Raw genomic sequence first — 121,896 nt, forward strand, 5'->3', positions numbered from 1 at the left:
TGGGAAGACGGATGTCTGACAGGTGTTTGAGCTCTTACCTGAGGCAAGCTGCACTGGGCATTGTCATCATACGTCAAGAACAAACGTAAATTAGGAAATTTAAATGATAAGGCCTCTGAATTTTTGGCGGGTAATTACCCATCTTAATTAAAATGAGTTACACCAGATGGGAGACAGCTTGCACTATGGAAATGAGCCAAGTTTGCTGTAAACACAGTTCTGGTTAAAGTGTGGAACTTACAATAGCTAACATGTATCCATGCGTGTATCCAAAGAGGATGTTGCCATCCTGAGGTATCTGTGACTCCATTAGGAGTCCATCTATACACTAGGACCTGCCATCCATGATCTCCATCATTCCCATGTCAGTTGATTAAAAACCTCCTCCATTAGTTATCTATTTACTGCTGTATTAGCCATGGCTCTCATACAGAGGCGTGTACACATTTAAAATTATCTTTACAACGGTTACTCTGTTATTGGTCAGCGAGACATCAGCGGTACCCAATCAGAGTTCTACCTCAATTTCTGCACCTTGGAACATCTTGACAAAACGCAGTAAAGTGCCCTTTGCAACCCTTTTCAAATTGTTTAATATAGAATTGCTTTGGCGCACACTAAAAGGTTTCCACATGATTGCTCCTAAGCAGGATTTCATAGGGTGATGGAAAGGCAGGAGCTGCTTTACAGCTTTATGCCCACTGATATGAGCAACACCAGACAGACTGGAGAGGAGTGAGCGTTATACGGGTTGGTATGTATGACGCTTTAAAACCATTGTTCTAATGAAAAAAATAACTACTCCATGTTCAAGGGCACTCTGCTATATTCTGACCCACATTTATGATGTTATGGGTTCTTAGGTCACTTGGACATTTATAGCTGCCTCTCTCTCTAACACACATACAGCGGAGAGCTTTCAAGGAGCTGTCTCATTAGTTTCGGTTAAGCATGGGTTGTTTCTGCTGTCAAAGGCAATATGCATTCTGCCCCTATCCTACTTTATTGCTTTCATTTGGGGTTGTCATTTTCAATTCTAAAGATGTACTCAATGTAATTTGTTCTTATTCATCCCAGTTCTCAAGACATTCAAGAATTCTAATGACTGTGTCAAACTCAACTAGAAAATTATCAAATATCAAACTTTGAGGGGTAAAAAACTGTGTTTTCTAACACGCTTTTATTAGTGAAGAATACAATGGTCTACAGATACTTAGCATCAAATAATTAGAAAACCTGTTTACATCGATGCATGGTCAATAGATACTAGGCCTATTAGTATATTGTTATTATTTATCAACACAACTACACTTGATGTGTCAAATCATCCGGTTGCTAAATTGTATGGAGCCAGACCAGATTCTGAGCAATGTTTGGATGAGACCGCTAAATAATAATAATAATTTACAACCGAAATAAAAGCTTGATTAAGACCGCTCTCTAGTGGCCGAAGGTGAGTATTACTCTGGATTTGCAATTAATCACATACAGCAAAGGCACTTGAGAGCAGAAATGCCATAAATGGCACAGGATTCTTCTGAGGTAATTTCTCTGCCAGACATAGATTAAATGGCATCTCTTGTTCGCTCAGTGTAGCTCAGTTGGTAGAGCATGGCACTTGCAACACCAGGGTTGTAAGGTTGATTTCCATGGGGGGCCCAGTATGAAGAAAGTATGAAAATGTCTGCACTCACTACTTACTGTAAGTCGCTCTGGATAAGAGCATCTGCTAAATGACGTAAATGTAAAGCAAGAGAAAAAAACACAGGTTACTGTAGCGACTGCTGTCTGTTTGCTGCGGGATGTTGATGTTGGGATATTCAGGCCATTCGTCCCTCACCTTGCAGTGTGGCCTTGGTCTGTATCTTAGCCTCCTCCTCTACTGCTACATTCTTCTTACTGAGCATTGAATGCCCTCTGAAAAACACAATGCAGACTTGTAGTTAAGTGGATTCCTGCACATAGAAGAGCTGATGCACATAACCAAAACAATAGGAAACATATGCAGGTTCCAGGTTTATAGGAGAAATTGTGCCATGGTGTGATGTTCTGGACATTTTAAACAGTACCCAGGCAGGACTAAGCTTACCTTTCACTTGCTCTTAGCAAAGTTCTTCTGAATGTGCTCACTGACGGACCCATGTATGCTATTATCCAGAGCGGCTCCTCCCGAGATCCTGACTCAACAACACGTCCTGCACCAATTAACAAGCCATCAATACCACTGTTATTATAGAACGTTGGAGTCATATGCTGTATGTTTACTGTACTGTATGTGTACTGTATGTTTACTGTATGTGTTATACTAATAGACCTACAGGATGCTTTTCATTGAAATCCTAAAAGAAATAAGGTGATATTCAATCAAAATAAATTCCTGGATTTACAGGATACATCAAGAAAATGTAATGTTTTGAACTTCAAGAATTTGTTTGCATTAAAGTAATTAATGTTTCAAATTCAACTGCCATGGATATGTTTTAGTTATGATAGGCTATAGAAAATATCCCCATTTATCAGGGTACCCATTAATTGTGTTGTATAGAACATTTCATTCTGTACTTAAGTAGACTAAACACATGATGTTATAGTATTGACCATTCTCACTAAAGGAGATATAGAAGCTAATACAGCACTGGAGGCTGCTGAGGGGAGGTCAGCTCACAATGACATCTGGAACGGAGCCAATGGAATGGCATCACATCAAACACATGGAAACCATGTTTGATGTATTTCAAATCAAATCAAATTGTATTTGTCACGTGCGCCGAATACAACAGATGTAGTACACCTTACAGTGAAATGCTTACTTACAGGCTCTAACCAATAGTGCAAAAAATGTATTAGGTGAACAATAGGTAGGTAAAGAAATAAAACAACAGTAAAAAGACAGTCTATATACAGTAGCGAGGCTATAAAAGTAGCGAGGCTACATACAGACAGACAGACCGGTTGGCTGGGGTCTTTGACAATTTTTAGGGCCTTCCTCTGACACCGCCTGGTGTAGAGGTCCTGGATGGCAGGCAGCTTAGCCCCAGTGATGTACTGGCCCGTACGCACTACCCTCTGTAGTGCCTTGCGGTCGGAGGCCGAGCAATTGCCGTACCAGGCAATGATGCAACCAGTCAGGATGCTCTCGATGTTGCAGCTGTAGAACCTTTTGAGGATCTGAGGACCCATGACAAATCTTTTTAGTTTCCTGAGGGGGAATAGGCTTTGCCGTGCCCTCTTCATGACTGCCTTGGTGTGTTTGGACCATTCTAGTTTGTTGGTGATGTGGACACCAAGGAACTTGAAGCGCTCAACCTGCTCCACTACAGCCCCATTGATGAGAATGGGGGTGTGCTCGGTCCTCCTAATCCTAATTTATGGCATTTCTAATTGTGTAGTTCACAATTGTCTCCTTAGTCTTGGTTACGTTGAGGGAGAGGATGTTATTCTGGCACCACCCGGCCAGGTCTCTGACCTCCTCCCTGTAGGCTGTCTCGTCGTTGTCGGTGATCAGGCCTACCACTGTTGTGCCATCTGAAAAGTTAATGATGGTGTTGGAGTCATGCCTGGCCATGCAGTATTTAATACCATTCCACTGATTCCGCTCCGGCCATTACCACAAGCCCTTCCTCCCCAACTAAGGTGCCACCAACCTCCTGTGGAATACACACATAGCTACTAGTCTATTTTTAAACTCACCAAGGATGCTTCAAGGCCTGCTCACAATTGTACCTCATCTCGGGTTCTTTCTACAACATGCGTGGAATGAAATCTATTGCTGAATGGAACATTTTGGAGAGGGAGGCAGCATTCAGGAGGTCATACATGTTTAAATTCTGTCTTCACATTTTACTTAAAGGGATACTTCAGGATTTTGGCAACGAGGCCCTTTATCTACTTCCCCAGTGTCAGATGAACTCATGGATACAATTTGTATGTCTCTGCATCCAGTAGGAAGGAAGTTGCCAAGGAAGTTCACCTAGTAATTTACCATTACTTAACACTCAAAGTATATACAGTTGAAGTCGGAAGTTTACATACACCTTAGGCAAATACATTTAAACTCAGTTCTTCACAATTCCTGACAATTTAATCCTAGTAAAACTTCCCTGTCTTAGGTCAGTTAGGATCACCACTTCATTTTAAGAATGTGAAATATCAGAATAATAGTAGAGAGAATGATTTATTTCAGCTTGTATTTCTTTCATCACATTCCCAGTGGGTCAGAAGTTAACATATACTCAATTAGTATTTGATTGGCATTGCCTTTAAATTGTTTAACTTGGGTCAAACGATTCGGGTAGCCTTCCACAAGCTTCACACAATACGTTGGGTGAATTTTGGCCCATTCCTCCTGACAGAGCTGGTGTAACTGAGTCAAGTTTGTAGGCCTCCTTGCTCGCACACACCTTTTCAGTTCTGCCCACAAATTTTCTATAGGATCGAGGTCAGGGCTTTGTGATGGCTACTCCAATACCTTGACTTCGTTGTCCTTAAGCCATTTTGCCACAACTTTGGAAGTATGCGTGGGGTCATTGTCCATTTGGAAGACCCATTTGCAACCAAGCTTTAACTTCCTGATTGATGTCTTGGGATGTTGCTTCAATATATCCACATAATTTTCCTCCCTCATGATGCCATCTATTTTGTGAAGTACACCAGTCCCTCCTGCAGCAAAGAACCCCTAAAACATGATGCTGCCACCCCTGTGCTTCATGGTTGGGATGGTGTTCTTCGGCTTGCAAGCCTCCCCCATTTTCCTCCAAACATAACGATGGTCATTATGGCCAAACAGTTCTATTTTTGCTTCATCAGACCAGAGGACATTTCTCCCAAAAGTACGATCTTTGTCCCCATGTGCAGTTGCAAACCGTATTCTGGCTTTTTTATGGCGGTTTTGGAGAAGTGGCTTCTTCCTTGCTGAGAGGCCTTTCAAGTTATGGCGATATAGGACTCGTTTTACTGTGGATATAGATACTTTGTACTGGTTTCCTCCAGCATCTTCACAAGGTCCTTTGCTGTTGTTCTGGGATTGATTTGCACTTTTCGCACCAAAGTACGTTCATCTCTAGGAGACAGAACACGTCTCCTTCCTGAGCGGTATGATGGCTGCGTGGGCCCATGGTGTTTATACTTGCATTCTATTGTTCGTACAGATGAACGTGGTACCTTCAGGCGTTTGGAAATTGCTCCCAAGGATGAACCAGACTTGTGGAGGTCTAGGCTGATTTCTTTTGATTTTCCCATGATGTCAAGCAAAGAGGCACTGAGTTTGAAGGTAGGCCTTGAAATTCATCCACAGGTACACCTCCAATTGACTCAAATGATGTCAATTAGCCTATCAGAAGCTTCTAAAGCCAAGACATAATTTTCTGGAATTTTCCAAGCTGTTTAAAGGCACAGTCAACTTAGTGTATGTAAACTTCTGACCCACTGGAATTGTGATACAGTTAATTATAAGTGAAATAATCTGTCTGTAAACAATTGTTGTAAAATGTACTTGTGTCATGTACAAAGTAGATGTCTTAACTGACTTGCCAATGTAACGGATGTGAAATGGCTAGCTAGTTAGCGGGTACGCGCTAATAGCGTTTCAATCAGTTACGTCACTTGCTCTGAAACCTAGAAGTAGTGGTTCCCCTTGCTCTGCAAGGGCCGTGGCCTTTGTGGAGCGATGGGTAACGACGCTTCGTAGGTGACTGTTGTTGATGTGTGCAGAGGGTCCCTGGTTCGCGCCCGAGGTCGGGGCGAGGGGACGGTTTAAAGTTATACTGTTACATTGATGCTGTTGACCTGGATCACTGGTTGCTGCGGAAAAGGAGGAGGTCGAAAGGGGGGTGAGTGTAACGGATGTGAAATAGCTAGCTAGTTAGCGGGTACGCGCTAATAGCATTTCAGTCAGTTACGTCACTTGCTCTGAAAACTAGAAGTAGTGGTTCCCCTTGCTCTGCAAGGGCCGTGGCTTTTGTGGAGCGATGGGTAACGACGCTTCGTGGGTGACTGTTGTTGATGTGTGCAGAGGGTCCCTGCGTCGGGGCGAGGGGACGTACTAAAGTTATACTGTTACACCAAAACTATAGTTTGTTAACAAGAAATATGTGGAGTGGTTGAAAAATGAGTTTTAATGACTCCAACCTAAGTGTATGTAAACTTTCGACTTCAACTGTAGGTGATCTCCCCCATAGGTCCACCTCTTTGTCATAAAATTTCTGCTGCAGAAGCTATGGGGCTGCACACAAAATTAAAGAGAGGGTTTATGTGTGAGGTTCAAACTGCTTTAATTCTACATGATGAGGGTTCAGATGAGATGTATGTATTTGCGGATCCTCACCCACATAAGCAGGGGGTCCACATGCTGTGGTGAGCACACTGCTCTTCCAACTTGGACAGGCCAAAGTCACTGACAATCTTGGAATCTATAGACGAAGTCTGATATAGTAAGTTCTCAGGCTGGGAGGAATAATAATGATAACAATAATAACAGCAACAACAACAACAACAACAATAATAATAATAACAATAATAATAATGATCACAATAATAACAATAATAATACTAACAATAACAATAATAATAAAAGAATGTCCATAATGCTTTATTGACAATTAAGCTCTGTCTGTCTGTCTGTCTGTCTGTCTATTTAACACTGCTACCAAACTATAAAGCAGATCACCTTCGGGTCCATGCGTTAAATGATATTATAACAGCTGGAGGACAGTTGTACATTCAAGTCCCTGTGTAAAGTTGTTACGTTCCCCAGTTTCTGTGTTGTTGTGGGTTTGTATGTGTGTATTCAGGAAATGGCATCCTGGATTCCTCACGCAGCTGATTGGTCAGCCCCATCGCTGATTGGAGCTCTGACCCCTCACTCTCATCAGGGGAAACAGCTGGCTCTTCAATTACCAACTCCTTCTACAGCTTGATAAAAGCTAGTGCTCCTTTGTCAGAGAGAGAGCTTCTTTTTATGTCCTGTGTTGATTGTTGTGGCAGTCAGTAAAAGTTTTGTTGATATTATTTTGTAGCTGCTCCTTCAGAGGTATGTGTATGCCAATAGGACTTAGTGTTTTTTGTTAATGAAATTTTTCACTTAAAGTATTGGTAATTAGTTACATACATCACCCGTAGTATTTATCTATGCACACCTGGGCGGACCCCCCCCCTGTATTTTGGTTAGTGCGCACCAGGTAGTGCTAAAAGTTAGGTAAGTAGTGGGAAGGCAGGTAACGTACTGTAGGAGAGGGCACTCTTTAATTTGTACTTTCTTTGGTTCTGTCCAGACCCTTTTCCCCACGTTACCGTTTTAAGGAAGAATAAATTCCCTGTAAACGGTATTTTTCTCTACCTCTGTTGTCCTTCCCCGCAACTAAGATCACATGCTTTTCACTCCACGGGGAGTTCGAGATGTAGCAGGGTGTTGCGTTCCCTCCAAAAGGCGTACGTAGTAACATGTGATATTATAACAGCTAGAGGACAGTTGTACATTCTGGTCCCTGTGCACGATACCCAGCTGGTGGAGTTATTGGACTGTTTCCAGAACCTGCAGTAGGACAGGGCTGGCATCTCTCTGTGTAGCTCCCCCTCTCCAGAATACGGTCCAGACATTTGCCTCCTGTAAACACTATTGTGACAAGCTTTTCATTTCGGGGTAAACACCGTAGCTCATTTATTATTTGACTCAACTTTTTTCTCGGGTGCGGGGACAAGCCTTCTATTGTAATGTGAAATATAAGAGATGGGATGAACAATCAATCTTAGATTATATAATTACTGGGCATCTAAAGTCAGATTCCACCACGCAGAGTCATAAGAGAAAGTGTTGACGATGTCTCAAAGGTCTCCTCCATTGCCACCATGTTGGGATGGTTGATTCTGGTATAAAAAATATAAAAAAGTGTTTTGTATTCGTTAAACATGACACTAACCTACGGAGCGCTGCAATCTCATTCTCCAACATGCCCTCTTTTCCATTTTAGCACCCTCTTGCGGATACACTTGACAGCTACAAGTCTCAGGGTACGGCAGTGCTGAGCCACCCGCACCTCAGAAATGGATCCCCTGAAACACCCCCACATATTATTAGTAACCATTCATACAGGCTCTGGCTGTCATTGCTTTGTTTTGGAAAATAATTATTTAATCATCTGATCCCGTCTGACGTTTCGGGGGTTCCTCTGCTAAAGTTTTTCAATACTTAATATAGGAAGAATGTGCCATGATAGCTGTAAACATCAAGGCATCAAGGTAATGTCTCTCTCAGAATTGTATGGCAACATACATTTGTAGTAAAGTGCAGTGTAAAGAAGCATAGATCTGCTAAACTATAAGACAGTCACTCTCCCAGCTTCTCTCTCAGATCAGACACTGTTGTGATGTCCTATTCTTTCTTTCTGAATTCCTTCACCAGAGCCATTTTCAATAGGCTTTGTACAATGGGAAAAGAGGAAAAATATGATGCCTTTATCTGACCAGAAATCATTAATTCACCATTCAAATGAAAAGCAATAAGGTTATTCAACCAACCCAATTACACTGGTAAGTTGTTTGGCTAAACATAACCTGGCTATGTCACTGAACAATGCACACCACTGTCCATCACAACAACCACAACCTCTAGAATAAACACAAATGTAAATCTTTACTATTATGTTGAGAGTAGTACATATTTTATATTCTAAAGTGTTTTGAACTGTCTAACCAGCCAAATCCTTTTAAAAAGGTGTTCAACTGAAATGTCCAGTATCTGTCATATTATTCATGAGATAATTCTGGAAGTAATCAGAGTCACTCTTTATACTGCTGTGCAGGTTTCTGACAGCTGTACAGTAAACTCAGTCACATGTCCATGCCAAATATGTCTGTACAAGGGATTCACTATTACATTTTCCAACAGTGGAGCCAAAATGTTAAAATGCAGAATATAATTTCCCTTCAGGTGTATTTTGAATATATATTTTGATAGTGTTCGAAGGCTATTATATTAGCCCCAAATAGCATGGCAGGATGACTTGGTAAAATCTAACCTAATCCTAGCTCTCACAAATAAGAAATTACGATTCAAAGAAACTGTAATGTATCTGGAAAGTGTTTGGTTATAAATAATAATATGGTGCTGTTTACCTGTTGATTGTGGTAGTGGATAATTATTCTGACTGTCAACGGTCGTCACAGTTCTTCTCTCCATACAGATGTCACCACTCTCCCTAGCCTCTATGAGCTTTCATTGAAAATCAAACTTCTTTTTCTGAAGCATCCTTGTCCAACCCACCCACACTATCCACAAAAAAAGCTGACTTTTTAAAAAGGATAGAGCAGAAAAAAACAGTGAAAGAGAGCAAGGATGTGAACTGCCTCTCACAGTTATTCATTGCATCCACTTCACAAGAACAAGCCATGTGCTAGCAGCTTACTGCCAAGAGGAACTACTCAGTTCAACATACCGTATGCAGTACATTTCTTTGCATGTGGCACATTAAGTTTGGTAACACTGTTTGCACTTTGTCCAATTTGTTTTATTATAATAAATGTTCAGGGAGAAAGCAATGTGCACCAGTTTACTTGCAGGTTGTCTGAGCCTGTGAAGGAAGCACCGCAGACCATTAGCTATATTTACATGATGAAACCTGGCTTTTGTCTCTGCAACAGCAACCTGTACTATCCTTCTATGGGCACAGGGTTATCCAGTGAATCGATCTAATCCACCTGGCACAAAGAACTCAAACAAACCTGTCGGGCAGAAGAGCAGTCTATACAACAGTCTGCATGCCTTTCACGACAGAGTATCTGCTCAGTAGAGGAAGATGCATTTACACAAAGGACATAGTCATGCTTTGGGAACGAAAATATAAACAAATAATTTAATTAATTATTGTGCCTAGTCTATCTGAAATCAAATGATATACGTATACTATTATGAATATTATTTTAAATAAAATTACACTCCCTATTTATAATTTAAAATATGCTGTTCGACAAAGTAATTTCAAACTTCTAACTGCTGTGTAGAATTCAAATTGTCCTGAGTGATAACTGATAACATCCCATACTGTCCATGTAAATGTGAAGAATATTACAAAATTATCCCTCTGATGTTTGGACATTTAGCCACTAGGGAGAGACATTGTATCAATATGCTACCTTCATGTTTCAAGTACAACCTTTGAGAATGCAGAGGCCATCTGTAAACTCTTCATTATAACACAATCAGTGAAACTAGTACTAAAATCTGGTAAATTGGTACTAAAAGGCATCCTGAGTTGCAGACAGGTTTCCTCCAGATTTCCCCAATAGATTTGGATTGGAAATAAGGCTAGGGGTTAGGGCTACGGCTAGGGTTGAGCCAGGGCATGGACATGAAACCAGGGTTGTGACATCCCAAGGATCCTGGATAGCACCTACTGCTTTTTATAGGGTCTCTGATGTTATTGTCCGTAGTTTTGTGTCCCTGTTTTAACTAGAAAGACAGATCTTCTAACTGTAACACACTAACAAAGCTGCTTCAGGCCCCTTCTCTTTCTCCAGAGGACCCTAGACATTCCTCATCAGGAAACGTAAACTGGCAATTATCTTTATCCCTTCACAATCAACCAGTTTACAGCAAATAGTTTACCTTACCTCTGCAGTGTGCAGATTTCAAATATCATAAAATATACTTAGACGGCAGCTATATACCTTTCGTGTCAACGGAGGAACTCTAAAAGTCCATCTGTCATCTCTGAAGACTGTCCGCTTAGGAGGTTAACAACAAACCATTCTCTCTAGCTAAACTTGTGAACCATCACGATGGGGGGGGGGGGGGGGGGGGGGTATGTATTGGCAGTGCCACTCTCAGCAACGAAGAATGTTATATTTGTTATATTTAAAAAAAGAGGAGAACATCGTGAGTCAGCGGCATGGCTATTTCCAAAGTGCCATAAAAGAAGAGGCTGTAACCTTTTCATGGCAGCTGCTCCTAAGTCACGGGTTCTATTCAGGAATAAACTTAGAGCAAAACATGTAAGAGTTACCATAGCAGTACCCCCACCTTGCCTTGGCATGGCTACCACGTTACCTCACACATCGTGGCTCTGACAAAGACATCCGGGCAACTCCCAACATATTTGTGTTTCAGCACGTTGGCAGTCCAATACACTTTCAACAACGGAGTGTGAGAATTACAAGCAGGAAATCACATACCGTAGTTGTAATCTCTCCTGTTACAATCTTAATCAAGGACAAGAGGTGGTGAAATGCATTATAAGGGTTGCTATGTGCAGTGAACACTTCAAAGAATCGTTCAAGCGTTCATGTGATGGCAGAGGCTTGACTTCCAACAAACTGCAACGTCAGGTTCAAGAATTAAACCCACTGTACTATACAATGATTCTGTGCTCATGGAGAAGACAGAATAAACACCTGCTTCTGAAGCACTTCATTATGACCTGATGATCGAGAAAAGCCAGTGAAGTGAGATGGAGACAGTTTCATGGCTTTCTCTCTGTTATTCAACGGTTATGTTTCAACATTGCCTACCTGTTTGTGGCACGCTCAATTTCAATAATATACAAATAAACTATATCCATGTATCTGTATGGCAGAAATACAGTGGGGTCTGAAATTATTGACACCCTTGATAAAGAGGGTGAAAAGAAGATAAATTACTGTTTAAAATAAATAATTAAAATACTGAGCTATATTGTATGGGGGAAAAAAAAAAGGGAAATTATATTATTTTTTATACCAATACAATTGCTCAGATAAATAGATTTTGTTTAACAAGTCACACGTTTTTTTCACCCAAAGATTGACACCCTTAAAGATTCTTTGAATTAAAGTAATTAAAAGATGGATACTATCATGATTATGGATAATCCTAAATTAATCGTGAATAATAATGAGTGAAAAAGTTACAGTGGGTCAAAGATCATACATGCTAAACTCTCACCATTATCAATGAAAGGGGATCTTAACATGTCTCGGGGGTATGATTTTTCACCCTCTGTAACTTTCTTACACATCATTATTCATGATTCATTGAGGATTATATGTAATAATGGTAGCATCAACATTATTGTAGAAGTGTTTAGAAACCTATAATATTCTTATTTACAAAATTACCTAATACATTATTTAGCATTGATTTCTATTGGGCACAAAATAATCAGAAACACAACCAAAATGAACTGGAAATGCATCCAACAAGTTTGTAGAGTCACAAGATTGGTGTTATCATTGAGTGCAAGGAATATGAGACCAAATACTAAACTTTTGACTACTGTATTTCTAAGAATCTTTAGGGGTGTCAATCATTTTCACCCCTACCTTTTTGAGAGAGAAAAATGACTTATCAAACAAAATCTCTGAGCAATTATATTAGTATAAAATACCGTAATATAATTTCCCCATTTTTTTTTTTTAGCATACAATATAGATCAATATTTGAATTATTTATTTTATACAGCCATTATTGCTCATCTTTATCAAGGGTGCAGTGGTGTAAAGTACTTAAGTAAAAAATACTTTAAAGTACTACTTAAGTAGTTTTTTGGAGATCTGTACTTTACTTTACTATTTACTTCACTACGTTCCTAAAGCAAATTATGTACTTTTTAATCCATACATTTTCCCTGACACCCAAAAGTACTCATTATATTTTGAATGCTTAACAGGACAGGAAAATGGTCCAATTCACCCACTTATCAAGAGAACATCCCTGGTCATCCCTACTGCATCTGATCTGGTGGACTCAATAAACGCAAATGCTTCGTTTGTAAATGATGTCTGAGTGTTGGAGTGTGGCTCTGGCTATCCGTACACTTAAAAAACATCAAAATGGTGGCGTCTGGTTTGCTTAATATAAGGAATTTGAAATTATTTATACTTTTACTTTTGATAGTTAAGTATATTTTAGCAATTACATTTACTTTTGATACTTTAGTATATTTAAAACCAAATACTTTTAGACTTTTACTCAAGTAGTATTTTACTGGGCGACTTTCACTTTTATTAGTCATTTTCAATTAAGGTATATTTACTTTCACTCATGTATGACCATTGGGTAATTTTTCCTCCACTGCAAGGCTGTTAATAATATATATAGAATATATATGCAGGAACAGTGTAGCCTAATTACTACCCCAGAAAATGTGTAATCTGTATTTTGAAACTCCTTGATGTTGCTTTTTTTTAACCAAGAAATATTGTTCCAGACCACTCAGAAGCCTTCATTGTGATGTCATGTCAAAAACAGATATATCACTGTTCCCAGGAATAGCTCACCTACGTCGGGCATTCACAATTTCAAGAATTTACTACAGTAATAAAATATACTGACAATGAAGACTTCTGAGTGGCCTGGGACAATAATTCAAAACATATTATAAATGCATGTATAATGCTTTATAAAAATGTTTACCTTCAATGTGAGCGGTCACAGCAGGCAGGAGATCCGCCGAATGTAAAGTGCAATGTTGTGAGAGCCGCAGTTGGGTGACTGCCATGGTCCCAGATGGCACCATACGCAGCGGAGTGCCTGACTTGGTCCCAGATGGCACCATACGCAGCGGAGTGCCTGACATGGTCCCAGATGGCACCATACGCAGCGGAGTGCCTGACTTGGTCCCAGATGGCACCATACGCAGCGGAGTGACTGACATGGTCCCAGATGGCACCATACGCAGCGGAGTGCCTGACTTGGTCCCAGATGGCACCATACGCAGCGGAGTGACTGACATGGTCCCAGATGGCACCATACGCAGCGGAGTGACATGGTCCCAGATGGCACCATACGCAGCGGAGTGCCTGACATGGTCCCAGATGGCACCATACGCAGCGGAGTGCCTGACTTGGTCCCAGATGGCACCATACGCAGCGGAGTGCCTGACATGGTCCCAGATGGCACCATACGCAGCGGAGTGCCTGACTTGGTCCCAGATGGCACCATACCCAGCGGAGTGCCTGACTTGGTCCCAGATGGCACCATACGCAGCGGAGTGCCTGACTTGGTCCCAGATGGCACCATACGCAGCGGAGTGACTGACATGGTCCCAGATGGCACCATACGCAGCGGAGTGACATGGTCCCAGATGGCACCATACGCAGCGGAGTGCCTGACATGGTCCCAGATGGCACCATACGCAGCGGAGTGCCTGACTTGGTCCCAGATGGCACCATACGCAGCGGAGTGCCTGACATGGTCCCAGATGGCACCATACGCAGCGGAGTGCCTGACTTGGTCCCAGATGGCACCATACGCAGCGGAGTGACTGACATGGTCCCAGATGGCACCATACGCAGCGGAGTGCCTGACTTGGTCCCAGATGGCACCATACGCAGCGGAGTGCCTGACTTGGTCCCAGATGGCACCATACGCAGCGGAGTGCCTGACATGGTCCCAGATGGCACCATACGCAGCGGAGTGACATGGTCCCAGATGGCACCATACGCAGCGGAGTACCTGACATGGTCCCAGATGGCACCATACCCAGCGGAGTGCCTGACTTGGTCCCAGATGGCACCATACGCAGAGGAGTGCCTGACTTGGTCCCAGATGGCACCATACGCAGCGGAGTGCCTGACATGGTCCCAGATGGCACCATACGCAGCGGAGTGCCTGACATGGTCCCAGATGGCACCATACGCAGCGGAGTGCCTGACTTGGTCCCAGATGGCACCATACGCAGCGGAGTGCCTGACTTGGTCCCATTAGTAGAGGCAGTGGCGATTTTAGCATGTAAATCTTGGTGGGGCAACCCCCCCCCCCCCCCCCCCCCCAAAAATGCATGCATGCCAGCAAAGCCACTACACAACACTAAACAACACTACACAACACTAAACAACACTAAACAACACTAAACAACACTAAACAACACTAAACAACACTAAACAACACTACACAACACTACACAACACTAAACAACACTAAACAACACTAAACAACACTACACAACACTACACAACACTAAACAACACTACACAACACTACACAACACTAAACAACACTAAACAACACTACACAACACTACACAACACTAAACAGTGCATAAATTGCACTGTACCGGTAACAAAGGGTTGCCACAAACTGTTAGGGCCTACATAAAGCTGTCCAAACAGCAGAGTCCCAACACCTTACCCCTGCTACACCTGGCTATCAGCGGAGCCTTATCTGGCAGCGAAACAGTTCATTCAGCCTCATTTACTGCCTTTAAAAAAAACATAGCTGATATGGCTGACTTTCTTAAACAAATGGGGTTTCTACTGACAATTGAGATGTGCAAAGTATGGCATAAGGGAACGATGAGCGGATAAGAGGCAATCCGTAATTTCGATTAAGATGTTCATGAGAGAGTTAGGGCGGACGTAGTCAATATAACTAAACTCAGCAAAAAAAGAAACGTCATCTCACTGTCAACTGCGTTTATTTTCAGCAAACTTAACATGTGTAAATATTTGTATGAACATAACAAGATTCAACAACTGAGACATAAACTGAACAAGTTCCACAGACATGTGACTAACAGAAATTTAATAATGTGTACCTGAACAAAGGGGGGGGGTCAAAATCAAAAGTAACAGTCAGCATCTGGTGTGGCCACCAGCTGCATTACGTACTGCAGTGCATCTCCTCCTCATGGACTGCACCAGATTTGCCAGTTCTTGCTGTGAGATGTTACCCCACTCTTCCACCAAGGCACCAAGTTCCCGGACATTTCTGGAAGGAATGGCCCTAGCCCTCACCCTCCGATCCAACAGGTCCCAGACGTGCTCAATGGGATTGAGATCCGGGCTCTTCGCTGGCCATGGCAGAACACTGACATTCCTGTCTTGCAGGAAATCACGCACAGAACGAGCAGTATGGCTGGTGGCATTGTCATGCTGGAGGGTCATGTCAGGATGAGCCTGCAGGAAGGGTACCACATGAGGGAGGAGGATGTTTTCCCTGTAACGCATAGCGTTGAGATTGCCTGCAATGACAACAAGCTCAGTCCGATGATGCTGTGACACACCGCCACAAACCATGACGGACCCTCCACCTCCAAATCGATCCCGCTCCAGAGTACAGGCCTCGGTGTAACGCTCATTCCTTCGACAGTAAACACGAATCCGACCATCACCCCTGGTGAGAAAAAAACACAACTCGTCAGTGAAGAGCACTTTTTGCCAGTCCTGTCTGGTCCAATGACGGTAGGTTTGTGCCCATAGACGACGTTGTTGCCGGTGATGTCTGGTGAGGACCTGCCTTACAACAGTCCTATAAGCCCTCGGTCCAGCCTCTCTCAGCCTATTGCGGACAGTCTGAGCACTGATGGAGGGATTGTGCGTTCCTGGTGTAACTCGGGCAGTTGTTGTTGCCATCCTGTGCCTGTCCCGCAGGTGTGATGTTCGGATGTACCGATCCTGTGCAGGTGTTGTTACACGTGGTCTGCCACTGCGATGACGATCAGCTGTACGTCCTGTCTCCCTGTAGCGCTGTCTTAGGCGTCTCACAGTACAGACATTGCAATTTATTGCCCTGGCCACATCTGCAGTCCTCATGCCTCCTTGCAGCATGCCTAAGGCACGTTCACGCAGATGAGCAGGGACCCTGGGCATCTTTCTTTTGGTGTTTTTTACCCCAAAAGAAAAACAGTCAGTAGAAAGGCCTCTTTAGTGTCCTAAGTTTTCATAACTGTGACCTTAATTGCCTACCGTCTGTGAGCTGTTAGTGTCTTAACAACTGTTCCACAGGTGCATGTTTATTAATTGTTTATGATTCATTGAACGAGCATGGGAAACACTGCTTAAATCCTTTACAATGAACATCTGTGAAGTTATTTGGATTTTTACGAATTATCAATGAAAGACAAGGTCCTAAAAAAGGGATATTTCTTTTTTTGCTGAGTTTATTTGTTCAGCACTTTTGAAATGTACAGCAATAGAATTCAGAACACGGGTCGTTTTCCTATAGTGTTCTCCCTGTACACCAAGTCAGAACAGTAGGATAAATAAAAGGGGCATATAAGCAGACAATGAAAGCTCTTACAGTATTCGATGAATTATGAGGCTAAATTATGAGGGGCTAAATTATGAGGGGAAATGGGACCAAATTCTTAGGGTGAGGCTCATGGGCTACTAACAGCTTACTACACAACATACACTTAGTATTACTTTTTTAGCTACAGTATACATATCTCTCTGGAATATTACATCATTTATGCAGCAGCATACAAGACATGTTTGGACTCACCTTGTTGTGCTGTGCTCACTTGATCAGGAAGGTGGCGCAAATTTTGTCATGGGCAGATTTTGTCATCAAACTTTGTCATCAAAGTCTGGCATTCTCTGGATTTATGGTGCTTTCCAGACAAATGTGAAATCAAAAAACACAAGGTAAAATCATGACATCAGTGATGCCCGAGTTCCCGACTTGCAATTCCCGAGTTGGATGACCGTTCAAAGTGTATTTTCTCCAGTCGGTGCATGTTTTCTTTCAGAGTTCCCAGTTGTCTGGAACTCACTGAAGTCTGAGATTTCCCAGTTCCGAGTTTCCAGGTGTTCTGAACGCTGCAGAAGTCATGCTGTCTTGACAGCATGGCCAATGTTGAATGTTTATCCGTTTAAGCTTGGAAAAGAGACCCTTAAATTAAACCCAGACTTGGACCACACACTCCACTGAATAGCAGGCTAGTGATTTCTTTGCAATGCTTGCAGTTAGCCACTGATTCCTTCCAAATCAACTTGTTGTGTAATGTTTATGTCTAACGGCCGATGAGCATCGATACGTTTTATCTATAATTTCTCTTCATTATTTCTCTTCATATGACAAAGATTGAAAAGGATTTTCCAGTCAGTTGTCGCCTTGATTCATGATGATGACTGCTAGCTTGCAAGCTAAGATTTTGAAGGTGTGATGTTGGCATGATCAGTCCAATCAAAACTACCATAGATATAACGTGATTTGACATCATTTTATCTGTGGCCAATAACCTTGAGCCTTTTTGGATGGGCACTTCTAATGTAACTATATGACAGCACCCAAGGGGCTTGAATTTTTTAGCTTTCCCCGTAGATTTTGTGGTGACGTAGTGTCCCCATGAGTGACAGAAAACTGAGCCAATCACGGCACCACCTAGAGAACATTACCAACCCCTACGTGCCATATTTTCCGCTGGCTGCCCCACCACCACAGAAAGCACTGAGCTAGGATAAACATCTGCCTTACACAAGTAGGCAAAAAATAGACCATGTTTGTATGCAGCTTTATTAACCCCAGTATTATTATTATATATATATATTTTACATTGTTTGCATACCGATATGTGACACGTATTAATGCCAAAATAATATGCAAATCAGGCAAAAGTTTTTTTTTGCTGAACAGGTGGGGCTCAAAACAGTTGGGACTCTGCCAAAGTTCTGTAGTAAAGCAGTAGCACAGACCAACAGTTGAAATATTAAACTGATTCATTCTGTCAACATCCAAGTAATCCATCCACCAGGAGGACAGTAGGACTTATTTCCAGCATATATAGGCCTTTACTTCCACTTACAATGAACTCTGGAGGGGTAATATACATACTGATGAACAATTTGACAAAAGATCAATCATATATAAATGGAATAGTAGAACTCACTTTGCATGTGTGTAAATAAAGCATGTAGGTCCTCACGTGCCTTTACCTTAGCTATCCTAGTATGGTAAACAACATTCTGACAATTAGTTATGTAACTTGGTAGGAGAGAATTATTTTTTTATATGTTACTTGATATACAATTCCATCATCAATAACACTTTCTATGTACAACATATAGTATGGATGTTTCTATTTGAAATGAAACTACCCGACATTCCAATGTTAACATTTACACATAATTAAATTTTTGTCATTGGAGGTGTCTCCTTACTAATGGTATTGAGTTTAAAGACCAAATAGTAAAGTTTGATTGTCTAAATATTTAAATTTACGATAAGATAAAGGCCCACTAATCATATGAGGAATGTTTTAGTGTCAGTCTGGTAATATAACACTCATCTGACTCCCTTTAGCGAGTTGTAGCCTACAGCAGGGGTGCAACTTTGGTTATAGAAGTGGGGGGGACATAATATATACACATGTATATATATATTTTATAGAGTCGGATAAACACTCCAAACAGTTTACCTGACCGCCTGCAGGCGTCCGCATGGTCCTAAAGCACACCGTTGCCTCGTTTTGTATCACATTCCAATGATAAAACTGGGGGGGACAAAAATACAATTTAAAAATGTGGGGGGGACATGTCCCCCCGTTCCCAGTTAAAGTTGCGCCTCTGGCCTACAGTATGAGTGAGGAGGGTGGAGGGTCTGGGTGGATACACCCTCCATTTTATCTGACTCCCATGCACTGGGATTCTGGGTCAAATATCTTTCTTGCAGTAATGTTGAATGATGAACAATCTCTACCTTCAGTTCTGTCAAACATTCTGATGTTACTATTACTAACGGAAGCTTTGACAGAACTAAAGTTAGAGCTTGTTCATCATTCATCATAGTGCGAAATATCCTAATTCTTTCCCAGTGCATGTGTAATGACACTCGGGTTGCCTAAAGGATTTCATGCCATTGAACAGCAGAGCCCCAGTTCTCTATTCCGTGCTTTTGGCAGGCACACAATTATCAGTGCACCTGCAATTTTGACATAAATTATCGCCCTCGTAGGCTAGACAATGTTGAATGCGCGTCATATTAATTTCCTGATATTCGTTGCAACAGAGCTAATACAACTGATAAGGAAACTGTGTCCTTAAGGATGGGGGAGGGATGAAATCCAAGTGACGTGCGCCTCAGTACCATCGCCTCCGCACCAACCCTTTTAAAGCTGCGCGCGGCTGCAGGCTCAGTTAATTGTCATACAGTGCACCAAGAGAGAGCAGCTAAGGATAACCGCGATAGACCTATCATATTGTCAGTATTTTTCCGAAGCGAAGGAAGCCAAGGAGCAGGATGATCTAGCCTCGGAATCTAAAGACAAAACCACGAATGTAATTCCGTTACATTCGTCATCGAGCGCGCGCAAAGCCCGCTGAGTTTTTCGCCTCGACACCCGTCTCCTCTTTGAGAGATAAGTTCCCATGCGATTCTTCAGACTCACATTCAAGTGTTTCGTAGATTGTTTTTGAAGGTGCTCTCAAATTCGGTGTTTTTCTTTGGGGGCAAGTGTCCTTTATTTTTATACACCTCAAATGTAATAAACATTTAATTCTGATCTCCGTCTCATCGTTGCGCGTTTGACATTGCTATACGATAATAGAGATACAAATTATACCTATTCAAGTGATTTATCATACCCTTAAATTAAAAAGGGCAAAAAAATCAGATCCTATTCCAATAGGATTGCCAGAAGAAGAACAAAGGACCATCTTGGGGTCCAGGGAAATCGACCCGAACGAATAAAAGCTTAAGAACGCAGTATCTATTGTCCCGAATCGTCAACGATCTTTCCACTGGTTTCCTCCTCAGTATTAGTGGGAAATTGAGGGTGCATTGTTTACAAGAGCGTAATTGGCATGGAGAAACCTGCATTCGAAACTGACTGCTGTGCTGTGAACGTGGTCCTCGGGGAGGAGAAAAAGGGTCACCTCATTCCGAACGGAAACGGGCACCAAGTTGGCGTGAACGGAAGCCTCATTGGTGGAACTGACGGGGCAGGATGCGGACCCACACCTGGCACGATGTCGTCAGTGGAGAAGCCAGTGCCAGGGTATCCCGAACGAGAGCAATGGACCAGACAGATGGATTTTATCATGTCCTGCGTCGGCTTCGCTGTAGGGCTGGGAAACGTCTGGCGCTTCCCTTACCTATGCTACAAAAATGGTGGAGGTAAGTTAACCAGTAGCCTAAATAAATCAGTAAAAAAGCTAAACACAAAATACTATTCTGATGAAATCCCTAAAGTGGCTGATGGCTCTCCTGTCCCATAATACAAATTCCCTAAAACAATTGAAAATGTGGCTGGGCGAATAGCATGTTTCCTTGAGATGTCTATGAGAGGGATTGTATAGACGTCATAGCATCCAAGGCAATAATCATATGATCAGCTCCTGTGAGGGCACTGCAGGCATCTCATATAGCAGCAGCTCACATTCTTACCCACATAATTATTTTAGTCCACATCAGAAACGGTATTATAAAGAGACAATATCGCTTGCAGTGCCCACCTTTCATATATTTTAACGCCAGTTCGGTCTGTCTATCTATTCTACTGGCTGTTCATCGTGAAGATTACCGCACAGTGCACACCGTTCTCTACCCTTGATCAGAGCGTCAGGTCATACCTCACATATGGGCCTGCGTTTGACGCTGTGTGAGGGGGGTGGATGTGTCCTGTGTAGCATTTGTATACACATCATGTTGCTGGAGAATGTCAGAACAGAACTCACATTGCCACTGTATTATCATTATAATTTGTGTCAAATTGATTGCTGTATGTAAAAAAAAAAATATATAAATATATATAATAATAATAATAATAATTTAACAACAAGTATAATTAAACTGATTCATCAATTTACAGATGAGAATAGTCTAAATTTAAAGAGATTATACATTCAACATGCACAGTGCTTGGATAGATTGGCTGTGAAACAACATGGAAATTACATTTTTGTTCCCACGTCAAAAACAAAATGTAGTTTGTGTAATAAACACGACATTAAAACATGACTTACTGCTGTCAATAGAAACCTGTGTGTAGACTAGATCGTGAACACAGCTTGCACACCTTTCCATTGAAATGGACAAGAGGCAATACCATTACCAGGTTAACATCTCAGACCAGGTTCGCATCTATAAACTCAGTGGAACAAACCATTGGATCTTCTTGTAGTTTCATTAGATTGGAATTGCATTTATTGAGAAAACTTTGTGATACACTCTACGGGCAAGTCCTTCATAAACTTTTCCTAGATAGGCCTGTTTCGACACCCTTAGCGGGTCTGCCTACAGGCTGGGAGACACAGGTTTGAGACCAGGAAGGGCCTTTACACTGTCGCTGTTTGCAAATTTCACTACATTGGTATCTGTGGGGATAGTGTAACAAACTTTGCCTGGGTAGGCCTGTTACGATCCACCCCCCAAAATAGATCATCCTTATTGGAGCAGTGGTTAGCAGGTCTGCTTATGGGCAGGGAGACCTGGGTTCGAGATGAGGGCGTTCGCTAAACATCGCTACAATAGTATAATGATGAGGTCTGTCTAAAATATGAGTGTGTGATCAAGGAGAGATGCAGTTTATTTGCCTCAGTGAAATAGCTGTCTCCATGTGCCCTCAATCATCTGGACAGCAGCAAAAATGTACTTAATAAATGAATGATTTGTCTCACTGAATAAGTGATGCTGTCTCACTAAAAATGTGTATTTTGGGGGTTTTAAATAAGTGGCTATTTGAACAAAACTACATAACCATGCACTATCTTTTTTTAATAGAGTATATCTAGACAGTGATCGATATGGAGGGATTTTATGAAAAACAAAGTGGAATTCATCACTGTCTGTCAATGAAAGTATGGTGTTTCGGCTTCCAGATAGCTCAGGATCTCCAGAGTAACAATATATAATTAGTGTAAAAAATAAAACCAGAGAGGTGAACCTAAATAAAAACTGACTATATGTTACACAAATATTTGGTTGGTGTATAGAGTTAAAAAATTGAGTAAAGAATGAAATTCCTCTGAATCCCCCAGGCTGAAAATTGTATTAGGGCTCTGCTTGGTGTTATTATTAACCTTGGGATCCATGAGCAACATCATCTGGATAATGTTTCTATGTATCCATCCAACTATTTGGATAAAGGATATCTCTGAGGCGGTTCCGGTTGACCTTACCGGTGGTGGGCAAGGAAAGGGCAAGGCGACCAGCTGGTGGGAACTGTAAGAGAAAACATCAATTCTGTAAAAAAAACAAAGAGCTTCAGTTGTGACCTGACAGTGAGAGAAAAGAGAGATGTTAAAGAGACAGGAGCGAGCGTTGCGGGATCCCTCAAATGTTCCTCTTAAAAAATACTTGTTTTACCCCCAACTAGGAGCTCCAAGGTAACATGAAGATGTTCTCCTAGTTCAGGTTGCCAGACTCAGTGTGTGTCTCTGGATTTGTGTACATTTCCTTGGAGACCCCTGCAGGGTTCTGCCAAATCAAATCAAGCTGCCCAAGTTGAAAAGGTCTTGTTCACACAGACAGAACCAAGCTGCTGCAGAGTAGATCTAATGAGATGGCATCTCTGCCATCCCTCAACTACAACAATGCACTGTGAGGGTGTTTGTCAGTAGGCTACCTTTAATGCCCAGGTACATTGGATGAATTTCATTTTCTAATTTGATGGTATCCCTCATTCAAGTGATGCTTGGGTTTAAGTCTCTTTAAATCTCTTTCCTATTCCCATCAGTTGTAACATGACAGGTGGATTAGTTGCCATGGCAAATCATCTGCTGTCTTCGCAAGGACATTCTTGTCACAATCTTTATATTTGCATATTTTGACTTGTTATAATACACACATAAATGTATTTGCCAAGTGCAAATATCTTCTTCCCCTGTCAGGAAGTATTGTTAAACATTCTATGATTGGTGTCTCTGTACATTGTAGTCTGTATTGATGGCAATTTTTATGAAGTCTTAGAATCTGACTTGTCTATACTATCAAAGCAATATAACGACATAGACAGTCTACTCAAAGTACAGTTGCCTATCAACATCATACATTTTACAATATTCACCATTCTTTGTACTCCTTTCAAATAGAGAGAAGGAATATCTATCAACTACCATATCGGTAACTATCCTATTGTCACATCCATAAACATATGTTCAGTATATGGGTTCATAGCACGCAGCACAGGTGATAACTCTTCTCTGAGAGTTTGTCTGGGAGCTGTGGAATTTTAGGGTTCTCCTGTGATGGGGTTGCCTTCTCTCTAGCCAGGGCAGTACTGTACTGCGTAGCCTGGCCTCCTCAGCAGCAGCAGCAGGTAGCACCCAGTCAGACAGCAGCCTTACAGCCTGTAGATTTACGAGCTCTGCAGTGAGTTCTCTGATTGTCCTTGGCAGTGTGTCTGCAGCCGTGCAGCGGACTACGTGTTCTCATCAGAGCAAAGGACCCGAGCATTAAAGTCATGTTACCCACCAATAAGGCCCTTTGGCATTACACTGCAGTGAATATTGTCAGAAGCGTATTTTTCATATTTCGGTCATGCACGGTGTCAGGCAGACTGAGTATGTCTTTGTGTTGTTTTTAGGCCTTCTTTTGAATCAAAACCATAAAGGGATTGTCAGACAGAGTGGGCTTCCAGTTGGGTCTAAGTAAAACACTTAGTCATTTGCCCTCATTTGTCAAAGAATACATAACGTTGAATTTTGTTTATGAATTTATCTTTTTACACAGCAATCTGTAAAGTTTATTTTCTGACAGCATCAGTTATCCAGCTATTTGTTTTTAGCAGAATAATGCTCTTTGGCACAGTGTCTAATCAGTGTACGTCACACTATCAACCATCATGTTGGTTGATAGTCCAGCATCTGAACGGGTGTGATGCGCAGACCGCAGGGTTACAGTACGCTGGCCCTTTGCCCCGAGTGACATCATCTCCTCACCCCACGTGGACGAGCGATTATGAAGAGTGTCTGTTAATCTTTTAATCTCCTTTCTCTGACTGGGAGCTGGTGTGGTGGGGTGTGGTTTGGTGTGGTGGGGTGTGGTGTGGTGGGGTGTGGTTTGGTGTTGTTGGGTGTGGCATGGTACGGTCCGGTGCAGTGTTGTTTGGGATATGGCTCAGCCTCAGGCAGGGAATGGTAGGCTATAACCCATAGTTAGGTCAGCTCAGTGCTCTGGGGATATATGTAACGCTATACCACATGATGTCGCCTCACGTTAGCAATGCGTTCGAGCAAATGTCTGTGTGCTCTCTGACCTGGCGTTTAGATAAGGCCATTACACCAAGCACAGCTTTTCTGAATGATGTTTATGCTGGTGTAGTGCAGCAGAGAGAATTCATGTTCAATATGGTTGCCTTCCAATAATCTCTCCGTTCTACGGTGTGCACTGTGTACTTGTTCCCTACAAATGTAAAAGCATTGGGTTGGTTTAGGCATGGGCTAGAGAGGGAGTTTCTATATACCATTCATTACCTTTCAAATCCATGAGGGGAAGTGAACAAGTGCACACTTTGGGAGAAAAGGAGAGAATATTGGGACGCAATTTAGGTTTTGTGGTGATCTTTGCAGTGTGGCGTGTGTAGTCATTATAGTCATTATTATGATACACGGTATCTCTGCTTGAACGAAGCACATGAATGAAGGGGATGGGTCAACATAAATGCACCGTCATGTTTGAAATGTAAGCTAATCTTTTCTATTCCCGAATTTAGGACACTGCAGTTATTTTTTTTTTGGATGAACAAGCACGTCTGGCAACAACCTACTGTGCTTTAAAGAGGTGTGCCAATCTCTTGTGCCGTAATCTCATTGTAAACAACATATCCACTAACATGGAGATGACCAAAGGGTGATCTGTCCAAGCTTACTGGCTCTCTTGAGAGTTGAAAATCAGGCTTCATGAGCAACATGTAAAGTAGGGCACTCAGTTGTAGGGAAAGCTAAGCTTTACAAAATAAGAGATGAATGACAATTATTGTGTGATTTTGACAGCATAGCACATTGTCATTTACAAATCAATACAATTTGCAGTTTTTGTTATTGTTGCTTCAGGAGTAATTTCACAGGACCATACAAGAGATTTTGGAAGATACCATTTCCATGTAAATGTTAGGGGGGAGGGTGTATGTAGGGTTGCAAAATTCTGGGAACTTTCAATACATTTCCTGGTTTCCTGAAATTCCAGTTGGAGGACTACCGGACTCAGGAAGGAATAAGCAGGAAATCCAGCATCCTCCAACCAGTTCCTGGAATTTTGCAACCATAGGTGTAGGAGAGTATTTATATATTGTCATGTACACCAGAACGATAAGTCAAATCCAAGTCCACACGTGTCCCATTGGAGCTTTGTTAGTGTTTTGAAGCTTGTTATAGGCAGGGATCACCTGACAAAATGATGCACCTGCTGCTCTAATCTCGGTTAACCCAGAACAAAAATCTAGCATCATTTGGTCAGATTTATGTAGTCTGTCCACCAGAGATTACACCTGGTCTAACCAACCTCAGCTGTACTGCTATATGCTGCATTATCAGCTCCTGTTAGTTCACTCAACTAACCAGAAAAAGGGATTCAAAGGCCTGTCAATACTTAGCGTTCAGAGCTGCTCCCAACACTTACTTAATCAAGATTAGAAAGCTTAGCACATGCCATATGTACCTGACTTGGTTCTCTATTTCTGTGACTCAATGTTTCAGTTTAAATGTGAGCCTTCCTCAGGTTACTATAAATAACCTCCCCAAAAGTTAAGTATACCAAATATTGTGTTTTCTCTGAAAACACGTAGAAGTTTTGTAATTCATTAGCATTTTTTGTTACTTTAAAGATGGTCATTTATTGAAAAGAGAATTACAGTATCAGTAATTATCATACATAATCACTATATGGTGAGGTTATTGCATCTCCCAGCCAGGCAGGACCATGTTCACCATAATCACATAACTAGCATGTTCACCAGTGGTAACAGCATCTTGTGGACGAATAGCTCCTCTCTTTCTCTCCCTCTCTCACCGTCGTCCTCCCCTATCCTCTCCTCCCCCACTTCACTATACTCTCTCTATCTGCTAGCTAACGGTTTAATTAAGAGGCTGAGCAGAGTCTCAGTCAGGTTCCTGTCTCCTGACAGGCTGGAATGCCTCAGTGGCTCTGCTAGCTCTGACTGGAGTCACGACGCACTACGTAGCTCCTTCCCCTTCTGCGCCATAGGCAGCGTCTGTCTGACTCATCGGCATGCCGTCACTGAGTCGGTCCTGTGTCTGTCTCTGCGACTGTTGTGTGTTTTGTGTGTGTGTGTGTGTGTGTGTGTGTGTGGGTGGGTGTGTGTACACTCTCATACATAATCACTGCCGCTGCTTCTATAGCAAATGCTTTGTTTGCAAATGAACAGCCATTTACATCAGCCCTCACAAAGCCCACATGACAACACATTTTATAGATGCTTGAGAGAGCGAGAGAGAGAGAGAGTGAGAGAGAGAGAGAGAGAGAGACACAGAGACACAGAGACACAGAGACAGAGAGGGAGAGACAGAGACAGAGAGAGACAGGGAGAGACAGAGAGAGAGAGAGAGACAGAGACAGAGAGAGACAGGGAGAGAGAGAGAGAGAGAGAGAGAGAGAGAGAGAGAGAGAGAGAGAGAGAGAGAGAGAGAGAGAGAGAGAGAGAGAGAGAGAGAGAGAGAGAAGCTATTCTTCCCTCTGATGCTGGAATCTTTCTTTCAGGTCAGTGGTGTATAGTGCGTGCAGTTCCCCAATCTTACTGAGTTTGTCAGGCGTCTTCAATACAGTAGTAATGGCAACAGTCTCCTCTTAAAGAAACCGCTCTAGCCTTGAATCACACCCTGTAGAAATTGGTGTTCACACGTTTTTCCTTTAATGGAGGTGCTATTATGTGTTATTTTCAGTCACACCCTAGATATGTGCTGAACTGTATGAAGGGATTGTGATTGTGTTCTCAGGCTGGTTTACATGCTGAGAGTCCCCATTGCTAATTCAGATTGGTTTGTCAACCCCATCCTCTTCACAAAGGAGAGCTTTTGCTTCTGCGCATCCATGTCTCTTTTCTGTCAGGGAGGAATTGGCTGTTTCCACTAGCCTGCAGAGCCTACGTTACACAACGGGTGGTGCTTTTTATAACGCAGCCCATGGCCCTCCCCGGCGCTCGATGTCAGCCTATCAGGAGACCTCTGGGCTGAAGATGACGTCATCTCAGCTTCATTCAGTGCAGCACATTGTTCAATGGATAATCTGTGTTATAGGCTGAAGCAGGAGCTGACTACCACTGCAAAGCCCCCTGTCCCTCCCTCCCACCCCTCCCACCACTCCTCCCTCCCACCCCTCCCACCACTCCTCCCTCCCTCCCCTCCCACCACCCCTCCCTCCCTCCCTCTCCTCCCACCACCCCCCCACCTCCTTCCTTGCTCCACCCCCCCAGTCCCCCAGCCAGTCTTAAGCCGCTACCGCTGCTGATGTTCATTTGGAATCAGTCAGCCATGGCGTTATTACTGTTGATGGTTTGCCGTGCTCCTAGACCCTGTTTGATGCAAGCCAATGCAGCAAACAGCATCACAGTCACATTTTAACATACTGAAGTGTAGGCAGACGTAGGAGGGGTGAGGTGAGCATGCGTGTTTTCGCCGATAAAATGGACTCCCCTTCTGTGCCAATTAGTGGATGAGACTGAAATATGCACTCCCTGCTCACACCCAGTTATATAAGGCCATTATAATGTAACTAGATGGTAACTTTACATGAAGTAAAGTTGTGGGTCTTGCCTTACCTCTTTAAGAATAATTTTAAAGCTATTAAAATGTAATGAGAACACCAACTCTAGCTGCATAGACTATAAGGTAGAAGGTTTTACATTGCATCCTTGTTACCATTTGATGTCGCAGAGTGATGTTTTCTTTAGGGAACATAAGAGGGTGGTTTAATAATGGGTATCCTAATGCGTTGTGCAGCTCATACATCCCCCATAGTGACCTAAGGAGTGCATTACTCTACTGTTCCATTGAACACCTGTCTGTTTGTCTCCCACAGGAGTGTTTCTGATTCCCTACCTCATTATTGGGGTTGTTGGGGGAATTCCTATATTCTTCCTGGAGATTGCATTGGGACAGTTTATGAAGGCTGGCAGCATCAACGTGTGGAACATCGCACCTCTATTTAAAGGTACTGAACATTTTGCTCTCTCAGCAGTTTGTGTGGCTGCTATGAAACATTTGTACAGCCATTTGTCAAGTCTTTTAACTGATGCTTTCGAATAGAAAAGCAGTTTGCAGACATTCACAGCTGTGGCCTATTTACTATGTATTCCTCTATCGCTTTATTCTAAGAATTGATACACCTTTGTTACATGAAAATCAAGGCTGCTCCAATGTTTCTTACAAAATTGACATTATCGTATAAGTAAACTCTGTTTGTCTCTTCAGTGCTGAACACTAACCTGTTGAATTGCTCCGTATTCCTCCAGGGCTGGGGTATGCCTCCATGGTCATAGTGTTCTTCTGTAACACCTACTACATCATGGTCCTAGCCTGGGCCTTCTACTATTTCATCAAGTCCTTCAACGCTACCCTGCCCTGGTCCACCTGTGACAACCCCTGGAACACGCCCAGCTGCATCGAGATCTTTCACCATGAAGACTGCCTGAATGGCACCATTGGCAACACTACCTATGGCAACATGACATGTGAGGAGCTGGCAGATGGGCGTTCTCCCATTATTGAATTCTGGGAGTAAGTTCTTTACTTCCTCTATCCCAATGGAAAAACACACTATTATATCAAAACTAGACGTGGAACTGACGTCTGTGCCGAAAGTTCTAAGAATAATATATTGTTATTTGTCAGTCACAGTTATTTATTTGAAATATTTTGCAAGTCGTCACTTGGAAAAGGGAAACCTGTTGCAACCCCTATTTACTAGCCTCTTCAACCTCTCTTTCGTATCGTCTGAGATCCCCAAAGATTGGAAAGCTGCCGCGGTCATCCCCCTCTTCAAAGGAGGAGACACTCTAGACCCAAACTGCTACAGACCTATATCTATTCTACCCTGCTTTTCTAAGGTCTTCGAAGGCCAAGGTAACAAACAGATTACCGAACATTTTGAATCCCACTGTACCTTCTCCGCTATGCAATCTGGTTTCCGAGCTGGTCATGGGTGCACCTCAGCCACACTCAAGGTCCTAAACAATATCATAACCGCCATCGATAAGAGACAATACTGTGCAGCTGTATTCATTAACCTGGCCAAGGCTTTCGACTCTGTCAATCACTACATTCTTATCGGCAGACTCAACAGCCTTGGTTTCTCAAATGACTGCCTCGCCTGGTTCAACAACTACTTCTCATACAGAGTTCAGTGTGTCAAATCGGAGGTCCTGTTGTCCAGACCTCTGGCAGTCTCTATGGGGGTGCCACGGTTCAATTCTCGGGCCGACTCTTTACTCTGTATATATCAATGATGTCGCTCTTGATGCTGGTGATTCTCTGATCCACCTCTATGCAGACGACACCATTCTATATACTTCTGGCCCTTCTTTGGACACTGTGTTAACTAACCTCCAGACGAGCCTCTCCTTCCGTGGCCTCCAACTGTTTTTGAATGCCTCCAACTGTTCTTAAATGCAAGTAAAACTAAATGCATGCTCTTCAACCGATTGCTGCCCATACCTTCCCGCCCGTCCAGCATCACTACTCTGGACGGTTCTGACTTAGAATATGTGGACAACTGGAAAATATCTAGGTGTCTGGTTAGACTGTAAACTCTCCTTCCAGACTCACATTAAGCATCTCCAATCCAAAATGAAATCTAGAATCGGCTTCCAATTTCGCAACAAAACATCCCTCACTCATGCTGCCAAACATACCCTTGTAAAACTGACCATAAAACCGATCCTCGACTTTGGCGATGTCATTTACAAAATAGCCTCCAACACTCTACTCAACAAATTGGATGCAGTCTATCACAGTGCCATCCATTTGGTCACCAAAGGCCCATATACTACCCACCACTGCGATCTGTATGCTCTCGTTGGCTGGCCCTCGCTTCATATTCGTCGCCAAACCCACTGGCTCAAGGTCATTTATAAGTCTTTAGTAGGTAAAGCCCCGCCTTATCTCAGCTCACTGGTCACCATAGCAGCACCCACCCGCAGCATGCGCTCCAGCAGGTATATTTCACTGGTCACCCCCAAAGCCAACTCCTCCTTTGGCCACCTTTCCTTCCAGTTCTCTGCTGCCAATGACTGCAATGAACTGCAAAAATCACTGAAACTGAAGACTCATATCTCCCTCACTAACTTTAAGCACCAGCTGTCAGAGCAGCTTACAGATCACTGCACCTGTACACAGCCCGTCTGTAAATAGCCCATCCAACTACTTCATCCCCATACTGTTATTTTTTTAAATTATTTAGCTCCTTTGCACCGAAGTATCCCTACTTGCACACTCGTCTTCTGCACATCTATCACTCCAGTGTTTAATTGCTATATTGTAATTATTTCGCCACTATGGCCTATTTATCGCCTTACCTTCCTTATCCTACCTCATTTGCACACATGGTATATAGACTTTTTCTATTGTATTATTGACTGTATGTTTGTTTATTCCATGTGTAACTCTGTGTTGTTTTTGTCGCACTGCTATGCTTTATCTTGGCCAGGTCGCAGTTGTAAATGAGAAATTGTTCTCAACTAACCAACCTGGTTAAATAAAGGTGAAATAAAAATGTGTGGCCTTTGAATGCCCTGCTTTTAAAGAGCAGTGTGACAGAACTGGTTAGTGTTCTGATTTGGAATCTCATTTGTCCTCGGCCCAGTTCTTCATCCCTCTCTGTTCCTCTAGTCCTCATCATAGTTCTCTTTGATGGTCATCGAGGTCATCACGTTTAATGTTCTCATGTAATCCCTGTTGTCCATGACTACCAGAGTGTTTGTTCCCACTCTCCCTTATGGCATGTGCAGGGACATAAGTGCCTTTGTCATGGCTGTAGGTAGCAAATGCCAAATGGTGTTACTGACTGACAAAGCTATTATTGGGGACAAAGGGCAGACTTTTGTTACAGGAGTAGTGCATCATGCCGATCATTTTCTATCCTGTAACTTAGACAAAGCATGTCGTTTTCATATAGTTTTATTCTATGACCCCCCCCTACAGGAACAAGGTGCTGAACATCTCACAAGGGCTGGACTACCCAGGATCCATCAACTGGGAGCTGTTGCTGTGCCTGGCGGCTGTCTGGGTGATGGTGTACTTCTGTGTGTGGAAGGGGGTAAAGTCCACAGGCAAGGTAACTAATACACATTTCTGCAGGCTCTGAAAAGCTCATCGTTATCTTATTAGTTATATGAACACCACGATGGTGACTGCAGTGAACACGTGACTCACTCTGGTCCTAAGGTATCTCCAATAGCTAACTGTTATGTAACAGACTATCCTCCGACCGTGGCAGACAGATTGATTTACATCAGCTCAGGTCACTGCACTGGTCTCTGATTGGATACCTGCATTAGAACAACTCAGTGGCTAATGCAGCTGCAGTGAAAGGATATCGCTGTGTGGTATCAAACATAGTCTGGAATGATATTAAAACAGCAAGAAAGGTTACTGAGAAAAGTAACAAATAGATGTGAAAGGGGGTTAAAATGTATAGACATACAGTTCTCCCAGAGAGAAAGAGGAGATAGATTTGTAGCTATAGCCAGATAGGTTTCTAATTTAGTTCTGGCTGTGGTAATGGACTCTCAGTCATGAGTGAATGAGAAGGCATTGTGACTTTTTCCTAACCTTGTGTGATTCACATAGTGCCACCCTCTCCTGCTGTGTGACAGCAAGGCAATGATGAGGCAGTGTTGCTATAGCAACATCAAGAGGACAGGGGGTGTGGCTATGACATATCACAAAGTGTCGCTGTCACATGGTGGGTTCTGATTGGTGGGCAGTTGGTAGGTTGACTGCAGTGCGACGTGACTGGGGCCCTGTGCGAATACTCCAACAGCCATGTTTTCTGCTTGTTGAGGTGGGATCACATCCAAGCCTCTTTAAATGATATCAGTGTTTATCTCCGGCGCGGGTCCATTTTATATGGATCTCTATCAGGATTTCTAGATCACTTCATATGTAGCAGCACTTTCTGTCCACATAATGAGATCAACCTCTAGTGTTTATTAACATTTGATTGTTTTTATGTGTTTATAGTAATGATATTAAAATGGATTCATCATTGCTCCACCTGTACTTACAGTTTATCTTTAAGAGATCATTAGGTTAGGTCAGAGCTGCTCACATTTTAGCAAGAGGGAATTTTGATAGATTTGTATTTTTATTCTTTAAGGGATAGGCTTAGTGATGTAATTAATTAATGACAATTAGCCATACATCCACAACATTTATAGATGCAATGTATAGAAGTTTTCTCTCGTTAATATTACACGTTTTCAGGTAAGGTCCTATTAAGGTTGCTAATCAAAGATAAGTGCTTGAGTAATGATTATACAAAATGGGTTTGTTATATGAATAAGGGCTTGGTCGAGAATGGGTGTCCTACATTAGCTGTGTATTTAGGTCAAGTAGACTGGGCTACGGAGAGTAGGTAGTCATGCCTGAAGGTGTGCCTGGGCCGCCAAGTCACAAAAACAATTGGCTTTGAAATCTAACAGCCTTGTAGAAAATCTCTTTATAATACAGTGGTTCATATGGCAAGAGGTCAAAGTTCAGTGTTTGAAATGTTCACCTGATTAGATAAAGACTTCCACTTAGGTCTATCTTGTACGGGTGCTAGGTTGGCAGGAATGCAATAAATTATATTCCCATTACTCATATGAAAAGTCCCCAGCATGTCACTGTGACTGCAATCCCCTTGTGTAAGACACCATTGACAAAGGTAGTTCTGCAGTCTGAAATGTGAATGATCAGCCAAACTGTAGTTATGTACAGTACAGCTCCTCACACTATGCATGTCAATGAAACTACAGCAGGCTAAAATGTGAATAATCAGCCAAACTGTAGTTATGTACAGTACAGCTCCTCACACTATGCATGTCAATGAAACTACAGCAGGCTAAAATGACATCCAATCATTATAGGTCTCCGACTGCACCACTCTGCAAGTCTTCTCATAATGTGACATCTACAGGTGTAGGATCTTAATTAGACCACCCTGTTGTTATAGGTCTCCGACTGCACCACTCTGCAAGTCTTCTCATAATGTGACATCTACAGGTGTAGGATCTTAATTAGACCACCCTGTTGTTGCAGGACATTTCCTGTACAACAGGAAATGCAAACGTGTAATGTATTCTAGTTTTTAAAAGGCATCTAACTTTAGTAATTTCCTCTTCAAAATGTTTGACTTGTATCGAACCCTACAACTCCTACAAAAATGATTCACATTTCCACTCAATAATACACAAATGTCCAGTTGCTGCAGGATTATTTCATTGCTGTGAGAAACTGGTCAAATTAAGATCCTACATCTGTAACCGAAATATCATATGGATTTAGAATAATGACACTGGTCTCCCTGTTTCGCTGCAGATTGTGTATTTTACTGCCACGTTCCCCTACGTCGTCCTGATCATCCTCCTGGTGAGAGGGGTGACTCTTCCTGGTGCCTACGATGGAATCATGTACTACATCAAGCCTGACTGGTCCAAGCTTGGCGAGGCGCAGGTCCGACCCATCATCCACCCATCTGTCCACAGATTGATTATTCAGATTAGTTAACTCTGGTGCTATGATGCAGATTAAACTGATCAGTTTTCATTATCGTTCCTGTCTGGTAGGTGTGGATTGATGCTGGCACACAAATCTTCTTCTCTTATGCTATTGGGCTTGGAGCTCTCACTGCCCTAGGCAGCTACAACAGATTCAACAATGACTGCTACAAGTAAGTGATATGACAGCTGAATGGTCTCACCTTGGCCTCTTGTTGCGCTTACTGTCTCCTGTATGATTCTGACTTGTTTTTTTGTGATTATTCCTCCCTTTGTTTTTGTTTTTATTTCTGTCCAGGGATGCCTTCATGCTAGCTCTAATCAACAGTGGCACCAGTTTCTTTGCTGGCTTTGTGGTGTTCGCCATTCTAGGCTTCATGGCAAACGAGCAGGGAGTGGACATCTCCCAAGTGGCTGAAACAGGTATGCAGAACACACTCACACTTACACTACAGAGGTTGTCTTATATTCTGGCATCTCAAAACCTACCATGGTACTAACAGGAGAGTATTACTGAAGGCTTTGGTCCTCGTTGTTAGGAATGCATGAAACTGTTCATTGAAAGTGTTGATGTCATTGTTTTACCTTCACATTGGCAGCCCCTCTAGCACTGAGGAAGACAGCCGTACCTCTTCAATAATTTAGACCGATTCCGGTCCTCAAAGCTGAATCCTTATTTTATGCTTGTGCTGCACTTTTGGCAGTGCATTATTAATACGCTGAACTTTCAATATAGAAATGACGCACAAATGAATGTGTAAAATGGAAACTTGCTGTACAGTGTGTAAGGATAGTAGGTGTAGCAAGTCACTTGTTTACTCTACAGAAATGTGAAGATGAAATATTGTTGTTTAATGTGTCAGTAATGATATAGAAATATACCGACTATCAAGAAATGATTGAAATGCATGTTTGAATTGAGTCTGTCAGTATTTGAGAAATTCAAAATGTAAAAATGTGTTTACATGAACTGTATGTAACTTGTACCTCAACCAAATGTTTTCTTACTGGAGTCACCTGTATTGATTCACAAGGAAATCAGTATTATAGAATTAAGTTCCTCTGATGGAGAGAGAGTGTGTGTATGTGTGTGTGTGGGTGTGGGTGTCGGTATGTGTGTGTACGAGTGTGTGTGTTTGTGTACGAGTGTGTGTGTATGAATCTGAGAATGAACAGTATGTTTTTGTGTGTGTGCGTGTGTGTGTGTGTGTGTGTGTGTGTGTGTGTGTGTGTGTGTGTGTGTGTGTGTGTGTGTGTGTGTGTGTGTGTGTGTGTGTTTGTGTACGAGTGTGTGTGTGTGTGTATGAATCTGAGAATGAACAGTATGTTTTCGTGTGTGTGTGGTTGTGTGTGTGTGTGTGTGTGTGTTTGTGTACGAGTGTGTGTGTTTGTGTACGAGTGTGTGTGTGTATGAATCTGAGAATGAACAGTATGTTTTCGTGTGTGTGTGTGTGTGTTTGTGTATTTGTGTATTTGTGTATGTGAATTCTGTGTGATTCAAGAGAGAATATTCTGAGATCTCTTGGTATAGAGTATGAAAGACAGTGATGTGGATGATTTGTCCGTGTTTGTACGTGCTGGAATAGATGATCTGTATGACTGTTTGACAGTGAGGGGGACGCAGTGAGGAGAGATTGAGACATTGGCAGTGGCCATGTATCTGTCCATAACATCTAAATTGTTGTAAGAATTACATTTTTTTTTGGTGTGTGAATTAACAAGAGATGTGTAATTACCAAACAACTGATAATTATTTGTATTAATAGACTTTCAAAGCACATGACATTCACAACTAATTCTATCCATTCAGTTATTTATAGGTTTACTGGAGAAGATAGCATCTGTGTGTGGCCCGCCTCTGACATATCGCATGCTTTCACATCAGTGCTCTTGCATGTAACTTCCAAAAAATAATGACGTTAGTTTGCCAAATCAGTTAATAGTTTGTCCCATTTTCATTCAGTGTCTTAGATCTCTCTCTCAATCATTATTTTAATTTAGTATTGACTTATTGAGAATAGTAGGGAAGTAGACGTGTGTAGTCCATTACTATCTACACATGTTATTGGCTTCATGATAGTAGTTATAGATACATAGTCGGAAACGCACTGGATTGAATCATCCTGGACTTATCATCTATGAAATCCATCTCTACATATCACAAAATATTCTCTACTAATAGCATACTGAATTATATTTATAATATTTTACCCTGTAAGTTTAAATATTCACTATGTTTATTCAGAAATACATTAGCACTATTATAATGTCGAACCCCATGTAGAAGAGTAGTCAGCTATGGCCATAGCCATACTGTTAAGGAATGAACACAACAAATAAACCAGTCAATTTGAGTCACTCTTCATGTTTCCCAATTAGTGCAGTGCATACATGTCTCCTCACCAACCAAACCATGCGTGAGATTTTCAATTACTGGACCATCTCATCAAAGAGACGATCAAACTCAAGTATAGCAGGAAGTTTAGACCTATACATCTTAGGGCTGGATTTAACCCTTCGAGGAAGTATCACGGAAGATCTGCGTTGAAATGTAAAGGTCATTTCTGATTGAGTCGTTTACCGTAAATGGAATCTCCATGAACGCGGGGAACATTGCCTTTAAATTTCAATCAAGCTACACCGCGGATCTTAACGTGATACTTCCACGATACGGATTGAAACCAGGCCCGTAGTTTCAGCTCATCATACTAGGCTAAAGTTGACCAATTCCAAGACATTGTTTTGGCAGTACTCATCTGTAAAGACACCACTGGACTGGGATTTAACTGGAAGAACAACAAGGGTGGTCTTAGAAGCATTATGTCTATAATTTATATGACATATATTTTATTTTATTAGATATCTTAAGCTGTATCTGTAAAATATCTATTAAAAACATTCAATGGGACAATGATGATGATAGCTACATTTTGAAATCTGCAATACTTTAAAAAATCTTTTGTCCTAAGGACACCCTTGGTGAAATTCCTGTACCATCCCCCAGCATGATTCTGTCAACATAGTAGACAGACAGGGGACTTTGGACAGACAGTGTTACTGTGTTGCAGTAGCACAGTTGAGCAGGATTTTGTAGGAGGCAATTTACTAAGCACTGCTATTTACAGTGAAACCAATATTGAGTTAAAGTCCATCTGTTACTGCCTGCCCACACGCAGAAGGAGAGAGGTGGCGATGAAACTGATAGGCCTTGTTTAGCCCTAGTTACCCCTCTCATTTCAACTGTACAAATAGCTTTCTGTCACTCAATATTTACTATACTGGTACTACACATGAGTGCAGTTACTGTGTGTACGTGTGTACGTGTGTGCGTGTGTGCTTGTGTGTGTGTGTTTATGAGTGTGTGTGTGTGTGTGTGTGTGTGTGTGTGTGTGTGTGTGTGTGTGTGTGTGTGTGTGTGTGTGTGTGTGTGTGTGTGTGTGTGTGTGTTTGAGCGTTTGTTTATGTGTGTGTTTGAGCGTTTGTTTATGTGTGTGTTTGAGCGTTTGTTTATGTGTGTGCAGGACTGTCTCTGAGAGTGTCAATAGGAGTGTGATTTTGTGAGAAGGTACATTAATGGATCTTGGCCCTGATTTTGGTTCAGCGTTAGACTCCTGTTTTTTTGCAAGTTGGTACGAACGAAAGAGAAAAACTCCCCTTCCTCATGAATCTTCTTATCCTTTTAACAGGGTTTCGGTTTATTTTCCTCAGTCCCATTCTATATGACTTGTGATTGACATCAGTTCATTGATCTATATCTCTATATATCTATATTTTCGATTTTTTAAGTATTAATTTAAGGATTATTTAACCAGGAACTTTGCCTCTTGAGATGTGCACATCTCGCTTTCAAGAGGGGTCCTGGAGCTGACTACTGTTGAAGGTAAACATCTGTTATCTAATGACAGCATTTACACCTTAATCCAGCCTAGTCAAAATCAGAACCAATGACTGCATTTACCGATCGCAGCAGAGGACAGGGCTAGAGAAATCAAAGCAGTGACATGACAACATTTTCCAAGCGTAGGCCCAAATTCCCAAATCTAACTTTACTAAACCCAAACACAATAAAAACATTAACGGTAGAACTAACTTATTCGATAACTGTGTGTACACACAAGACACCTTACAAATTCTCTACCCCAGGCAGCAGCCCCATAGCCATAGCCCCATAATCTGCAAACATATCGAGAGCAATTTGCAAAACATATGTGTTTTCAAGTTATTTTCTTATTTTTTTGTGTATGAACCTTGCAGTGGTTGCTATACCAGGACTAGTTCTGGTGGTGAAAGTACAGTGTCATACATCTTCACCTGTTCCATCCCTCTCATCTTCAATGAAAACATGGACCTATTTATAATGACACAACTAAAATTCTAATTTATCTAGTGAAATTTGTATAGTTGAAGCAGTTGTAACTATAAGCAAATATTGACCACCTCTCTCTTTGCTACTTCAGTGCAGTGTGTGTCTATAAACTACCATCTAAATTATGGTTACAACCAGGTACAGCAGAGTACAGCAAAAATCTCTTTATAATGCAAATATGTACCATGACCTTAAGTTTGTGAGTTCGCTATTATAGATGCGTTTTTATAGGTAGTGCAACTGTTTTACTTTTACTACCATAGTTAAGGCTACACAAGTTTAAATCTGCTATTTAAACTTGGTTGACTATACACTACCAAGTATTTACAGTAGTCAGCACATTCAGCCGTGTGACGCTCACCTGGCTTAAATTAATGTTACTATAGCTCCTACTTATTCATATGCATTAATAAAACGTTTGTTTGAGCATCATAAGGCATGAGCATCATTGATTCTTTTGAAAGTACCTCACTAACAATATACAACAAAAATCTAGAAAGCATGACGTTATACAATGCACATTGTTGTTAGACACTGAAATGATCATTATATCTAACTACTGCAATGAAGCATTTAACAACTAAAGCCGCACTACTGTTGCGTTGAAAGAATGCACAACAATAGAATCATACAGGAGACAAAAAGGCAGCCAACATTGTCACATCCAGCTTTTGCACAATAGCACCTCACTCAGGTGCCTCTCTTTCTCTCTTTCTATCTCTCTATCTCCTTCTCCCTCTTTGCAGTACTGTACGTATGTGTGTAGAGTGTGTCTGTGTTAAGGGCTTAGTCTGAGCTGTAGGGTTGAGTCTCTCATTCCTACTTCTCTTCTACAGGTCCTGGCTTGGCCTTTATTGCGTATCCTAAAGCTGTGACTCTGATGCCAATGCCCCCGGTCTGGGCTGCTCTCTTCTTCTTTATGCTGCTCGTACTGGGTCTTGACAGTCAGGTAGGAGCAACTTTACACTACTGGACACAACACTTAAATGGTTGCCATTTGTTACAAACTTAAAGTATCTGGCCCAGATTACTCTCAATCCACTGGGCAAAAACTGGTTGTATCAACAATGTTTCTAACTCTTTTCAACCCCCCCCCCCCAACAAATCAATGTGATGGCATTGGAAAACTCATTGGATTTGTAAAAAGTCATCAACGTGACATTAAAGAGCATTTCCTATTATTTTTCATCTAACTTTGTACCTAAATCCAATGACATGGTGTCATGTTTAGTTGAATTCACATCAGTTGACAACTCAACCAAATGTAAATCAAAACTAGACGTTGAACTGATGTCTGTGCCCAGTGGGAAGCTTACTGAGTACAATTATATTTGTGTTTTCTCCTCTTCTATCCACAGTTTGTTGGAGTGGAAGGTTTTGTAACTGGGATTCTAGATCTCTTTCCTGGAAAGTATTACATGCGCTATAAGCGTGAAATCTCTGTGGCAATCTGCTGTTTAATGTGCTTTATTATAGATCTCTCCATGGTTACACAGGTAAGTCACCACCGGTTGATGGGTGCTGATTCCATATTGTGTAACATCCATATCAGATGGTAATCACAAATTATTAATAATTATTCATTATTTCTCATGTGTGCCAACAGGGAGGGATGTATGTCTTCCAGCTTTTTGATTATTACTCCGCCAGCGGTATGACCCTGTTATGGCAAGCATTCTGGGAATGCATAGTTGTCAGCTGGGTCTACGGTAAGAAACATTAACTTTTGTGACAATTGATGTATTACCGTCCTATAAAGAGTAGCTTCAAGTTTTATTAGTCGTATGTACAGGATACACATGGTATATACCGTATACCAGTATTTGTAGTTGTGCTTGTCGTCCATTCTTAGACAGCTCGAGTCTCTAACTGTGCCATTCTGTGTGTACAGGTGCTGACAGGTTCATGGATGACATTGCTCGTATGATTGGTTACCGGCCTTTTCCTTGGATGAAGTGGTGCTGGTCGTTTATTACTCCATGTGTTTGCATGGTAAGTGATGTACAATACTATACACATACAGTGGTGTAGTGGAGGGCGTACGCAAGTATACGCCGTATACCCACTTATTTTTCAGTGGGCATTGTATACACTCAAGGCTTAATCCTCACGATGCGTATCAAAATGGTGTAGTGGTACGCCGTATCAATTAATAAGGCTGATGGAACAGATCAGAATGTTTAGCTTAAAGTGTTGATCAAGTATTATTACTTCACATTTTAGGCGCAGCAGTTCTAAAATGCACACAGCACATGCGCGAGATTTCATGGACAGAGATGGAAATATCTGTTAGAAATGTAGAAAGAGGGGAGATCTAAAGATGCAACAACTATCATGGGTTGCTATTTGATTAGGATAATGCCTTTGGCTGCTAGACAATGAAATACATTTGAAAGAAAACCAATAGAACAGGAGAAAGCATATGAGGAAGTCTTTATTAAATAATACCTCCACATTTATATGGTGGGATTTTAGCTATATCCTACTTTGAAGCCAAGTTGGACACGACTCATAATATGAAGTAAAACGTGCAGGTTCCAAATAATTGAGGAACATCTGCTAGATGGAAAGGCTTTCCCAAAAACCTTCTCTATTAAATGTTAACTACAAAGTAGTCTATGTCTACCTGTCAGAATGATATCATGATTATTTTCATCAATCCAGTTGCCATTTGTTTTGCAAAATGCATCTCATGTGTGTTACAAAAACACCACTAACCAAACAACAGTGCTAGGTGCATGCACACTAGAATTAAAGGGTAACTACACAAATAAATCTAAACTACTTAGATTTTTCCCAGACCTCCAAAGTGTTCTCCTGATGTGGTTAAAGCATTGTTATGGACTTAGAACATCCAATTTGGTTTTTCTACCAAACAAATGTGATTGAGAGCGAAAACCTGACGTAGTTGACAGGCTCATTCAGTAGGCCTACTATTAACCTACTTGTACAGCTTGGGTTGGCTTGACTGTGAAAGACCAATATAGGATTGATAATTTTAGGTCATTCAGAGTGTTCACTGTTTCTCATAGAATTTTTCACACAGGGCAGCTTTCCTTCGGGCTGTTTGGGAAATGTTTGTCAAATTAGAGAATACCCACTTCTCCAGACGCCAATACACCACTGTACACACACATCCAGTCATGACTACATAGCCTGTCATTGTACATTTGTGCCTAATTGACCTGCCTGGTAAAATAATCATGTTTTTTTTGTCCTTCCACAGGGTATCTTCCTATTTCACCTGTTCAACTACAAACCTCTTACCTACAACAATACATATGTGTACCCATGGTGGGGTGAGGTGATTGGTTGGTGTATGGCTCTGATGTCCATGCTCTGTATTCCTGTCAGCGTGCTGTACAAGCTCTGCAGGGCCACTGGAACCTTCAAGGAGGTCAGTATCAATATCATACTGTGCTCCTTACCAACATGGGTGGCAGCTAGCCTAGCAGTTAGAGCGTTGGGCCAGTAACCCAAAGGTCGCCGGTTTGAATAACCGAGGTGAAAAATCTATCGTGCCCTTGAGCAAGGCACTTAACACACATGCCCTCACAAAACCTGTGGAACACTCAACACAGTTGAATGGTCTTTTTGAAACGTTGGTCACATTAATATTTTATTAGATAATACAAATAATGGTAAAGACTTAGCATCGAGTAAGTGAGGGTGGAAAGGAGTTTACTGTATAAGCCATGAGAAAAATAAAATGCATAACATACGAAAGTGTAAATAATTAAGGGGAAATCAGAACGTGGAAACCTCAGTTGACAGTTGACAGCATGTAGCCTACTCTTGTAAAATAGCTTTTTTTTATTTCATTCTCACCCATCAGAATGAGTTATACAGCAGTTTGATTAGTATGGGTCTCCATGTCTTAAAGGAACATGTTTTCTCCTTCAGCGTTGGGAGAAGCTGACCAAACCACAATGGGGTCCCCATCACCTTGAATACATGGCGCCTGATACTGACATCAAGAGCCTGGCCTCCCTCTCTGCCAGCACAGAAGACAACAAGGTTATCATCTTTGAAAGTGGTATGTAGGCTATAGCCTACAGGAAAGCCTTTGACAACACTCTAAAGACCAGATGATTCTGGATCTTGGCCTAACCATGATAATTTATGTAATAATTGATGTATTCATTTGGGTTAATGACACAATCAAAAAAGGATTCACCTGGTAATTATGTGCAATTAATTAGAGGGTGAAGATAATGTACACACACGGTTCTCTGAACCTATACAAAATCAATTCACAACCGTCGATAATCTTCACCTGGGATGTTGATAATCAATGTCCTGATTGGTCCATTCTATAAACTGGTGCCGTGTAGTCTTTGGGGGGTGGGGGGGGGGGGGGGGGGGGGGGTTGATCTGATACCCAAACTGTCCCCCCCTGTCTGTGACTCCATCAGGCCAGAGCCATAGTCTACCAATGTGTAGCCCACCACCTCACCCAGTATGGCAGAATTTTTACAGGCTATCTTTAAGACTGATATGGAATTCCTTGAAATTACACATTACTGCAAGACCAATCATGTGGTACGGAGGGTTTGTGTATCAAACGGTGTAGTTCTCCTTTATAAGAAATCTTGCATAAAAAACTATTTGGCTAATTTGATACATGAAAATCTATGTATTACACATTGAGAGTAAGCATTTTAGGGTAAGGTCTACTACACCTGTTGTATTCGGCGTATGTGACAAATAAAGATTGATTTGATTTGAGATATGAATATATAATCAAAAGCATTAGTTCAATTGATATTATATCATATACTGTATAATACACTACAGTTTGTCGATTTGGCTGAGTTGATATATAAAATACAGCATTTTTCCCAATTGACTTCAATATCTGGCTTCTTTAGGCCCCTGAAGTTATGTAGTTGCCAAACTGTCAAAATGACCATCTTTGATCATTTGAGCTTGTGTAATGTGTCTTTCATGGTGACAATAGTCCTCAGAACTTTAGACATAAACTAAAGATTGATTCAGTGCCAAAATGGAGCATACTTGTCATTCTCTTGTTATTGATAGAGAATGGTTTTGGTTGCCATATACACTATCTATTTTTATTTGCCTAGATCAGTCTGATATATATTGTGTCTTCCGATTTAACTGTCTGATATTTGGGAACATCTTGAAAGCAAACAATGCAGCTCTTACTCATGAAGCAGTTTAGATGCCTTGAAACATTTTCATTGATAAGTGTGTCTACAGATTTAAAAAAAATCAACAATAATCACTAAATTTAACTGTTCTATAAGATCTAAGATCACTCTTCTCTAATTCAAAAAAGGTGACTGGTTGATGTATTGCACGTAATGGCCATTAAAAACAAATAATCCAAATATTTCCTCTGGCATTAACTTGCAAAATGATCACTTGGCCAAGTGGTAAGGATTTAAGGATTTACCTCATATTTCAACCAACCTATTGTTACAAAGACAAGTACATCTCTGCAGCATGTAGGAGGACAGTATTTGGATCTAACTACAACATTGCCACAACAAGTAGCTGCTGTGCCATTTGCCAGTGACTGGAACAGGGTGATGAGTAACTAACTGTAAGGTGTTATATCATGAGTTTAACTCTGAGTATTACACACACAGTATTAATGTTGCAGCCGTACAGGAGCTGGACACGTAGATCATTGCCTTATGTTGTTTGTCTTAAATCTAGAGCCCATATGTCAACTCTGACTAGCCATATTCTTACCTGGTCCTCTGTGGAACAGTCTTGAAGATAACCAAATGGGAATTCTGCCATTTACCAGGATATGGATAACATATGATTTATTTCGATATTGAAAAGATCATTAGAATGTAAAATATATGAAATAATGCAATGCTAAAAACTACATTTGCACATTGTAAAATATCTCGCTAGCACTTTTTTTTTAAATCGTGTTAGAATAACAATTTTTGTTTTGTTTTACATATTGTAAAATAAATCAGAGATTTTATTTTGTGAAGGCTTTTATTTTGCTTATACATACAGTATAAAAAAAATATATTGAATATCTTGTGTGTTATATTTTAAAAAAGTTTGATGCAGTATGTAATTTTGATGAAGATTTCTAAGGGGAAGAGCATGTGCCATTGAGATGCTGCGATGCAGTACTACTCGAAAGGCTTGTGTGATTCATAACACACAGAAGGGATTTTTGGTTTCAAATATCAAGTGCTCCAGTGTTAAGTAGCCTAATAGATTATTTGTGTGTGTTTAATTACAGTATTTCCCTCAGACCACCCAGAGCTCAGTTAAACTTTAATATTTCTCAGAAAGACCTTCTAATTTGGTCCACACAACACAGGAGTATTCATTTGATTAAGAAATTAAAAGATTTTGGAATATTTTTTTACTTGTGATTTCATCATTTTCAACATATTTCACGTCTGGCTTCAAGTGTAATTTATGTTCACTACTCAGAAGCAGTGTGCTCTCATTTGTAATTTAAAAAAAAATCATTAAGATTAAAAGTTCTTTTTTTATGGCAGATTTTACAGAATTTGACAAGAAACAAAACTCTCTTCCTGTATATGCCTATTGACTGTCTGCCATGGTTCTCCTACACTAAACCTGGCATATAGAAAATACTCTAATGCTCTCCCACCTTTCAAAATTGAAAACCACATGGTAAAAGTGGTGGTTTTGGTTCTTGGTAATGAAACTTTGAGACAGAACAAACATTCCCTCCTAAATAAATGTAGTGCTAGAACAAAATGCACCTTTCATACTGTTGGTCTATGGACAAATGTAAGGATGAGGACACAAGGCAAGTTTTATAGCAAGGCTATGGTAACATAAATGTTAAGTTAGGAATCTTTTTTAACAACTTTTTTTACATTGGTTTTCCTTATAATACTCCTAGAATATAGCCTGGGTCGGTCAAAAGGTGAAACATTTAAATGTAGTCATTAAATGTAGAAAATCTAAATGAAATATACATAAGCAAAATCATATGTATGGTGTCATCTTTTGCGCTCTGCCAAATTGTTCTTGACAGTATCTTTAATCCAAAGTATGAGTCACAAAGGGGAAATGTTGAATTGATAATGAAAGCTTTGTGGATCTAGTCTATATCATACAAAATGGTAAAACATTTAATAGATATGAAAAAATACTCATTCCCCATTGTTGAATATGATTTGTTTATTTTAAAATCTACATTAAGTCTTTTAAAATATTCTGTTTATATTATAAACTATACAGACCAATTACCATGGTTACAATGGAATATGTTGTAGTGTAATTATTGTATACAGTACATTAAACTGGAATATCCATCATTAGCTGATAAAGACTAACGCTAACCAACTATGCAGAGCTGTAAAGAAACACTTGTTGCGACAGTTGACAGTTGAATAGTCCTTATGGCATCTGCTGTATGATTGACAGTGAACAGATAGTAGTGCAAATGGAGCTACAACTCTCTCCTACACAGCTATCTCTCTTCCTCATCCCCTCTCTTTTTACACGTTGTCATTTTGAGTTTTGTTTTCACAAATCCTACACAAAGGCATGGAAAGAAGGGTACAATCAAGCCTGAGAAAATGGCATTTCATCATCCACTGAGTACTTTGGCAAAGGATACTGTCTTGAAAAAGATATAGTAACACTGTTGACTTCACCTAACTGTTATTATTGTACTCTGTATCATGTCAGATTTAACATCAGTCTTCCATTCATAACATAGAATAGTGATAAAGAGATATCTGTAAACCTATGTTGACATCCCAAGTGTTCCATCAACCTTGTCCCTCACAATTTATGAAGGGATTCATGCTTAATACCACTGTGATTCTGTGCTAAAAATCCACTCGCCCTATTCAAAATAACAAAATGGCAATAAAACTTACTTCAATAAAGATATTCTGTCTTTGTTTATACATTTGAAATTGTCGAACCAACTTTCAACAATTACCATTTTAAACATCTCAGGTTTAATTGTTCATTTGAATCCAAAGGATTTACATTTTATCCCATAATTTCAACTGGCAGACATTTTGAATCCCACCTTGTTAACTGGTGACCTTGTAATGGGTTCATGGTTCTGTGCTTGCACTGTGAGCAGGTGGGGAAAGTAATTTTATGATCAAGAGGTTAATTCAAGCTCACATCACTTTATTAATCCAGAAAAATATTTTCACAGAAATTGATAGGTATGAACCTCGGAGCCTGTAGGCATTAGCTAACAGCAGCAGTACATTACCCGCTAATTCAACTCAAACCTTGGTCACCACTGTACGGGGAGGCGATGGGATAGTTAATGCAGTTCAAACCGGTTTTAATGACAAATGCCCAGTTTGTCAGTGAAGTGCAGCTGCCATATTAAGCCAGGGCTCCAGCATGCTAAAGTTGGTTGGCTATGTTTAGCCAGTGCCCTCTGAGCTCTGGGCTATTTCTGTCTGGAGTCTAGAGCAGGTCGGCCTTCAGTCCTAAACTGTATCTGAGAGGGACAGCTGCCCCCCTCCCAGCACCTCAGATACCCCACGACATCCCCAGAGCAGGAAGCCATAGACACCCAATAGTGATGGGGTCTGATCACATTGGGTTGACTGGCATGGAGGCCTGGAGGTTAGCTGTTACAGATCACATTGGGTTGACTGGCATGGAGGCCTGGAGGTTAGCTGTTACAGATCACATTGGGTTGACTGGCATGGAGGCCTGGAGGTTAGCTGTTACAGATCACATTGGGTTGACTGGCATGGGGGCCTGGAGGTTAGCTGTTACAGATCACATTGGGTTGACTGGCATGGGGGCCTGGAGGTTAGCTGTTACAGATCACATTGGGTTGACTGGCATGGAGGCCTGGAGGTTAGCTGTTACAGATCACATTGGGTTGACTGGCATGGAGGCCTGGAGGTTAGTTGTTACAGATCACATTGGGTTGACTGGCATGGGGGCCTGGAGGTTAGCTGTTACAGATCACATTGGGTTGACTGGCATGGAGGCCTGGAGGTTAGCTGTTACAGATCACATTGGGTTGACTGGCATGGAGGCCTGGAGGTTAGCTGTTACAGATCACATTGTCAGCTGAGTGGGAGAGGGTGATTCTTTCCTCTAGTAGAGATTCTGAGGTTATGTCTCAACGGCAGGTGAAACGTCTCCCTGCTCACTTCCAAGCTAGTCTGTTCTAACTCACATTTTTGTCAATAAACAGACGCTCTTATCCAGAGTGACTTACAGTTACTGCATTCATCTTAAGACAGCTAGGTTGGACCAACACATATCACTGGCATAGTAAGTACATTTTTTGTCAAAGTAGCCATCAGCTAGTAAGAAAATAATTCATTGCAAGTCAGGTCTACCATATCTGACAGAACATTTGAATGCAAAAAAAAGGACCAATCAATGTCAGATGATTTACCCAGAAAAACTGAAGCAGATAGTTTATCAGTGAGTGGTTTGGCACCAATCTCAGCTCAGGGTCAGATTACTGATTGGCAGGAAAACAGTTGATGTTTTACTTTTGGTCAAAGTTCAATTACTCTTTGGTTATTTTAATTGGTTGTCAGACATTTGTAAAGAACACTTCACTCAGTCCCTAAAGTGTACTAGTAGTTATTGGCTATCATTTATAGAATCAAACATCTGCATCAGCAACACAAGTCATTGATCGTCTATATTCATTGCTTATTGGGGTGCACTTGTCACATGGACATCCCAGCCAGAACACATTCTTGATGGACATAGACAGGTTGGTTGTTTATTAACAAAACCGACACGTGCACAACAATGGGGCAAAACAGACATGGTTGGCTTAGACTGTTGACAACATGTCAACTATATTTAGTCTCTATGTTTATTGAAAACAAATACATTGTTACAGTTGCTGGTTAGCTAGCGAGTTTTTGCCATATTAGCATAGACATGACATCAGTCAATACAAAACATGGTATCAATAACAAGATGAGCTGAAACTAGCCACCTATGATTCCTCAAAAGGCAGGTTCCTGTTGCTAGCTATCTGACCGTTCAGTTCAGAATCATAAACGCACACCTTTCGGCCTCATCAATGCGCCGTGCATCATTTGTGTTGTTGTCAGCAAACCCGTCTATAGTGTTTGAAAGGGAAGGAAACCCTACTGCATGAGCACAACCATTGATAGTGGCTAAAAGACTACTTATTACTCGTAAAAGAAACCTTTAAAAAACCAATGACACATGCTTAGTGTCATACGACTGGAAAAACAGGGTGCCTGGTCTTCAATCACACTCATGAAGGGAATTATTCAGAAAGCAGTTTTATCAAATCATGGTTGGATCATCATCAACGATGATGCAATTATGTCTCTGTGAGAGGCTGTTCTAGAACACAAATCTGTCTGTGAGAGGCTGTTCTAGAAGAAAAATCTATGTCTCTGTGAGAGGCTGTTTTAGAACAAACAACTATGTCCCTGTGAGAGGCTGTACTAGAACAAACATCTATGTCTGTGAGGCTGATTTAGAACAAACATCCATGTCTCTGAGAGAGGATGTTCTAGAACAAAAATGTATGTATCTGTGAGGCTGTTTTAGAACAAACATCTGTGAGCAGCTGTTCTAGAACAAACATTTGTCTCTGTGAGGCTGTTTTAGAACAAAAATCGATGTCATGAAGAAACCTGATTTGCAAAAGCCTAACCATTTGTGAATCCATATTTAGCAATTTATAACTTAGTAAAAGATGAAGAGGAACAACTCACTGATTTGTATACAGCATGCGGGGCACATTGTGGACAAACATACTGTAAATGACCAAACCTAGTTCTTGCCAGACATTGTTGAGAAATACATTTATTTTGCATTACACACCAACAGCATTGACCATGTTCATACATGTAGTTGACTGCAAACATAGATGCTGTAATCCAAGAAACAACATTTAGTTATAATGAAACAGCAAAACCCTTCCCTCCACGATAAGCGGAAAAACATTGTGGCATAATTAGCTAACATTTCTTGAAATGACAGTAGATCATACGATGTGTATAAATGCAGTTTTCTTGTGAGAAAGTCAGCATGCAAAAATAGGTCAGTTAAATGACATCACGTTTAAGGCCACCAAATGAGATTATATAATAGAATTAATAACGTCAAGAGTCAATGACTATACAGCAAGGACAATATCTGCAAAACCTGTGAGACTCATCTTTTCTGTTGAGAATTAATTTCATTAGCCCTTGGACTAAGTAATGAAAATCACCTGTGTCTGACAAAAAAAAAAAAAAAAAAAAAACGGAAAAAAACGGAAAAAACTGACAATGTAATGAGAAAAACACAAGTGGCGTGTAAAATCAGACATCTACCACCTACTGTAAATAGTTGATCAACACAAACCCCTCGCCCACAAGAAAATAGACGTAAGCAAAAGAATCGTCAAATACATAGAACCTTTACCTCGAGTATTAGACCTGCTCAGCAACCTTGTGAATCACGCATTATAAGCGAAGGTAACTAAACACTGATATTACATATAAACATGGAGGAATAGTGTACTCATGCCTGTTCTTAAGCACGTTAATATCACCACAAACTAAGAATTTCTCATACAACACTAGACGACCCCGACAGGTTTCCATCTGCCCTAAAGGTCAGAGTTGCCATGAGTGACTTTCTACAAGTCCCTATTTTTACCTGGCGCAACAATTCATGATGTAATTCCTTAGATGACCCAAAGCACTAATTTCAGCAAGTTATCAGGCTATATATATATATATATATATATATATATATATATTCCACTGTCACCTGGTGAAAGGCCAGTTGACTATTTAATAACTGACAAGTTCCACAATTCTTTAGGTTGCTGCTTAATGGGAGATTTAGTTACAGCCCTCACTGCTCAAATTGGATCTACAGGCAGGGAAAGCTTATGCAGTTTATAACATTTCCCTCCAATTAAATTCAAAATGGCCATTTCTCAGTAGGTGAAGCACTCCAAATAGACCATTCTATGATCAGCAAGTGGGAAAACAGGAAAGAACAGACAGGGTGTGAGATCGCAAAGAAGTTTAATAAACAAATTTCCAACATGTTTTCAAATATCAGAATTTAAAGACTACATCGTGTCTAATAACATTTGAAAGACAACCAACCGTGTTTTTAAATGCTCTCTCAACCAATGAGATTAGAAGCAAATTGACTTCAAATGGAAGGACGCCATGAAGCCCTACATTCCAATACAGCTCGTCTCATATCAGGTTATGCAGGCTTAGTGATTTGAGTGTTCAAATCACCATGTGCCTGAGACAAGTTCGTCACACCATGTGCCTGAGGCACTTGTCCGATACAGAAGTGTGCAGTCAGACGAGGTAAAAGGAACTTATTAATTTTCAAACAAAGCAAGAGGATAAGGGCTTCAGAGAACACAGGATATGCCAAATCACAGATTTGTTCAGCCAAAAGTATGAAATGGGCCTAATTACTGGAGTGAAAATGAACTGCTTTCCATCAAATGAGCATATGCAGATTCCCACCCATACAATATGATGCCCTAAATGACAGTAGGGTCTGCCTCACAGGCCTACTGAGTAACAGGCAACACGCAGATTATATTTGAAACAAGAACAAAGAACTGACAAATAGGAATAGTGACATTCATGGAATAAGAAGTTAAACCACACCTTACAGTAAGTCCAAAAGGTGACTCGCAACTACATTTTCTTTCAGATATCTGAATATTTGTGACATGGACCACTTACCTGGTCCCCTCAGAATAGATGCATTGGTTGAACAACTAAAGTAGTAAAATCAGACTACCAACAGGGGACATAGCCGTCTCAAATACAAAGAGGCAGAGGATCATCTGTTCAGATGTGCAATTTGTTCATTTAATTTCAAATGGAATGAAAATGGCTAAGTACAGGTATAAAGTACATGGTGGTTTCACAAATGGAGGCAAACCATACAAAAAAACATTGCTATCCATTGTGCGCCACAACAGAGTAGCGAGGCTTTAAAGGCAGATAAACCAGATCCTCCTCCAGCAGGTCTCACATTCAGCACCTAGTGACTTCCTGTGTAAAGCAGTGGTGGTGGTGGGTGGCTGTTATTGACGGCGGATGGTACGAGCACGTCAACACTCCTCTCCCGATCAGTTGGACTTTTTGCCCTGCGATTGAGCATCACTGCTTGCCTGTAGAAAAGGGATTCAGAAAAATGATTCATAAACTGAACTATAAAAACAACAATTTCAAAGACTTCACTGAGTTATAGTTCATAAGGAAATAAATTAGGCCCTAATCTATGGATTTCACAACTGGGAACACAGATATGCATTTGTTGGTCACAGATGCCTTAAAAATAAAAAAAGGTATGGACGTGGATCAGAAACCAGACAGTATCTGGTGTGACCATTTGCCCCATGCAGCGTGACATCTCCTTCACATAGAGTTTATCAGGCTGTTGATTGTGGCATGTGGAATGCTGCCCCACTCCTCTTCAATGGCTGTGCGAAGTTGCAGGAATTGGAACACTGTCGTACACGTCGATCCAGAGCATCCCAAACATGCTCAATGGGTGACATGTCTGGAGAGTATGCAGGCCATATAAGAAATTACATTCAGCTTCCAGAAATTGTGTACAGATCCTTGCGACATGGGAATGGCCATGCATTATGGTGAAACATGAGGCGATGGCAGTGGATGAAGGGCAAGACAACGGGCCTCAGGATCCTGTCACGGTATTGCTGTGCATTGAAATTGCCACCGATAAATGCAGTTGTGTGCGTTGTCCATAGCTTATGCCTGCCCATACCATTACCCCACCGCCACCATAGGGCACTCTGTTCACAACGTTGACATCAGCAAACCGCTCGCCCACCCAACACCATACACACTGTCTGCCATCTGACCGGTACAGTTGAAACCGGGATTTATTAGTGAAGAGCACACTCCTCCAGCGTGCCAGTGGCCAAGAAAGGAGAACATTTGCACACTGAAGTCGGTTACGACGCCGAACTGCAGTCAGGTCAAGACCCTGGTGAGGACGACATGCATGCAGATGAGCTTCCCTGAGACAGTTTCAGTCAGTTTGTGCAGAAATTCTTGGGCTGTGCATCAGCTGTCCAGGTGCCTTAGACGATCCCGCAGGTGAAGAAGAAGGTCCTGGGTTGACGGGGTTACACGTGATATGCGGTTGTGAGGCCGGTTGCACGTACTAGAGGTGGCTTATGGTCGAGAAATTAACATTAAATTCTCTGGCAACAGCTGTGGTGGACATTCCTGCAGTGGATCGATTATCTTGGCAAATGAGAAATTATGACTAACAAGTAAACAAATTTGTGCACAGAATTGAGAGAAAGAAGCTTTTGTGCGTATTAAACATTTCTGGTACCAACACTTTACATGTTGGGTTTATATTTGTGTTCAGTATAAAAACACAATGAGTATGTATAAATGAACAGCTGAAAGCATTAAATAGAAGGTAAAAACATAGTACAGTCTAGGGTTGCAAAGGGTCGGAAACTTTCCCGGTAAATTTTCCATGGGAAGTTTAGCCCGGGAATTTAGCTTAAATTCATTAAAAAAAGTAAGTTTATAACAGTGAACCTTTTTTGTGGGATACACTTAAGGCAATTCTAGGTCTGCACTCTTCCATCACTTGCAGCTGATTCTCAAGATCTTGCACACTAATGAGATGCTATTGAGCTCAAACTACTACACGGTTTGAGCTACAGACTACACTACATATGTGAAGAATGCAACAAAGATGCGTAATCTAGCCAAGTGCATAACGTTCCTTCAGCGCTCACATCAAGCAACCTCTGACAAAAGTCCCTCTACTTCTATTCGAGGTGAATGCATTGAATCTGCTCATCAATGACATCATGGCACTGAAAACCATGGATACACTCTACAAGAGAGACAAGGAAATAGTTATGTATGTGAAGGGTTATCAAGTTATAGCAGCAATCTACCTCACCAAGCAAAGTGAGAAGAATAAGAGTACCACATTGAAGCTGGCCAGCAACACCTGTTGGGGTGGTGTTGTCATCATGTTTGACAGTCTCCTGGAGGGGAAGAGTCTCTCCAAGAAAAAAACCATATCACAGTCTGCCAATATGGACAGCCCCATCAACAGGATCCTCCTGGATGATGTATTTTGGGAGAGAGTAGTAAGAAGCCTGAAACTCCTGAAATCTGTAGCAGTAGCCATTGCACGGATTGAGGGAGACAATGCCATCCTGTCTGATGTTCAGACTCTGCTTGCAGATGTAAGAGAATAAATCCATACGGCCCTGCCCACTTCACTGTTGCTCCAAGCAGAGGAAACAGCAGTTCTGAAACGCATAAAAAAAGAGCAAAGTCTTCTGCCTGAAGCTCATACACGCCACAGCGTACGTTGGACCCCAAGTATGCTGGCAAGAGCATCCTGTCTGGTGCAGAGATCAACAAGGCCTATGGTGTCATCACTACTGTGTCTTGCCACCTTGGCCTGGATGAGGGCATGGTTCTTGGCAGTCTGGCGATGTACACTTCCAAGCAAGGGCTTTGGGATGGAGATGCAATATGGCAGTCGTGCCAACATATCTCATCAGCCACCTGGTGGAAGGGACTTTGTGGATCTGAGGCTCTTTCCCCTGTTGCCTCCATTATCCTCCAAATCCCACCAACATCAGCCACTTCAGAGCACAACTGGTCCTTGTCTGGGAACACACACCAAAGTACACAACAGGCTGACCAATATAAGGGTTGAAAAATTGGTGGCCATCCGGGCAAATGTAAGTCATTTTAAGCCTGACAACAAGCCATCCTCAACAAGGTTGGAAAAGTGACAGTGAAGATGAGGCCTCGGAGTCTGATGTTCAAGAGGTGGACATTGAGGAGGTCCAGGGAGAAAACATGGAAGCCTGAGGAAGACAACCAAAGCTTTAGTTTCTATCATTTTACAGATGTATGTTGAAAACCTTTTTCATTCAATATTCCCTTTTGTTGTTCAGTGAAATCATCCCATGTGAAGGGTTAACTAAAAAAGTTGAATTTGTAACCAAATGTTAATTTTTTTTATTTATATTGGAAGGATTTGATCATTTGCAATTGTCTACTTATGATACGGTAAAAAGGTTTACGTTTCCATATGATATGGTAAATATCCAATGCAATAAACATCTACATTTAAATGGTATTAATATTAATTTTTTCATATATTTCTGTTAATTCCAATATATTCTCGTTAATTCCCACGGAAAGTTTCGACCTCTAAATATTCCCCAAAATGTGCAACCCTAGTACAGTCCATTTTGTAATTTAAACAAGTCAACAAAGTAACAACCACTGCATTGGCACAGTTTATTATACACTGCTCAAAAAAATAAAGGGAACACTTAAACAACACAATGTAACTCCAAGTCAATCACACTTCTGTGAAATCAAACTGTCCATTTAGGAAGCAACACTGATTGACAATAAATTTCACATGCTGTTGTGCAAATGGAATAGACAAAAGGTGGAAATTATAGGCAATTAGCAAAACACCCCCCAAAACAGGAGTGATTCTGCAGGTGGGGACCACAGACCACTTCTCAGTTCCTATGCTTCCTGGCTGATGTTTTGGTCACTTTTGAATGCTGGCGGTGCTCTCACTAGTGGTAGCATGAGACGGAGTCTACAACCAGCACAAGTGGCTCAGGTAGTGCAGTTCATCCAGGATGGCACATCAATGCGAACTGTGGCAAAAAGGTTTACTGTGTCTGTCAGCGTAGTGTCCAGAGCATGCAGGCGCTACCAGGAGACAGGCCAGTACATCAGGAGACGTGGAGGAGGCCGTAGGAGGGCAACAACCCAGAAGCAGGACCGGTACCTCCGCCTTAGTGCAAGGAGGTGCACTGCCAGAGCCCTGCAAAATGACCTCCAGCAGATCACAAATGTGCATGTGTCAGCATATGGTCTCACAAGGGGTCTGAGGATCTCATCTCGGTACCTAATGGCAGTCAGGCTACCTCTGGCGAGCACATGGAAGGCTGTGCGGCCCCACAAAGAAATGCCACCCCACACCATGACTGACCCATCGCCAAACCGGTCATGCTGGAGGATGTTGCAGGCAGCAGAACGTTATCCACGGCGTCTCCAGACTATCACGTCTGTCACATGTGCTCAGTGTGAACCTGCTTTCATCTGTGAAGAGCACAGGGCGCCAGTGGCGAATTTTCCAATCTTGGTGTTCTCTGGCAAATGCCAAACGTCCTGCACGGTGTTGGGCTGTAAGCACAACCCCCACCTGTGGATGTCGGGCCCTCATACCACCCTCATGGAGTCTGTTTCTGACCGTTTGAGCAGACACATGCACATTTGTGGCCTGCTGGAGGTCATTTTGCAGGGCTCTGGCAGTACACCTCCTTGCACAAAGGCGGAGGTAGCGGTCCTGCTGCTGGGTTGTTGCCCTCCTACGGCCTCCTCCACGTCTCCTGATGTACTGGCCTGTCTCCTGGTAGCGCCTGCATGCTCTGGACACTACGCTGACAGACACAGCAAACCTTTTTGCCACAGTTCACATTGATGTGCCATCCTGGATGAACTGCACTACCTGAGCCACTTGTGTGGGTTGTAGACTCCGTCTCATGCTACCACTAGAGTGAGAGCACCGCCAGCATTCAAATTTGATCAAAACAGCCAGCAAGCATAGGAACTGAGAAGTGGTCTGTGGTCACCACCTGCAGAATCACTCCTGTTTTGGGGGGTGTCTTGCTAATTGCCTATAATTTCCACCTTTTGTCTATTCCATTTGCACAACAGCATGTGAAATTTATTGTCAATCAGTGTTGCTTCCTAAGTGGACAGTTTGATTTCACAGAAGTGTGATTGACTTGGAGTTACATTGTGTTGTTTAAGTGTTCCCTTTATTTTTTTGAGCAGTGTATAATTGAAAATAGGCATTTTCTGATAATCAAATGGCCTTTCTACCTAAAAACGTCCACACAAGGATTTTCAACGTTACAGATAAGGCAGTAAAGGCTCAAGTTTAGGTAGGTTAACCTTTAGTTCCTTGTATTACTGAAAGGCCAATCTCGAATTACAGCACGTCTCTCCCCACTGCTTACCCTGAGAGCTGATAGCCGACGTGACCTCTGGTCTAAATAAGTAACATGATTTAGCCTTTGTGTATAGGTTACACGAACATCGGGCCACTGGCCAGTGAATGCGATTGAAAACGGTCTAAACATAACCGGGTTTTCTCCTGTTTACATTTGAAGTGGGCAGGCTAAAGCAGCAGGGTAAAGGACTTGTGCCAGGAGCCTTGTGCCAGGGAAATAAAGTCCCTGATACCAGAGTAGCCCCATGTGATCAGGTGCAACGAGCTCAGAGGGGTTCCAAAACCCACAGATCCAAACATTAAGTAGCCATGTACGCTACACGTGTACCAGACCACCTGCCTGCTGACATGTCTGGAGCCTCAAGTGACACCAAAAAAATATATATCAAACAAGAGACACGACAACACAGCGCATGTGGGAGGTCATTCAAGAAGCTGTGACATATGTCTGAGTGCTAGAAATGTAACATGTCTTTTAAGTTATAAACGCCTGGTAGAAATGTAGGCTTCTTCAACTTGTCAAACTTCTTCATGAGACATGTTCATGCAGGAGAGCACGCGTCTTCCTTTTACATTTTTTTTTGCAAGACATCCGGCTGACTCCCCTGCCAGTAAAAGTGGGAAGTGTTCATTTTATCATAAGACTATTGCTCAAGCATCAGCCATGAGAAAGCCCCACACAGTTTAGAGATGGGACTGTGATATGTTCAGCATTACTAAGTAATTAGTCACAGCTCAGGTCAATATACCCGTGGGACTTGAATGGCCACAACATGATGTAGGGTTAGTGCAGTGTCTTGGTGCAGCACTCTAGGTTGAAGAGTTCACAACGCAAACATCTGCCTCCGTGACCATTGACAGGTCTTTAGTTGTCATGAATTACCTTCCTGTACGGTTGTGATATCATTACTCCTCTAATCAGCAGCTCGTATTACAGAGTGCACTAAAAGAGACACAATTAATCATTACAACATGTACAATGACCGATACTGCAATAGGGTGTGTCCTAAACTAGCTCAGATCCATGCTTCCCAGCACGTATACATGATGACATCCATTGTTACTCAATGAGATCGTAACCTGATTGTAGTAGATTTGCTCAGATCAGTGTCTCTGTGTCAGGGTTTCCATTAAGAAAATGTGGCGCTGGACATTTAACCGGAAACATTTTTAAATTTTCCAGCCATTTTAAAAATGTAACAGACCCATATGCATTGGATGCTTAACCTGATTAGAACATCCATCCACCGTGCTCAGAATAACAGAAATCACATTTATATTATGGTAACTCATTAACAGAACATGTAAGTACAGGATGGAACCTAATTCTGATGCGCACTTTGAAGACGTTAGAATAACTGTCCACATATACTTTTCCTCAGCCAACAAGACTAGTAACAAACAGCAAAATCACTAGCCTATGTCGATCTACAATACCCCATAGTAGCAAAGTAAACCTATTCTATTGGAGAAAGAAATAGCCTACTCCAGACTCTGGGACAGTCTTGAAGGCACCACAAAAGGCTGCAGCAGCTCCCGTGCTGCCTGACAGATTATCCACTCAAAAGACTCTGTATCTTAAATCGTGTGATAAAGACGCATAACGAATACACCTGTACACACGCAGCAATTTAATTCCACAAAATTTTGCAAATTGACCTATAGACCGATAAGCATGACCAGTCAATGTATTTCATCAATAAATAGGGTGAAAAGCATAGATTTGATCTTCTCCCGGACAATTGGCCGGTGCCAATTTTATTTTTCGGCTTTTCAAAAGAATGTATAATTACTATTATTATTATTTGAGTAAAAGCTGGCTATTACCGGCTAACGGAAACCCTGGTGTGGTTGTTTGTGCATCTGTGTGAGTGAGTGTGTCTGCACACACACACGTTCCCAGTACGGACCTGCAGCTTGGAATGTTCATTGAGCAGGCGGTCATACTCCACAGTCAGGTTCTCAGCCTGCTTCTTCATTGCCTTCACGTCACCGTCAGACTTCAGGAGGACTGGGGGCACACACACAATACAGTCAGGACAAGAGGGCAGGCCACTGTACACTTCACTGATGATCAAATTACATTTTGGGGTTCTCACCCCATTTTCATCCAGCTATCACCATTTGGTAGAGAGAACCCTCTTCTAGAGGTTAAAAAAACAATAAAATAAAAACTTAGTCACCTTTCTTTGTGGCTTCCAGCTCATCCTTCAGAGAGCGCACCTCTGCCTTCAACGTCTTGTTCTCCTCCTGCACTCCAACTCCAGATGGCTTCTTGCCCACTTCTGGGACAGCGACGCCGGCATCCTTTAGTTTCTGACAAGAAAAATTAAGAATTTCCTTTAACCCCTGATTAAGGGCTGTGGACAACTGACTATACTGAACAAAAATATAAAAACGCAACAATTTAAAAAGATTTTGCTGAGTTACAGTTCATAAGGAAATTGGTGAATTGAAATGTATTCATTAGGCCGTAAAAGAACAGGGACATTTTCAGCTTCCAGGAATTGTGTACAGATCCTTGCGACATGGGGCTGGCCGTGCATATGCTGAAACATGAGGTGATGAAGGCAGATGAAGGGCACGACAATGGGCCTTAGGATCTCGTCACGGTATCTCTGTGCATTCAAATTGCCATTGATAAAATGCAATTGTTATCCTTGTCCATACCATAACCCTACCATGGGGCACTCTGTTCAAAATGGTTGACAGCTCAACCACACAACGTCATACACATGGTCTGCGGTTGTGAGGCCGGTTGGATGTACTGTCAAATTTTGTAAAACGACGTTGAGGTGGCTTATGGTAGAGAAATTAACATAATTCTCTGGCAAAAGCTCTGATTGACATTCATGCAGTCAGCATGCCAATTGCAAGCTCCCTCAAAACATCCGTGTCATTATGTTGTGACAAAACTTCATTTTAGATGGGTCTTATTTCCCCCAGCACAAAACATGCTGTTTAATCAGCTTTTTGATATGCCACACCTGTCAGGTGGGTGGATTATATTGGCAAAGGAGAAATGCTAATGAATAGGGATGTAAACAAATGTGTAAAGAATGATAGAAATAAGGCTTTTGTGCATGGGATCTTTTCTTTTCTGGGATCTTTTTTTTCCCAGCTCATGGAACCAACACTTTACATGTTGTGTTGATATTTTTGTTCAGTATAAAAAAAATCGTTCTACAAAAGTATGACATTTAGACATATTGTGGGTTTCATTAAGTCTTCCTGTAAGCAGGTCGCCATCTGCTTTTCACTGAGTTTTAGGTAAGTCAGCATTCTACATAGTCTATGCCCCTTACCTAAACCTCTACTAGCTCAGACCCATGCTTCCCAGCACGTACAGGTATGACTAGGGCCCTGTGTTTGGGTTAATCGTGTCACATGACCTGGATTTGAACCTTATCCAGAAACTAAAATTAGACCAAAAATGAAAGCGATTGTCTGAGGATGGTACTGGACCATCTGAGGGGACAGTTTGATGAAATAGCTTTAAATAAAATGTTAAAATCCAAGTCATGTGACATAAAAAAAACTGGACATTACTGATGACCCATTCATTGTTTTGCACTAAGATTGTTGCCTGTTTAATATTACTGTAGGAGGTGTGGTCAGACTGCCCCAGAATGACCCCATTCCATGGCCACCAGAATCATTCTGCAGCTGCATGACTTGGTGGGTGGACGATAGCAGTATCGCGATACTCAGTATCCTGGCAAGGAAACACGAAGCGGACTTTCCTTCTTTAGGTAAAACAGATGTCATGTTAGAAAAAAAACATGGTTGTCACCCAGAGTCAGATGGATTTATTTTCCAAGCTACAGCACACAATATTTAACATACATCAGGTTGTTAAAGGACAAAAGTGTTTGGTATGCTTTGTGTTTTCATTTTTGCCACGGGAAAAAATGTTGCAATACTGTTACCGTCACAGCCTTAATGACCATTAGCGTGACTGGTTCCATCCAGCCAATAGCCTCAGAACAGGTGTTCATACCAAGCCCACCACCCAGCTGCTGGTCTTGGCCCTGATTCTCTTGAATTGCAACAATGACTCAAAGCCTCCTTCCACAGAATCATCCACCACACCACTCCTATTTGAGGTGTATCAGTCTTAACACAACATACATTTGATTGCTTCGATAGTTTCCTCTGATCCATCTGCATTTAAGTAAATAGTGTGTGTTTAGTAGTGTGTATCAAAAATATCCAGCGAAAACATCATTCAAACCAAAACATTCAAAGTAATTTGCATGTCTCATTGGTCCAAATCATTTAAAATATATTTCTCAAGGCCATCAGACCAAAACTCACTAATAAACACACACATCACCAGGAACACAGAATCCATGTCCTAGAGGGACATTAGAAGCCGTCACTGATGTCACTAGGACCCGATTAAGGACTGCCATTTGAAGTGTCCCAACTAAGTCTAACAGGAGAATAGCTTTATGTCAAAATAATATACAGATCTGGGTTAGGATTTTCCCTACGGTCAAACAGACCTTGTAACTAGGGCAGAGGATTTGTGATGTTCCTTACAGACAGATTCTAAGACCAGACAGAATGTTCTAATCTAGGCTAAGAAATGCTGCGTGCTGTAAAATAAATCAAGCCGTTACAGTGTATTTGTTTGATGACGCAAGTGAAAACGCAAAACACATAGCTAGCCTAGTTGTAGCTCAGATTGTACATTTATAGAAAGGAGCCTCATACACAAGCTTGGTTAGATCAAAGAGAAGAAACATTTCCATATCACCTAGTTGGAGTCCACTTAGTAAGCTCAGTCCACTACAGAAGATATTCATTCTAGTTTAGAAACTGGGTGGTACGAGCCCTGAAAGCTGTGGTATATCAGATCGTATAACACAGGTATGCCCCCCCCCCCCCCCCCCCAAAAAATATAATAATAATGTTCTAATTACATTGGTAGCCAGTTTATTTACGCAACAAGGCATCTCAGGTGTTTCTGGTACGTCGCCAATATCCCATGGCTAAGGGCTGTATCCAGGCACTCTGCGTTGCGCATAAGAACAGCCCTTAGCCGTGGTATATTGTCCATATACCACACCCTCTCAGGCCATATTGCTTAAATAGTTGGGTTAGTCAAGAGTCTGGCTCAGATAGGTAGTGCAGGGAATCAATATGGACTGCCATTAGTGATTGGGTAGAGGGAGCCCAGAGATTTAAAGGACATGCCTAACAGTGCATTTCAGGGTTAGCAATGGCTGGGCCTTCTGAGGACGAGCTAGTCACATAAAATAGATTAATAAATCACTTATATTATGTTCAACTTTATTTTATGTAAGCTGCACTGCAATTTAGTTTTCTTTACTGTAAACCAGGGATCATCAGCTACATTCAGCCACAGGCCAATTATTTATTGAGTGGAGGGTCAGGGGGACAGAACATAATTATTAATAATTTGTAGACTGCAAATAGACAGCAAGAAACCTCTCTAACTCTGAATGATCGGTTATGAAAAGCCAACTGACATTTACTCCCACGGTGCTGACCTATTGCACCCTCTACAACCACTGATTATTATTTGACCCTGCTGGTTATCTATGAACGTTTGAACATCTTGGCCATGTACTGTTATAATCTCCACCCGGCACAGCCAGAAGAGGACTGGCCACCCCTCAGAGCCTGGTTCCTCTCTAGGTTTCTTCCCAGGGAGTTTTTCATAGCCACCGTGCTTCTACATCTGCATTGCTTGCGGTTTTAGGCTGGGTTTCTGTACAGCACTTTGACATCAGCTGATGTAGAAAGGGCTTTATAAATACATTTGATTGATAATATTTGACTAAAATAATCATTTCAAACCTTGCTTACATTTGTATACAATCACTTCTCTATAATGCGTAGGAATATTTGGGAAGAGATTTCCAAAATTAATATCACTTGGAGCCGAATTGCTGGCGGGCCAAATTTGTGTAAATAAAACCTCTCCATCTATCTAAACATAATTATTTCCATCCCCACATTGCTGCAGTGTTGTATTTTATCTGGCTTATGATTCCACTCTTCAGAGCATTACACCCATTTGCTGGTCATAAATAATGATGGCATATTCAGGGCCATGGCTTGTGGAGCATCCACATGCATGGTGACCTTCTGCAGACCAGAGATCCATATTTTGAATGATTACATTGTCGCCTCCGTAGTTAAGGTGCATTACAAGCTTCAGCCACAGTGCTTATTTACCAAATGAAACCAGTTTGTTGATTAAATCTAAAATCAAACACTCAGCCCATAGAAGGACGAGAATATATGTTTGCTCATTCTAATTCAATACTCTTTGGTAGGAAAATATTCCAAGTGTTTATAAATGCATTGGAGTAAATTAAGCCTTTTCCAAACACTAGTAGTTTATTCAGAGTATTATAGGGATTAGGTCCAGACCATATAATATTAACAAAGTGAGCTGCAAAGAGAAACCTCAGAAATCTAGCAGAACATCCAACCACAAAGACATCAGCAGAGGGAGTATGTTGTGACGTCAAGTAGCCTAATTCCACTAGCATACTGTTTCTCATCTCAAACACTTAATATGGCAATAACAAGGGACTTACAGCCATCATAGCAATTGGGATAATGGTTGGTAAAAAAACTAAATTATGACGTAAAATACAAACCTGTCACGCTACAGTTAGTTTTTTTGCTAATCTCTTGGATGACTGATTCAAATAAACACTGATTGTATCGGGTGACGATGAAGCTGTTAAAATGGTTAACTGCTTGAAGTACAGTGTTGCCCCCCTGTGGCTGTCAAAGGAACAGCAGCAGAACGCTGGTTAAATGAAACTGCACATATTGTTCTTCCTGTGACACGTAGCTCTGAGGAATGTTGGACACTCAAACAGTAAACCACTGCCACAAGACTTTAGTAAACGTAGGATGACATCCTGTTCCACATAAATCACGTGCAAGCATTTACCTAATATCTAAGGATGTCCTATGTGTTGACCTTACGGAGAAAGCACAAACTCCTGTAAAGGTCACGATTGACATCAGAAGCACAACAGTGTCCTGTATAGCACCCAAACCCAACTCACCGCCTGCAGTTCCTCATTCTCCTGCATGTACTTCTTGGCAGCATCACTGGCCCCCTCGGCTTGCTTCTTGAAGGCCTCGTTGGAAGCCATCAAAGTGGCCTGCTGAGAGAGCAGGGTTGCCAGTCGCCTCAGCAACCTGGACATGGGAAGTTAAAGGGTCACTGACTAATTTCCAACTTTTAAGAGTGTTTCAAAACAGTTAAGATTTACGACAGTATACTTAGTCCATTTACATGGAAATAGATTTTGACATCAGCATACAAATACGCAACATATTACATACAGTACAGAAATCGGGGGAGTTAGAAAACAAGTCCCGTTTAAAATGTGAGCATATTCAAAAATGCATTAGAAATTGCAATCACCTTTACAAGACACAACCATGGCTTAGGCCCAAGATTTGCACATTTCCTGTAGTTTCAGCAGTATCCAAGGAATCATGATGAGGTAAATGGCAGCATTTAAGGGTATCAGATGATAAGACATTTATGTGAGTGACAGGCCCCAGTCTTATTGAAAAGGTCAAACTGGAACCAAGATAAAATTACAGCACATTACTTTGTGAAAGTGCATCACACTTCTAGGAACAGTTGACCAGAAAAATGTCTGTCGAGTCAATTAACCAAGGGCAATGTGGTAAACATATTTACCTCAATTTCATACTTGAAACAAATCCGAAATATAAACCCTGTCAATCTGAACTAGTCATGAATTCCAAATAAATCAAATTATGACATATTTAAGATGTTACGTAATACGACATCATTGTGCATATCATGTTATTCCTATAAACAGCCTGATCTCAACGACTAGACGTAACATAGTAAACGTTAATCCTGGACACTCAAATAAGTATGATATGTTACATTTGGTATGGATACACAAGACAGATGGTTACTTAAGGCAAAAGTAGGGTGGTTGGTCGGGGTGGATGGGTGTTCGTGTAACGAGCAAAGGTGGCGAATTTGAATCTCATCACGGAAAACTAACTACTTATCACTTTTTACCTACTTTGCAACTACTTAGCCCATTTCTTTAACATTTTAACCTAACTATTCAACTAAACCCTAACAGCCAGCCAGCCACCGTTAGCCAGCCAGCCAGCCACCGTTAGCCAGCCAGCCAGCCAGCCAGCCAGCCAGCCAGCCACCGTTAGCCAGCCAGCCAGCCAGCCAGCCACCGTTAGCCAGCCAGCCAGCCAGCCAGCCAGCCAGCCACCGTTAGCCAGCCAGCCAGCCAGCGTTAGCCAGCCAGCCAGCCAGCCAGCCACCGTTAGCCAGCCAGCCAGCCAGCCAGCCAGCCAGCCAGCCACCGTTAGCCAGCCAGCCAGCCAGCCAGCCACCGTTAGCCAGCCAGCCATCCAGCCATCCAGCCAGCCAGCCAGCCACCGTTAGCCAGCCAGCCAGCCAGCCAGCCACCGTTAGCCAGCCAGCCAGCCAGCCAGCCACCGTTAGCCAGCCAGCCAGCCAGCCAGCCACCGTTAGCCAGCCACCGTTAGCCAGCCAGCCAGCCAGCCACCGTTAGCCAGCCAGCCAGCCAGCCACCGTTAGCCAGCCAGCCAGCCACCGTTAGCCAGCCAGCCAGCCAGCCACCGTTAGCCAGCCAGCCAGCCACCGTTAGCCAGCCAGCCAGCCACCGTTAGCCAGCCAGCCAGCCAGCCAGCCACCGTTAGCCAGCCAGCCAGCCACCGTTAGCCAGCCAGCCAGCCAGCCACCGTTAGCCAGCCACCGTTAGCCAGCCAGCCAGCCACCGTTAGCCAGCCAGCCAGCCAGCCAGCCACCGTTAGCCAGCCAGCCAGCCACCGTTACCCAGCCAGCCAGCCACCGTTACCCAGCCAGCCAGCCACCGTTAGCCAGCCAGCCAGCCACCGTTAGCCAGCCAGCCAGCCACCGTTAGCCAGCCAGCCAGCCACCGTTAGCCAGCCAGCCAGCCAGCGAGCCACCGTTAGCCAGCCAGCCAGCCAGCGAGCCACCGTTAGCCAGCCAGCCAGCCACCGTTAGCCAGCCAGCCAGCCAGCCAGCCAGCCACCGTTAGCCAGCCAGCCAGCCAGCCAGCCACCGTTAGCCAGCCAGCCAGCCAGCCACCGTTAGCCAGCCAGCCAGCCAGCCACCGTTAGCCAGCCAGCCAGCCAGCCAGCCACCGTTAGCCAGCCAGCCAGCCACCGTTAGCCAGCCAGCCAGCCACCGTTAGCCAGCCAGCCAGCCAGCCAGCCACCGTTAGCCAGCCAGCCAGCCAGCCACCGTTAGCCAGCCAGCCACCGTTAGCCAGCCAGCCACCCAGCCACCGTTAGCCAGCCAGCCACCGTTAGCCAGCCAGCCAGCCAGCCACCGTTAGCCAGCCAGCCAGCCACCGTTAGCCAGCCAGCCAGCCAGCCAGCCAGCCACCGTTAGCCAGCCAGCCAGCCAGCGTTAGCCAGCCAGCCAGCCACCGTTAGCCAGCCAGCCAGCCACCATTAAACAGCCAGCCACCGTTAGCCAGCCAGCCAGCCAGCGTTAGCCAGCCAGCCAGCCACCGTTAGCCAGCCAGCCAGCCAGCCACCGTTAGCCAGCCAGCCAGCCAGCCAGCCAGCCACCGTTAGCCAGCCAGCCAGCCAGCCAGCCACCGTTAGCCAGCCAGCCAGCCAGCCAGCCACCGTTAGCCAGCCAGCCAGCCAGCCAGCCACCGTTAGCCAGCCAGCCAGCCACCGTTAGCCAGCCAGCCAGCCACCGTTAGCCAGCCAGCCAGCCACCGTTAGCCAGCCAGCCAGCCACCGTTAGCCAGCCAGCCAGCCACCGTTAGCCAGCCAGCCAGCCACCGTTAGCCAGCCAGCCAGCCACCGTTAGCCAGCCAGCCAGCCACCGTTAGCCAGCCAGCCAGCCACCGTTAGCCAGCCAGCCAGCCACCGTTAGCCAGCCAGCCAGCCACCGTTAGCCAGCCAGCCAGCCACCGTTAGCCAGCCAGTCACCGTTAGCCAGCCAGTCACCGTTAGCCAGCCAGAATTCATAACATATACATTTAGCAAATTATTAATTTGTAACATAATAAATGTTAAATTTGTAACATCATAGAAAAGGGTGATGGACATCTACAAATTAATACATACCATACGAATCGTAACATCTACTAAATGGAATTGTGGATTTACATACAGAATACAAAATGCTCTGAGACCAGGTTGCTTTAACATACATAAGGTGTATTAGAGTCAGCTAGCTAGATGTTTTGTTTACATCAATCTCATCAGCATGATGTAAATTCAGCAAAAGAAACGTCCTCTCACTGTCAACTGCGTTGATTTTCAGCAAACTTAACATGTGTAAATATTTGTATGAACATAACAAGATTCAACAGACAAACTGAACAAGTTCCACAGACATATTATTCCATTTGTCACCTGAACAAAGGTGGGGGGGGGGGTCAAATCAAAAGTCAGTATCTGGTGTGGCCACCAGCTGCATTAAGTACTGCAGTGCATCTCCTCCTCATGGACTGCACCAGATTTGCCAGCTCTTGCTGTGAGATGTTACCCCACTCTTCCACCAAGGCACCTGCAATTTCCCCGACATTTCTGGGGGGAATGGCCATAGCCCTCACCCTCCGATCCAACAGGTCCCAGACGTGCTCAATGGGATTGAGATCCGGGCTCTTCGCTGGCCATGGCAGAACACTGACATTCCTGTCTTGCAGGAAATCACGCACAGAACGAGCAGTATGGCTGGTGGCATTGTCATGCTGGAGGGTCATGTCAGGATGAGCCTGCAGGAAGGGTACCACATGAGGGAGGAGGATGTCTTCCCTGTAACACACAGCATTGAGATTGCCTGCAATGACAACAAGCTTAGCCGATGATGCTGTGACACCGCCCCAGACCATGACGGACCATTCACCTCCAAATCGATCCCACTCTAGAGTACAGACCTTGGTGTAATGCTCATTCCTTTGACGCTAAACGCGAGTCCGACCATTACCCCTGTTTTGCCAGTCCTGTCTTGTCCAGCGGCGGTGGGTTTGTGCCCATAGGCGAGGTTGTTGCTGGTAAAGACCTGCCTTACAACAGGCCTACAAGCCCTCAGTCCAGCCTCAGCCTCCTGCAGACAGTCTGAGCACTGATGGAGGGATAGTGCATTCATGGTGTAAATCGGGCAGTTGTTGCCATCTTTTACCTGTCCCGCAGGTGTGATGTTCAGATGTACCGATCCTGTGCAGATGTTACACGTGGTCTGCCACTGCGAGGACGATCAGCTGTCCGTCCTGTCTCCCTGTCTTAGGCGTCTCAGTACAGACATTGCAATTTATTGTCCTGACCACATGTGCAGTCCTCATGCCTCCTTGCAGCATGCCTAAGGCACATTCACGCAGATGAACAGGGACCCTGGTCATCTTTCTTTGTTTTTCCAGAGTCAGTAGAAAGGCCTTTTTAGTGTCCTAAGTTTTCATAACTGTGACCTTAATTGCCTACCGTCTGTAAGCTGTTAGTGTCTTAACGACCGTTCCACAGGTGCATGTTCAATAATTGTTTAAACCCTTTACAATGAAGATCTGTGAAGTTATTTGGATGTTTATGAATTATCTTTGAGAGACAGGGTCCTGAAAAGGGGACTTTTTTTTGTTGAGTTTATATGCTTCTTCAAAATTTAATGGAGATTTAAGTGATTACTTGTATGCTAAGGAACTGCATGGATACTTATGTAAATCCTGCCATAACAACCAACTATAGCAGCATTTACACCAACTGTGGTGGTGGATTCTCCTTACATTCAAATAGTATATGCAATATCTGGCATACTTACGTTGAGGTCACTGTATTCGGCAAGGGGCACATGCACAAGATAAGCGTCAGCATTGTAGAGAGTTACTGTTATGGGATTTTTATGAATAATGACTAAATGATGTATACATTTAACTTAGAACTATAACTAAACAGAATACTACTATGTTACTGTACGGATGTATGAATCGTATTATAATCATAATACTGAATATAATGTGTGTAGTTTTAGTCAAGAATTAGAACAAGGACTTTCTGTTCCTCGTTAGAAACGAATGGAGCTATCGTCAGACCGGCTGGAATGCTGTGTTCCTTACAGGACATTCTGTCTCTACCAGGGAGGGGAGAGACCTTGGGCTTGTAGTAGAATGTTTAACAGGTGGCAGACAATGAGGGAAGGCTTGTGAACTATACTGCCATTGTATCTGAGAGGAGGAGAGACATTTATGATGAAATATGAGGTATATAAACTAATGTACATGATATTTTGGGGAGAGCTCTCCGAAAACAAACGCTACTGATTATTTATGAGACTGGACTCTGTCCATTTTATGCAAATAAGTATCTTACAAATTCTTAGAAACGTGTTTTAATTGAACATATAGGAAATAAATTCCTCTAACAGTTACACAGGGGGCAGATGAATGCATTTAGCCTAGTTTGCGCTCATGCTCATGTCACACAAACTGACCTCACCTCAGTCCATGTTCAGTTACTGTGTTAAAACTTAAATCAGCACATTTCACAAAAATGTTTGCCATTTCTTTGATATTCCTACTTGTTAGTTTACTGCAATGGTTGTTGACCTTTAGAAAATAGGTATCACTGCACTTGAAAACAGTATAGGGTTTTTGATGTCAAATGCACAAGTCGTGAAATGCCTTTCTTGCAAGCTCTAAATCCAACAATGCCGTAACCAACATCAATGATAAGCACTAAAAATATCAAGGTGGAATAAAACCGAGCAAGAAATAAAAAAACTGGAGAAAGTAAGAAGCTATAGTCAGGGTCAATTTCAATACCATATTTGTAAACAAAAGTCATGTCATTTGTAGTTATATCATTGTTGTAATTCCCTTAGATATGCAGAAGTGTTGGATGTGGTACTAATATCATAAACAACACCTCCCTGCTGCCTTCAGCAGGCCTAATACAAAAGCTGGAGTGAACCCATCCACATGGAGGAAATATGGCTGCAAATAATCTAAACATAATATGCTGTAAATCAGGGATCATCAACGAGATTATATTATTTCTTGAGCGGATGGTCAGGGGGCCGGAACATAATTACTAATCATTTGTAGACTGTAAATTAACCGCAAGAAGCCCAAACCGATATATTTGAATAAAACAATTATAAACCTTGCTTACATTTCAATAAAACCACATCTCCATCAGGCTTGGGGCGGTATAACGGGGTATTTGGAAAAAGCCACAGGATGGTTCTTCAATACCGGCAAAACAAGTTTTTAAAAATTAAAAATGTGAATATTTGTAGCTACTATTTAAGTTAATACCCAGTCAACTTGTGCAATATGTTAAGAGATAAACGCAGATTGTGTTCAAATTGTGCAATACGTTTAAAGATAAAGCAGATTGTGTTCAACTTGTGCAATACGTTTAAAGATAAAGCAGATTGTGTTATACTTGTGCAATACGTTTAGAGATAAAGCAGATTGTGTTCTTAATTTCACCGGTCATATTATTTTACGAAGCTTACCATAGTTCCCCAGAACAGTTGAGCCAGTCACGTGTTTGTAAACAGTACAACGGGAGAAAGCAGATGGTGAGTCCATAGTGTTCTACATCTATCTGCGAGTCTGTTGTGCAACACACATGAGGTGTAGTTAAACTTGTATGCAATTCACTACTAAATGTTTGCCATCTGATTTCTTACGATGGCTTCCTACCAGAAAGACCCAGGTGTTTTTTTTTGACTGGCAGCATGTAAAATGTCCCGGGCCCATATGCATTGGATGTGTAACCTGATTAGGGCATCCACCCACCGTGCTCAGAATAACAGAAATCACATTTATATTATGTTAACTCATTAACAGAACATGTAAGTACAGGATGGAACAATGTGCGCTCCTTACCTAATTCTGATGCGCACTTTGAAGACGTTAGAATAACTGTCCACATATACTTTTCCTCAGCCAACAAGACTAGTAACAAACAGCAAAATCACTAGCCTATGTCGATCTACAATACCCCATAGTAGCAAAGTTAACCTATTCTATTGGTCCTCTTGTTGAGAAAGAAAAAGCCTACTCCAAACAGACACGGAGAGTTGTGGGATGATAGATCCCAAATTCATACAACCAGTAGGACTTGGATAAAAAAATGTTTTGTTGAAAAGCAAAGTGAGTATGATGCAACAGATCAGAACATTTAGCTTCAAAATGTTGATCAACTATTATTGTTTCTTCACATTATAAGTGCAGCATTGTGCACAACGAAGCAGGCTACACGCGATCGTTCATTCCAAAAAGCAATTAGCGGAAAAACTGTTTTCAAAAGCGCACCGCACATTCAAGAGGTTTCATGTGACAGAAGAAAATATCCATTAGGAATTTAGAAAGAGGGGAGATCTAATATGCAACAACTAGCATGGGTTGCTAATATGACTAGGATTGTGCCTTTGGCTACTGGACAATGAAAGAAAGTTGATATAAAATAATTGCCTCTACAGATAGGGTCTGATTTTGGCTAGGCTACTTTAGAGCAAGGTAAAACATGCCTCATAATGTGCCAATTTTCCCCGGCTTGAAGCCAGGAAACCATGGCCAGAAGTTAACTCATCCAGAGATCTTTCTGTACAGTTGCCATTTTTACCCCCCCCCCCCCCCCCATGCTGCTCTTCCTTCAGAAAAGCATGCTTCACAACTTCATTAATTTGCACAATTTCTGGTTCACTTTCACATGTAAAACTGTATGAGCTGGATTTGCCCAGCTTTGCAAATAGTCATGTTCGTTTTCGTTCGTTAGCATTTAGCTAACAGTGTTTATGTGATTTTGCTATTAGTTTGTCCGAATTTTGTTAGCATTCTGGTAAGAGGCCAAATGGGCTTTTCTTGCATTTTTAGCACCCCATTGTGTGCTATGCCGGTAATACAGTAAATCCCAGGATGAGAGAAGGACGGTATTAAAATCTGGATACCGCCCAAGTCTAGTGTGGATTATGCATGGGAATACTTGAGCAAATTTCCTAAATTAAAATCTCTTGGCGTCTATTTCCTAGCGTTAATTCTTATATCCAACAATGCCACAAATAATCTAACATGATGCAAATAACATGCTGTAAACAATCTAACATGTGTTGTCTATACGAAAGGAGTAGACAACGTTTCAGCCATGTTTAAATAAAAAAGTGTATATTTGATGTCCCTATGCACTGTTATGTAACGCCATAAATTAGTTACTTTGATGCCATTTAAGTGGCCAGACCCTGTGTTTGAGGTAACACTAGGCAGCTAGTAATGTGAATCCTGCGCTATAGGTCTACAGCCAAGCATGGCATTGAGGCTAAATTTAAATCTCATCACCAGTTGCTTGATCACATGTCATTTCTTTTCTCAGACGCAGCTGCCCAAAAGATTACAAGTCCAAACACCCAAACCTGGAAGCAGTGGTAGAGCAAAGTAGTAGCACAAATAGCTGTAGTAGCCACTCGAAGGTCTATTAATAGCATACCATTCAGAGTAATATGACAGGGTCCCTGTATGGAGAAGATATGCAGACTGGACACAACCAGGCATTAAAAGAGTGTTGTATATACACTACGTCAGACAATGCTCATCCTATCATGTTAACCAGACTTTACACTTCAGATGAGACTTGTGAATGGAAAATGTCTAGCTAGCTAGATAGCTAGCTCCCCCTCCAACCGGACATTCCTTCAATAGCTACTGTAAAATCTCAGTAGATTAGTAAAGTATACACACCACCTACTCATCACTAGCATAAGGGCAAACATATCGTTTGGGCTGATGACAGAACGTAAGCTTTCATCTTCATGTCTTTTGTCCTACTATCAAGTGATTCCAGCTATTCTATAAAGAACATGAATGGCAGTTATTTTAAACTGTAACGGTCATTATTTCATAATTCAATCAGAAATATGGTGACAAATGTTTGGTTCCTGAAAGGTACAGATGCCTACAGTGATTGTGTACTAAGAAACCAGGAGCACTAGTGAAAAATCAGAGTAACCAAACATCAACCCCCCTACATCAGAAACCATTCTAGAACAAGAACAGACTGGAGCCAGTTGGTGTGCTCCGGGCAGGGGAGGAAGTGGGCAGGCATGGATACTCACACACACAGGAGCAGGGCGAAGCCAGCAATGTACTCATTCCTCTGGGCCCTGAACAGCTTCATGTGAATGTGATCTACAGCCACTGGGTTGTTGGTCAGGTCCACCTTCTCAGTAACACTGTACTTTCGCACCTCCCTGAACGCATCTACATAGAAACAGAGACAAGAGTATGGGGAAACTATGGAAGACTAAAGAGGTTTGGGTTTCTCAGCCACTACACAATTTGTGATCGTGAGTACAATTAACAATAAATGATCAAAATCTGTGAACAAAGGTTGATGTGATATGTTTGGGTGTAGACCGTAGATGACACACACTTACCAATTAGTAAGAAAACTAGAATGGCAATGGCTACAATGAAGGAGGTGTTTCCATAATATGCGATTGTTTGAACCAGACGAGATTTGAAGATCTTACTCCATCTGCAAAGATACATTCATTAAAAAAGGGCCAATTCAGCAGTTAAAAAAAAATCCTAATATAAAATAATTTGTGGGTAACAATTAAGTATCTTCCTGTGATCGTATTAAATTAAAATGGTAAAAAAATAATAATCATCTCTTCTTAGTAAAGAGAAATTTCTCAGGCAAGAATTTTGCTATGACTGTCTGGGAATGGTCTCAGTGGGGAGGGGAAAACATAAAACTAGTCATTACTGGTAGGGGTTTGGAACTTCTTATTAATATTTTAACTAATTTACCAGCTGGTCATGTCACCAGGCAGGCAGAAACATCCCACCAAAACTGGCTGAAATTTCAGGCCTTTTCCCCAAACAGCTCTTACACTAAAAGGGCATTAAAATAATTTCCCCAATTTCTCAGTACTATTCCAACGTCAGTGTGGAAATAGACATAGGCAAGTCACATTTTTGACAGCATTGGGCCTTTTCAAGTCTTGTGTTCAATTTCAAATTGTAACAACTCATCGTATACCGAGACTGGGCAACCGCTGTATATCTTAAAGATATTATTCAACACAAGAAATAATCACTCCATTCAAAATGATTGTTGTGTAACCCAACCAAGTCTCAAGGGAGGCAAGTCACATTTTGACTAAAGGCTATTGGGTAATATGTGTTTAGTGTTTGCAATTCCCATTGCCAAGATCACAATTAATTAAGTGGTTATGTGACCAAATCTTTTTAAGAAATCAAGTTTTTTTAAATGGCAAATTAGATACTGCACTAGTGTAATTATACCACCCTGCATATCACTGCTGGCTTGCTTCTGAATCTAAGCAGAGTTGGTCCTGGTCAGTCCCTGGATGGGAGACCAGATGCTGCTGGAAGTGGTGTTGGAGGGCCAGTAGGAGGCACTCTTTCCTCTGGTCTAAAAAATATCCCAATGCCCCAGGGAAGTGATTTGGGACACTGTCCTGTATAGGGTGCCGTCTTTCGGATGGGACGTTAAACGGGCGTCCTGACTCTCTGAGGTCATTAAAGATCCCATGGCACTTATCGTAAGAGTAGGGGTGTTAACCCCGGTGTCCTGGCTAAATTCACAATCTGGCCCTCAAACCATCATGGTCACCTAATAATCCCCAGTTTACAATTGGCTCATTCATCCCCCTCCTCTCCCCTGTAACTATTCCCCAGGTCGTTGCTGCAAATGAGAACATGTTCTCAGTCAACTTACCTGGTAAAATAACGGTAAAATAAATAAAAATAAAATTAATTAGACTGTGTGTATGGAGACGGTTTGTTTTGACTAGTTGACTGCAGTTCAACTGGGTTGCTCACCTCTTAGGGGAGATGAAGGGCACACACAGAAGCAACACAAAGAAGACCTCCGCATAAAGGAATGTGGCCACGGCCGTCCACTGTAGACTCATGTTGATCAGATAAGATTCTGTGAGAGAAAAATTGCGTACGTTATTAAGCAAATAAAACAAAGTAACGCCATTGTTGAAATCAACAATACTACCGTTATCCAACAATTAAAGGTTATTAGTGTGGTTGCTGAAAACTTTCAAACAATTTTAACATCTTCCATTACCATAAACATACTTTTGGACAGTTGAACATGACAGTATATATCAGGTGATTCTATCCTTGAATTAATGCTGGCACAAAATGTTCACAATTTCAAGGAGAATGGAACAGACACAGCAAGACAGATAGGCCTACTGCTAGGAAAGCTGAGTGGCCTGCTGTCCATCCCTGCCCTATGCCTTGCCAAAACAGACATATTCAGTCAAATAAGTTGCCCTAAAGACACAAGAGTCTCAACAAGACAATGGTGAATATAATGATATTTTCACTTTACCCGTTGTACATGCTGTTGGTCCTTTTGGCAGTAGGAAGTGGAGATTACTTTTCTGTGGGTATTTTTTGTACACCCGAGGGTATACTGTCGCTTGTATATTTAATATCCTGATATTCTGCACGTGATGCACAATATGTAAACAACAAAATGTAACTAAACTTCGTCGACCGAAGCACATTCCCACGCAAATCAGCTGGAAGCGATTGTGAAATTCGCCAGCTGATCGCGTGGGACAACGTTCGATCTGTGATTTGGTTAAGCTAGGCTAGCCATGGTTTACATATTGTGCAAGGTGTTCGTCACGTGCGAATTGCATCAGTATTGTAAATACAAATTGATATACAGACCAGCTGAAAGTCGGGTTAATAACAGTTCCCTGTGGATATTTTGTCTCAGATTACCTCAGACACAAGGACAAAAATCAGCGGACAACAGGTAAAGTAAGTTAAAATGAAGTTTATTTCAACATTCTGACATGTAATAGGGCTGTTCGGGAATGCTGAGTCTACATGTCAGAAAGGAGATCGTAAGTCTTCCACTCTCAGATTCTAAAAAGAGGCTGTCTTGCTGGCCATGGGCTACTTAATGTTTATTTAACTTTAATCAGTTAAGAACACATTCTTATTTACAATGACGGCCTACCCCGGCCAAACCCTAACACGGACAACGCTGGGCCAATTGCACGCCGCCCTATTGGACTCCCGATCACAACCGATTGTGATACAGCCTGGATTCGAACCAGTGTCTGTAGCACTGCTAGCACAGATGCAGTGCCTTAGACCGCTGCGCCACTCTGGAGTCCTAAACATAATGAGACTAAGGAACTGGATCAATGACTTTGCGCTTTCAAAACTAGAATATGTTATGAACAAAATGTACTAAGTTTTTGTTGACTTTATCCATCGTCAGTTTAAAAAAAATTGCGTTTATGGAGTGTTAGGGAGAATTTAGTTAATGCACACGTGCACTTCAGAGTAGACATTCCCTAACGGAAATATGCAAATACATGCGAGAACGCGCAAATATGATCTCGCTAGCTCTGCCCCTTCTTTGCTTGTTACCACTGACTAATTTGTTCCCATTGGATACGACAGGCTGTGGTCTATCTTCGGTTAGTTATAAACATCGTTGACTACACTAGTAATACTTGCAATATGCAGAAGTCGCGGCGCTATTTCCTGGTTGCTAAAATTTGACGTTCGCCTAATTTCAGTTTGTGACAAAACAAGCAACCGTGTAGAGAATCGTCGCACAGAAAGTTAAACGTTGTAACTTTAAATAACCTGTAAAGCTGGTTTACAAACGTATTCTGTCGTTCTGCCCCTGAACAAGACAGTTAACCCACTGTTCCCAGGGCGCCGAAGACGTGGGTGTCGATTAAGGCAGCCCCCACACCTCTCTAATTCAGGATGGGTTTGGTTAAATGGGGAAGACACATTTCAGTTGAAGGCATTGAGTTGTACAATTGACTAGCTACCCCCCTTTCATCAATGATGGCTAGCTAATTATAAAAATTGGTAATAGCTGTTAACTAACAAGGTAGTTACAGGGCTCTACAGTGCAACCATTTTACTCAGATATGGGCCTAAATATTTTTGTGCGACCTGGAATTTTTATTTAGGAGCTCCAGCGCGCATAGGCGTTATCTCCTCAAACCTCATTGTGCTTCTAAATGTGACGCACACGTGCTTCTTGCAAAAAAAGGTCGCTTAACAAGCCAACTGTTTATAATACCTGGCTGGACATTACGTATAAATTACTAGTAGTTGGATGGCTAGCTGGAAGTTTGGACAAAGACCAGACATTGCAAACACGAAATAATGACGTAGATAGCCAAATATGCTAGTTAAGTAGAATGCTAGCTGGATTTCGCGCAATTGTTGTGACAAAGTTAACTGCTAATGTTCAGCACAGGCCTAATAAAACTCACTTTATGCAACGGTTAGCAGTACTCACCTACAACACCTCAATTATTGGATGCACGGAGACTGGTCTTCCTATAGGGATCTCGACCGCTGAGGTATTTCAAAACAGAAACGACGCGTAGTTCGCTTGAGCGCTAATTAGCAAAATGCATTCTTGAAGACTTCCTAGCTAGTTACTTCCTACTTCCGGTGCCAGCTCATCTCATCATGAGACGGGGGTAAAGGTTAAATTGCCTCATACTATAGTGTAGTTGAGTCAGAGATACATTCCAGATACTGATGTAGGTCATCTTTGTCTAAGGTCAGTTAAAGCACAACACTTCACATCTGCTTGGTGAAAGAGGGCACAGATCAAAAGTCCATAAAATGAGGTTGGGCAATCGAATCTATTTTAGAAGGTTTACACTTTTACCACAGCCACAAATGCTATATCGTAAAAATTCATGAAAACAAAAATGTACTTTTTGGTCATAACTTAAGGTTAGGGTTAGGCATAAGGTTGGTTTAAAATCATATTTTAAGAAGATAAATTGTAGAAATGGGCGGGAATTATGACTTTGTGGCTGTGGTAACTAGTGACGACCATTTTAGAGGTTTGTATCCTTCCATAACATGTTAGTGGGCCCTATTGTCAACAAAAATGTTCTGGTAAGTGAAGAAATATGTTTAAAAAAATTTTTTTTACTAATACATTACATATCATTAAAGAAAAAAAGAAAAGGCAAAGAAAATATTTTGACATCTAAGCATGAGAAAGCTTGAACCAACATTGACAATTTTGTAAAATATTTCAGTTTGCATGACATAAAACTAGGACATGTATTTAATTTCATTCATAGTTATTAGGCAATAATTACACACACGTCTCCCAAATCATGTTTTTGTCATGCGCATTAACATTAAAAACGCCCGACTCCACCGGTGTGATTATTACCTCTCAGGGTTTAGAGCTTGAGGTTGTCACCTCATACAAGTGCTTGGGAGTGTGGCTAGACGGTACACTGTTCTTTTAGCACATATCAAAGCTACAGGCTAAGCTAAGGTTAAATCTATACTTGGTTATCTCCATCGTAATCGCTCCTCGTTCACCCCAGCTGCCAAACGAACCCTTATTCAGATGACCATCCTACCCATACAGAGACGTAATTTATAGATCGGCAGGTAAGGGTGCTCTCGAGTGGCTAGATGTTCTTGACCATTCAGCCATCAGATTTACCACCAATGCTCCTTATAGGACACGTCACTGCACTCTATACTACTCTGTAAACTGGTCATCTCTGTATACCCGTCGCAAGACCCACTGGTTGATGCTCATTTATAAAACTCTCTTAGGCCTCACTCCCCCTATCTGAAATATCTATTGCAGCCCTCATCCTCCAAATACAACACCCGTTCTGTCAGTCACATTATATTAAATGTCTTCAAAGCACCTGGGTCGGTCCTCTTTTCAGTTAGCTGCAGCTAGTGACTGGAACGAGCAGCAAAAAACACTAAAACGGGACAGTTTTATTTCCATCTCTTCATTCAAAGACTCAATCATAGACACTCTTACTGACACTTGTGGCTGCTTCGCGTAAAGTATTGTTGTCTCTACCTTGCCCTTTAGCTGTTTTCTGTGCCCAATAATGTTTGTACAGTGTTTTGTGCTGCTGCCATGTTGTGTTGCTACCACGTTGTAATATGGTGTTGCTGCCATGCTATGTTGTTGTCTTAGGTCTTTCTTTATGTAGTGTTGTTGTGTCTCTCTTGTCGTGATGTGTGTTTTGTCCTATATTTATATTTTTAATCCCCGTCCCCGCAGGAGGCTTTTTGCCTTTTGGTCGGCCGTCATTGTAAATACGAATTTGTTCTTAACCAACTTACTAGTCAAATAAAAATAAAAAACATTCAAAGCTGACATATAAAAATATTGTTCAGTAGATGGCGCCAAATGATCATGGCCTCTCTTCAACCCAAATAAAAGTCAAAACATTTACATTTATTTAGCAGGTGCTCTTATCCAGAGCAACTAACAGGAGTAATTAAGTAACTCAAGGGCACATCGACAGATTCCCCCCCTAATTGGCTACAGATTCGAACCAGCGACCTTCCGGTTACTGGCCCAACCCCCTAAAACACTAGGCTACCTGCTGCCTTTAACACATTTTCAGTTTTGCTTAGCTGGGTGTTGAACAAACACATTAAAAGTAAAATATAGGCCGTGATAGATTTACATTAAAGGCTGATATTAGTGTTTCAATGCATCACACACATCATACAACTAATAATTAAACACTATTCAACAATCTTATGGGAATTAAATAATACTTGTTATAAATGGGTAGATACGGAGCAGAAAATTATTTTTTAACAAGAACTCATGTTAATGTTATATAGATAAATAGTAAGGCAACAGTGTAAGGAAATATTTTCTACAAAGGAAGTTTCAACTCCTGATCTGTTACATGTAAACTAAGCATGATTAAAAGATAACGTAATTCTCTTCATACAATACCCATTCGCATCCGAGGCAAACATCTCCAACAGATCTGCTAGTATAGGAATTTCAATTAAATTAATAGAAGGCATTTGTAATAATTTTCCTTTCAACATCACTTTGGCATGAGATGCAGGCATGGTATGCCTTCAGACGTGAAGCACTTTCTTAGCATCCTTTTTCCTTTTCAGAGGCCCTAGGAACAGAGAGAAAATGGAACACAAAGCACCAGTCAGATATTGTTTTCAAGAAGAGATCTTTGTTCTGTCCTAAGCAAATACAATAACAACCGTATCAAAAAGAAATGACATGTTATTGTCTCACATGAACTAATGTGAAAATAAACATTCTCCCTGGGGAGAACTTTAGAACCGTACATCTCAGAAAATAGGGTAGCGAAAAGCTCAATAAACACTGAATATATATATATATATATATATATATATATATATATATATATATATATATATATACACACACACATATGTGACATAACCATGGTAGAACTGAGACACTGGTGTGGGGAATGTTAAGATAGGGCAAGCCAAGGCACAGCTGGTCGATCACATTATAAACATTGAAATATACAGTACCAGTCAAAAGTTTGGACACACCTACTCATTCCAGGGTTTTTCTTTATACACATGGAATCATGTAGTAACCAAAAAAGTGTTAAACAAATCAAAATATATTTTATATTTGAGATTCTTCAAATTAGCCACCCTTTTTCATTTAAATTAACAGGTGTGCCTTGTTTTGTGGAATTTCTTTCCTTAATGCGTTTGAGCCATTCAGTTGTGTTGTGACAAGGTAGGGGTGGTATACAGTATACAGGTATATAGCCTTATTTGGTAAAAGACCAAGTCCATATTATGGCAATAACAGCTCTAATAAGCAAAGAGAAATGACTGTCAATCATTACTTTAAGACATGAAGGTCAGGAAATCAGGAACATTTCAAGAACTTGGAACATTTCTTCAAGTGCAGTCGCAAAAACCATCAAGCGCTATGATGAAACTGGCTCTCATGAGGACCGCCACAAGAAAGGAAGACGTTACCTCTGCTGCAGAGGATAAGTTCATTAGTTACCAGCCTCAGAAATTGCAGTCCAAATAAATGCTTCACAGAGTTCAAGTAACAGACACATCTCAACATCAACTGTTCAGAGGAGACTGCTGAATCAGGCTTTCATGGTCGAATTGCTGCAAAGAAACCACTACTAAAGGACACCAATAAGAAGAGACTTGCTTGGGCCAAGAAACACAAGCAATGGACATTAGACCGGTGGAAATCTGTCCTTTGGTCTGATGAGTCCAAATTGGAGATTTTTGGTTCCAACCGCCGTGTCTTTGTGAGATGCAGAGTCGGTGAACGGATGATCTCTGCATGTGTGGTTCCTAACGTGGAACATGGAGGAGGTGGTGTGATAGTGCTTTGCTGGTGACTGTGATTTATTTAGAATTCAAGGCACACTTAACCAGCATGGCTACCACAGCATTCTGCAGCGATATGCCATCCCATCTGGTTTGCACTTAGTGGAACTATCATTTGTTTTTCAACAGGACAATGACCCAAAACACACCTCCAGGCTGTGTAAGGGCTATTTTACCAAGAAGGAGAGTGATGGAGTGCTGTATCAGATGACCTGGCCTCCACAATCACCCGACCTCAACCCATTTGAGATGGTTTGGGATGAGTTGGATCACAGAGTGAAGGAAAAGCAGCCAACAAGTGCTTAGCATATGTGGGAACTCCTTCAAGACTGTTAGAAAAGCATTCTACATGAAGCTGGTTGAGTGTGTGCAAAACTGTCAAGGCAAAGGGTGGCTACTTTGAAGAATCTAAAATATTTTAATTTGTTTAACACTTTTGGTTACTACATGATTCCATGTGTTAATTCATAGTTTGTCTTCACTATTATTCTACAATGTAGAAAATAATAAAAAAAATAAAGAAAAACCCTTGAATGAGTAGGTGTGTCCAAACTTTTGGCTGGTACTATAAGTCAAACACTCTTAAAGGCAGTGTACTGTATCGCTTCCGACAAAAATGGTTGACTGATGTTTATCCTGATTCCCCCCCCCCCCCCCCCCTGATATTCACTTGTCTCTCACTCCCAGTTTAGCATGCAAAAATTGTAGGCAAGCCGATGTTACTGGTTTGACTGGGATAGTTGTCTTTTAACGTTGATGGACAATAGCATCTCTCGACATCTCTGTCACTACAGGCGATAATTCGTCGTTGGAAAATGATGCAGGGATACGAACGGCCTTATGACTTAAACGGATGCAACAGTGCACTGGATCACGGTGATGACATTCCTGGTGGTGCTCTGCACCAAGTATAATATTACAGTGTTAACATTTTGTTAGCTTTACTTATAAAGGGACACAGGATTTTGTACTTACATTACAATTATACTAAACAAAAATATAAACGCAACATGTAAAGTGTTGGTCCCATGTTTCATGAGCTGAAATAAAAGATCCCAGAAATTTTCCATATAGACAAAAAGCTTATTTCTCTCAAATTTTGTGCACAAATTTGTTTTTATCCCTCTTAGTGAGTATTTCTCCTTTGCCAAGATAATCCATCCATCTGACAGGTGGGGCATATCAAGAAGCTGATTACACAGCATGAACATTCCCACAGGTGCAGCTTGTGCTGGGGACAATAAAAGGTCACTCTAATATGCGATTTTGTCACACAACATAATACAACAGATATCTCAAGTTGAGGGAGCGTGCAATTGGAATGCAGACTGCAGGAATGTCCACCAGAGCTATTGCCAGAGAATTGAATTAATTTCTCAACCGTAAGCCGCCTCCAATGTAATTTGATTGATTTTGGCAGTATGTCCAACCTGCCTCACAACCACGTGAAACCACGTCAGCCCAGGACCTCCACATCTAGCTTCTTCACCTGCGGGATCGTCTGAGACCAGCCACCCGGACAGCCGATGGAACTGAGGAGCATTTCTTTCTGTAATAAAGCCTTTTTTTGGGGGGAAAACTAATTCTGATTGGCTGAGCCTGGCTCCCCAGTGGGTGGGCCTATGCCCTCACAGCCCCACCCATGGCTGCACCCCTGCCCATTCATGTGAAATCCATTGATTAGAGCCTAATTTATTTATTTCAATTGACTTGTTTCCTTATATGAACTGTAACTCGGTAAAAGCATTGAAATTGTTGCATGTTGCGTTTATATTTTTGTTCAGTATACATGAATTAAGACAAAATCCACAGAGGGATGGAAACCAGCTCCCGTTTTATAAAAGTTTTACTAAAAGAAGTATGTACAAAGAGGCATTCATAAAAAGTGCAAACTAACCATGATAACTATCTTTTTCTTCATACGTTCATTTCATATCGCACAGATATAAATGCATCCAACGCTGAACAGCGATGTGGGACAATAAGACACCAAGTGGAGGCCAGTGACTCTGTATCAACATTGAAGGCAATGAACGCAGACAAATTCATCCCATATTGAACAGCTGCTAATAGTCTTTCTGAGGAGGAACACAACGATAACCTTATCATACTGAGACCAGATACTATTTCTTAGATAACTTAAATAGGTAACACGTAAGTGTGCAATAATTATTCCAGCATATGGTGGTCGGGTCATTTCTCATAGAGGCCAAAAGGCATGTGGATACTGTAGTAAAATGTTGATGACTAAATAAAGTATGCTTTTGCTGAGTGTACAGAAATTGCTAAGTCATGAACATAGTCTTAAATTTCAGATAAATACTTTTCTTGGATCTAAACTGTATCAATTCGTTTTTTTCCTGATATTTCACACTGAAAAATGACCACAGACAAATTGTGAGAAATATCACCTGCCTTATGAATTACAATTGTAAAGCATTTTCAAACTGCCTTTAATAAGTCTATCAATTTATTTGTTTAAAGTCAATGATACTAACCCAGACTTAAGATATAATTCTATATACAGGCCTACTTATTTATGCATTTTAAATTATATGAATTGGCTGTAGGTCAAAAGACTATGAGCAGCTGTATCTGAATTTCTAACCCAATCCAACACCAACAGCCCAAAAGTAAACAAAAAACTAAATAAACCAATTCATGACAAATGATTTTAGCTGCCTAAAAATACAGTATATTGTCCTTGTCAGCTTGATGATTTTAAAGAAACCATTCTTGCAAAATCTAAGCAAGTATGTTCAATATTCTCTGGTAACATTGGGATTTAACTTCGATGTAAAGAGAAAAGCTCCTTCATTTAATATGATAATAAAGCAGACTTGAGTGTAAAAAAAAAAAAACACCCACAACTAATGCTTTACCATTTGATACTTGTCCAGTTTACTCTGTGTTTTTTGCTCAGGGACAAACACTTTCCACTTTGACAAAAAACATTAAAACATTCCATCAACTCCAGTTGATATCTAAAAAAAATAATAATAATAAAAAAAGACATCTTAGAGAACAGTTTGTGTATAAATATGAGCATGAGCATATTTCCACAAAGCTGTCACAATTATTCGAAGCAAAAAATTAAATTATAAATGTGATATTATTTATACATTTTCAACTTTTGTCAACAAATGATATCATTACTGTACAAATGAAAGAGAAAAGGCACAGCATGACCATTAGCTCAGGTGGTGCCCAAACTAGCCCGGCCCACCCTAAACTAGCCTCTCTTTTAGGTGCCGTTAGGATGGGATTAGATTAGTTGGGTCTACTTCAGAAATTAAAGTACACCTGAAGAGCTCAAACGAGAGCAGACAGAAATAAATTAATTCCCGGAACACCTCAAACTCCTTTTCAGTTTCTAGGTTTACAGACATTTATAAAGTCCCCATGCCAATTGGAAATCTTTCAACTATATTCCATTATAGTTCAGATGGACAACCATCTCTGCAGTACTCCACTAAATCAGGCCTTTATGGTAGAATGGCCAGACTCTGTCTGAAGAGCTGTCTCCAAGTAACTAGGTTTCTTGAAGACCATAACTTAAATTTAAAAAACCACAAAAGTTGCAGCTGTATTTTAAGTCCTCTGGCAAGTCATCTGGATATGTAGTAAGGCTTTCTTTTGATTAAAAATACATTGTTTAAGGCAAAGAGGGGTCTGTAGAGAACTAAGTATTGAAAGCAAAGATATTCCCAGAGGCATGATTAACATGAAAAGAATATCACAAGTTTTCATACTTCACCCTCTTGTGCTTTCAGAAAGTATTGAAACTTAGCAGACTACTGCACGAAAACAGAGTTAAAATCTCTGGCTACCCATTCCATTATAGGCAGAATAAACTGATGGATAGTCTGAGGAAAAACAACCTTGGGCTATCTACAGAACTAAAATACAGAGATGCCCTACCCCTTCCATTTGTATCAAAAAAATCTATTGATATGAAGTTCCCAAATTAAATATAAGTACCGTAGCAGAAAGATAAAGATGGAAAGCAAAGTTTGTTTTAGTCCAGATGGAAAAATAATGAGATTTGAAAGGAAGAAGAGAAGGACAGACAGGATTGCAGATCGCTCATTTCACCAGGACTGACTTTGGGAGGAAAGCTTCCGTCTCTGAGTCTCCAGCGCCGTCGGCGAGACTGTGGCTGGAAGAGGAGAGGGTAGCAGTAGACGGGGAGGGAGCAGCTGCTTTGGGCAGACTATACATATAGACGGCTCCAATGACCAGACCAGCACCCAGAGTGAAGAGGAGGTCCACGTGGAACCCAAAGAGGTAGACAGAGACTACAGTGGAGACGATGATGGAAAAGGAAGTGGCGAACCCCTTCAGGATGTTGTCTGCGTACTTCACTACCACCGCCACCAGTAAACCCCCAAAAGCCTGGTTAAAGATGACGCCCCACACCATGGGTGTGTACCCAAACAGGAAGCCCTTCTCTGCAATGGCAAGGCCATCGTTCCACCACATCCCCAACAGGCCTAGTAGAGTGCCAAATATGCCCAGCTGGATGTTCCTCATCCACACAGAGGCTGAGCTGCCCTTAAGGATTTTCTCAAAGTACACTCCAGCAAAGCCAGAGGAGAGGCAGGACACTATCACTGCCACCAGTCCTTTGGCATAGTTCTGGCTCGGTCCAGTGACTGTAGTCTCCTTCCGTTTTCCTTCCTGCTCCAGTTGTACAATAGCAACCCCAGCGAACAGCAGGAGCAGGGACAGCCACTGAATCCGTGATAGGCTCTTCCGCAGCATCAGCACAGAGAAAAGGGCTGTGGTCAGAATTTTCAGCTGGTAGGTCACCTGGAGAAATAACCACAACATTCATTAAACCAAACAGCATTTACCAACATACATTTAGCATATTGCAGACTAAAATCATTTTTTTTTTAAATGTAAAAAGGCTTACAGGAGGGTATGGGGAAAAACAAACAAATTGCATTATAGGCTATTGTGGGGTACTCAAGGGGTTTATGCTTGTGGTAAAGTGATCTGCTATGAGATATCATAATCAAGGATGTGACGCTAGAAGAAACACATCATCTCATTACCGGGCAGCCAGAGCAACTAACCTGGAAAGTAGCTGCTGGTAAATTGGATATAGCCACATACTGGAGGTTGTTCTGCAAGGTATAGATGAGGGCTGGGACAGCCAGTTTAAGCGTGTCCTTGTATTGGATGACAATGGAGTTGTAGTGCAATACAATAAACTCCTTTACGTTTCCTGGGAGAGGGAGAGAGCGAGTTGATTGTAAGGGACAGGTAAAAATGCCGACCAACACATTTACATTTTGCAGGTAGGTCATGTGTATTGACAACACAAATTAGCCAAGTATTGAACTTTAAAAACAATGCCAAAAAAAAATCTGCAGTAAACACAATGTAAATGGAAATATTTAAGATGAATAAAGTTCATATTCAGTTAAGAGTAATTAACACAATGCTTCCAGTGCTATATTCATTTGTATACTGGTTGATGGTCAGTAGCAGAATTGTTACTGAATGTTATGGGTTGTTATATCGTTTGATAGTGATTGACGTCTGGGCTACTGAAGGTACAAGGACCCAGGACACACTGATTATTATTGTATTGATGACATTATGAACACTGATTCTGTAGCAGCTGGCAAAGTCACTGTCTTTTGTTTTGACTTCGTACAAGATTCTCAGGCTGATGTTTGTAGAACATTGGGTACGGTCTGATTAGAATATTAAGGGCCTGTCTCCAATTCATGTTCTTTGCTTCTGCTCTGGAGGTGTTCTCCCTGAATTCTTGTAAAACATTTCTGTTTGATATTATCAACGACTGCGCTCCTTGGTTCAACACTCCTTGGTTCAACACATTAACCCATTCTACTAAGCTATATGGAATGTTTAATACAGGTCAAACCAAGCATAATTTTGCTATTTGATTTAGAATTTTAAGACCCCTTGAAGTAAAAAAAATAGTTACTCAGTACTTTGTTGAAGCACCTTCGGCAGCGATTACAGCCAACCTGTATTTGGGGAGTTTCATCCATTCTATGCAGATCCTTTCAATGCACAACTATTTTCCGGTCTCTCCAAAGATGTTCGATCGGGTTCAAGTCGAGGCTCTAGCTGGGTCAGTCAAGGACATTCAGAGACTTGTCCCGAAGGCGCTCCTGCATTGTCTTAGCTATGTGCTTAGGGTCATTGTCCTGTTGGAAGGTGAACCGTCGCCCTAGTCTGAGGTCCTGAGTGCTCATGATGCTGCCACCACCATGCTTCATCGTAGGGATCGTGCCAGGTTTCCTCCAGATGTGACACTTGTTATTCAGGCCAAAGAGTTCAATCTTGGTTTCATCAGACCAGAGAATATTGTTTCTCATGATCTGAGTTCTTTAGGTGCCTTTTGGCAAACTAAGCGGGCTGTCATGTGCCTTTTAATGAGGAGTGGCTTTCGTCTCACCACTCCACCATAAACACCTGATTGGTGGAGTGCTGCAGAGATGGTTGCGCATCTGGAATGTTCTCCCATCTCCACAGCCAAGTCTTTAGCTCTGTCAGACTGAACATCTGGTTCTTGGTCACCTCCCTAACCTAGGCCCTTCTCCCCCGATTGCTCAGTTTGGCCGGGCGGCCAGCTCTAGGAAGAATCTTGGTGGTTCCAGACTTCTTCCATTTAAGAATGAGGGAGGCCACTGTGTTCTTGGGGACCTTCAATGCTGCAGAAATGTTTTGGTACCCTACCCCAAATTTGTGACTCGACACAATCCTGTCTGAGCTCTACGGACAATTCCTTCAACCTCATGGCTTAGTGCACGTCAGAGCAAAATCTATCAACTGTGGGACCTTTCCAAATCATGTCCAACCAATTAAATTTACCACAGGTGGACTCTAATCAAGTTGTAGAAATATGATCAATGGAGGACGATCAATGAAAACAGGATTCACCTTAGCTCAATTTCGAGTCTCATAGCAAAGGGACTTATGTGTAATAAGGTATCTTTTTTATTTTTAATACATTTGCAAAAATGTTTAAAAAACACTTTTTGCTTTGTGATTATAGGGTATTGTGTGTAGATTAATAATTGTTTAATCCATGTTAGAATAAGGCTGTAAAATAACAAAATGTGGAAAAAGGGAAGGGGTCCGAATACTTTCTGAAAGCACTGTACATGTTCGTGAGTCTCACCTTTACCCAGAGGCGTCATATTAGTTTTGTAGCCCAAACTGTACAGATAGAAGTTGGCAGATCAGCTGTACCGACTTCAGATAAGTCTCAAGACGCTTGTGGGGGTCATAGAGCAAAACAGAGAACACCCTTGTGTTCGTGAGAGTCTCATCTGTTCACCATAGTTTGTAGGCCAAACTGTTCAGACAATTTTGTGAGAATACCGATTTTCGAGATGTCTCATGGTCTGACAAACACCGCTCCAGCTCTGCCAGCAGATGCGGAAGTGCGACAGACGGATGCAGGGGATTGAGATGCATCCAATGCAAAAAAACATATCTAGAACTTAAACTGACAGATTTTTATTGGGGATTTTGTATTATGCTAATTACATTTCCGTACAGGCGCGGACATTGACCTTAGGGGGTTTCAATATTCAATAATTGAGGCTTACCTTTTCTCTGGAATAAAATGATGAGAAGACAGGTAAGTACTTTGAGCACCTCTGCCATAACCACTGCAGAGGTGGTGAAGAAACGATCACCGGGCAGCGTACGGACATAGCGAATGCTGAGGATGAGAGAGGCATTCTGGACAACAAGGATGGCCAAACTGATGTATTTCAGCTTTCTGTTCACTGTAGTAAGAAGACAACATCAGATGACATCATTAGACTACTTTGCATGCATAGCTGAAAATCCAAGCCAGTTGAACCAGATGAAAATCTATTCTCACAAGACATAGACAGAGCATAGCTTTGGGACAACTTCGGGAGTCTGTGTATTGGTTGGAACGCCGCTGTCGTCACCCCCCAAAAAAGTTTCCTATCAACAAAACCATATGTATAATTTCTAAGAATTTTACTTATCAGACATAAAGTGAAGTTGTTCCTAGCTATCAAAGAAACATCTGAATCCAACTTTTGTCCAAACTGTACCATATTCCTGCTGTGTAAACAGTGGTAGATTTTGTGGTAGGAAGTCTTGAGTGGTCTAATGGCAGCCCGCTGTCTATCTCGGCAGGAATATGGTGCGGTTAGGACAACACCTGCATTGTGACGTTTATTTGATAGCAAGGGATAAGAACGTTGCCAGCCAATATGGCTACGACTGGGTCACGTCCATAGATGCAGAACAAAAAGACTGAACGACTGAGTCCCGTCTCTGGCAACCGAACTGATTGAACAAACGAACAGCCGGCTTGGGTTGCAACCCTAGATGTGTAGGGACTATAACTTGTAGAAGGAAGATATTAATCCAAATAACGTTTATGAAAATATGTCAATCATTATTTGAATATGTTGTATAAAAGTGATAATGCCCTCAAAGCCGGTGTTTGGAGGATATATTGGTACGGTTTGCCATCTCAGGCCTAACAACACCCGTGCCAATATATCCTCCAAAACACCGGCTTCGAGGGCATTATCACTTAAATACCATGGCTATAATTTAACACATTTGTCGCTAGAAATGTGTTCAACATGCACTGAAGTAGCTAGCTGGCATGTTTAAGCAGATAGCTACAGTTGTTGCCTTGGTAACCAAACAAAATGACTTGCTAAACCAAAACATCAGTCCTAGTTTGCTATTATGAAAATTGAATTTAACAATGCCAATAATGTTTTCAATTTCACTTTTACTTTCAAAAGCAAACAGAACATATAACAAACTACTGTGCTGATTTATACCGTGCCTTATTTAGGCAATAAGGCCCGAGGGGGTGTGGTATACAGCCAATATACTACAGCTAAGGGCTGGTCTCTAACGCCCCACGCAACTCGGAGTGCCTGAATACAGCCATTAGCCGTGGTATATTGGCCATATACCACAAACACCCACAATGGCTTATTGCTATTTTAAACTAGTTACCAATGTAATTAAAGCAATAAAAATAAATGCTTTGTCATACCCGTTGGTATAAGATCTGATAAACCACCGCTGTCAGCCAATCAGCATTCAGGGCTCGAACCACACAGTTTACAATGATTAATATCTGCCTACTGTATGATAAAAGATTACTCTTTTCACATTTTCCTTCTAGTTGTCTGACTTGTTTGGTTGGTTCATATTAGTTACATTAAGGCGCAGTTAATTCAAACAGGTGTGAGGAGTTTCTAACCCCACCCTCACCTGGCTGTAAAGACAGAGAAAGAAAAGTTCCACATCACCAAAGTTACAACACACACACAGGCTCAATGCATGAAAGAGGTTATAGCTAACGTTTTGAATGCAACTTTCAGAGTCATATATATATATAAACGCCGAATAACAGGCCATATCCTCTGCCTGGATACTTTATTAATGAACTAGGTAGCTATTTTAAAATAGTTAGATACGAGCCACCGGATACACTGACTGACACTGCTGTAGCTGTATAGTTAGCTAGCTAACGTTAGCTAAATGAGCTAGCATGGCTAGCAAATCAACACAGTGCAGTCAGCTAAACATCCTGCTAACTAGCAGCTGAACAAAATATAGTTTTACCTTCACTCTGTCTAGGAGAAGCCGTCTTCTCCTCTCCGACTCCTGTCCCTTGGCCGTTGTTGTTGCCCCCTGCCATGTTGGCATTGACGTTATGTGAACTGGAATGTATTGTCACCTAGCCAGCGAGCTAATTCCTTGCCTTTGACTTTCACCTAATGTTAGCTAATTTAGCACTGGTAGCTAGATTGCGTCCAATTGCTGTTGCAGCCCCTTTCACACGTCAACTGACAACGAGTGCTAGGATTCCCAACCCCACTAGCTGAGCCATTCCACGTTACGATTAAAACACTGATGTGTTGTTTTTCGTTTTTACTTCACAATCATTTCCTTGTTCGCTGGCACATTCACAAAACCCCCAGAGCTTCCAGTACAGATGATCCTATTGGTTGTTGGGTTGAGGGACAGCATCTCCGTCGTTCGGTGGTATTGATAGGACCAATGGAATGGTCTAAAAAAAAAACGTCGATGCAAACATAACGAACTCGCCAATTAACCGCCATTACTGTCCTCATCTTCTGCAGACCATAAACACGACTACCGTATTTCAACATTAGCCTAAAATGATTACACCAGACTCAAATTATAGGCTACGGCAGCATTGCACTAGAGCTGTGAAAGAAAGTATCAACTAATGGTCCGCCTGTCTTTGATGAGAGAAACCAAGTTTGATATGCTGAATATGGTTGGTTGATCATTGTACAACCAGGACAGACTGGGATCTTAAAATTGATCCTCTAATGGACCCATACCAATTTATACGATCCTCAAGCTTCTTAAATATCCCAAAAGTGTCAACCAACAGTCACAAAACTGCCTTTCACACACACAGTACTGGTGCTTGCCCACAGGGTGAGGTACTAAACCATTCTGCCCTGTGGTTGCCTTGACTTTTACAAAAAAAGATTGCAGTCAGAGTGCAGTTTAACTGCAGTATGATGCCATAGTTTTTTTTACTGCTGTAATTTTGCATTGTAACTGCAGTTACAGAGCAGTATAACTGCAGTATGATCCCACAGTTTTATTTAAGGCAGTAGTTTTGCAGTGTAACTGTAGTTACAGTGCATTATAACTGCAGTACACTGCAGTTATTCTGCAATTACTGTGTCCAAAATACCATAGTCGACTGCCATTACTGCAGTTTCAAAACGGTCATCTTTTTTTTGTCAGGGACACCCCATTGCTTGTTTATGAGTGCTGTCATTCGTTTTGATATAAAAACTCAGTGATGGTTCAAACTTCCAACTGCTATCAAGCCCTTTAAATGGAGGCCTATCCTTCCTATATGTGTTTGACTTATTACAAAGGCTCTCCAAATGAGTGAGGTCTAATCTTGTGAAATCATGATTAATGAATACCAAACAGTAGAGAGAAACACTGACAGCCTTTATGTACACTTAAGAATCAAGAATTTGACAGAATGTGTCTCCTGAAATTCTCATTTAATGTAAAGAGATTTGTGACAACTGGCAGTGTATAAAACAATACATAAGTATTTACAACAAATATGACGATGCTACCTCAGCTCATTGACTATGATTATGTCAATGATAGTTTTAAACAATCAAGTGGAATTATGTTTTTTTTATCCCATTTTCATGACAAGATTTCAATGTAGATTTCTCTTCCATTGGGTAAATTGAGTCATGAATGTTTTTGGAAAGGGAAAATGTTTGTCGTTACAGTCCCATCATTAAGGTAGGATTTAGATTAAGGCATACGATGAAGTCTCATCAAAATTTAAACAACAGCATATATACATACAATTGGTCATGTGGGTTCCTCTTGCAACAATAGAATAAAAGTAAATAAATAACACAAAAGTAAATCACCCAGTTTTGAACGCTGTCTATTGTCTAGAACAGTCACTGGTTAAAACACTGAGGCATTTACTTCAGGTAAACCTTCAAACTCCACAGAAAACAAGAACATATGTCCTAGGAAGGAAAATGGAAGCACAGATTTGAACTTCCCTCCAAGATAAAGTACGTGAAAGATCATCCAGTTTATTTTCTGGTTTGGACACATTCTTGGATGATTCATTGCTGTGGTGTTGATAAAACCCTTGGAGGCCTGCCCATCACAAAAAATTACACAGACATTCTAAAGGTCAATCCTGAAGGATAGTATTACATCCTGGATACTATTTGACATTCTAAATGTGTTTAAGTTCCAAAATAATATGCAAATATTCTTTTGCAGAGAAAACAGTGTCAATGTCCCATTCCCAAGACTACTCAGCTCCAGCGAATAAGTCCATTGTATGAGGCGTATGAGCCTGACTTGCGTGTCCATAGAGATGTTGCCTTGCCTGTGTCACTACCAAACCATCAGGACAAAATCCATGGAAAATTTAAGATATCCATAGTGCTCCGGATTACTGTTGTTTTGTAGTCCTCTATTCCTCTTGAAACGAGGTAACTTAAATAACCTGTAAAACCAGGTCTTCACATGGAAAAGTATGTGATCTCAACCAAATCACATTAAATAATAGAATCAAATGGTATCAGAAACTTCGACATGCCTCCAGTATAACTGATGTAAACAGAAAGTCCAACCCTAAAGATAAATAAATAGTAATTGAAATAAATACCCATAAATGATTTCAAAAAAGAATAAAGCATTACATGTCTCTTCCCAATATATTACTATGGAATGTGCCGTTTTGTAACACTTATGAAGATAATTTAGAAATAGTTTGCCTTGGCTCAAGATAAGTGTGTGATACATTTCTTTGTACAAAGGTAATACATTAGTGCAGTATTTTTTGTATAATAATTGTCAAATTAAAATAGTATTGCAACACCACAAAATTATAAATAAATAGCTTTCCATAGGGGGACTTGATAAGTTAAGCACAGTGAATATAAGATAAGAGTGATCTTAATTAAAAGGCATCTGAAGTTTCTTTAGCCACCCAATAGTATCCAGGAATCATAGGCTTGACTGGCTTGGCAAAGAGTTGTGATCCCCATGCAAGTCTCCACTGTCGTTAGATGACTCCATCCAGGGATGGAGTAAAATCTCTTCTAAGCTTGGCCGATCTTCTGGTCTGTAGGCAAGGCACCAACGAACCAAAGACTGGCACTCTGGGGGGGGGGGGGGGGGGGGGGGTTCAGTCATGATGAATTGTATTTAGAAATGAAATCCAGAATTTGTTCTGTCATTGCCCTAGAAATGTTGTCAGATAGTAAGAATAGGCCTATGTAGTAATGTACCTTTTGAAATGCGTTTGGTGAAACTTGGCGTGGCCTGCACAATGTCTCTGTCCCTCTCGAAGGGGATGTCCCCGCAAACCATGTCGAAGAGAAGCACTCCAAGTGACCAGACAGTCAGGGACCGGGCATGGTAGTGTTGATGTTGGATCCACTCAGGAGGACTGTACACTCTGGTGCCTAGTGAGAGAAAGGGATGGTTACATTACTAACAAAAAAAAATAAGATGCATCAATACTTCTAAAAATAAGTTTAGAAGGGTACATATGGATATCATAAGTAGTGTTTTTCACTCACCCTCAAATTCTGTGTAAGCAGTGTCTTTGAGCAGAGCACCGGAGCCAAAGTCAATGATCTTAACATCTCCTGTCCGAGTGTCGACTAAAATGTTCTCATCCTTCACATCCCTATGCACGATCCCCTGTGCTTGACAGAACCGCAGCGCTTCCACTATCTGGAGCATGAACCTGGAAAAAGAAGCCTTAATTAGAATATCATATAAAATCACATTGATGAGCACCGAAAACCCAGCAGCCTCCCAAACATGGAAACATAGTGGAGATGATCAACCTGTGAGTGAAATAGGTCTACTGACTTGAAACAGTCATATACCTTTGTGCAAGTGGTTCGTCCAGGGCTCCCCGCTCTGTGATGAAGTCAAAGAGGTCCTGACTGGGTTGTGGTCTTTCGAACACGATGAGGAATCCCTGTCCTGGCACCTCAAACCAGTCCAGCATCCTGATCACCCCATGGTGCCAGGGTCCTGCCCCTGCACCACCCCCCAGCTGTAAGAGCAGGGCTATCTCCATGGGTACCAGGTTGGGTCCATCTGGCTGTTGGCAGAGAGAGGGAGGGTTAGTATTATTATGACTAGGTCAGCATCAATATACTTGTTCCAAAAACACATGAGAATAAAAATTGTATTTTTACATATATTGACATTTGTTTTTTGGTCCAGACAGGGGAAGTACCGATACTAAGTTCCTAAAAAATCAAAAATAAATAATATATATATTTGAGGAAAAACCCTACCACGTAATTTCCACAAAATTACAACTACGTCACGGTTATGAAAAAACAAAATGTGGTTTCTCTTCCATTTCCAGCAGAGGGCATGAAATACCAGCTTTTTGTTTCCACACATGACAAGACTGTCAGGTGTACAAGAATGGTAACCACACAAAAAATACAATTGGCAGAAGCCCCAACAAGACATAAAGGCATATCTTAAATCATATAAAAAAAAAAAATAACTTACCAATCGCGCCCATTGCTGCACTCTGTCACTTGAAACTTGCTTAATTGCCACCTAAGGATAAATAAACAAGTGTTCATATATCCATTTTTTTTTTTAAAGTTGGTCTAAAAACACGTTTTGAATTTTTGTTAATGTCATTGACTATTTTTTCGTCACTTGAAAGAAAAAAATGAAATACAATATTTTGCTGTAAGTACCTGCAGACCATCTGAGATGCGTTGACCAGCAAAGACAGACCCAAATCCACCACTTCCAAGAAGCGCACCGAATTGGTAATGCTTCTCAAAGGACTCTTTACCTGTGGTGTCAAATAACATACATCAAAACATAGTCAAAGTTGTAATGAATTGTAATGTAGGGTAGGCTATGTAAGAAACTGTCTCTGTGTTCACTACATTGTGTCATTACTAGGTATGTGTCTTGCTTGTTGTGAAAGCAAATATTTGTACTGGCTATGCCTCCTGTCTTGATCAACCTTGATATTCCAGTCAAACGTGAACCATACATTAATGACACATAATAAGCCATTAAATGAAAAACATATGGCACTGACACCTCCAAATTCTTACCGCTTTTTCCTTTGACATCCTCTTGATCCAATTGCAGCTCAACACTACGTTTGTCCAACATTTTTATAAATTGAATGTATCCGAAGTAAAAACAGTTGTGTAGATTTAGTTCAAGGTTATGTCCATTTCGAATTTAATCCGTGAAGAATCTTCAGTTTTCAAAATATCCAACACAGAGCAAGTTGCTGTAGACAGATGCGCTTCCCAGAAAGACCAATTTGCACAACAAACTGACACGTCTGGCCAAAGAAAGTTTGTTGCTGTTTTTAAGGTTAAAGCGGTGAACACGCCCACACAAAGCACCAGTCCAATCACCGCTGCATTAGCGGTAGTATTTTGAATTGTGGTCCAATCACAATGTAGTATGATTTAACTATATTAATATTCATATACCACTACTACTTTCCTCCGAATTAGCTACATTCCAGTAAATGAGCGGTCTTTTGATGAGAAGGACCTTCCTTGTGGTACTTTTTAATTTTAGCGCGCACATCTCTCTTCTTCTTACAGTGCATGATGTGCTTGATTCTGTATCTGCATTCACTGTGCATAGGTGTGTGTGCTCATGGCATGAACACAATATTTAACATTTTACTGAAGTAAATTGCACATAGCTCTGTCATCATCGACAGTATAGTAATAGATTAATAATAACAAAGTATTGTCTGTCTGTCACTATTGCAGCCACATTTCCTGCAGATCATATTATGGCTGTTATTGTTTGGAGATAATCCTTGCAGATTAATTTGTGAAAGAAATGCTGCCGGAAGGTTAACGTTCATTTTAGGTGGGAGTAAAAAAAAGTGCCCACAAGTAACCAATGAAGGGTGGACGGCAATAACAGAGACAACATTTGAAAAAACTAGCATAAATGGTAATTCCATTGCACTCGTTATGTACAAATCCAATCAATTATTCAGGTAAAATGCTATTCAATATTTAGAAGTGTATATCAATTCGAGTGGGTATGAAATTAATAAATACAGTTATAGCAAAAAGAAATACACAAAAATGCTGTTTTCAGAAAGATTTCCTCTTTTATTCCAAGAAAAAAAAAATGTATTTTCATCCCAAACAAGAAAATAAAATAAAACAAACTTATATTAACCAATCATTAAGAGGATAAGTATGACCATTTTTATATATTTTTTCTTCTTGTTTTCTATGATGATATTGGTTGTGTTCAATTAAACATGCAACTAAATAAGTCCAATGATGGTGTCTATGGTATTAGAAAGGAAGGGGGTGGAGTCTGATTATGCTGGATCTTTATTGGTAGGTGTGGAGAGGCAGAGATGGATGATAGGGAGAAGGAGGAGAGAAGACTGGATGGTTACATGATGACGTTTGGATTTTTCCCCGTTCTGCCACCTTCCTTCCAGGGGACGTTGTGTGTGTGCTTGATCCCCTTTATCAACTGCTGTCTGGAGAGGGTTCTCTATGCATTGAGTTCTTCTTCATGCTGTCGAGGTACTCTTGTTGTGAAACGGCCAAGACTGAGGCCAGAATCTCATCATCCTCCCAGTCTGTTAAGCCTACACCATAGAGAAAGGGAAAAATACAAATTCTAGCATTCTAATGTAAGAGGACTTTGAGAAGAAAAAAACTCTGGTAGTTATTTTAAATCAAGGGTATTGGAATTACTAGTTTATAAAATATTGTTAGTTGCTGTTTATATTCTGCACATTAGTGACAGTGGTTAACATAGATTTTGTTTGGGTTGAAAAAGCTTGTACACAAATACAAATGTGGCAGTATATGCACCCAATCACGACCCAGCCAATATGAGGGAGGACATTTCAGGTGAAGTGCATCCGTTTTACAACTCTGCTCCCGCACCACACCCTTGTTTCATGTTTCTACTATTCTACGTTCTTACAATTCTTCTTCTGATTTCCTGTTTGTTTTCCTTTCAGATACAGAGTTGCTAAGCGATAGAATATACCATCATGAGAGATGATCAGTAAAAAAAATACATGTCCTATGGTGACCCAAATACTTTAAAGCTACATGTATGTATAACTGATAGGTGCACACACAGTTTTTAAAAATGTACATTATGTACATTTTAAATGATTTTGTCTGTAATGTATTTTTCGTTATGTGTCGGAACCCAGTAATATTTGCTTTTGCCATTGGCGTTGGCTAATGGGGATCCTAATAAATCTAATAAAAAAAGAAACATTATGATGATACACTTTAACCTATCCTATCATTTGAAAGTTATGTAAAACAAAACAGAAATGTTCCACTAATCTCTAGCATACATCTGTTGTTATTCAAGTGTCTTCAGTCCAGCAGCAGCTACAGCACCGTGCTTTCACAACAGAGGATGTGTAATAACACTGTCTAGAACACTGTGATTGATATGCCTTATGTTAAGGATTGCAGCTAGTGTTGAAAACTATCCCAAGCGAAATATTACATCTCAAACTGAACATACTACCCATTCTATGAATAACATATAAATAACATAACATACAACAGCAGTAATTGCCCTAAGGGGACAAATACAGTTGTTTGAACTGAATTGAATGCATTCATTTGAGTAAGTCTTTAAGTAAAGAAAGAGCAAGTGATTATCTTACCAAAGGCGGTGGGTGACATTTCTTTCATGATAGCACGGTACTCCAGGGCCGGGTACAGCGACTTCAGAGAGGAGGTGGGTCTATCAGGCCCAACACAAGCCTGGTTGCTGGGACCTAGAATAGGGGGCAGAGAGACATTCCCATCATCAAATCAGGATTCTTTACAAAGATGAAACTCTACGATTCCAATGTTAATTTGATACACAACCCTCTCAGTTGATTCATGACACTTCTGATGGTTTGTCACAGTGACTAACCTGGGGCACAAGGTGAAGGGGGCTTGGACATGAGGGCTGCCCCAGCAGGGGAGGGAGGCTTGTTGCTTGTGTCTGAGTGAGAGGGGTCAGTGTTCTCCGGTGAGGGAGCTGAGCTGCGCTGCCGGGGCGAGCGGGCACTCCACTCCTCCAGACCACTAGAAGATGCTGCGGTGGCCGAGCTGCAGGTGGCACTAGCCTTACGGGGCTGGGAGGAGAGGGAGACATGGACCTCATTAAAACACATGCCAGCTGCTGCAACACTTCAATACTGGACACTAGATTCATATGAACCAAATGTGGTACTATTGTCTTTCTAAGAAGGATGTCACTGAATTGCTCTTTAATCTGCCATGTACTTCCACGTTTTCTCTCACCTGGCGCGCCTGCTTCTCTTGGTCCTGGAGCCACTGCAGGTAGGACTCCCTGGCCACCTGCTCCTCAATGGCCTCGTTGGTGGCCTCCCAGTCCGTGGCTCTCTTCTTGTCCTCCAGCATCTGCTGCTCGATCCATGACTCCTCAGAGGTCTTTATAGCGTTCTTCATAAGTGACTGGTCTACATACTGCTGGGAGGGAGGGAGAGGACAGATGTCACTAACTGGACATAAAACTGAAATAAATCGATAGTTACATATCGGGATATTATTTTTGATGATATATCGTATCGACAATATCATTTTTGCACAAGTTGGCTGGGCCTGCATCAAAACTCAATTTTTAAAATAGGGATCCAGACTCATTTTCTCATGGCTCACTCTCTTGTGAGAGTGACTCACTCTCTTTTCTCACTCTCTCTCTCTTGTCCCATATGCAACATATGGTGAGCAATATACACATATAGAATCATGAGAATAGCATTACATATCGCATTGGCACCTAAGTATCGTGATAATATCGTATCATGAGTTCCCCGGCAATTCCCAGGCCTAGGGGACAATGTGTAATGACCAAGACAATGTGTAACGACCAAGTAACAATGTGTAACAACCAAGTAACAATGTGTAAAGACCAAGTAACAATGTGTAACGACCAAGTAAAAATGTGTAACGACCAAGACAATGTGTAAAGACCAAGTAACAATGTGTAACGACCAAGTAACAATGTGTAACGACCAAGTAACAATGTGTAACGACCAAGTAACAATGTGTAACAACCAAGTAACAATGTGTAACGACCAAGTAACAATGTGTAACGACCAAGACAAACTATTCAGATCCTTCACACCTTATCAAGGAGATTTGACAAGTTTAGTCTGCTGGCTATCAAGAGAATGTCACTATCTGTCTAGAAATGACTCCAGGTCTTTGATATTTTTGTCCATGCGCGCATTAGTAAGAGACAATCAGGACACTCAGAATTTAGCAAATGGAAAAACTGCCTCTAGCCTTTCTGGGAAAGCATGCCCGTTTCCTAATCTAAGGCTTAATGGAGATGGCTAGGTGTGTGGCCCTCTATGTGGGAGCTCCACCCATGGTAGACAACATGTCCTTAGCGCCTGAACAATCCAACTGCACAGTCTGTTCCCCATAACGTCATGGTCCTCTGCCCTGCTCAATATGATGAATGAGACCAATGCACAAAGTTCACAGTTAGTTCCCAACTAACAACAAGTCCTTAGGCCTACCGATAACATCTGATGTTCTTCTAAAGCACTTTGAGTACCCAAGATACCTCAACAGTGCCACCGTTATCTAGCTAGCGCTTCATGACAACCGCAATGTTATGAAGCTGTTTAATGACAACAAATTACACTATTAAGACAATATGTTTTCCCCCTTACAAATTAGAAAGTTAAAAAAAAAAAGTAGATAAGACTCTCCATCCACATTTATGTGTTGTAATCAAAACATTGTCACTTTTAACTGGCTCAAACATCTGCCAACATTCAACCAATAACAATACAAAACAGCAATCATCAATAAATACAATATACATCAACAAACAGCTATTCTGTTGAGTGCTACAGTGGTTTTCCTGGCCAAGGAGCCTAGGCTAGTGTTTTCTAATTACTGTGGGGTCATTCACCATGATGCACTGCTTGTTGATCATGGTAGTGTTATCATTAGGCATCTCAACACAAACAGCACAGTGTACTGCTAATAGGCTCCTCCAGAGAGACGGGGACATGTGGAATGTTGCCCCTCTCTGAGCTCAGCCTCCCTTCCTTTGATGTGTATGTGTTCTGAAAGTGGGACACCAGGCCACACGCTCTCGTCTCGCAGGGATCTTAAGCTATGATGACCCAAAGACTGTCACCTCTCTCCCACTTTTCCACTCTGACTGAGTCTGCCTGGCTGCCTGACTGTGTCTGGATAGACCCATGGACGTCATCCATTTCGTCAGGGGAAAGTCACAAGATCTCTGAATGATTCAGTTATGAAAGATTTCAATTGCACTATTACACAACCAACGCTGCATCCAAAAAGCCTTTATAACTTTATGCGACTAATCAATTAAGTCAAATTTGATAACAACCACCTGTCTAAGACAGGAAAAGGCAATGGAACTGATAACAACACTAACAGCAATGCTAGCCAGCTGCTAATTGGTTAATGTCAATAAATCATATAATCATGAACTCAACTTAAACTGCTCGTCACTGAAATGACAATGCAATGTGAGATGCGTCTGTGACTCAGAGGCAATGCAGGCTGCCAGCTGGAACATGTCAACGCACTAAAAAGTAACGATTAGGCAACAGTGCTTTCAAACAACCATTTAGCGTGACAGAGGGGTCAACTGAGTCACACACAGGAAGAAGACAGTCACACCGTCGTAAACCAGGCCAACATCTCTAGCATCGTAAATCAAGGTGAATCAAGGTGAATCAATTAGAATCAAGGGAACCTAATGAAATTCTCCAGAACACACATTTAACCTTTATTATGACAGGGAGCCATGCTGAGACCAAGGTCTCTTATAGATGCGCCTACATAACACTCTACCAGTTGTCCTCAAATGGCATGTTTTACACATCTAAATACTGTTTTTATTTTCTAGTAATGTAACAACCACAAGGATATATTGCCCACTTCCGTGTTAAATCCTAAAGACAAGATGTAGGTACCCACCCCTGGTTTTAAAGCAGGAAGCCCAAGGCCTACTCCAATTGTCGCTTTGTTGGGGTTCACCACAGAGTTGTAGTGAATGTTACGATGGTAGCTGACTCTGATTGGTTCATCATTGTTTTGATGAATGCCATGGAACGTGTTAATTGGTTCTGGAAGAGGGGGAGAAAAAAAGAGTTAACAGAACGACGTGATCAATGTAGTGCACTACTATGTCCACACTTATTCAGAAGAAATTCGATTTAAAACACTAATGCCCAAATTGTCTAGATTTTAATCAATAATAAAATGTCAGTCCTGTTTGAAAAACAGTCCAATAACTCACAGGAGTACCTATTAATAATCTCTCTCAAGTAGGCCTACATGTCAAAGGCCATAAAACAAAAAAATTACAAACTGTGTACAGTAATAATAATATATGCTGTTTAGCATTCACTTTAATCCACAACAACTTAGTCATGCTTACATAAATCTTTACGTATGGGTGATCCTGGGATTCAAACCCACTACCCTGGCGTCTCAAGCGCCATTGCTCTACTGACTGAGTTACAGAGGACCTACCAGAGGACCATTAGCTCTGATAATAATGCACCTGGCATGGCGCACTACTGAAAAACACACCTGTGCCCTCCTGGTAAACTTCCACTGGTCGATTGTACATCTCTGCCATAGCCTGCATCTCAATATGGTTCCCGTGGCAGTTGTTTTTCCTCTTCCTGTTGATGTACGTGGTGAAGTCTTCTGTCACGTAGTTCGAAAAGTAGTCTGCATTTTTCGTCTGAAATTAGAGTACACATTTTCATTATGAAAAATCCCAACAGGTGAAATCTGCCTGGTAACCAAAGAAAGTAGAAAACTTACCAAGTAGTCCATGCAGTGTTTACGGACAACTTCATGCATATCTTGGTCTCCATATACTTGATCAGCTGCAAACAAGAGGGGATTAGGTGTTACAACAAAATGCAACATACATCTTTCTGACGAAGCCTAGATCAAATTAATACGTATGAAATAGCATATGACTGACAAAGTATGACAAAGTACGATTAATGCAGTTGTATGTAATTTACAGTACCAGTCAAACGTTTGGACATACCTACTCATTCAAGGGTTTTTCTTTATTTTCTACATTGTAGAATAATAGTGAAGACATCAAAACTATGAAATAACACATTTGGAATCATGTTGTAACCAAAAAAAAGTGTTAAACAAATCTAAATATATTTTAGATTTCAGATTTTTCAATGTAGCCACCCTTTGCCTTGATGACAGCTTTGCACACTCTTGGCATTCTCACAACCAGTTTCTCCTGGACTGATTTTCCAACAGTCTTGAAAGAGTTCCCACATATGCGGAGCAATTGTTGGCTGCTTTTCCTTCACTCTAAATGGTCCAACTCATCCCAAACCATCTCAATTGGGTTGAGGTTCGGTGATTGTGGAGGCCAGGTCATCTGATGCAGCACTCCATCACTCTCCTTCTTGGTTTTGCTTTTGGGTCATTGTCCTATTGAAAAACAAATGATAGTCCCACTAAGCGCAAACCAGATGGGATGTCGTATTGCTGTGGTAGCCATGCTGGTTAAGTGTGCCTAGAATTCTAAATCCTCACACCTCCTCCTCAATGCTTCATGGTAGGAACTACACATGCAGAGATAATCCGTTCACCTACTCTGCATCTCACAAAGACACATCGGTTGGAACCAAAATTCTCAAATTTGAACTCATCAGACCAAAGGACAGATGTCCGCCTGTCTAATGTCCATTGCTCGTGTTTCTTGGCCCAAGCAAACCTCTTCTTATTGGTGTCCTTTAGTAGTGGTTCCTTTGCAGAAATTCGACCATTAAGGCCTGATTCACAGTCTCTCCTCTGAACAGTTGATGTTGAGATGTGTCTGTTACTTGAACTCTGTGAAGCATTTATTTGGGCTGCAATTTCTGAGGCTGGTAACTCTAATGAACTTATCCTCTGCAGCAGAGGAAACTTTGGGTCTTCCTTTCCTGTGGTGGTCTTCATGAGAGCCAGTTTCGTCATAGCGCTTGATGGTTTTTGCATCTGCACTTGAAGAAACTTTCAAAGTTCATTAAATTTTCCAAATTAACTGACCTTCCCGGCTTAAGGTAATGATGGACTGTCGATTCTCTTTGCTTATTTGATTTGTTCTTGCAATAATATGGACTTGGTCTTTAACCAAATAGGGCTATCTTCTGTATACCACCCCTACCCTGTCACAACACAACTGATTGGCTCAAATGCATTAAGGAAAGAAATTCTACAAGTTAACTTTTAACAAGGCACACCTGTTCATTGAAATGCATTCCAGGTGACCTCTTCATGAAGCTGGATGAGAGAATGCCAAGAGTGTGCAAAACTGTCATCAAGGCCCAAAGTAGGTGGCTACTTTGAAGAATCTCAAATCTCAAATATATTTTGATTTGTTTAACACTTTTTTGGTTACTACATGATTCCAAATCTGTTATTTCATAGTTTTGATGTCTTCACTATTATTCTAAAATGAAGAAAATAGTAAAAATAAAGAAAAACCTTTGAATAAGTAGGTGTGTGCAAACTTTTGACTGGTACTGTAATCAATATGGATCTATAGGACTATTTTATTAAAGCAGGTGCAAATGCTTTATCATCAGTATTGCACATTTGAATGCATAAGATGGTAGATTGACTATAAAGGGGTATTTTGGCGGGCTTTCTCTGTGGTTGCATCCCCAGCTATATGTGATCTATATAGAGATATGAGTTGAGTCACTTGTATGATCCACATATGTAAACAAAACTAAAAGGTTTCCTCTCCACAGACCCCCCTTTCCTCAACCAGCGCAAAATATGCAAATGAGCACCAGTTCCAGTCTTCATTCCGGCAAGTCACATGGTACTGTAAGCCGCAAAGATTCTGAGAATCTCTTAGTCAATTTCCTCTTTCTCAGCATTAACCTGCTTAACCAGTGCAGAAACAGAAATACATTTAGCAAAAATGGTTATGGAAATAGAATAACAGTAAAACCTATCTTACTTCCCACCACCAAACATATATGTTTTAACTAAATAAAGATATCTAATAATGCAAACTAAAAAGAGTAAACAGCCTCAATGTTTTAACCTGAAGGATGGTGACTAAAGTCTTTGAAAAATGTCAGTTCCAACAACTGTCCGTGCCATAATGTCATCATTGACAACGTAGTCTTGAATTTCACTACAAAAAAAATCATACAGTGTTTTGAAGCTTGTGTATGACTAGGACAAAATATTCTAGATCCCTTGTGACTGAATGTTCTCATGGCAAGATGTGGCACTGGCAACACTCCAAGTGGCTACTGTTGGATGGAGGGCACATTGTCTGGCAGGTCCAGTTTGTCATTATGCCTCAGCAACACGCCTGAATGAGCTGCTCATGGTGTTCCTGACCTTCAACATGTTCCTCACTGTCACTCTGGACAGAGTCACATTTAAACAAATAGGCCTACATTACACAAAGGACGACACTTCAAGGTTCAAATACAGATGTATGGATGTTTAAATATCATTCAGCAACCTGTGACCTACTGGTTTAAAGAAGTGGTGGAGAATTAGGCTAGAGGAGACGAGTCACATGTTTGACTGCTTTCAGTACCCAATTCCCCTGATGAGGTTGAGATGTAATGGTCTATGAACCAAGTGAACTCCAGTGAAGTATGACATGGACAGGTGTAGGACGGCTGTTTGAGATGGGGATAACCCCCAAACGCATTGGTGTAAATCTGACTCATCTGCCAAAAATCCCATTCTCATGAGATCTTTCCACTGCACGTTTCAGTTCTGAACAAAACAGATGCTAGGACCTCAGTTAGTTATGTGGTTGATTTGTCATGTAGCCTTCAGTCATTTTCTAAAATAACTAAAATCATCAATGAAGAAAGAGTACAAAGAGTGATTCCATGCCAGCAGGAGCAGAAAACATTTTTGGTATCTCAGATTATTCTGGCAATTCTCACATAGAAACTTCATTAGGAGAGGAAGGATGTTTGAAATGCTTTTTACATTTGTATCACAAACCATTTTATTTTTAGAAAATCCATGATGAAAGTGGTCGTTTTAAGCCCTTTTTAGACCTGTACATGCCTCCTGTAAGACCCTCTGATCTGTGAACTGTACAGGACACAGACATCTTAGTGTCATTATATTCCTTATAGCAGTGGACACCAACCTTTTCTGAGTCAAGATCACTTTCGCAGTCAAAAAGCAAGCAGAGATCTACCGCTCAGATTTTTTTAAACATTACTTACATTTTTGTATTTATTACTATTAACCTAATAAAACAGTTCTATGTGAATGAGGTTTGTGCAGTAGGCCTACATTACATTATCACAGCATATTGGCTATATGCCTGGCCTGACAATATTGTTCTTCTCAGACTATATTCTCAGACCATATTTCAAAACTCAAGCTTTGATTACAAAATAGATCAGTTGGTGTAGCACTTGCGAGGCACAGCTGAGCATAAATTTAAATCATTATATTTTAATGGACTGATGGTGCCTGCATCTAATGGTCATGGTGCTTTCAAGACAACTGGAAAAGAAACAAGGTCAAATCATGACGTCAGTGATCTTCAGGTCGGAGGTTTAGAAACATGTCAGAGTTGCCGACATTGAATTCCGAGTTGGACGACCGTTCAAAACCATTTTCCCCCAGTCGGATCTCGCCCCCCCCCCCCCCCCCGAGTTCCCAGTTGTCTTGAACACGACACTAGTCTCAGCGGAGGGCGGGCGAGAGCAGCAGAGGGTCCGCCTCTCACGGTCCCTGCTCTCTCCTTCCTATGGTGAGACTGACCAGAGAAAGGGGACAGCGTCTTCCACCTGATGGTGAACTCTAGTCGTACCGCAAGTGCCTCATGCACAAATTCATGTTGTTCCTATGACCAAATAAAGTGAAATATTCCTCGCTATTAAAAATAGGACGAGCTGCTAATAATAATAACAACGCAGGACTATTGATACTCTTGGCTACTGATTCATTGCAGCGTGATTGGAAGTAGTGAGAAGCATGTTTTATGTTTTGTAATAGTGTTGAAAAAGAACAGTGTTGACAGTGCTGAACACATTTTTTAACATGAACTCACTCATAAAATACAGCAGCTCTTTGCCGTATTCTTTGAGAGTCTCTCTGTGGTCATGGTTTTAAAAGTTATTAAATCTTAGTTAGTTAGTATCAAACTTTGCTGTGGCCGGGGTTGCGGAAGCTCTGTTGGGACGGTGATATAAGCTATCCAATTGGCCAGTGCAGTAGGAGCACTTCATTTAGCCACAGATCTCCCGATCCACTGGGTAATTGGAGTCTTTTCAGACAAATTAAATGGTTCAAAATAGGAACACTTTGCTTACCCGGTGCGCAGGGCTTCTGAATCAAGTGAACCTACCGCCAACAGTGCAACACAAATAAAATGTAAAAAGAGCACAAGCCTTTATACACAGCCTTTATCGTTGGCTTTTCTACAGAAATGTTTGGTGATCAACTCGGAATGCCTTGAAGATTGACCGGTTGGTGACCCCTGCCTTATAGTGTGCTCCAACATACATTCTGAAATACACATTTTCACATACATTTTTTCCAACATTACAACTATTAGTATGAATATCATAAAACAACCCTTTTTGATTGAACTTGTTTGTTTTTTTGTGGAAGAATATATTCTTCAAACTTCAGAGTGAGTTCTCTGGTACTTATAATGATGTGCACCATTTTGACCATAGAATGCACACCGAGTATAGCAAACATTAAGAAGACCTTCCTAATATTGAGTTGCAAAGGTAAATTACCCTGACAGATGAAAATGCACATCATTTACTTACTTAGTCCAACTCCATTATCAACACAATTGGCTAATAAATAGCTTAATGCATGGCTGGCTACTACTGCCTGCATTTTTCCCAGACACAGATTTAGATGAAGGTAGGTGAATTCACTTGACCCATGTATTGTTTCACTTGATAGAGGAGCAAATCAGAATGGGTTTTCCCCCACAAAAGGGCTTTATTACAGAAAGAAGTACTCTTCAGTTGTAGATTGAACAACAATGACTAGCTATGGATTCATAAATTCTGTTTGGAGATGAGTAAGTGAGTGAAAGAGATCCTCGCGTGTCTGTCTTGGGAATGAGAGCAGAGGAAGAGCGGCATGTTATAATCCAATCGTTGCAACAGGCTCAACCGATACCCCGCCCGTTTCTTTACAGACAGAAGAAATAGCCAACAGTCATTTAGCACACACAGTGCTTCACACTGTTTGAATGAAAGAGAGAAGTGTGTTGGCAGCTGAAATAGTTTTTTTGTTCTTCTTCCAATCATGGACAAAAAAATAAATAAATTGTTATTAGTTAATAAATAATTGTGTCATAATCATATTCGGAAAATTCATATCAGTTCCGATACTTGTTTTGTCCGAGTACTCAGCACATATCCTACCATTTACCATTCACGGTGCTCATAAAACCGATTAGAACTTCGGAATTTGCAGAGCCCACTCCAGAAATGTGATGTACTTGTAGAGTATATTGTTCTAAACAAAACCTCTTAAAATGAACAATCTCAAAAAGGGTAGTCTGAGATATATCATTCATGTTGAATAAATTCATGTGTAAATGTGTATTTCAGAATCTAGACATACTCCATATGTTAGAGAATAGTATAAGAACTATAATGACACCAGGATGTATCATGTACGGATCACAGGGTCTTACATGAGGCATGAATAGGTCTGAAAAGGGGCCTAAAATGGCGACTTCCATCATGATAAAAACAGAAAAAAATTGTCATACAAATGTAAAATAAAAAAAACATGTCAAACATCCTTCCTCCCAATGAAGTTTCTATGTGAGAATTGACAAAACAATCTGAGATACTATACCAAGAATATCACACCAAAGCAACCTAACAGTGTTCTATGAGTAGGGTTGGTGAATATGATGAACTGGGGTTTGATGCCTGTCAGAAAACATGACCAGGCAACTGGTCAATGAGGAGGAGACTGACGAGAAAAACGGAAGAGGAAGAAATTCTTTGTGCAAGATTACTGAGAAAAGAGCTGAATAGATGGTCGCTTCTTGTGAAATGTAGCCTAACACCACACAGAGAACCAGAAACCACATGCATACCAGCTACAACCAAGCGATAATGCAATACTGGTAAGTAACCAATGAGTGCATTTCTAAGAAAGGGGCAGGGCTCTATGCAGATCTAGAGACAGGCAGATTAGTTCGGTCCCTACCCTGCTGGTCTGTCAACGGTTGATAAAGTTTATCTAAATGATGCATAAATTACTCTTAAGTCACCCGTCAATGGAGAACAAGCACGTGAATAAAGAAATCTGCTCTTCACTGGAATCATATCGGCGAGGCCTGATGTTGCTCCATTGTGTCTTCATGCAGCGAGTTGTGGAAAGATAGAAAAAAACCAGTCTGCAGTGTTTTGCCAACTCAAAACAGTATTAGAGTAGGCTGACATGCTACTAAAAGATCCTTAGAGACTGCTTCACTCATTCTACTCTGGCCAGGAAACAAAGTAATAAGGGCTGAGGGCAGACTCAACTCAAGAAGATGAGTTGAGAGCAGATATTGAATGCTATGAACGAATACCATTTCAGACACCACAGTTGAGTCTACATACCCTAAAATATTCTTCTAGTTTTTTTAAGGTAGCCCTGCCAGTCAGATGCAGGTGAATCATGGCTACCATTGTTGATGATTTGCTACTGAATACTGACCCACTAAATGATCCTGGAGATGAGCACCACTGTCACAGTCAAAGGCAGAGCAGTGTAACCTATTTGACAATGATACTGCCAGGTTCCAGTGACCTGTTGTATTTGACCGGACATCTCCAACTTGAACTTTGCTCTTTAAACATAAACAGATCAATAGCCCCCTACCTATGCCAACTGCATTCAACATCTAATCACAGATAAGGCCTACCTGCCACCGTCTGATCTTTTGAGATAAAATTACACTGCGGCCCAAATGCTCGCTTCAGTGTAATTCTTACCCAAATTAGACTTCCTCAATCAGGCTGCTATGCCTAAAACTGGATGAAAGATTGAGTAAAGCCTCAATTGTAAGGACCTATCCTGTCATTACACCCCTTTATCTCTAACTATGTATTCACCTTCATCTAACAGTTCAGAAGCATTTCAATATGGAAAAGTTCAAACTTACTAGCTCTGAATTACTAAACCCTGTGTGTGTGGGGGGGAGGGGACGTCCCACGTGTTGTGTGTGTGTGTGTGTGTGTGGGTGTGTGTTGTCTGTACTATTGCAACTCATAAGACCAATGTGCAATTGGGCAAAAGGGCAAAGTGAGCAATGTGTGAACTTCAAAATGTCTAAATGAACAATTATTACTTAAGATTAGCATCACTTCTGAATCATAGTATGGCTTAAGGTCATGAATAGTGTATTGTGATCAGACTGACTCTGAGTACCATTTCAAAATTATGCTGGGGGGTGATCTCCAATCTTTCTCAATTTTTCAGACAGTCGTCTATGCTGGTTGGGATTATTGCAAAACTCTGCGTTTTCGGACCAGACAGACGAAAATGTGTAGACTCACTGTAACGGTAATTAAGCCAAAGGGCACCATCTCTAAGTTCACCAGTACAGTGTGCCTTCACATACAAATTTTTTTCCTACTACCTACAAAATTTTTCTCTCTCTTAAATAGTTTTTTTTTTTTTCTTGGCAGTTGAAGTTTCACTTACACAGGTACTACTAGCTTCGCTCATGACCTCATTGTGTAAGGTCAAAGGCCACCAAATGTGCTGTCCTGACCGGTTACATGGGTAGTGTTTTGTGATCCTTATGAAATGTGTAGTCCCGAGGCCTAGAAGAAGCACAGGGTCAACACAATGATCGACGTCTTTGGAATGCACCGCAGAACATCTTAACTCCAGGTTAGCTTCAAACTGTGCTCTACGTTTTTGAATAGACAAATAAAATGAGATCCTTAGTGCAGCAGCTTCAATGTTATCAAAGCTCAGCCAGTAGCCTTCATGCCAGTAATTTTATTACTATGAAAATGTGAGAGCATAATATCCAGATGCTCTTGTCAGCCTTCAGGCTGTGTGTTCAGTGGCTTGGGGAGTCGCAGGTACAAATCCTGAGCCTCCTGGGACACTCACTCACTTAGCAAAGAAAATATATTAACTGGCTTCTACCTCAGATTGTAGGCCAAGTTGTTAATACATTTTGTAAAACAGAGACCAGTCATAAACTTAATTTAGGCTATATGGATTTGGAACTTTCTTTAACAAGTTTCGGCTCTTTTTAAGCCCCTCTGGGCTTATTAAACATCATGACAATGCACACGACTCTCTTCTTTACTGGAGACCCGGTTACCATGTCAACATTGTCAGTAAGGAATTTCACCCACACCTTAGCGCACAATGAAATCAAAGGACTGGGGAGAGGACTGCACAGAAGTCAATAACTAAGGCCTAAATGATAGCAGCAATATACAGGCCCTGCAGGGTCCTAATGGAGGGGAACCCATCAATGTTGTCATGGGAAAAAGTGGGAAATGAGAAGAGGCTATGGGTCTATCAATCAAGCCTGGTTCTCTGGATGACATCATTGTTGTTGTGCAGCAAGTATCCATGTTTGGATTCATGGACAGACAGTGCTAAACAAAAATACATTCACAGTGCAAAACAAACAAAGTACATGTTAACTCACACCTGTCTTTTCTCTGGATGCCAGAGAAATAATCGCAATCATTTTGTTTACTACCACAGACAGAGAAACATTGAACAGAACCTGTTGGACACACACAACCCAGAGTCACATGCAGCTGGAATGTGTTTTGCATAATTTAAGGCTTTCTCCGACCGGTTCACACACACACACACCTGAGAAATGAGATGACCTACAGTCTCCACACACACAGGTTTAACTTGTTTCAGTCCAAGCATGTTAATGTGTAATTCACATTCCTACTTACAGACCGTATAGGATTGTGACTAGTGATAGTATCACTCATACCTGAGAATGCTGCAAGGTTGGCGAGAATACTGCTGGAATGTTAATTGGTATAAAACCATGGCAATAGAATCAGTAGGACATTCTGATCAAAGCGATTCTCCATGGTATGTGAACTGTCAGACATATCTGATTGATATTTGATTTTCTTGTGCGATTGGCAACGAACAAAAACACACACAAAAACATACAAACTTTTGTTTGTATCTTAGGCACACACACAAAAAACAAAATGTTTTTTAATAATAAAGCTAGTGGAATTGGGCTGTGTGGAGAAGAGATAGTCCTGGGAATGATAAGTTCTAGGCAGGGACTGTTAGTTCTGGCTCAATGGCAGTGTGCGTTCCAGTCTGTTAATCAAGAAAGCGTAGGGATCAAAAGCACAAAGGGTCTAGACTAGAGCTCCCACTACAAACCAATTATCACAAAACAGGCCCGATATTGATGAGAGAAAGACAGTGACAATTCATTTCTCCAATAAGTCCTCTCAATATTAGGGTCATTGCACCAATTCAGTGCATTTTGAGAAGTGTTTACATGTTTCATTTTTTTTTTAACATTGTCATAAAGAGCTGTTGAACTTAATAAAAAACACGTTCTAATTTCAGTAGGTTTAAAAGGAAAAATAAGTATACAGTAATTGCCTATTAAGTGCCAAATAAAACTAACAGGGTTGACGATCTCATCTTAAATCAGTCATGAATCTCCTTGTGACAGGGGGAATGGAAGCTTGTTGCGTGCAACAGGGAGTTGCAATTGAATGCAAGCTTCACCCCCAAAATGTATTAACATGTCTAACCTGTCCGTCTATGGGTAACAGGGTTGGCGTGTTCTGCTCCACCACTCAGTTTTCCACCAGAAAACACAAAACAAATAAATGACCGGGTAAACTGCTTTTACACTATGATTTGACTATTAGATGTTCAATGTTGCTTTTGAAAAAAAAAAACTATGAAAAAAAAGGCATAGTTTCACCATATTAAAACAAGAGTTCAGTTCACAGAACAGGGTTGACTTTATAATGAGGGACAGACGTAAATTAATCACTAATCACAATTAATAAATAATGATCTTCAGAAATGATGGTCAAAGCAACAAAATAACTAGGACTTTACAATGCTGGTGAAAACTGTGTGGATTAAGTGGGTTAAAGTCTGCCTAGAAGTCACAGAGGGTGCACGGAGGGACACTTTAAAAAGTCTTTATTAATATAACAAATCTGATTGATTGAATTCTCCATGTTATCTAAGGTAAAATAGAACTTTGTTTAATATAAAAGGCTTTTAAAATTCAACCTTGGTGCACAATTTCTACTTAAAATATCACTATTTTCGTGGAATGACCCATTAACCATTTTAATCTCACTGATATCAATTAAATGTATCAACCAAAACAATACCAATGAAGTTCTATTATTCTGGCGCCTGTGTCAGGAAAATATTAACAGATAGCCTAGATGGTTGACCAGGTGATTAGCTGCCTGGGTCAGAGTGGCCCACTCCCACATGTCCACACAAAGTTTACACACAGCTCTAATGTCAAGTCGATTTCCGGTATGCATCTTTCTCTGCCAACACAGAGCAATGAAAGGGAACAAAGTGACTGAAAATGAAAAATGAATGAAAGGAGGAGTGAGGGTATTGATAATAGTGAAGGTGAGCAAGAGAAAGAAGAGCAAAGTCAAAAGATGAGACGGGAGGAATAAATGAGAAAGTACAGTAATGATTGAAAAGGAATGCTAGGGCAGGGCTCTGTAACCACGGAGACCTTTACCTTATTCCTGCACTAGGTCTAGCCGATGACAATGTCATGATGCCACTCGCCGATACAGACTGTCACATCATTTAGCAAAATGTGGACATATCTACACACAAATGATCTTGGGTTGCAAAAATGCTAAACTTAATTGACATGGTAACTAGCCAATAAGTAAAAAAGGTTGTGTTCTAGGACGGAAGACAAACAACAATTGTTCCTTGAACGTTAACCGGTTCTGAAAGCAAATATATTTAGATTTTAGTCATTTAGCTTATCCAGAGCGACTAACAATTAGTGCATTCATCTTAAGATAGCTAGGTGTGACAACCACATATCAAAGTAAGTACATTTTTCCTCAATAAAGTAGCTATCAGTGGAAGTCATTGCTTGTAGGAAAATATACTTTAAAATAAATGATTTTGTATTGTTGTTCAATTCCATTTCAATGCAGAAAGTAGGCTAAACCAAATTCCAAATTTTCCTAATTGAAAAACACTGGAGAGAATAGGAATTAGAATTTCAGTGTTCTTCCTGAATTGAATAGAATTCAAATTGGATTGCACCCTAACCCTCCTACAATCAGTGATAGTAGGAAAATACTTTTTTTTTTAAAGTGTGTGTGTGGGGGGGGGGGGGGGGGGGGCTGGGTATTTAGGATACTCTTAAATAAATATGTAAATATATTGCCTAATATATACTGAACAAAAATATAAACGCGACATGTAGTGTTGGTCCCATGTTCCATGAGCTGAAATAAAATATCCAAGATCTTTTCCATACGCACAAAAAGCTTATTTCTCTCAAATTTTGTGCACAAATTTGTTTAAATCCCTGTAAGTAGGCATTTCTCCTTTGCCAAGATAATCCATCCACCTGACAGGTGTGGCATATCAAGAAGCTGATTAAACAGCATGATCATTACTCAGGTGCACCTTGTGCTGGTGACAATAAAATGCCACTAATTTGATTTGATTTATTAAAATGTGCAGTATTGCCATGGCATTTTATCATTGTCAATTTGATACCGTGACGAGATCTTGAGGTCCATTGTCGTGTCATTTATCTCCCGCCATCACCTCATGTTTCAGCATGATAATGCACAGCCCCATTGCACAAGGATTTGTACACAATTCCTAGAAGCTGAAAATGTCCCAGTTCTTCCATGGCCTGTATACCCACTCAGCATGTTTGGGATGCTCTGGATTGAGGTGTACGACAGTGTGTTCCAGTTCCCGCCAATATCCAGCCACTTCGCACCGCCATTGAAGAGGAGTGGGACAACATTCTACAGGCCACAATCAACAGCCTGACCAACTCTATGGAAAGGACATGTGTCGTGCTGCATGAGGAAAATGGTGGTCACACCAGATACTGAATGGTTTTCTGATCCACGCCCCTACATTTTTTGAAGGTATATGTGACCTACAGATGCATATCTATATTCCCAGTCATGTGAAATCCATAGATTAGGCCCTAATGAATATATTTAAAATTGACTGATTTCCTTATGTGAACTATCTATAACTCAGTAAAATCTTTGAAATTGTTGCATGTATATATTTTTTTCAGTGTAGCTTAGCTTAGTCAAGCCATAATACATCACAGTTCAGAAGTCAGTATTCAATGATGCTAAGGCTTTAAACATCTATCTAAATTATACTCAGTGGACAGGGGGATATATACCGGTTTACAAAAAGTGGGTTGTGGGTTAGATAGTCCAATGCTTTTTCTCAGGAACTCTAAATGTGATCTGGCCACATCTGAAACCAAAGCAGAAAGTACAGCATTGAGAAATCCCCACCACAACACATCAGGTGTGGACGGGTGAATTACCGTCAAATACTACTCACATTCACACCACTGATGTAGAAAAACCCACCAGCATGTCGTCTCAGTATTATTGTTACACGTTGATGGCGAAATTAATTTCTATGAAATGAAACTAGTTTATGGCAAAACTTTACACAGAAGCAAAGGTAGACCTTCTTGACTTCACCTGAGAACCCTAGTTTTAAGTGAGGTGACTAAAAGAGCTGTATTATGTTTAAGAAGAGAGTGCTTTAGGTATTGTGATTGCGTATTGCTCGGGAGAGGAAGAATGCAACATTACAATAACCCTCATTCAAAGATGGAATACCCATCAGTTGAGTGATATGTCAACAGTTCTAAAGCACACACAGTTGATGCATAAGAATACAGGTTGTTTTACTGTTTAAATCTTCTCTTTAGCTAGGCCTGTTTCCAGATAAAAGAAAAATATTAACCAGAAAAACAAAGGCAAACACCTGAAGGCTTAAAACTGAAATAACAAACCTCCATCAGATTCCCAAATAATTTAGTGTAATGTTTTCCCATGGAGTGAGAAGAAACTAGGCCAGTCTTTTTGAGCACCTGGCTGAAGGGAAAGCGCAAGCCTCATTTCAGGACTGCTCTTATATAACCCCATTCTTGTTCAACTATCCCAATTGTTTGGGAATGGATTGGTTTTACACCTGAAGTACTGGGAGTGTGAAGAGAAATGTAACTGGTGTGAATTCATAGATGTAGGCCATTGTATATAGACTTATTTTTCTTCTGTATTATTGACTGTATGTTTGTTTTACTCCATGTGTAACTCTGTGTTGTTGTATGTGTCGAACTGCTTTGCTTTATCTTGGCCAGGTCGCAATTGTAAATGAGAACTTGTTCTCAACTAGCCTACCTGGTTAAATAAAGGTGAAATAAATAATAATAATAATAATAATATGAATGTGGTTTCCATCAGTGCCTAAGGGTAATAACAAAGCTAGGAGACCCAGATAAGAGGAGCCCTTCTCAGTCCGTTCTGACACCTGCAGGTGGCCGGGTCATGGCTATGCTCAATCCACAGAACACATTCAGGGAAACAATGCATTTTTTCACAACAATGCATAAAAAAATGCAACAAACTAATGACAAAAATGAAACCCTTACAAAGTAGGCCTAAAAAACGTTTTTTGGGTCAAGAAAAAGTATACAGAAGTAATATTTATTTTGAAAAACACATCAACTAGAAGCATTAGAATTGGCCCTGTGCTTTTGACAGGGTTCATACAGTCACAGCGTCATAGAATCCTCTATGAATAACCATGGTAAAGTAGCGCCATCTAGTGTCATAAACGGAAATTGGTTAGCATTGCTCTTTACCAAATTATACCTTGATTTAGTTCATGTATGGTAGACAAAATGTAGGCTAACGATACCAATGTCAAAAACGTGTACATAACATTCAAGCTCCTCCATGGAGTCCATTACTGACATTCTTTCAAAATTCTTTCAACATTTCATTGGAGCATTTCACATCACTGCATTCTTTACCAGAAAGAAGGTTGGTAATCTTTGACATCGTGTAGGTCGATTCATTGATCTCTTGATATATAAAGCCCTTTTACAAAAACTCCCACTGTACCTTACATCATTAATAATCTTAAGACATATGAATTACCACATCCAGTCTCAGGGATGGCTAACTCTGGAAATTCCTTCGGTCTCTACTGAGTTAGGTAAATCAGCTTTTCGGGTTTTTTTGCATTGTATTTGAGGAACAATGTTCAAAATTCTCTTAAATTTGCTTCTACATCTGCATTGCTTGCTGTTTGGAGTTTTAGGCTGGGTTTCTGTATAGCACTTTGTGCCATCTGCTAATGTAAAAGGGCTTATAAATACATTTGACGTTTCGGTGCCTCTAGGGCAATTTAGACTTGTGATTGAGGACCTTATTACTGATTAATGTTCTTGTTTATTTATGACCGTGTTTAGTTTCCGTTTGCATTTCGTATTTGATGCAGTTTAGTAATTTTTGTAATTCAGAGCTCTTCTGTAAAAGAGACCTTGGTCTCAGTATGACTCCCTGGTCAAATAAAAGTTGAACAAATGATCAGCACATCTTTGCTGCAGGTTTTATGTTGGATTGATCGAGTTCAAAGACAAGGCCTGGGTCCATTGGAGGGCAAATGAGAAGGCTGTCCACTTACCGACAGCTCTGAAGAGACATGCTCCATCCTCTTTCATTTTTTTAATGACGAAGCCTTTCTTTTCCCCAAGCGCTTTCTCAAACCAGTGCTCCTGCTGAGAGAAATAGAAAATCTGTAATTCAATGCAATGGGTTATACAGGCAGGTCTATCCGACTACCATAGGAGGCAACCTTACATTAACGTCTCAAGTGAGCTTGTTGAAGTATTTATGGAATAACATTCCAAGAGTGCAGATTAGGCTAAAATAGAGTTTTAGCTACACATTTGTTTACAAAGTCTCCAATGACATTAAAGCAGACCTGTGTGCCAGCAAGGTGTGAGGTTGACGCCCTCTAGATGGGTAACAACCGAAACTTTCTCAAATCATTGAATCATTTCGTCCAACTAGGGTTGAGCGATATCCAGTGATGCAAAGTACTTAAATAAAAATACTTTAAAGTACTACTTAAGTAGTTTTTTAGGGGTATCTGTACTTTACTATTTATATTTTTGGCAACTTTTATTTTACCAAATTCCTAAACAAAAGAATGTACTTTTTACTCCAAACGTTTTCCCTGGCACCCAAAAGTACTCTTTACATTTTGACAGGAAAATGATCCAATTCACACACTTATCAAGAGAACATCCCTGCTCATCCCTACTGCCTCTGATCTGGCTAACTCACTAAACACAAATGCTTGTTTGTTTGGAAATTATGTCTGAGTGTTGGAGTGCGCCCCTGGCTATCCGTCAATAAAAAAATAACTAGAAAATTGTACCTTCTGGTTTGCTTAATATAAGGAATTTGAAAGTATTTATACTTTTACTTTCGATACTTAAGTACATTTTAGCAATTCCATTTACTTTTGATACTTAAGTATATTTAAAACCAAATTCTTTTTGACTTTTACTCAACTAGTGGTTTACTGGGTGACTTTCACTTTTACGTGAATAATTTTCTATTAAGGTATCTTTACTTTTACTCAAGTATTACAATTGAGTACTTTTTCCACCACTGGCAATATCCAGATTTTCACACGTCATACTGTTTCTTTACCATACCGAGGTATACGATATTACCGGAAGTGCACACAACGGGAGCTATTTAATAAAAAACCTGCACAAAACAATTTAGGTAATAGGGATCTTGATCCAGGAGGGGATTGAATGTCTCTGCTGTAACCATGAAGCTTGACCACAACATCTAGCCACTTCGCTAGCAAGTTAGCAAACCAAATGTGTCGCTGGAACCCTGAGCTGGATATAATTTATTTGACATCTTAGATTTCTTATAGTTATACTTAACTTATAGTTATAAACAGTGGCGTAGCACGCATCCCAACTGCCCCCGCGAGGCGGGGATGCCCCCGACCTCCCCAAAAAACAGTATTGAAAATCCGGTAATTCAAAATCCCCCGGTATACGGTCTAAATGGTATATCTGCCAAGCCTACGTCCAACTGAATTAAAGAAAATCCTTGTTTACCACACCATTACATTAACATGTTTGTTTCCAACTTATTGAGGCTAATTCATTAATGACAGGTTGTAGTATTAAGTTTGTCCTTTTCTTATCGAGAGGGAAAATACAAATATCCTCAAATGTCTTCAAAGCCAACCGTATGAGTAGTAGGCCTATTAAGCACAGCCGTGGCTTAGTCTATTCACCTTATTCAAATCGATGTGCAACCTATTGCAATTATTTCATCCTTTTTAAGCAGAGGCCTAGGCACATGGTTTAAAAAGACATTGTTTATAAACAATTGTGTAAAACAAACTTTGCCTGTATCTTGGGTTATGATGGAGTAAGACAGCTGTACTAAGTTCATGAGTATGTTCATGGCATTTTGATTCTTGAAGAATCAAATAGAACTAGGCATATCATTAATGGACATGACCATTGAATAGGAGAAGTAGGCTTATTATTGCTGATTGAACAATTAAATGGGCCTTCTTTCTACAATGCTAGAACAACTTAATTCCTGGTTTATTAAATAGCATCCCTCATTTGTCACTGAACAGCCTAGATATGTTCATAATGATGAAAATTCAGTCAGAATAAGAAGCTATGATGAATTTCAGGAATACACTTATTCGAGATCTTTGAGCAACTGTACAATCTGTAAATTTCATTTTAGCTTAGCCCTCTTTTTTAATGGATGAATATTACTTGTTTGCCTACACTAGCTTTTAATGCTACCACATCATATCATATTTAGCCAAAGAGATATTGCTATCATGTAGCCTAATGCCATTTATTGACTAGCAGTAGAACAAACAAACTGCTATTTGCATGTGGAAATAGAATGGGATGCATTTGCTCCATTGTTTGTGACGCTGATAGTATTCACATCATGCAGAGACTGTCTTTAATGATAAGGCTTAATCGAAAGGTGCTGCATTATGACACCTGTAATAAAAGCAAATGACTGGCATACAAAAAAAACTAGCTAGCTCATTATTTCTCCAAACTTTGAATACTTTCACATTCCATTTTAGATGATGCCTGAATTGATGTGGTTGACAGAACAGACCTGGATGGAGAAAGCAAATAACTAGTGACATTCAAAACATTTACCCGCTACTCCCAAACTGGTCATTTCTAGAACGCCCATTTAAAACCAATGTGCTACTGGTATTGGTTTATTTTGCAAAAAAAAGTGTCTGTTTGAAATAAACAGTAATAATTGTTAATATGAATGTTCATTTAAATGGCTAGTTGCGGGACGAAGGTAGTGGACACCCTGGAGGCCATGAGCTGAACTAATGAACTACATTTTACACAGCATTACCTGCTCCACTGTCGCTGGGTCCTCAGACTGCAGTCTCGATGCGTTCTCGTATTCATCTTCACTGTTGTAACCCGCACCTTCCTCCGAATCAGCACTAGGACCTCCACCACCACCTCCAGCTACGCCGGGTGTTCCACCACCGGCCACCCCAGAGCAGGTTGCTTGTCGTCGCCTTTTACTCAGACCAGGCCCCGAACAACAACTTCCAATTCCTCCACCACAACCAACGCTGCCTGACAGTTCTCCGCGTGTCCCAGCAACGCATGGTATTCCTCCAGTCCCATTACCATCCCCAGGTCCAACAGGAGACCCTGAAACCACGGGAGGGGGAGAGGCCTGCTGCGGCCGAGAGCTAGCTTCGTTCCGTCTATCCTCCCTTGTCGAAGGTGGAGCGGCTTGATATGACCATGGTGGCGGCGAGGCCCTCGGTCTTGCACCTGTACGACCTCCGTGTGGATGTTGATGTGTGTCAGAGCCACTCCTTCTGTCAGTCTCGTCCGGATGGTCCGAAACACCGACACTCGAGTTCGGCTTCTTCTTCGGAAGAATCGTCATGGTTGTCTGTTAGGGAGGGGGTCAACGGGGTGACGATTCCTTCTTTCCAGAATGTAGCTAGTAGGCCTACTTTGCCGTTAAGGCCGTCAGTTTCTGTGCAATATTCGACCTTAAACACTTAGGTTACAAAATATATCGATATCATCTGTTATTGGCTTTGTTTTCTGGGGATAGCTAGCTAGTTGAACAATAACAAACCGTCTCCCTCTTCCCGTCCTCCAAGCTCTCCATTCCCCACAAAACATCAACACAGATCTGACGACACAGGACCGTCACTTCCCTTGCAAGAGCTTTTTTCCAGGGTCTGTGCTACTCGGGATCCTTGGGACGTCCATTGAAGTTGACGTTTAAAAATAGTTAAGGTACGGTTAGAAAAGGTTTATAGTTGAGGGTAGGGTTGGATAGGGGTTAGGAGGTTAGGGTTGGACGTTTTCCTTCGTCAATGGCCTTTCTGGGTCGTCACTAGTTACCACAGCCCCAAAGTTCAAAACCCTGCCCATTTCTACAAAAAAAAAATTGTTTTAATTGGACTTTAAACCTTGACCTTAAATTTAACCAAACACCCTAACCTTAAGTTAAGACTGAAAAGCTCATTTTAGTTTTTATGAATGTTTACCATATAGCCACTTTGAGTGTGGTAACTAATGGAAACGCTTTTGTGGCATTTTAATGATAATGGAGAACACATGCAAATAATGTATACATTATAATGGAAAATATAAATATTACCAGAATTAGTTTTCTTTATTAATCCAGGTGTCATTGATTAAGTGTTTGTTTTTTCCTGCAAGAGACCACAGTAAATGTTTGCTGGACATATAATTACGTTTTAGTAATTAAGCAGACACTCTTATCCAGAGCAACTAGGGTTATGGGCCTTGCTCAAGGGCACATTGACAGGTTGTTCGCCTAGTTGTCTTGGGGACTCAAATCGGCAACCTTTTGGTTCCTGGCCCATAACCGCTAGGCTACCTGCCGTCCTATAATAATCATGTGTTACTATTTTTTTGCTCATATTATGAATAAAATAATTAGACAAAATGTGTGTTTGATTTTAGTATTTGTATGCACATATTCCTAATGCAAATTCCAGCAATTTAGCCTAATTAAATGTACCCTCAAAAGAAGAGGCATTTTGGAAAATCCATATGATAACAATTGGCATGTGTCAGGATTTTTTTTTTTTCGTTTTTTTTCGTTCATAAAGTCTTTACTTGATTTGTGTGATTGGGCATAGGGGCCCCATGGGATGGCAATTGCTTCAGCATTCACCTCTGA

General features: G+C 41.2%; 6 protein-coding genes across 9 annotated transcripts; 1 reads left to right on the forward strand and 5 right to left on the reverse strand.

Annotated features, from left to right (window-relative positions):
• Window positions 1–2,656: 2,656 nt before the first annotated feature.
• On the reverse strand, window positions 2,657–8,401 carry pnck (pregnancy up-regulated nonubiquitous CaM kinase). Its single transcript, XM_055932878.1, is given in 10 exon segments — window positions 2,657–2,673; window positions 6,143–6,220; window positions 6,323–6,360; window positions 6,362–6,441; window positions 7,472–7,553; window positions 7,555–7,609; window positions 7,787–7,860; window positions 7,914–7,957; window positions 7,959–8,046; window positions 8,325–8,401. Coding segments are annotated over 10 exon segments (633 nt in total).
• An 11,405-nt stretch (window positions 8,402–19,806) lies between these two features.
• On the forward strand, window positions 19,807–46,579 carry slc6a8 (solute carrier family 6 member 8). The gene is made up of 13 exons (XM_055932391.1): window positions 19,807–20,803; window positions 28,661–28,792; window positions 29,094–29,358; window positions 31,780–31,912; window positions 34,159–34,293; window positions 34,407–34,510; window positions 34,636–34,760; window positions 39,540–39,652; window positions 40,062–40,199; window positions 40,310–40,412; window positions 40,595–40,695; window positions 41,930–42,100; window positions 42,607–46,579. The coding sequence occupies exons 1-13, from the start codon at window positions 20,491–20,493 to the stop codon at window positions 42,745–42,747; spliced, it is 1,974 nt and encodes a 657-aa protein (XP_055788366.1). The 5' UTR covers window positions 19,807–20,490; the 3' UTR covers window positions 42,748–46,579.
• A 2,891-nt stretch (window positions 46,580–49,470) lies between these two features.
• Window positions 49,471–77,337, reverse strand: bcap31 (B cell receptor associated protein 31). The gene is made up of 8 exons (XM_055932394.1): window positions 77,071–77,337; window positions 74,589–74,697; window positions 73,172–73,272; window positions 72,851–72,995; window positions 63,786–63,921; window positions 58,908–59,040; window positions 58,635–58,735; window positions 49,471–51,829 (listed from the first exon to the last, which is right to left on the reverse strand). Exons 2-8 carry the CDS (start codon window positions 74,678–74,680, stop codon window positions 51,788–51,790), a joined length of 750 nt encoding a protein of 249 aa, XP_055788369.1. The 5' UTR covers window positions 74,681–74,697; window positions 77,071–77,337; the 3' UTR covers window positions 49,471–51,787.
• Window positions 77,338–78,996: 1,659 nt separating this feature from the next.
• slc35a2 (solute carrier family 35 member 2) lies at window positions 78,997–91,016 on the reverse strand. Of its 2 annotated transcripts, none has more exons than XR_008760517.1 (5): window positions 90,576–91,014; window positions 88,547–88,729; window positions 86,030–86,181; window positions 82,846–85,760; window positions 78,997–79,711 (listed from the first exon to the last, which is right to left on the reverse strand). XR_008760517.1 is itself a non-coding variant. In XM_055932392.1 (5 exons), exons 1-5 carry the CDS (start codon window positions 90,649–90,651, stop codon window positions 79,684–79,686), a joined length of 1,146 nt encoding a protein of 381 aa, XP_055788367.1. In that variant the 5' UTR covers window positions 90,652–91,016; the 3' UTR covers window positions 78,997–79,683. The 2 variants fall into 2 exon arrangements, 1 of the variants encoding a protein (XP_055788367.1); XM_055932392.1 differs by having other exon boundaries at window positions 85,054–85,760; window positions 90,576–91,016.
• A 981-nt stretch (window positions 91,017–91,997) lies between these two features.
• pim2 (Pim-2 proto-oncogene, serine/threonine kinase) lies at window positions 91,998–95,869 on the reverse strand. Its single transcript, XM_055932398.1, has 7 exons — window positions 95,615–95,869; window positions 95,243–95,343; window positions 95,046–95,096; window positions 94,400–94,620; window positions 94,085–94,254; window positions 93,791–93,967; window positions 91,998–93,661 (listed from the first exon to the last, which is right to left on the reverse strand). Exons 1-7 carry the CDS (start codon window positions 95,673–95,675, stop codon window positions 93,507–93,509), a joined length of 936 nt encoding a protein of 311 aa, XP_055788373.1. The 5' UTR covers window positions 95,676–95,869; the 3' UTR covers window positions 91,998–93,506.
• Window positions 95,870–96,631: 762 nt separating this feature from the next.
• Window positions 96,632–121,053, reverse strand: otud5a (OTU deubiquitinase 5a). Of its 3 annotated transcripts, none has more exons than XM_055932397.1 (9): window positions 120,064–121,053; window positions 117,293–117,383; window positions 102,386–102,450; window positions 102,146–102,302; window positions 101,528–101,676; window positions 98,834–99,022; window positions 98,460–98,664; window positions 98,203–98,316; window positions 96,632–97,149 (listed from the first exon to the last, which is right to left on the reverse strand). In XM_055932397.1, exons 1-9 carry the CDS (start codon window positions 120,616–120,618, stop codon window positions 97,028–97,030), a joined length of 1,647 nt encoding a protein of 548 aa, XP_055788372.1. In that variant the 5' UTR covers window positions 120,619–121,053; the 3' UTR covers window positions 96,632–97,027. The 3 variants fall into 3 exon arrangements, with proteins under 3 accessions (XP_055788372.1, XP_055788370.1, XP_055788371.1); XM_055932395.1 differs by having other exon boundaries at window positions 117,293–117,386; window positions 120,064–121,052; XM_055932396.1 differs by having other exon boundaries at window positions 98,834–99,019; window positions 117,293–117,386; window positions 120,064–121,051.
• Window positions 121,054–121,896: the final 843 nt, after the last annotated feature.

This window comes from Salvelinus fontinalis, chromosome 8 (genome assembly GCF_029448725.1).
Source record: "Salvelinus fontinalis isolate EN_2023a chromosome 8, ASM2944872v1, whole genome shotgun sequence".
In the NCBI taxonomy this organism is placed as follows: Eukaryota; Metazoa; Chordata; class Actinopteri; order Salmoniformes; family Salmonidae; genus Salvelinus; species Salvelinus fontinalis.

Coding starts and splice junctions, on each gene's coding strand:
- slc6a8 (XM_055932391.1), top strand. CDS start 20,491: ATGGAGAAACCTGCATTCGAAACTGACTGCTGTGCTGTGAACGTGGTC. Junction 29,359..31,779: donor CCCATTATTGAATTCTGGGA/GTAAGTTCTTTA, acceptor CCCCCCCTACAG/GAACAAGGTGCTGAACATCT. Junction 40,200..40,309: donor ATCTCTCCATGGTTACACAG/GTAAGTCACCAC, acceptor GTGTGCCAACAG/GGAGGGATGTATGTCTTCCA.
- bcap31 (XM_055932394.1), bottom strand. CDS start 74,680: ATGAGTCTACAGTGGACGGCCGTGGCCACATTCCTTTATGCGGAGGTC. Junction 73,273..74,588: donor CCCTTCATCTCCCCTAAGAG/GTGAGCAACCCA, acceptor GTATCTTTGCAG/ATGGAGTAAGATCTTCAAAT. Junction 63,922..72,850: donor TTCGCCCTGCTCCTGTGTGT/GTGAGTATCCAT, acceptor TCCCATGTCCAG/GTTGCTGAGGCGACTGGCAA.
- slc35a2 (XM_055932392.1), bottom strand. CDS start 90,651: ATGGCAGGGGGCAACAACAACGGCCAAGGGACAGGAGTCGGAGAGGAG. Junction 88,730..90,575: donor TTCTCCTAGACAGAGTGAAG/GTAAAACTATAT, acceptor TTCTTACTACAG/TGAACAGAAAGCTGAAATAC. Junction 86,182..88,546: donor CATTTTATTCCAGAGAAAAG/GTAAGCCTCAAT, acceptor TCCCTCTCCCAG/GAAACGTAAAGGAGTTTATT.
- pim2 (XM_055932398.1), bottom strand. CDS start 95,675: ATGTTGGACAAACGTAGTGTTGAGCTGCAATTGGATCAAGAGGATGTC. Junction 95,097..95,242: donor GCATCTCAGATGGTCTGCAG/GTACTTACAGCA, acceptor ATTTATCCTTAG/GTGGCAATTAAGCAAGTTTC. Junction 93,968..94,084: donor TGCTTACACAGAATTTGAGG/GTGAGTGAAAAA, acceptor TTCTCTCACTAG/GCACCAGAGTGTACAGTCCT.
- otud5a (XM_055932395.1), bottom strand. CDS start 120,618: ATGACGATTCTTCCGAAGAAGAAGCCGAACTCGAGTGTCGGTGTTTCG. Junction 102,303..102,385: donor AACACTGCATGGACTACTTG/GTAAGTTTTCTA, acceptor CTCTAATTTCAG/ACGAAAAATGCAGACTACTT. Junction 97,150..98,202: donor AATGTCACCCACCGCCTTTG/GTAAGATAATCA, acceptor TCTATGGTGTAG/GCTTAACAGACTGGGAGGAT.